The sequence below is a fragment of the Dreissena polymorpha genome, chromosome 2 (genome assembly GCF_020536995.1).
Source record: "Dreissena polymorpha isolate Duluth1 chromosome 2, UMN_Dpol_1.0, whole genome shotgun sequence".
In the NCBI taxonomy this organism is placed as follows: Eukaryota; Metazoa; Mollusca; class Bivalvia; order Myida; family Dreissenidae; genus Dreissena; species Dreissena polymorpha.
The window spans coordinates 70,511,260-70,633,155 of record NC_068356.1 but is presented as its reverse complement, the minus strand read 5'-3'; the positions used below and the strand labels follow the sequence as shown (position 1 = coordinate 70,633,155).

At 34.6% G+C, this 121,896-nt stretch overlaps 1 protein-coding gene and 2 long non-coding RNA genes across 3 annotated transcripts; 1 reads left to right on the top strand and 2 right to left on the bottom strand.

Annotated features, from left to right (window-relative positions):
• Positions 1-2,351: 2,351 nt before the first annotated feature.
• On the bottom strand, positions 2,352-5,494 carry LOC127867521 (myc protein-like). The gene is made up of 3 exons (XM_052408718.1): positions 5,337-5,494; positions 4,326-4,907; positions 2,352-4,190 (listed from the first exon to the last, which is right to left on the bottom strand). Exons 1-3 carry the CDS (start codon positions 5,371-5,373, stop codon positions 3,523-3,525), a joined length of 1,287 nt encoding a protein of 428 aa, XP_052264678.1. The 5' UTR covers positions 5,374-5,494; the 3' UTR covers positions 2,352-3,522.
• A 2,076-nt stretch (positions 5,495-7,570) lies between these two features.
• LOC127870301 (uncharacterized) lies at positions 7,571-48,377 on the top strand. The gene is made up of 3 exons (XR_008044746.1): positions 7,571-7,739; positions 10,093-10,173; positions 48,356-48,377. It is a non-coding gene; the product is annotated as an uncharacterized LOC127870301 (long non-coding RNA).
• Positions 48,378-64,469: 16,092 nt separating this feature from the next.
• On the bottom strand, positions 64,470-66,768 carry LOC127867519 (uncharacterized). Its single transcript, XR_008043532.1, has 2 exons — positions 66,573-66,768; positions 64,470-66,084 (listed from the first exon to the last, which is right to left on the bottom strand). It is a non-coding gene; the product is annotated as an uncharacterized LOC127867519 (long non-coding RNA).
• Between the last annotated feature and the right edge of the window lie 55,128 nt (positions 66,769-121,896).

Below are 121,896 nucleotides of genomic sequence, written 5' to 3'. Positions count from 1 at the left end.
CTTAAATAATGTGAAAGTTCGTTTAAGTGAAATTTTAATACGGTTTAAAGGGGCCTTTTCACAGATTTTGGCTTTTTCTAACTTATTCATTAAATGCTTTATATTGATAAATGTAAACATTGGATCGTAAAAGCTCCAGTAAAAAATAAAGAAAAAAAATAAAAAAAGAAAAAGAACATTGCCCGGAGCAGGTTTCGAACCAGTGACTTCTGGAGTCCTGCCAGGATCCTGAAGTAAAAACGCTTCAGCCTACTGAGCTATTCCGCCGAGTACACATTATTGACGTATTTTATACCTTATATAAGCAATCTTCGTAGTTTCACAAAATTTAACGACAAAAACAGAACTCTCCAAATTATTGAATCGTTTCGCGTTGCAACGCTTTATAATTTTTAGGTTTTAAAATCGTCAAAAGATGCATATAATGGCTATATTAGAGCATGGTTAATGTTCAGTATTACTGTTTCCTCACAAATATAACTAAAACGAAAAATTACGAATCTGAAACAACTTTTTTCAATTTTGTCAATTTACCAAAGCGTGAAAAGATCCCTTTAATAGTGAATTGTTTTTATATTAAATTCGAAATAGGTATTAATTAAAAAAATATGTTCAAAAGTGTGAGTTTGTGACGTACTTTAGGGGGGGGGGGGGTCCAAGATTTTGTGACAGTTTGTGACATGGGGGAGGGGGGGTTTAAAAAAATGGTCAAAAAAGCGTGACATACTTATGGACGGCCCCTAATTCGTTTTTGGTCAAAACATCTGTACACCCATTATCGTATTTGTGTGTCTGAATGATGATGACCAGATGGCCATTGCTATCCGATGTGATATAGGCCGTATAAATATGTTAAGTTACAGGTTATGTGACCTGGTGCAAACAACACAAATGCGTAGCCAAAAAGTGACAACGCATTGTCAGATAAAATATACGAAATTTAAGAGTTGTTTCCCTGCTATTAGGCTAGTATTCCATCTATCCGCATCCGTATCCGCAAAATCGTAATCCGGACGCTATATTCCATTTATCCGCATACGTCGAACGTATTTTCTTTTTTGGGATAAAAATATGTAGTTGAAACTGAAAATTATAATTAAGATAATTATTATGAAGGACATGAATTTAAGTAGATGTATGGTACAAATCATCATTCTGTCTGTAAAAGAATACAAATGGTAAATACATGTAACATCTTCTTCTTGTGTGTTGGCTATGCTTTTCCAAACATTTGAAGTAAAATAAGAGTCCCGATATGCAGAACTGCGTTGGTTATATAATTCCGGGTAATTTTTCACGAATGCGATTAGTTTTTCAGTTGATTTTTTAGATTACAGCTTCCCTCATCGTGCTAAATGCCGTCCGTATATTGTCCGCATCCGGATTAGAATGCTTACTTGAGCGTTCTTTTGCGGACGCCTTTTGCGCGTGCGGATATGCGGATGAAAGGAATAAGCGCTGTGCATTTCAACTTGTTCTATTTTTTTGCGGATGCGGATATGAGGATGCGGATACGGACAGATGAAATAGTAACTCGAAAACGGATAAGTAACGATTCTTAGAATTGTAGAAGTTTAACAAAGTGCTGTCGGACAACCAAGTATTTGCACACCATAACGCGCATAGTGCGAATTACGTCCAGTGCGATCATTTTACTTGTATTTTATTACGACAAAAAACTTCAAAAAACATATAACCGAATTACCCAAAGTCTCATTTAAAAAATAAGAGCGGTGTTCGCATGAAAGAGTTCTGGCCGGAAGGGATTAAAACTACTGTACACGTACGTTAACCAATTGTGTTATAACTACGTCAGTGTAGTTTTATTTCCCGTTAACTAACAATATGCAAAATGTATATCGAGTGTACGTAACTTAATAATTATAATGACATTTGTAGAAAAGTATATATTTAACTATGTAGTACTTAGTTTGAGACTTCATAAATCGTCGTCAACGTTTTATATCACAACGTTTAATTGTGTTATTTGTCTACAGAATATCAGCGAGCATCATGTTACTATGATTCAAGGACATAATCAACTCTACATGTGAATATGTTTTGTATAACTTCCTCCTTACATTAATGTCACGATACTGTAGCTCCGAGCTTTATGTGGGTCTCCACATCGCAGTTTGATGTACACTACACTTCGTAACTATGTTAAGCTTGATACTATCCCTGCGCATGAATGACATTCCGGGCGATTATTGGAGAAAGACGATTGGCTAATGAGTCATGCAAGTTACCGCAGTTTCCCGCCAAATGTCAGGTCATAGCCGGGTCATAAACTGCGTTGTTATTCAATAATCATCCGCAACTAAGGGTACACCAAAAATAACAAGACTGTATACCGGATTCGCTTTTAATGTTATTTTGAATTTATTTTCCTTTTGTTATAAAAATTGACAGAATGTTGGATCAAAAACATTATTAAACAAACACATCAAACAAACAAACCAATTCAAGTTCATAATTAATTTAAATGCGTTTTTTTTATATAAAAAATGAACACATCCATGTAAAATGATCAGATAAATGGTGAAATTGTTTGCAATGCCCAGGACACTTGCATCGGCTTGTATCTTTATGGCGAGTTAATAAAAAGGCTGCTGCTTGCAGACGAATGTAAGACAATAAAAATGGAATAAGAGAAAAAAGAACTACTGAACAGTTCAACCAAGTAACTTCAACCCAAACTTTGTACAGGTGATAGATATTAAAGCATCTTACACAAAAAGCAACACGAGCTTTGTTGCACAATTCCAGTCAATCATTCAAAATAAAATCAGCTTCACAAGTAAATAATGGGATTTGATAACACTTAACAAAATTAACAAAGTATAATTACATGGTTTCAAATTAAGCATTCCTGAAAAAGCATACTGAACATATAAAGAATTGCAATAACAGTCATCTCTTTATTTTAATATGATATCAATCAATTAACAACAGTACAAAGAATCAATATTAAAAAATCAAATTCCTTTTTTCAAACCCATTGAATACATGAAACATAAAAAATGTATTGGGATAAAAAATCTAAAAACCCTTGTAGAAATAGAACTAAATAAAGTTAAACAATCAAACACAACAGGTTATACACAATACATGAATATTTATCACTCAATTAACCTTGAACACAGCCTTACACATTTAACAATCAACACATGACAATGAAAGATGCTCTGAAATAATATGTGGCAATTCCATCGTAATTTAAAAAGCACTTTAAACTCTTGTGAAGTAAATTACAAGCACAAAATAATACTCATATGATATTTAATCTATTATAATAATGCTTTACAAACCTAGTCTTGGGGGGCAAATCAAATAATGGGCTAGGTGAATGATAAACGGCAGTGAAAATGAACACAAATTTTGAACACAGCTTCAAATAGCAGTATCATATAGCCCTATCACACACAGCAAACAAGTCGTATCTAAAAAAATACTGGATAAGTTCAATAACAATCCACAGTAGTTTTTGTTTTAGAGTTCGATTTTATGCAAAGAATTATTTCAATAATCCCTCAATCTTGATAAATGCCTCTTCAGCTTTTCCTTTTTAAGCTTCAATTGTTCAATTTCACGTTCTTTCTGTCTTTGCTCTTCAATGAGTCTGATGATGTACTGTGAAGCGTTCCTGAGAATGACAACCTTAGCAGCACGTTCCTGACCCTCTAGATCTGGAACAGAGTCTCTGAGGTGAAAGAAACTGTTTTTCAAGTCCGTTCTTCGTTTACGCTCAAGCACATTGTGTTGTGTCCGTTTTCCAGCATCACACATATCCTCAGAATCACTAGAGTTTCTACTACAACTTCCAACAGAAGATTTCAGTTTTTGTGCAACCTTTCTCAACTCTGATGGTATACTAATATCCCTGCGAATTTTTTTGCTCTTATGAGTCACTGGTGAACTAGGATATGAATGCACTCGTTTTAATGAAGTCACGGGTAAACTGTAGTTATGAACATCTGTGGGACAATCTACTCGCTGCCTTACACTAGTATTAGAGTATTTTGTGACTATATGATGAACCTGCACAGGCTTATTTTCAAAAGTCACTGTAGGAGGTTTGGTCTTGCACATTTCTGGGCTGCTCCATTCATCCTCAGAAGTGCATTTCTTCTTAACAGGGAAAGTGCTGAATTGCTTATCAGCGACTGTGACTACATCAATCTCTTCCTCTGGAAATAGAAGCAACATTTTGTTAAAACGCTATAGCATGACTGACAGGACTACATGTAAACGTATTAACATACTTTTAATAGGACAAACTAAATCACTATGAAATCATTTGCCTGAAAAAAAAAGAAACTAACCAGAATCTGATGGGGTCTCAATTCCATGATTGTGGAAACTGGTCTTAGCAACTTGACCGGTCATAGTTGTCTCCATGAGGACCTCGTCTGGAGCTACGCATTTTGTATCAGTTGGTGGCGCTGAGCAGGAGTTGCACCTCTGGCGTGTGCTCTCAGTTGTGGACTTCTTGGAGATGATTCCGTCATTGCGACTTGAAGGTGCAGACCACATTATATCTTGAATCAAGTTTGATGCTAGGTTTTCAGAAGTCATTATGATATCAAGATCAGGGCCTGGTGGAGACTCTGGAAACGACTCTTCAACATCTTTGAGGAGTTCTGCTGTTTTTTCGTCATCAAACAGAACCAAATCCTCTGTGTCAATGTCAAATGGCATGTCAACGTTCTCCAAGTCCCAACCATCATCACCATCATGACTGGGTGAGAGTGGTGGTGTTGGAAGGTCAAACTTTTTCCAGATGTCCTCACTTGCAAATGACATGGGTGAATTGTGCAGCTCGAGTTCCTCAAAGAATGTAGGATAATATTCACTTGGTAGAATGCTTTCCATTTTCGCTCTTTTAACAGCGTGATGATGCATATCTGAAAATAAAGAGTAAACAACGATAACTCTAGTGAAGAAGGCAAGGAATGTAACCATGAATACATTACATTTAACAAATCCAGAGATAATTGGCTCAATGCCATCTGAAGGCTAAATATATCACCGACCTAGTTACGAGAGACAACACGTGACAGCAGCATGGGGAAATGTCAGAATAGAATGACAAGCATTTTATCATTATTTTTCATAATTGAAATGAAAACTGTAAGGTATATATGATGAAACTCAATAAAGACATCAAATAGCTGTAACTGACATATTTTGTTATATCGTACTTTTCGCTAATCAGCTAAATACATTTTACCGGCAGTACACACACCTACGTTTACCATTACAATATGTCAAACAATAAACAACACCATTAAATGTAATGACAGTATTTTAAAAGTATAAAAATAGCTTTGTACCGATAGTAATATTTGTAAGTATCCGTTTAATTCCCATTTAGGCACTGAAGTTAAGTCCACGACAGTGACAGGTTGGCCACTCAAGTCGAAGTGCAAAGCAACACTGACGGGACATCACTATGTATACATGAATTAGTTGATAAATTATCAGCGTATTCATCCGCGTCATACACGCAATATAAAGACTATGCATATAAACTGTTAACTTTGTAATTAAACCTGCAAATAACCTTTCAATCTGCCCATTAGTCATATTTAATATAGACTTAGAAGATACATAAATATTAAAAAAATTTATTACACGCATAGTTCTATTTCTTAAAGCGCAAGAATATTAGGTCCAACGCGACTGATGTTATGGCGGGAAAACATTGTGGGCGGAGCTCATTACCATATTCAATACACAATTCAGTTCTACTCGTGTACTTGACATCGTACGTCTACGCTGGAATTAAATACCGATTTCAAAGAAGCAATGCTGTTGCACAAATAATAAGAACGCATTAACGAATTAGTATTCATTTTTATTTATCCAGAAAAAAATCAAGAGCACGTTATTTAAAAGTGTAGCCGTTGGAGGTTCGCCAGACAGACATATTCGTTAACAAGTTTATTACATAGAGCCATAGGATACGATATAAAAAGACTTACAGAAACTTAAAATCAATGTTCTTTGAAATTCATCTTGAAATATAGAAAATATTGTGCATTCAATAAAAATTATATTCATATATGCAAGATCATTATAAAGCAGAGATAATTATTTCTGAATATTATAACTGAAATTTGTGGGGAAATATTTATTTTTATTATGTACCACTTTAACTAAAGTTTATTATGCTATACAATAATTTTTATAAAACGTCTTTTTTTTTTAATGTATAACACAATCATTGACGCATTGATGCCCTAACCGACAAATAAAAGTAGTGTGTATAGTTTGCTTCGAGATATGAACTTTTAATTAAAAAATTCTTTTTTTAATGATCGCATTTAAAGTATTTAAAGCAATTAGGCTGTTAAGTCGGGTTTCATTACTTAAATAGCTTTACAGACAGAAGAAAATTTTGCTTATTGAAATATGATCGACTGCTATTCTTAGCAGCAGTATCCCAATAGTTGCAATAATACAACTCCCAGCTATATTGCCCTCAGTACTCATAAAAGCTCAGAGCATTCAAGAAGAACTAAGTATCCCAATAAATACACTACGCATTTGCCAAAGAAACGACAAGCCACTTTATTGGCAGTGACCATCTTGCTTTACAAACACGATTGTTGTTTGATAGCTTTGGTAATTCGGTTTTATCCCGATGGCCTTCACACAATCGCAACGTAGCGCGGGAGGACCACTTAGGTCCAGAGAGGGCACATCGTATAGAGTAAGGGATTCGCACACGAAGTCACAATACGACGGTCACGCTTTGAAATCATATTATCATTCGATAATTACCGGTAACTTAATAGGAACGTGAAAGTACATCCTTAAGTCCGTAGTGCTTGTATTGATCTTTTGATTCCACTAGCAGAATGTCTTTTTCCAGATGTGCGACCAACACCCGTACTAGCAGCACAATCTGATTATCGTGCGCACCGAGTATTATCAATATAAAGAAGTGAAACTCCAGCTGAAACACACATTGCACGTGAGACCGGTGTACACGAGTATTGTAATGGACTTACGTCACAGATTCCGCGTTTTTCCCTCCAAACTACTATTCACTTGTACAAACAAGTGCAATCACGTAACGCAGTCCCTGTTGTGGCATAACCAGTCCCGGATTATCTCATGAGGCAGAGTAGGCAACTGCAACTTTAAGGGGTCCCATGAAACCACGATTTTTTTTTATACTTAGCCTGCAATACGGTATTTTCGGGGTACATTCGGAACAATAATTCAGGTGTCAACAGCGTATTTACATATCGAAGAAATGATTGAATATACAATTATATTTGACTTAACTTCATTTCAGAATTAATAGTACTTAGCCCGGCACTGGACATAACAGAACAAATTACATTAGGTTTTACGATTCTACACATTGTCTTTTATTTGAGTGACTAATGTTTTCCTTGGGTTTTCGTTTGCTAAGGAATATTATACATCTACTGGTTTTGATTACACAAGAAGTAGCCACTATCAAAATGTGAAGGCAGTATGCTTACACCAGAAGACAAAGCATGAATACAAAGAATGCACGATGTCTTTTATGTAGGTCATGTTCATGCCTCGCCGCACCTCGCAGAGCTCCTGCAAAATATTTACACACATAAAAGTAGTTCTGTGACGTAACATATGTATGACGTATCTTTGAATGTCAACAAGTACAGCGAATCATGAATGGCACGTGAAATTCGAGGTCCTGCAAAACATTCGAAGGACAGAAGGACGCTGTGACCTTGGTAGATGTTTTGCAAATTCTCCCCTTTTTAATAGATTTTTTCCTCTAATGCATACAATATTATGAAGACCATGATAATTATGCACTTACTTTATGAAAAAACAAAAAAGTATCTGGAACGATTTAGATACACTTAGATTCTATCAGCTAAAAATATCAACTTTGATTTCGAACTTAATGTGAAACTAAGCTGGTGTGAAAATCAGTTCCAAAACACAAAGATTTATCATTTTAAAACCATAACCTATCTCTATGGCTTCTTCAACCTTTGATAGCATAATAAAGGTAATTTTAAACTGGTCTTCTCTATTATTGTTAACTTCTACATCATAAATTCCATGATCGTTAACAAAGAGTAATTTCCATAACAATTAATAGAGCACATCATGCTTATGGTAGTCCAAGATAATGTGTGGGTGACTGCTTTGTGCATTATGTCATAAAAGTGTATGTAGATAATTTATACCTGTTTTCATAGTTTGCAAACTGTCTTTGTTCAGAAAATAAGTTGAGTCATTTGGGTTTGATATTTAGTCTATTAATGACATCCAGCCTGCTATTCCATCTCTTTGTGTGTGGCTCATCATCCATAAACAGAAGGTATACAACTTTTACATACATTTAGAATGGTTAATATGATTAAGGACAACACCATTCATGTGCTCACAATTCCCCTGTGACGGTTGACACGGTAACAAAAACAGGATCAAACAAGCCTATTGAAACTCCATATAACCAAGAATTCAAAAAAAATGTTGAAGTCTATGAACTTATTTATAAGGGTTTTGTGAATTATGTGAGAATTTATTGAATTTATTTTTCTTTTAAATCCGATTTTAACAAACTGCTATTGCACTCATGATTATCTAAGATTTTCTAGAAAGTCTAAAAATGGGTATTTAAAGAGGAATGGTTTTGTAGGCATATTGTACATAGTGTATTATAACCATCTGTCAATTGTAATTTTGTCTGTTAATGAAGATATAAAATAAATGTTGATAATAACTTCCGTTCACAAATGCATACTAAGAGAGGGAATTTATTTTACTAAAATGGTACAGCATCGGAATGATTCATATCTTCAGATCGATTGTTAGTTTAAATTTCATTTATTTAATTATCAATTTCTGGGCTTACAGCGAATATTAATGAAGGTGCTCTGAACTTAAAATTGCCATGGTGATTTATTTCAAAGGAAAGGAAAGGATTCAAGAAATCATTTGTGATCCTTTCAAACATGTTAACATGTTGATAAAATGCACAAATGACATTTATACTTTGTTTAATTATAATTTTAGGCCATAGCTTTAATCCTTTTCGAAGGGTGTGTATAATTATTTCATGTTTATTGAAGTCGTTTGCCAATAAAATGCATTTGCGATGCATGCAAACAGCAATAGATTATTGGTCATTATAATATTTCCAATGTCAAGGTGTAGTTTTGACCTCTTTATGACCCCAATTAATAGTTTTAGTCCAGGAGAAGGTCAAATTTCATATTTTGTGACATTTTCTCGAGTGCTTCACAATATCATAGTTTTCACATGCTAATTTTGTTGCTGAATTGAACAGGTATCAATAACAGTATTGAACAATGACTTTGCAGACTTCTATGCCAGTTTGACAGCATTGACAGTTAAAGTAGTAGTTGCTTTAATGGTTTTTAAGCACTTGAGGACCTGAATAGTATACACAGCAGTAATAAAGAACAATATAACATTTTCTTAAAACCACAAACATGTGGTCAGTTTTTTCAAAGAAACCAGTATTTTTTCTTGTGTGTACTAATTCTGGCAAAGTTTCTTATATAGCATCTATTAAAGGGGCTTTTTCACGTTTGGGTAAATTGACAAATTTGAAAAAAGTTGTTTTAGATTCGCAAATTTTCGTTTTATTTATGATATTTTGTGAAGAAACAGTAATACTGAACATTTACCATGCTCTAAAATAGCCATTAAATTAATCTTTTGACGATTTAAAAACCCGAAAATTATAAAGTGTTGCAACGCGAAACGTCAAATAATAATTTGGAGAGTTCTGTTGTTGTCGTTATATTTTGTTTTACAACGAGGATTGCTTATATAAAGTATAAAACACATCTAGCCGTGTATCCGGAAGGATGGCCGAGTGGTCGAAGTGGTAGACTTTTTTACTCCAGGACTCCAGGGGTCAGTGGTTCGAGCCTTGCAAATGGTTACTTTTTTTTCTTTTTTAAATTTGATTCTTGATTTTTAACTGGAGATTTTTATATCCAATGTTTACATTTATCAATATAAAAAGCATTTAATGACAAACTTCAAAACATGACAAAATCTGTGAAAAGGCCCCTTTTAACTATCAACTATTGATTTCAGTAAGAAAAAGCTGAAGCGGTTGGAAGGACGAGTGAAGTGAAAGACATGGAGGGCGTGAAAGGAAGTGAGAGTAGAAAAGAGGTAAGTGAAAGGAATTGGGGAGTAGAAAGGAAGGGCTTTGAACGGGAAGTGGTGGTGATTGGAAAGGAAGGGGGATAATGAAATGAAGAGGGATAGGGAAAATGAAAGGGGGAATATGGATGTGATGTCAAGATGATGCCTGGTGCATGCAGTTGAAGTGATCTGACCCTCACTTGTCAGCAGTGACAAATCTGCACTGGCCCCTACCTAGCCCTTCAAGGGGAATATTGTGTTCATCAGGGAATCCTGTTGTGCACCCACTGAGGACCTGTTGTGCAAAATGAGGTCCTGTCTAATCTTAAATGTGAAAGCTGATATGTGGGCATTGTTTGAGCATGTAAGTGTTAAATGAAGGAACACAGGTGATAAATTTAATGATTGGGCTTGTTATTATGCATTTTTTGTTGAACAGCATTCCTGTGCAGCATGATTGAGGCATATGAGAGTATCTTTATTTGCTTGTTCAGTAATCAATTGTGGAGTTTGTTTGTTCTCTGCCATCTGATTTTTAATAATTTTATGATTAATGACAGTGGTTTGTTCAATTGTTCAATAACTCTTTTATGACTACATACATGTATTGGGTATTCCAAAGATTTTTTTAATCATGAAATTTTAATAATATGACTGTATGTTAAGTTAGGCTCAGTTGAATGAAAGTGAATCAAATGCAAGTTTTAATGCTTCAATATTGAATTAAGATTAATCACCAAACACTGAGTGTAACATTTGATTGTTGATACAGGTTTGCCATCAGAACAGAGCCCAGTAAACGCATACAAGTAGTTGCAACATACTACTAAAATTTAATTTTTGTACACAATTAATATCACCAACTATATGATAATTTAATAATATAACTATTTGTCATGCTAAGTCGCAGGTAGCATGATGTTTGTTTGTTGAAGTGGGATACACATTGTCACAGAAAGATTTCAATACACTGCAAAAATCAACATACTTACAGCTACCATTTGCTGAAAGTGCTGTTATTTATGCTTATTGGTTATAATGTATTTAAGAGCCATAATTGCTGCTTGAAGATTGTTAAATCCAGCCCCTAGGCTGTATACAAATGGTAAGCTAATAGATACTCCATATAAATGATATAAAATACTAACTTCATGTGACTGTTGTGTTTTTAATTGTCAAACCAGTTGTCTTTTTTAATGTTATCAATTAAATAAGAAATTAAGATTTTTAATGGTTTTCTTACTATTCCTGATTTCGAGGAGTGTTCTAAGGGCACTAATTTGACACATCTGAATGGCTTTTTGTACAAAGCAGAGTAGAAAGGGAGGCTAAAGCCCGCAATGACAGTGATGTGTGAAACTGCAAACAGAAAAAGACAGGATATGATTGCAAATATTGACACATCCACAAAGAAGCCAGTCTTTCTAATGTGGGGGGCAATAAACAACCTGCAACAAGCCCCTAACAGCAAATGGGGCTCACACTTATGAAAGGAGATGCAAATATTGACATATCCACAAAGAAGCCAGTCTTTCTAATGTGTGTGTATGGGTGGGGATAAACTACCTGCAACAATCCCCTAAGAGCAAATGGGGCTCACAATTATGTCTCCCTTCTGGTGTGGATTCATGTAACGATCAACTCTTGTAACAAATCATTCCCATTAGGTTTTGTAATGAAACCCTGCATAATGGGGCCTTTCAGTATGTTTCAAGTACTTAATTCCATTTGAAAGACTAACCATTTTTAGACATTATGAAACTTTTTAAACACTGAACCGCTTTCAAGACAGTTGAACATTCACACAATGGAATTTAAAAATGAAATTGGCAGATCTCAATGAAGCAAAATGCTTTTGTTACATTTTGATCCTGAAAGGCTGAATGCTCAGACATGTAAGGGTGAGTTTGAGAGGTACATTTATGCATGACCGCTTGTTCCTGAGGTGTACATTTATGCATGACCGCTCTTTCCTGAGGTGGGGATTTGTATCTATGTCTATGATCTGACCAGACGTGAAAACCCTGTCCAAAGAGAAAAAGGCTGGAATTTAAATTAACTTTTCCAATGTCACTGATTGATTCAATGTTGAAGTGGTCAGTGATTGACTGAAGTGTTTGACAGTGAAAATCTGATGCAGGAGAGTTGATGAGAATGCAGAGCACATCAACAATTATGTTGGACGGAGCAATACAGATGAAACAGTTACCAGTTTGAGTTAATGCATGTGCAAAAAGTGTAATCCCAGATAAGTCTGTGCAGTCTGTACAGGCTTATAAGGGATGACACATTATGCTTTTATTGTATGTTTTGTTGAAAGGAAGTCTCTGCCTAGTGAAAATCCAGTTTAAGCAGAAAGTGTCGTCCTTGATTAACTTATACAGAATGCACAGGCTATCTGGTACAACATTTAAAGCACATGCATTAAACCCCATTTAAAGCACATGCATTAAACCCCATTTAAAGCACATGCATTAAACCCCATTAAAAGCACATGCATTAAACCCCATTTAAAGCACATGCATTAAACCACATTTAAAGCACATGCATTAAACCACATTTAAAGCACATGCATTAAACCACATTTAAAGCACATGCATTAAACCCCATTTAAAGCACATGCATTAAACCCCATTTAAAGCACATGCATTAAACCACATTTAAATCACATGCATTAAACCACATTTAAAGCACATGCATTAAACCCCATTTTTCCAAATGGAAGCTTATTTTCATAAAGACGGTTTTAGCCTTTTTACAAAACAATACACAAATTTGTCAATTTTTTCAGTAAAACCTCTCATTGTCATCAAAATTTTAACTTCCTATGCTGGAACCACACATTACCTGGAAAGCAAGACACAACAGAAACGCTTTCACAACAAGCAGAAACCATAAACAAACCCTGATAGTATAACAGTAAAAATATTGAAACAGAGAATAAGATATCTCCATAAAAAAGCTGATTGAATAAGAGATAACAGCTTGGTCATTCCTAAAAGCCTGGGTAAAGGTTTGGCGGCAAAGTTTGGAATGTTCATACTGGGATTGGTGTACTTAATTGCCCAGATAAGGAAGTAATTCAGGTGTGGGTTTATTCATACTGATAATATTTCATTCAAGGATGAAAAAAGCATGTCAAGGATGATACCTCAAAACAATATTGTAATATGTATATCGAGGCCAATAATGAATTACTTAAATCACCATATAGCTGTTCAGGAGATAAAAGAGACAAGAAATATCTTTAAAAAGATATACAGCGTTGATGTTGTAATGTTTGCGACCAGACTGTCAGAAAGGAGACTGAATGAAGTGACCATGAATTTTAATGAAGGTAGTGAGTGATAATATATTTTACTGTATTAATAAGGCATAGTTGAAAGGGGTTGTATGGGATAATGAAACGGGCTGTATAGATACGGTTACTACCCTACTTTTTTAATAAATATATCAGGTTAGGGTAAAAATAAAACAGTGAGCCATATTTAATTCGTGCAGAACGTGTTATATAACAAAAGGATCGAGTTTATCATACCTCCATGCCGCCTATTTTTAAACAAATAATAAAATATAATCGCTATGACGCTGCATTGTTAGCAGAACAAAAAAGCTGTTTGTTGTTTGACCTGTTAATTATGACGTCAAGAGCACTTGCGCTAATATTTTCAAAAATGTTCTTTTTGTTGTGTTTTTAAAATTTCATTTTGGGTGTAAAATATGTTCAATCTTGGCATCATATTGTTTGCTTTGTTGAATCTGATTTGTTTTACCCAAAAAGATGAGTGAAAAGATGATTTTAGTAATTATGACGCTCCTCTAAACATTTACTGTTTTAAATGCCTATACTTACCTGAGGTAAGACATTGTATCAGGTCATAAGACATTGTATCAGGTCATAAGACATTGTATCAGGTCAATATAAACATATTGGTATGATAAATTGTCATTATTGGAAGGCCGGCCAGTGTCCATCATAGCAGATCAAGTCAGATTGGCTCATGGGAATGATAATAATTTTTGGTTTATGAGCAACCCTTCATCACTTAGGAACTTCCTAGTCCAAAATAATAAAAATATATTAACAAAGCTTTTCTTCTAATTACCAACCCAATAGACTCAGTGTCAACAGTATTTCCTGTTATTAGTTTATTTAAGCGTAAGTGAAACCTCACAGATAAAATCATGAAGTTAAATATTTAACTTTTTAAACAATGAAGGATCAATGTCAGGATTTAAAAATGTTTGTGGCTTGAAATCCTTACATTGTACAAGATGACTTAACTAGTTCAGGAGTCAAACAGAAAGCAAACAGAAGATTAGTGGCGATTGCAACTGAACAGGAAAGATTTAAGACCTAAAGCTCACCACGGTCTACTTTCTTGCCTTTAATGTCTTAAGCTATCATATTCTGTAAGTGGGACATTTTGTGGTCATACCTGTGAGGGAAACTTATATTAGTTCTTTTGAAATTTGCTATTATGACTGGTTAATTCACTGACTTAATTTGTTTTCTTGATGACAATTTTTATGTATTTATCTGGTTCAATGTCACCTCAACAAAGGTTACAGTGCTCATATATTGAAAGTCCAGCTTAACCCTTAAAGGTCAAGTCTTTTATCTGTGTCCACCGTGGGGTCTGCTGACACATCTAACCAGACTGTTTGGTCCCACATTACTACCACCTTGTTGAGCACTATTATGTAATGGTCATCATGAACTCTGCTCTGACAGTAGCCTTTCCGCACTGTCCACACTGTCACATAATTTATGGTTTGTACATGTATCACTATGATAGTGTAGCAGTACTTAAGTAGCAATATATAACATATCAGATTATCTGTTTAACAGACTTAAGTTTTAATGTCCAACTGACTCCTGTGAATCATTAAAAAAAAATCAGGTTGGTTTATCTCTTTTTTGCAGTGTTATTAGTCTTCAAAAGAACTTACATGAACAGAATACATTTATAACCTTGAAAGGGCAACGTTCTGATTAATTTAATTGCCAAATATTCACAAGAAGACATTCTAAAAGAAAATAATGGATATTTAGAAATCTCATAAGATGAAGTAATGCGCTTTAATTTAAGTGGTTCTGTTTTTCCTAAATACACAAGTTTACATCCTATTGCTTTGTGCAAAGAGAATTTTTTATTAATGAATTAACAAAAATCAGTGTACTTTCCCAAAACTTGACTAAGCGTGCAGTGTAAAATTACAAAGCAAACAAGAGATGTGTTTGTCAGAAACACAATGCCCCCTACTGCGCCGCTTTGAATTAAAAAAAAACTTTTGATTATATCCCTTTTAAAAATATTACTTCCCTTGTGAAAATGATCTGTACCTGCCAAATGATATAAAATATAAATTATCTCCCTTTGAAGCTTATTACTTCCCTTGGATTTTGTTTTTTGACCTTTGACCTTGAATGATGACCTTGACCTTTCACCACTCAAAATGTGCAGCTCCATGAGATACACATGCATGCCAAATATCAAGTTGCTATCTTCAATATTGCAAAAGTAATGGCCAATGTTAAAGTTTTCGAACGGACGCACAGACTGACAGACAGACAGACGGACTGACAGTTCAACTGCTATATGCCACTCTATCGGGAGCATAAGAAGGAAGTGATGCATTTAAGTATTTTATACACTGCATAGTTTGGCCCTTTTTAGTGCTACATATTTTGCAGTCATTGAAAATGTTTGACATTAAATAAGAAATCTAAAGGTTTGGACAAATACTTAAGAGGATTGTAGTTTTTGTATAAGGGATGTCAACAGATCCAAGCATTCATATCTGTATATCCATATTTTATGTCTGGATATTATAAGAATAACAGTTCAGATCAGCAATATTGAACAAAATATGCAGTAATATTTGTGCATTTTATTAGCTAAGGTAATTCATTTATAATAAGTTACAAAACATATCAGCAAAGGCGATATATTCAACCCAAACTGTATCAGGTACAGACCAACTTGTTGTAATAATAAAATAAGTTTTCATAAAAATATATAGTTTCACCAGGATCAATGCAATTAATGTGTGTGTGTGTTGCGCGTCCTAATGAAAAAAGTAAACAAAAAGGCATTTGTATGATGCCTTATAAACAAAAACTACATGTACATGTATTAAGTTATATTATTTCTAATATGAGTGTTCGGATACTAAATTACCATCTGAATACTAACACAGTAACCGGATACTCAGATATCAGAATTTTCGTTGAAATCCCTAATTTTTATCTGTGAAATCAACTTATCAAGACTCAAGTATATAAAAATAGGATTAATCTATCACTTTAAGAGGGTTAAAGATCAGACTTGGGTGGCTTTACTTGTGTCCAGTAGCCCAGATAAGATTGGCTATTAGTCCCAATTGCTATTATTTTGATAAGCCCCCATAGATGACAAAGGGTTTTAAGAGGGTTGGGCAGATAGGCAACTTCTGGATTAGAAGCCAGTGACATTTTGATCTTTTAATTGACCTTTCTTAGATTTGGTAGAACAACAGTCTTATTCAGCAGATGACAGTATGAGAGCAAAATACTAATTTCTCTGTGAGAGGTGAGATGAAGACATGACCCTCAGCGCTCAGTGTATTTGATGATCCCTCCCCATGCTCTTCAATGGGGGATTCCTTTTAGTTTATTTCATATATGATTATCCCTTTACCACTTAGATACGTATTTTTAGTCCCTTACAAAGTTTATTTTAATTAAAGACCTTTCTTACTAGATTCAAGTTTTAAAGGCTTCATTTCCAACCCTAAGATACTGATGAGCAGCAAACAGCATAAAACCTGAACAGACTGCGAATACTCACATCCTGTTCTGGTTTTATGTTGTTGCACATAGCCATTTTCACTGCAGCTTCTATAGGGTTAAAAAGTATTTTTTTCAAAATTCAGAAAAACACAACCTTTCTTCTTTGGTTCAATTAATATTTCAAAATATACCAGTTGATATGGAATTACAGTCATTCGTTGCATTACTTAACAGATTTTATCCTTAAGTTTTTGCATCTATGCCAATTTCTTTGGGCAAATTTTCAATATTTTTATGGAAAAGAGACCACTGTTTTTATTTGGTCAAAATGCAAAACTGAGGGTTCTTGTGTGAGGGGATTATGTATGTGTGTTTGGTAAAAAAATAGATAAAATAAGGTTGTAATGATTTATAATAATAACAGTTACAGCAAATCCATCTTGTGTAACTATTTGGAAATAAAATAAGTTTTATTAATCTTGAAGACAAAGCTTTTGTGTTACTATTGTCTGATATCATGAAGACAACAGTGATGGGTCTAGGTTAAATATTGTCTGATATCTGAAAACAACAGTGATGGGTCTAGGTTAAATATTGTCTTATCTAGTGAAGACAACAGTGATGGGTCTAAGTTAAATATTGTCTGATCTAGTGAAGACAACAGTTAGGGGTCTAGGTTAAATATTGTCTGATATCTGAAGACAACAGTGATGTGTCTAGGTTAAATATTGCCTGATATCTGAAGACAACAGTGATGGGTCTAGGTTAAATATTGTCTGATATCTGAAGACAACAGTGATGGGTCTAAGTTAAATATTGTCTGATATCTGAAGACAACAGTGATGGGTCTAGGTTAAATATTGTCTGATATCTGGAAACAACAGTGATGGGTCTAGGTTAAATATTGTCTTATCTAGTGAAGACAACAGTGATGGGTCTAAGTTAAATATTGTCTGATCTAGTGAAGACAACAGTAATGGGTCTAGGTTAAATATTGTCTGATATCTGAATACAACAGTGATGGGTCTAGGTTAAATATTGTCTGATATCTGAAGACAACAGTGAAGGGTCTAGGTTAAATATTGTCTTATCTAGTGAAGACAACGGTGATGGGTCTAAGTTAAATATTGTCTGATCTAGTGAAGACAACAGTGAGGGGTCTAGGTTAAATATTGTGTGATATCTGAAGACAACAGTGATGGGTCTAGGTTGAATATTGTCTGATATCTGAAGACAACAGTGATGGGTCTAGGTTAAATATTGTCTTATCTAGTGAAGACAACAGTAGTGTTTCTATGTTAAATATTGTCTGATCTAGTGAAGACAACAGTGAGGGGTCTAGGTTAAATATTGTCTGATATCTGAAGACAACAGTGATGGGTCTAGGTTAAATAGTGTCTTATCTAGTGAAGACAACAGTGATGGGTCTAGGTTAAATATTGTGTGATATCATGAAGACAACAGTGATGGGTCTAGGTTAAATATTGTGTGATATCATGAAGACAACAGTGATGGGTCTAGGTTGAATATTGTCTGATATTTGAAAAGAAAAGTGATGGGTCTAGGTTAAATATTGTCTTATCTAGTGAAGACAACAGTGATGGGTCTAGGTTGAATATTGTCTGATATTTGAAAAGAAAAGTGATGGGTCTAGGTTAAATATTGTCTTATCTAGTGAAGACAACAGTAGTGTTTCTATGTTAAATATTGTCTGATCTGGTGAAGACAACAGTGAGGGGTCTAGGTTAAATATTGTCTGATCTAGTGAAGACAACAGTAATGGGTCTAGGTTAAATATTGTCTGATATCTGAAGACAACAGTGATGGGTCTAGGTTAAATAGTGTCTTATCTAGTGAAGACAACAGTGATGGGTCTAGGTTAAATATTGTGTGATATCATGAAGACAACAGTGATGGGTCTAGGTTAAATATTGTGTGATATCATGAAGACAACAGTGATGGGTCTAGGTTAAATATTGTCTGATATATGAAGACAACAATGATGGGTCTAGGTTAAATATTGTCTGATATATGAAGACAACAATGATGGGTCTAGGTTAAATATTGTCTGATATATGAAGACAACAATGTTGGGTCTAGGTTAAATATTGTCTGATATCATGAAGACAACAGTGATGGGTCTAGGTTAAATATTGTCTGATATCTGAATACAACAGTGATGTTTCTAGGTTAAATATTGTCTGATATATGAAGACAACAGTGATGGGTCTAGGTTAAATATTGTCTGATATCTGAATACAACAGTGATGGGTCTAGGTTAAATATTGTTTGATATCATGAAGACAACAGTGATGGGTCTAGGTTAAATATTGTCTAATATATGAAGACAACAGTGATGGGTCTAGATTAAATATTGTCTGATATATGAAGACAACAGTGATGGGTCTAGGTTAAATATTGTCTGATATCTGAAGACAACAGTTATCGTCTAGGTTAAATATTGTCTGATCTAGTGAAGACAACAGTGATGAGTCTAGGTTAAATATTGTGTGATATCATGAAGACAACAGTAATGGGCCTAGGTTAAATATTGTCTGATATCTGAAGACAACAGTGATGGATCTAGGTTAAATTGTAGCAAGCGGCTAAGCAGACACACCCAAAATGTATTAAAAGTATTGACAGTTGCTATGATTACGCTTTGGAATCTGAATTGTAGACATAATATGTTAATGACATAATTATGTATGTCTTTAATTTTTCAACAAACTCTTTCAAGATTTTTTTGGTAAATGGGTACCTATTGTTTAGCTTAAGCAGAAATGCAGACGTTTGCTTATAATATTCTGATATTATTAGTGTAAACAAAGCAATATGTGTTAGTTTCCATGTAAGCTTACCATGAGGTGCATTGATTATGCTGCCAAACTTCACTGCGGAATTGCCATACCTAGATGACCTTGAACTGTACGCTTTTTTACTACATGAATTAAAAATGAAAAGCAAATTCGTTGAATTGATATCCCCTGCCAATATGCTTCTGGACACAAAAGTATTATATTTGACACTCAAAAAAGCATTGTTCAAGATACAAAGGGCCCTTATAACTCCTTTATTAACAGATGGTGTACAATGCCATTTGGCATGCATCATCCACTTATCCATATATATACTCATACCAAGTTTCAATGAAATCAGCCAAAGCACTTCCAAGATATGGCTCCGGACACACAAAAAAAGCATTTTTTCAAGATACAAATTGCCATAACTCTGTTATTAACTGATGGTGTACAATGCCATTTGACAAGCATCATCCTCTTATCCATATACATACTCATACCAAGTTTCAATGAAATCCGCCAAAGCACTTCCAAGATATGGCTCCGGACGGACGGAAAGACAGACGGAAGGACGGACGGACAACACCAAAACAATATCCCACCGCCTATGGCGGGGGAAAATAAAATGTGTAAAGTAAGCGCAAAGAATCTTACATTCAATTACCTGTGTCTTTAAAGCATAAAACTATCTGACATAAATAAGCAAATAAGAAAATCATATTTGAACTTTTTGTGTGTACACTGAGATTTAACTGGATTGTTTTTACTTCAGGAGTAGCTTTTTTCTTCACTCTTTATATTGTCTGTGTATTAAAAAAATATGAGATTTTAACACTAACAAATCTTATTTGAATTATAAAGCACTTATTTTATAGAATGAAAATGTGAAAACCTGTTTATTTACAATAACCCCCAATAGTGTCACAGTTTTTGAACCATGATGGGTAATGGTCTGTAGAATTGCTAGAGGGTGTGTTTAGGAAATACATGTATTACTCTTATTTATTGTGATAAACATTTGTCCCATTTAATTGGTACCACAATTCTTTGTAGATGTAAAAGGCATTACACCATCCTCTTTATTGCATGGTATTGTAGATACAAAGGCTAAACCAAGTGGCCTAAATTGAAAGGTAAACAATGCTGATTGATCTATATCATGGCTTCATCAAACTAATCTATTTGTCTGTCTGAAGGGACAGTGGTTTACCCAAATCCATTAGCCCCAAACAAACACTGATAAATGATAGCAGCAACACCTGTATTGTGATCATGGCTTACAGAAATCAAAGCTCTGGAAGCTACGATTGAAGATAGTGTTGGTCTCATTTTATTCAACATGCACTTACTAACCTCAGATGTTGTACTTGTGGCCAAGTCACTACACCTACAGCTATCCCCTCCACCGCCACAGCTACTCCTCATGTCCACCGTTAGCCCAGTCTCTCATAACTTAAAGCCCCATTTGTGAAACAATGAGTTTCATGACTTAAACAATAATCATATAATTATGTCCTAAAACATAACAAAAAATATTCGGATGAATATAAGAGTTTGTTAAAACGATAAAAAATCTTCTTTCAAGCAATGTGCAAAATGTTTATTTTTAATAAAATAAACACACCATTACCTTATTTATAGTATAATATTTGTTAGAATAACAACCTCCCTTCTTAACATTCAAATACATAATTATAAAATGCTTATGTTCTCCATTATGTTAACTAATGAGTTAATTTATGCTCATGCCTAAGATGATAATGGAATATAACATATTTATCAAACATGTTCAAATCAAAGATCATATAGCATAATAGATTTGAGGAACTTGTTCTCAATTTGGAAAAATGATGATTTTCAAAAATTGTAACAGCTTAAAAAAAACATGAATACGTTACATTTAAAGAAGCCAAATAACACTCTTGATTGATTCCTTAAGGTGGTGTGATAGTTAAATGAAAGCCTCTATGTCCCGAAGAGCTATGCCAGCGGGAGTGTAAACACTTGACAGGGCTTTTCAAGAGCCTCTATGACCCGGAGAGCTATGCCAGCGGGATAGTAAACTCCTGACAGGACTCTCCAAGAGCCTCTATGACCCGGAGAGCTATGCCAGCGGGAGTGTAAACTTCTGACAAGGCTTTCTAAGAGCCTCTATGACACGGAGAGCTATGCCAGCGGGAGTGTAAACTCTTGACAGGGCTTTCCAAGAGCCTCTATGACCCGGAGAGCTGTGCCTGCAAGACTGTAAACTCTTGACAGGGCTTTCCAAGAGTTTTTTGACCCGGAGAGCTATGCCAGCGGGAGTGTAAACTCCTGACAGGGCTTTCCAAGAGCCTCTATGACCCGGAGACCGGAGAGCTATGCCAACAGGAGTGCAAACTCTTGGCAGGACTTTCCAAGAGCCTCTATGACCCAGAGAGCTATGCCAGCGGGAGTGTAAACTCTTGACAGGGCTTTCCAAGAGCCTCTATGACCCGGAGAGCTGTGCCTGCAAGACTGTAAACTCTTGACAGGGCTTTCCAAGAGTTTTTTTACCCGGAGAGCTATGCCAGCGGGAGTGTAAACTCCTGACAGGGCTTTCCAAGAGCCTCTATGACCCGGAGACTGGAGAGCTATGCCAACAGGAGTGCAAACTCTTGGCAGGACTTTCCAAGAGCCTCTATGACCCAGAGAGCTATGCCAGCGGGAGTGTAAGCTCCTGACAGGACTTTCCAAGAGCCTCTATGACCCAGAGAGCTATGCCAGCGGGAGTGTAAACTCCTGACAGGGCTTTCCAAGAGCCTTTAAGACCCGCAGAGCTATGTCAGCGGAAGTGTAAACTCCTGAAAGGACTCCCAAGCTGGACAGGGTCACGGGTAATGGACAGACGAACATCAGCCACCTTTCCTGGAAGCTAGAGGGTACGAGAAGGATCACTCAGACAGAAAAAAACATGGGCAGGGATGATCTATAGCCTATGCTGGCACAGCATCTAAGACAATGAAGTCAGAAAATAAACCTCTGTTGAAGACTGAGGCACTGGGGCAAAATACGCATAACATTGTTTCAACGCTTTCTAATCCAATTATGATCAACATTTGGTTTTAATGAGTTGTTGTTCTGCCTGTGCATTCCCCCAAGGCTGGAGTTCCGGACAACATACCTCAAAGGGGTCTAACCCAAACCACTGGAGGTCACTGTGTCTATCTGAGTGATTGACAGGAAGAAGATACTCCTAATGAACAGATAATCATCATTCAAAATAGGTAAAATAAAAAAGTGTTTGTAACACATTTCCTAAATAATTCTGAAAATATGTGTATTGCTAACATAGCCTTTATATACTGAAAATACAAGCTTACAGAGGTCCCAGGTTCAAATACCAGATAAGACATTATTTTGTATTCTTTTTGTTTTCTTATTTTTGTAATTAGTGAAGACAATTAAAAATATTATAGATTTGTTAGTATTTAATGAGCTTTCAAAGATATGGAAATCTGTAGACAAATTACTTCCAGCTAAAGTTATCTTAAAATCCTTGTTTAAGTATTCTCTTTTAATTCCCGCTTTGAATGAGCTGTTTTGTGTGAAGTAGTATAGACATATTAATAAATGTTCAGTGTTTGCTAGTACAATACAATCATACAATGGTGGTAGCTCACTCTTTCTAAAAACATGTAAAATTAATGTCTAGTACATAAGGCCATTCATTTTTTATTCTTCAGTTTAGAGAAATTTTAGGTGGGGGAAGTCCGTAGGAGGAGGGAATAAAAATTAAATTAAGATAAAATACTTTTTTGTGGTTACAAGGGCATTTGGTTTTAGTGGGTCACACCATTTGGAAAATTGGCTATCAATATTAGGTTTGTGAAAATTGTCTCAAATTATCTTATCTTATTTTTTATTTCTTTAAATTGTCAGTGGAGGGTATTTAAAAAAATACGATGTTGTCATTAAAATAAATTGTATTCTAAAACCTTAATTTTTCCATCGGAAGGCTCATAAACTAAAATATAAAAAATATGGCCTAAACTGGTCATGTTATCATTTTTAATGCATCTGTATTCCTTTATAATGTCTTCTATGTACGCATATAATTAGCCGCGATAACGAGACTATTGACCAGGCGGTAGAGGTTACTTGAGGTGACTTCCTAAAGCAGTTGAGGTCACGTAAATGTGTGTTTGCCCAAGGGAACCCCGAAATGTACAATTTGTACAGCCCTTTTTTCTGTTGCAATCATTTATTTGTTTCAGAATTAATGCTACCTATATGCTTTTTTTTTTTTTTTTTTTTCAATTATTTAACAATAAGCTGTGAAAAAAACTGCTAAAATCAGAAGAATGTTGAAATTTGTATAAGTGAAAATGGACACATCTATTCCTAAAATATTATCTTTGTCCAATCTTGTTTACTGGAAGTCATAAAAATTATCTCCAGACCAAAGACCTATCTATAGGTCTCTGCTCCAGACTGGTTAAGTGTGTTTGCACATGAAGATAATTATTATGGTGTCTGTCTTCATGTGACACAGTCTATACACTGTCCAGCAGTAAATAAATAAGTCACCTGCATATTTATGAGATGAAAGCTGGTGGGATGTTGACCATTAAATCAGATAATTTAGTTTGGAGAACATTTAAAGAGCATTATAATTCTAACATTGTCAGTTATATAGTACATGAGTGCCATTTATTATTTACTGGAAGGTTAATTAAGGCAAATATAATTCTAGTGTTGATAATGTTGCATTACTTATAATAGCAATACAACAGGGCCTAGTTATGAAATGTTTAATGCCTAGTAATATTTATTCATATGTATGCAGTTATAAATGCCAAATGCACTTTTACATGGAACATGTCATTGTTAGAATTGTAATGTCTCTGTAATTTATTCATTCTTTCTTCAAACACGCTTTCCATAAAGGCTGATCAAAAGCCAAAAAGGCTGTACGAAAAATTAAAATACATAATCAAGTTTATTGAAATTATTATTCAGCTATTTTACTCTTCGATTCTTTAATAAAATATGCAATAAAACTGAGGTTCTAAATCAAGCTCAAAATGTAAGTTTCCCGACATATAATATTATATAAAAAACACAGAACAAAAATCATCTTATGTTTAGCTGTAAGAAAAATTTCTTACAGTGACTCAACCTCCACATCCAGACTACTTGAATGACAATCAAGTTATTAAAAAAGAACAAAGAAAAGTACATTTCCTACGGTGGCACTAAGGTGACATCACCGCTCCAAAAAAAAAAAAAATCTGGAAAACACAAGTTATGTTTTCCCGTCGCCAAAAAAAAAATAACTCGGGTAACACAAAATAAGTCTGTTTTCAGGATGATTTTTTTTGGGGGAGACGGGAAAACAAAAGTTCTATTTTCACGTCTTTTTTTTTTTTGGAGCGGAAAACACAAGTTCTGTTTTCCTGTCTCTTTTTTTTTTGAGACTTGAAAACACAATCGCTATATTGTGTGTTTATTGCCTTGCATAACAGCAGTGGACTGCTTGCTGTTTGCTCATTTAATTGTTTAGTTTATTGGTTTTATTGACAATTTATTGCTGAGCCACTCATTATGTCAACACCTACCGTAATTACCCTAAGTTTTCGGACACTTATTATAATAATTTTTATTTTCATGTCGAAAATTTTATATAAAAAAAATATTCAAAAATTACAAGTTTCCAAAAATTAAGAGACAAAAATTAAGGCATACGAAAAATATAATCAGTGTCCGACAAATTTCTTATTTTTCAGGTAGCCCACTGGGCTACCAATAAAAATATTTGGTAGCCCATAAAATTTTCCTAGAAAATGATAAGAGGCAGGTTTTCATCTTTATTTTATTTCTTCATTTACATATACATAATATGTATACATACATATACATAAAACAGCAAGTAGTCTGATGTACACAGTCAATATCGTAAATTAATGTAACAGTACAGGCACCGTGTACCTAAATGTAAATGTACCAAAGAAAATCATATACTGCATGTAGATATTACATGTATGTGCACATGTATGTGTACTTAAATTCGGACAGCACGTTAAGTCGTAAACGTAAATAAAGCGTTTAGATGATCAATACGATTGACTCGAATGGTGTTAATCAATGCAATTGCTCTTTTTAACCACAAATACCGAGTTTCAAGAAATCAAGAGTATTAAATCATTTATTTACTTGTGTCCGACTTTAAGTACTGTCCGAATTTACGTATTGCATCCGTATGTTACGACACTTGTGTGCCGTCAGTATACAATACAATAATTGTTTCAATAATGAAGGAACTGATACAGCGTAACGGTAACGCTACAGCGTGTTCACATGATATTTTATTAAGTGAAAATGTCAATGCCAAATAATTCGCGAGATACCCCGGTACTTTAGTTGAAATACAACAACGAAACTTTTAATGGAAATTAAATGATCTCAATGTTGTACCCGCTACGAAATTTTTATTTACAAATAAATACACCCACGCCAATTTTCGCGCGCTTTTTATCAGGACAAAGAAATTCATTTCTTAAATGTAGAATTTTGTAACCTAAAATAGCTGTACACAACGCGTGCAAACCGTGGCAGGTTATTTACGCATGTTGCAATACAACGGTCCTGATTGGGAGCTTATTTCATTTTCATCATATCTTTAAATAGAACCATATGCCGAAATTCATTTGACACTTCAGAAAATTTCAAATGTTTGTGTTTTTGACTCTTATCGTCTTTATTACCCACCCATAATTTGGTTTTAAAAATATAAATCGGGCATATATGGGATTATTGATTAACAGTCGATTAATCCAATTATTAATTGACAATGCAAACTAATTAGCAGGTGTTAACCGCGTTCACAAAGTTGTCATTAATATTCATTTTCGGTTTCGTTACCGTTTTGAAGAATCCGCTATTGTTTTGATTTGTTTAATGTTTGGCGTCCTTGGATATTTAACAACATCAAAAACGTTGTCGCTATTACTCATTGTTGCGGTTAACAAAGAATTCCAAACTGCGAAATGATGTTGCATCATGTGCGCCAACTATCCAACCGGCTCTCATATTATTAGCAGACGACAAATGTTGATTCTGATTGGATGATTAAAATACACTGTTACTGTTTAAGACATTACCGCAAGTGATCGGTAACTGATTAGATAATTGATTGCACTTTGGATTATAAGCAATACTCGGTGTACAAACACATGGTCAGCGTGTTAATTCTACGTATGTCTGTCAATAAACCGGGCTACCGCTCTTATAGATTTATAGTAGCCCGGCGGGCGTCAGCTGGAAAATTTCAGTAGCCCGATGAAAAATTTCGGTAGCCCCCGGGCTCCGGGCAATGGATTTGTCGGACACTGATATAATTATATTACATTCTTAATAAGACGACATTGACAACTGACGACAGAAATAATTCGATGTACGATGTGAATCTAAATTTGGTTTTAGTGCAGATTCGTTCATACGACACAAAGACACTATTTTGTTTTACGGATCATTTCGGCTTTATATCGAATATATTTTTTTTATAAACAACTGGAAGCAAGATGAGTTGCAGATAATTGGACAGTAACCATATTTTAACTAACTCTTTTGACCTGTTAATTCTTTTAAGCTCAATTCAACAGTGAAAAATGTCCATAATATCACTTTAACAGTAAAGTATTGCTTATTGAGAGTTGATATATGAGTACTGACTCAATGGCTCATTAACAAATTAGCAGTATATACAGATCTGTATCAGGCAATAATTGATTGTTTCAATTTATAAAACTGAAACGTTAAAATTTATTTTCATTTAACAGTTCTCTGCATTGTAATCAGATTAATAGATTTGTTTGTTTTGCATTGATTAAAATACTTAATTCCTTTTCAATTTATGTGAATTTAAAAGCCACAGTTCCAAAGCAAAAAAAAACAACACAAATTAAGATGCAAGTTTATTCCCATATGACAGAACAAGTGAAAATATTTGACAGCATAATTATTTACAAAAAAAGAAAGAAAATCTATTCAAATGTGTTCTGAGAAGCTAACATTAATTGCAAGTAAACAGATTTCATGATTAGCAAAACAATAACCCATTGGATATGAAGTAACATCTTTCAAAACTATCCACAGACCCTGTTATGTAGAATGGACATTACACGAATATTAAATAGAGCTCTTTGAAAACACGATTCAGTGTTTTATTTGCTAAATATTTATTTTAAACAGTGGAAATGTAAATTAAATTTTCAACTAAAGAAACTAAATGTCATGAACATGAAGAAATTCTACAGGTTTTAGTTGAAACCTATTTATTTCAGCTCGATTGCATCGGAAGCCTAAGGCTTATATAAACACTCTCGAGTCCGTTTCCTGGGCCTAGAACCAGTAGTTGGTGTCTTTGGGGGATATCTAAAGAACGCTCCTACGGTGAGGATCGAACCCATGACCTCCCGGTCGCTAGGGGAACACCATATCCATTACACCACGGCGACCTCCTTATATATAACCATTGATAACATTTGTGAGCAATAAAAGTGGGCATCAAACTCACTGCCTAAAATCCTTTTATATGGCCCATGTTTGTAAAATAATGGTTGCAAATCTTACTGGCTGACAGAGAACTTAATGACCTGGCAATTATACTGCTTGCCAAATGAGGGAGCAAAGCCCTGAACAATTTTTAATTTTTAAAACCAGGTTTTTAATTTTTCAAAGTTTTACGGCCCTTGACAGGGAAATGACAGAGAAGATTGTAGTACTGGCTAGGTCTATTGAACCCATTAATAAGTAATGCCCATCTAGCTTGTCAAAGCTATCTATGGCATGGGACCTGATTTATGATAGGACAAAGACAGTTTGTGGGGAGGACAAGGGTCCTACTTGGTAAGCAACCGGTAAGCCTGTAGTTGTACATCACTGTAACGGCTCATTAACAGGGATGTGGAGGGGGGGGGGGGGGGGGGCGGCTTAAGTGGCTTGGGTGTCCAAAAGGTTTAATAGGGGCCTTTTTTATTGGCAAGGGGATGCTCCTAAAACAAGCTCAATGGATCTTGAATTTAAAGGGAAGTTAAAGATGAGTTTCAATTATAGAATCTGGTAGGCTGTGTATTAAAAAACCTGATACATTGGTTTGAAAGATAAAATTTTAATGGAGACCAACAACAACAGAGATGGAATACTTTAATATCATGTGAAAATAATAAATCACAATATAGTTTTCAAAGACAGGGCATTAAAATGCCTTTCAGCTGATAATTTTAAGTTCTAAGCGGACCAAATTCTTGTCCTTTTTCTGTGGCAAATGTTGCATAAACATCTTGCTGCACTAGTATAGTTGTAAGCTCATTAATTACATGTGCATACAATCAACTATCATGAACAGTCATACATTTGTCAGATTGTTGATTAATTTTCCTTCTTAATCTCATTAAAATAAGACATATCCTGAAGGGCTTGTGACAGGTACATCTCAGTGAAATATGTACACACAACAACACACCTGTGTGCTGTCAAACTACTCACAGTATCTGTTAAACAGGGTATTACCTTGGTATTAGAGCCTTGCTCTGAGAAACGGGGCTTAAAATTAACCCTTTGCATGCTGGGAAATTTGTCGTCTGCTAAAATGTCATCTGCTGAATTTCTAAAATTAGCATTTTCTTAGAATTTTTTCAAAGAATACTATCAGAATAGTAAACAGTTTGGATCCTGATGAGACGCCAAATTCTGTGGCGTCTCATCTGGATCCAAACTGTTTGCAAAGGCCTTCAAAGTTCGGTTCCAGCACTGAAAGAGTTAAAATTAATGCATGCCCGTTATGTTGCATAAAGTGTCGTCCCTGATTAGCCTTACAACACTTTCGGCCTAATTAGGATTTGTGCTGAGAAGAGACGTCCTTAAGAGAAAAATGGTATCCCAACAAACAGCACTGATACAATCGGCTACCTGCGTTATTTTTCATTCCCATACAAGTGTTTTCCCTGTACAGCCTGCGCAGGCTAATCTTGGATGACACTGTATGTACATGCATTAACTCTTTCAGTGCGGGAACCGAATTTTGAAGGCCTTTGCAAACAGTTTGGTTCCAGATGAGACGCCACAGAACATAGCGTCTCATCTGGATCCAAACTGTTTGCTATTCTGATAGTATTCTTTGAAAAAAAAACGAAGAAAATGCTAATTTTAGAAATTCAGCAGACGACATTTTAGCAGACAACAAATTTCCCAGCATGCAAAGGGTTAAACTATATTGTCTCAGAGGGAGGTTCATATGTTTGTTTATTATCAGCCTAATACAGGTTCTCACAAATTGATAGCACCTTTGGCTGAAGTCCTCTGAAGGCCCTAACAGGCTTCCACACTATACATGTTATTCCATGTGCATGCCATACCAATTATACATTATTATAGACTTTTACAAATATATGAACAAAATATCAAACTATAACATTGTTGAAGTGCATGTTGGATTTGTAGAAACTTTATCTATGAGTTTGTTTTTGTTTCTAGACAATTATTAGGATCTCTGCTGTGTCTGTTTTCCTCTGGTATGCCATTGTCACGTGTACTACGGAGGATTACTTTAAATGCATGTTCCCGGCACTCCTTACTTTTAAATGCTGTGCTGATAATTCTTAATAGTAAATATTAGTAAGCTTTTATTGTTGTTATTTCCTCCTTTCAAAGCTCTGCATGCCATTTATGAAAATAATTTGTATGCAAATATGTCAATTATCTTTAATTGAGTCTGAGGCAAGGAAACTGGGAAAAAGTTGCATATTGGTTACATTACATGACTGCCTCGACATGCCTCAATATCTTCATAAGTCTGCATGCTGTTATATTCCTGGTTGCAGTTCTTTATTAAACTTAATTTATTTAAAATTCAAGGTAGGTATATTGTTCCATATATTCTTAGAATGTTGACATCAGATCATACTTGAAGGTTTTATGCAGAATGTGTGTACAGCAAAGATACAGAATGCTCCAATTATTGTTTGTATGGTTTACTAAGTTTGACATTGATTCCTACACTATTTTGACAGCCCTGGCTTTGGTTCCAACATTATTGTGACTGCTCTGACATTTGTTCCTACTTTACTTTTACAACCCAGTTAATGATTCCTATATTTTTTCCTACAATCTTATTGGTTCTTCTGTAGTATTTTAGTATTGTTGCTGCTTTAAATGAGTCTGAATATGCTTGCCCATTCAAAAAACCCTTATTATGTCTTCAAACAACATACAGAACAATAAAAACACATTTATAAAAAGATATGTGGGAGGTACAATATTTTTTTATTTCTATCTGGTTCAATACTTGTTCAAACAAAGATTAGAAATATTGGGCCTGACAACCAAACATTTAACAAAGTCCTTCACTAGATGTTGTTTGATGTTAAAATATAATATATTAATAACAATTGTTTTAAGAATCATACACTTATAAAAACCTTTGGAAAATATTACAATCCAACACTTATTAAGGATTGTAGACGTGTAGACGTGTCATAATGACCTATGTTTGCACCTTGTGGCACACCACTTGCCAGTTTTGTTTTTGCGTCTTACAGTTTATGACTTAAATAGGATGTAATCACACTTAGGAGGATTTCTTCAAGTATTTTTTGTATGTTTGCTGACAAGTTTGTGAAAATGTACAGTGTTTACCAAACATTTCATGCTCCCCTCTGCAGATATTGCAGCTGTTTGTTTGCACCCAGTGATGCCACAACATCCTGCTCATAAATAACTATACATGTATTCAGTTTTGCTTAAACAATTGTTCAACAGTGCTATTATTCTAAGAAATTAAACTTAAATGAAGCAAAGACAAGTTTACCTGTTTTGTTTTCAATTGTGTGTTTACATTCATAATTTTGATACTCCTGTTATTGTGATAATATTTAGTGGTCATTTATTAAGAATGGTTAGAGCACTCTCAACAAAGAAAGCCAAAAAGATTTTACTATGAATTTTTTAAGTCACTTAGAATATATCTGACAATTGGCTCGATTGGAGAAATGTACATCACTGGAACATGTCTGCGTTGCATTATATGCTTATATGGTAATATTCACTACAACTTTTAGGCATTGTTTAAAATAACCAATACAAAGGCAGAAATAAGAAACACTGTTTGTAATGATTAACTCCTCCATGTAATGGATGCATACAAATCATTTTGTTTGATCCAAAAGTAAGGTACTCACTAGGACAGAAGTGTGTCCACTTTGACTGAAGATTACCCTATTTTTGGAAAGCAAATACCTGAGGTCTTAAAGGAAATTTTTTAGGAACCATAAATACTTTTATGAGCATGTTTAACTGGCTATGACAAATAAATGCAACATGAAAAATATATTGCCATATTGTTGTTTTCTGAAGATTATGGTGGTATGATTATTATTCAGAAATCAGAGCTGCTGGGTTACACACCACATCAAGATTGACAACTTTATGAGGTCTCAGGTGGGTCCAGATATTAATATGCAGGCATTTGGAGGCATGGTCATGATTAATTAAGGGTCATCATGCAGCTAAGATTTATGATCAAGATGAAAGTTATACTGAGTAAATATGGTGAGGAGTTAATGACTGTTAATTATTTTAAAGCAATAAAACAGTACTTCTGACAATGCAATTAATGATAATCACTTATAAGTTGTAAAAGTTTGGCACTTAGTTTTGGTATGGGAATCATTTAGTATGAATACAGCCTTCTTTACAGTACAAATTGATTATCTCAAGACTTAACCAGAATTGTTTTTCTTTTAAAAACTGATGTTTGATTCAGCGTGCAAGAAACAAGCAGCATTTATAAATGTTATTGTGTCTTTACCTTTCACAAAATGGTGAAAAAGCATTGTTTGACAAAACAGAAACAATCTAAGCTGCTAAAAAGATAATTAAACTAATTGCCATCTAGTTGTTATACATTTTAAAGAGCGCTAAAGTTGAAGAAACAAATGTGTGTCTTTGCATTATGACAGTTTAAATTCATTTTAGTGCACCCGAGACTGTTAGATAAATCTTAAAAGTTTCATAATAATTATAATTAAATCATGTTCCAGGACTGTTGTGGGCCATCGGCCCGTCAGGCTATAGCATGACCACTTTTTGACAAAAAAAAGAGAAAAGATGACTTAGCTAGGAGATGAATTGCTTAATATCCTCTGGATCAGACATATTTATCATGCTTTCTTATTTAAAAAACGCCAATTTTCAATACAAAACTGATGCTGTTGCAAAAGTGATTAAATCCTGGTAGTTCTATCAGTTTTCTAACTTTGTTGTTTTCCAATGGTACAAACGAGCCACCGTACACTCCATTTTCCCCGATGTTTATACCGGAAGATGCAGACGAATTTTTTCAAAGAAACGAGGAAAGATATCTAAGTGAGTAAAATAATAACCATCACTATGTTGCACTAATAAAAATACACAAAACATGCTATATGACCTTCGTTCACATATTGAAGGAAATTAATAGTCCAAGAAACCCCTACTTATAGCTGAACCTAAGAAATGCAATATTGTTCCGTAACTAGGACGGCAATGCTTGTGCAGATGTTGATTTCTGCCCAACGTTCAATTGAAGGTATGAGACAGATCATCTTGTATCTAAAGCCTTTGACCCTGTCTCTTCAAATTAAAAATACAAACGAAAAAGGGCTCTATGCCCATCATGGTGTCCCTCTGCACGAAATATAAAAATACGGAAGCCCATACGGGACATACCTATCTTTTTATAAATCCAATCTGCTCATTTCTGCTAAGCATTAATCTTATATTATACTGCAAATAATGAATCCCAACATGGTCAGATATTACCACAGAAGGTGCCAACCTAGGTTGGCCAACCGCTATTTTGCCAACATTGGCCCAACGTTAGCATGCCAACACCAACATCATGCCAACGTGATGCCGACATTGGGCCAAAATCGGTCTGCTATCTGGGGTATTCATTATTTTCTTTTGCAAATCCAAAAATAAACATATATGAAAATACTTAAAAAAAGCCAAAGGATTTATTTGAGCCTATACATTTTCATGGGATATAAAAAAAAGAGGCTAAATTATGAGATCTATATCATCTAGTGAAATTTGTTGCCATAAAATACAGCGTAGGGAGCCTGGAGACAGGGGTGTACGGTCAATCTTAAGTATAAACACTTTGCCCCCCTTCCTCAACAGTAGTGGCAGCAATTGTCGTCCCTCTATGCAAATTCTTTGTCAATTTTTTTCCCTAGGAATATTGAAGCTTCCATCCATGCAAATGGCGGCATATTTTGATACTGTGGTTGACTTTACATTTCGTTTTGTTCTGGCAATTTATTAAGATTTGTTAAAATTGTTTAACCCTTTCCAGAAGATGTCAAACTTTGGCCTCAAAACCTCCCACATGTCACAATTTAGCCTTTATGTTTAAAAAAAAAAATCCCGGACTTTTTCCCCCAGTAGCTTCGCGCCTTCGGCGCTCGCAGGCCTCTGGCACTTAGAACCGGACCACTCTGAAAAGTCCGACGACCCCCCTGTGTTCACGCAAGAAAAGTGTGCATAATAGCTATCATTGTAATCCAGTGATTATGTAGACTGTGACTTAACCAGTTGCAATCCAGTAGAATTGGAAGTCAAGATTTGTTGATTTAACATACCAGGCTATTTTCATGTCACAGTTTCAAGAGCCACATCCTGTATTCAACAGTTAATCAAATATTTCATGAATAAGATCTTTTTCAAGAGATCATGTGTGTTCGAAGGCAATTTGCATTTCAAGAGCTGTCAGATCCATGAACAATCAGGTTGCTCTCTTATGTATCAGGATGTTTTCATTGACGATAATAATTGTGCAATAAATTGAATATGGAATTATTTAAACAATAATCTCTTTGAACAGCCTTGGGGATGGCTGTTCTAGATTAAATCCTGTATAAATAAGCTGTGAAAGAGTGTTAAAGTAGAACATTTTGTAAGTCTAATGTCCTGGGAACTCCAAAGTGGTTACTGAATTACATAAGCTTTCTTTAATGTTAACAGTTGCTTCTAAAGCTTTAACTTATATATTGTCTTTTTTGTTGATGATAAATTTCATAATGTTATTCAGGGTGAGATATTATTGTATGAAGTTTGTTAATTTTCTAAGTGTATGATCTTCTTTAGGAGAGCTTTAATAAGTGTACCAGGGTAACTGATAGAAGCAGCAGTAATTGTGTTTTCAGTGTCAGGCATCACATCTGGTGAATAATTTTGATAGTAAATGCACAATGGTTTGTTTCAAGTCATTAGGCCATGTATTTACATTGGCCTAACCAGTGAACAGGTCCAGGGTGCAAATATCCAAAAATGGCCTACCCAGCTTTTAGCTAGGCTCAGATTTGGCGAGAAAAAAATCTAGGTTACCATATATACACAAATGGTTTTATTTCATATCCCAATTTATTTCACAAGATATTCTTAAGATACCAGGAACAATATTTCCAGATTCATTCTGCTTTACCTAGATCACTTAGCTGTACTTTAATACAAGTGAGAGGTCAAACACGTGTGCTTTGACCACGAGATTAGTTTGCATTACTGCAAATAGGCCTCAACACACATACAACCATACACAAACAAATTCATTGTAGTAACCTAGATGTAGACAACTATCGGACAGTGACCTGCTATATTTGTCTCAACAGATCATGACCTTACTAATAGCCAATTAAACTGTCACTTCTAGCATGTGAGCTGCAACCATTGGCTGTCCCCACACCTGGACACTAAAGATGCATTTTTAGCATAGGTGCTTGCACCTATGCTTATGGTATATACCACATTTTGAAAATCCACATCGGTCGGTTACCCTTTATGAAGCCTTACCTGATCAAAAATCAGACGAAATATCTATTTAATTTAGTATATGGTAATTCTTACAAATTTTTTTTTGGAAACGTTTTTCTAACGTTTTCTTCCAAGAATATTGCTGACACCGTTTTTAGTGAATTTTTCTAAGACCGTTTTATGTCAAAAAATCTTCTTATAACATAAAACAAATTTCGTTCGTAAAACAATTCTGTTCTTGTTGATAGTGACCTCACACCTAATTTATATGGGATCCCAATTTCGATTTCCTTCGTTTACTGTTCTGTGAGAGGTCAAATGTTTACATAACTGAATTAATAAGGCCCTGGTTAAAGTATATGTAACATTTCATCGGTTAATTATAAATAGAAATTAAAACATATTCTCAGCAGGAAGTGGGGCATAAATCACTTTTATTCTTTGAAAATGTGTACAAAATGGCGGAGTACGATGAATGTTTTCTGATTTATGACATGGATTCTGACGTGCCTTTCTATGGATTTGATGAAGTAGAGTTTAAAAGTAATAGAGTTGTGTTAATTGAAGTTAAAATGATTTACTTTGAGCCAGAAATTTACGTTACGAGTAGAGTTAACGGTTTAAATGTGGCATCGGATTTAATGGATTAGTGCGAATTCTGGACGAGTGCTGTGTCTGTAAAATATTAAATGGAAAGCTGTAAATGTATCAAGTCGGAAAAGAAAACGGATGGTTGCATAATGGTATGCGTGAAATAATGTAATTCTACGTATTTATTTTCATAGTTATGTCATTTTGTAACCATTCACATTCGTCACTATATGGAATTCCCGTTTCTAAAAATAGAGCATTTTGTTAACAAGGGGGGCGACTCGTGATGTCAGCAATCGTTAAGGCTACAATATACTAAATAATCGAGTCATGTACTTTCTAAACAAATCATCATATTTTCCTCGAAGGCATGTTATACACTTTGTTCTGATTTTATCGTTTGGAGATATTGATAGGGTAAGCATAGGCGTTCACTACTTAATCCCTGAAATAGGATAAAGTTGGAGATTAAAGTAAAAAATGGCACTGCAAAAGGTTACAATCCACTAGAAAACGGCCGAAAAAGGCGCAAAAACAGTCGATTTTGATTTGAGTCGAATTTGTTTTTGGTTTGAACATGACAAATCTTTTTTATTGCTTAAATCGATTCAGCTAAGAATGCCCGTCAAGAAAAGGTATGGTTATGAGGGTCTCTATGTGCAAAATGTTGTATTTATTTTCGCTCAAAGTTGTCGCTTTTACATCGAAACATATAAGGAAACTATTTAGTATATTTTGACCTAAACATTTACTTCAGCAGCAACTTCCCTGTATCTTGCAACTATGCTTTCAGCGCCATCGGCGCTCTCGTTTCATTTGTGAGGTGTATATCCTGCATATTTTGCTCACAATTGCATTAACAACTACTCATTTTTGATCAAGCCTGGGTCTATTAAAATGTTATCAAAGTTCCTCATGAGTGTTGTATAAACTTGCTATGTCTGAGGTACTCACACCTCTGGTTGACAGAGTTCTGAATTAGCAGACTGAGATATTTTATCTGCATAAACATAGGGGCATTACCCAGATTTCTGAACATTTGTCTGGCAAATATTTGAGTTGTTGAAGTTAGATTTCATTGAAGCCTAGCAGATAAAAACTAAAATAGGGTTTGTTTTTTAGCTAAGGGGGATGGTATCAAAGTTTTTTTCGATATTAAAAGATAAGTTACTCACTGCTTCTAATGTTGAGATTATTACCAGAAACTGACAGCCTGAAACCCCACTTGTAACACATGATGGCCCAAACAACACTTATTTTAATTATATTTTAAATATATTTTATGTGACAACTCAAAGCTGGTTTTATTAGTTTTTGAGCTGCTATTAGTAAAAAAGTCAACTAAACCATTCAGCATTCACTATTGATTCTTATAATTTTATAAGCAAGAACAATACATTTGCATTTAACCCTTTGCATGCTGGGAAATTTGTCGTCTGCTAAAATGTTGTCTGCTGAATTCTAAAATTAGCATTTTCTTCAATTTTTTTCAAAGAATACTATCAGAATAGCAAACAGTTTGGATCAAGATCAGACGCCACGTTTTGTGGCTTCTGATCTTGATCCAAACTGTTTGCAAAGGCCTTTAAAATTTGGTTCCAGCACTGAAAGAGTTAAACACTGCATTATGCTGTATTACTGTGCTGCTTGATTTACCCAATCAACCCATATAAAAGTTGTTTGCTATTAGTTATAATTATTATAAGCATTTGCAAAAAAGGCGTGTGCATTCATTTAACAGTAGCTTCATCAAAATCTGTTGCTCTTTATGCACATTTTCTTTAAAAGGTAAATTTTCCATAAATTTCTCTATGTGGAATACAGCAAAAACAAATACTGGAGTAGAGACTCAATAAATTGGTATACAATAAATTGCATCGCATTTTGCCATTTTGCATAAGAATCAATTACTTATAAACTGAAGGGACAATATATTAGAAACAGCTGGTCTCCTACAGCAGCTTATTGGCCGTGAGTTACACAGAGCTTGTTGGCTGTGCACATTTTCCAGATGACCTCAGCATTGCGGTCAGAGTTGCTGTTGATCATAGTAACTCTTTACTATAATGCATGGGCAAATAAAACCATGTCAGATATTTTAGTTAGTTCTTTGTAGTGGTGTGTAACCGTATACGTGAGTAAACGTTTAAACTTTGAAGTTGTTTTATTTCTGTATTTCTTGTCAATATCGGCACCCTATGAACAGTTGCTTCCAGTGACTTCAATCTATAATGACACCGGAAGGATATAGATTCTGAATCTTTCCTGACCTATTTGTCAGCTACATTCTCTATGACCCTATGATCTGATGTCGAAAGTTAACGGAAAACATGAAAACTGATTCCTGGTAGTAATGGCACTTGGGAAAAGTCAATATACTAACACGAATTCCAGCATATGTTATAGTATAATAGCATTTTCCTGCTAACTTGTTTATTGGACTTATAATTTCATGAGAATTTAAAGGGGCCTTTTCACATATTTTGGCACATATTGATGTTTGTCATTTAAAGCTTTATATTGATAAATGTAAACATTGGATCTAAAAAGCTCCAGTAAATAACAAGGATAACATTAAAGAAAGAAAATAAGTAACTCAACTGGGCTCGAATCACTGACCTCTGAAGTAAAAGTCTATCGCTTACACCACTGTGGGTCATCCGGACTGATACAATGAGTGATGTATTTTATACTTATTATAATATAAGCATTCCTAGTAGTATCCCATAATACCGGTATAACAACACCACCAGAACTCTCCAAATTATTCAATCATTTCGCGTTGCAACGCTTAAATTTTTTCAGTTTTTTCACTAGTAAAAAAATGCATAGAATGGATATTGTAGAGCATGGTATATGTTCAGTATTATTGTTTCCTCACAAATATCATTACTAAACTAAAAATTTGCATATCTGAAACTTTTTTTTTAATTTTGTCAATTTATCAAAATGTGAAAAGGACCCTTTAAGCTGTTTCAACAATGTTGATTTCTAGCATTACACATTATGATGAATGTAAAGCAAACCTACGTAGTATTTCATCTACATCCAAACTACAAACTGTATGTATTTTTTTTACGCTCTGCAATAGCATTTCTGGCTGTCCTGACTTGTACTAAAGGATGCTTATTTTTTAAATCTTGTACAAAACAAGAAGAAATATAATTTATATTTGTATTTAATTGATTTCATTGTGCCTCAGAAAGTTGTTATTCTGTTGCTGTTATGTACTTTAACCACTGAGTATATAAATTGCCACTTAATGTTCAATTTGAATAACAATGCTTTCAAGTTATTTTTTATTTAAACTTGTAAGTTAGTGATTTTTTGTGGGCCAAGTGTGAGGTTTGGCGCGTTGTTCGACTGGTTTTATTTATTTGTATGTTTTGGGTCATGTCTAAATTATCATAAAGTAAGTTTAAACATATTTATTTCAACTTGACTGCATGGAAAGTCTCAGGCTTTTTGAGATGCTCAAGTTTCCTTCCTGGGTAGGGCTAGTACTTGGTGAGAGAATTAAAGAATGCTTTCACAGTTAAGGAATCAAACATGTGATCAGCAACCTTGTATGGGATATTGGTCACTAATGCCTTTTATAAAAGACAAGTGTTGGTTTTTAAGATTCGCCTTTCTGATAATGTTTCATGATTTTAATTGTGTTTATTAATGTGCTGGTTATTGTGAATAAATGGTTGACACATTTCAAGTTAATTTTGGTTGGTAAGATATCAATAAAAACAACTACAATTTTGCATTTCTTGACAGCCCACAATTTTAATTGAAGAGTATACCCACTATTGGTGCTGGAAAAGCATAACCTTATAGATTTAGCAGTTAAGAACTTCTAGTTACATTTCCATTTGGTCTAGACAGATCTTTCGATTTGCAATTTAAAGAAAATCTATTTCTGGCAAAGATCTTGTCTCCAATATTTGGCTTCTTGGTAAGCACTACAAATTTGCCTGCAGAAAAAATATCAACCCTCTAATATGGAATGCAATCCTCTATCCATTATAGATTTCTATTGCAGACATGGTTCTAATGTGAAGATTGACTTACAAATAAATTCTTTCACCCTTTCCCTCTCAAAAGCAAAGTGAAAATGGCTATATGCAAACAGCATTAAACCAGAATACCCTGCAAGTAACTCGTGGTCTGTTCAGGTTTTATGCTGTTTGCTGCTCATCAGTACCTTAGGGTTGGAAATAAAGCCTTTAAAACTTGAATCTACTAAGAAAGGCCTTTAATTTAAAATACCTTTCTGAGGGACTACTAATGCATCAAAATACGTATCTAAGTGGTAAAGGATTAAAACCTATTTAAACTAGCTTTTTCGCGTAGCTGTATACGCCAGCTTTTCACCTTAGCCTGACCTTTGAAAGCGACTAATCAAATTGAAAATAAAATTTCCGCCGGTAGGCCTAAAACTTTTCGAAGTAGAAAAAGTGCAAGCTGCAAACAGATTTCACATTAACATTTATATGTTATTCCATCCACTTTCTATTTTTGGGAAGTATAGGGTATGAAAAGGGATACTACAGTTTGTTTAGCAACGATGTTAACTGCGTATTCAGCATGAAACAATTGTATCTCTAATGATAAGGTTTGAGAGATAGAGCAGTTTTACGCTCAATTCTTGACATCAATACAGAGTGTGTGCCCCTTTATATTAAGAAGAATGTCAGCGCCAGAGCATAATTTTTTTATTTTTTTTTATTTTGTACTTAAAGGCTGTGTTCTCATATTAGGCAATTACTACGATATTGCATTCTGTGCATTCATAAATTTTAGATCATATAAGTATTGTTGTTCAATAACCTGATAATTATATGCTTTGACGAAAGTATTTAAAATTGTGTTCGAAAATGACCGTTAAACACGTTATAAAGCTTTAAAAGTGTCGTTGTTCCAGCAGAGGAATTGTTACCTCACTTTAATGCTGTGCATTCCAACCCGCAAGGTATAAAGGTCAGTTTGCGGTCGGACAGCTACAGAAATCGTATAAACGCTATTGCGTTAACTATGTGCACTTGAAGTTAATTTTGATCAGAAAGATACTAAATAAAGATATTTGGCAATATTATAACGGTATGTCAATCATAGATTTTTAATGTTTTCAATTGCATGATAAGGACCCATTTTGATTAATTTAATTAGAAATATTTATCCATTTAGACCAATTTATTAAGCATGAGCATGATGATTCATGATACTATTATTAATGAAATCAAATAAGAATTTGGTGTTGTCGGCTGACCTATATGCTTTCATTTATTTTCATGCTTCTTGTGTTTTTCTATTCTGTTAATATAGATATCTGAGTAATAATATAAAATAAATCGAAATAAGCCATGAAATCTGGTGCAATACCTCGTAATTGATTTGAGTGTGATGCAGCTAAGAACTGCGCAGAAAAAAGGCATTCACTATTTTTGACTTCATAGATATAACTTTTGATCTTTCATGAACACAGACGTCAATCAACGCCTTATCTTTTAAAAAGATATTTCTTGTTATTTGTGCCATGATAATTGTATGAAGTGATATCTGTCACACAATCCTCATTTTTTGTGTCAATTGAAATTTAGCAGGGACATCCATGTTCCCTGATGTCTAGACTACTACATGTTGTTTTTTTTAATATAAAAGTCTTTTTTTCATTCATTTCTACTCATGGTATTTCCCTATTGATGAATTACATGCATTTCAGTTGTAACAGTTGGTATTTATGTGAATCAACTGCTAATATGTCAACCCTGTAGGATGAAAAGTGTGTCATTGCTGTTCATCAATCAGACCTAATTACCTTTTATCAGTTTTATATTCAAGTAGATTGCTACAGTTGTATTGAAAGTATTTATTAAATAGAGTATAGCATTAGCTTTGTTATAATTGGAAAACGGCAAATTATACTAAGAAGGTGAACAAAGCACATTGCATTGGTTGTATAAAAAAACGTGTCATCGTCAATTGTTAGAGTTTATTGTCTTTAATGTGCCATATACCAGTATAGTATATTTAATCAAATCAGTCCATAATTGTACTGACAATATACTGATATATGGCACTTTGAAAATGTGACTTCACATTAACATTTTCAAAGTGCAATATACCAGTACACTTCAACACCGTTATTTCGAAATCGTTGGGACCGTTAAAAAAACTTCGGATTAACGATAATTCGAAATAAACATTTGACAGACGATCTCTTTGATCCTGAAAAAATACAACATTGTGGAATTCGCATGGTTCGGTCACACTGTACTTTTAATAATTGTTTTACTTTAAAACGTAAACTAGTCAGATAGCAATAAATTTCTACTTGTTAAAAACGGAGGAATAAAACGATTCTTTTTCTTCTTTTTATTTTTCTCTAATTACAGAACATATAAAACATAATGCATAGCGCATCATACATGTAAATACATATAAATACATACATTTTCGGAAATGAATTCACCTTTTTTTAAATAAGACGCGATGTCTTTCTGAACACCGGCGTTAGCAGCACTAAACTGGACGCGTGTAACATATTTCTCCAATTTGTCAAGGGAATTGAAGAACTGGCTTCCGCCCGTGTTTTGCTCGCAGAACTGTCTTATGTCGTTGATGCATGTGGTCACACGTTGATTAGATATCATGTTCATCCATGTGTTGTCGGCCTCGTCGTCGGCTTTTGACGACATTATAAAATTAACATGCTACGTGCAGGCGACAAAGGTGTAATTATCGGCTTTGACGCACAACGCGCAGACGACATAGGTGTGAAATTACGCTCAGTGATTTGCAATTTTGACTTCGGATTAAAGATTGATAATAAGGTGCGAATTATAGTGTTGGGACCGACATAATCACTTCGAATTAACGATTTCTTCCGTTTAACGAACTTCGGATTAACAATGAAATTTTACATTGAACAAAGAAGAACCAAAATCGGGACCCGAAAAATACTTCGAAATAACGGTGACTTCGGATTATCGGTGTTCGAAATAACGGTGTTGAAGTGTATAGTATATTTAATCAAATCAGTCCATTATATGTACTGACAATAAAATGTCTCTGACAGTATTTACTATACATTTCACTGTTCTGTGAGTGCTTGATATCATAGTGTGTGGTAACAAGCCAAAGTGTTGTTTGCTTTCTTAGTGCATGTCGCTCTCCTATTGTTGGTGAAGATTTTCAAACACATCAAACCACTACTAATGCACTGTGACAGTATGAAAAATTGTGTATAGCCATATTTGTATACATTAAGGTGTATTTAAAGAAATGTACGTGATAGCAAATAAACAAATTTAGGTCAGCGTTCTACATAGGGGTGCGATATCAGCGCCACTCTCGGACACTTCAGCAGGTTATTCACCTTTCGCATGCAAAGTGTTGATTCCTTGCAATCTTGACCTAAAATGAGAACAAAACATTGTTTGCATTGCCAAAACATACATTGAGTCAATAAAGAGAAAATGTATAATCATGAAAATGTTTGCTTTTAATATTAAATATTAATATTAAAGAAAAAAGTGAAATTGTTTAGGTGTAATATAACATATTGACCCTATGGCATTTGTAAGTACAAAATTGACTTTTTATACAAGAATATAGCTGAAATTCTTTATTTTTAATTGTTATGAATAAGATTTTAGTTTTATAACATTGTTAAGATTCAAACACAATGTTCATTATTATATTGCAAGTATTGTTAGTACAGAATGATTCTTTTTGAGATGTCCTAAACAAGATTTTTATTTCATGGAGGATTTTTAAAAAACATGGTTTTTCTGCATACAAAAATGGTTGCATCAAATAAAGGTCAGTAAAGTAAGCCATGAATCAAATTTGCTAAATTACTGACCTCAAATGACCAGGACTAGTCACACAGTTTTGAGTGTCCTTACCTATCACCCAGCTCATTCATGGAGATATTGTCAAGTTCTGAATGATAACATGTTCTTGTTCCTTATGTTAAAAGTACGGAAGAGATGTCCGCATTAAAAGATAAGACGCAAAACAGATTGTACAAGTGTTCACCTAAGGGCAATGACATTTAAATTTATTTATCATTTTCAAATATTTAAACTGATCCTAGTTTAATATGTCAAATTCATGAGAGACTGTCCTGATTTATGTACATTTTCACTCCATATACTGAGATGAAAATGTTTGAGTTTACAATTATGAATCTGCTTCGTGAGATTTATATTGGCAATTAATAAGTAGTTAAACTCTTGTTTTGGTATAAACACTCCATAGTGAACAATGGTAGATATAATAGTCACATATACATCAAAAAGATGGATTGATGTTAACTTTTTTACATTAAGCAACAATTATGATAAGCTGAGAAATGGCCTGAGACAATAATTCAAGATAAAACATGTGATTGAATTCTCTTCATGTCACACTTACTTTCACTTTACTTGCTATTGACTGAAGCAATTTTCTGTTTGTTTGTTTTTTGTAACAAAAGGCATGAAAGTTGCTTTTAAATCATTTTTAATTTCTTCCGCAATCGGTTTATCTTTACACTAAGAGACAACTACTGTTATTATTTATTATTTAACAAATTGTTAAAAAAGCTCTATAGTAATACAATCATCTTATCGCCTTGCTATCATCCGAAAAGTCTGTCTGATTTGTCACGTTGTTAAATTCCTAAAAACAAAAAAACTTGTCTGAGTATTCACAATGCATGTTTAATCCATTATAAATGCTACTTGTAACCATCATATCATTGGATCTAAAGATTGATTAAATGCTTGCCACTTATTTTGTACACTGGACTGATACCTGTTAATGATGTGTGACAACCGTACCTTTCATGATTGCCAATTGAGTTTAATAATCATTAATTCAATCAGAGCACAATGCGATGATTCATGACTTGTTTTGAACTTTGTTTAACTCCTTAACAGGTATTCAGTGCTCACAAAAAAGATCTGGTGCTAACCATATAACAGTCAACTGTGAATAATTTGATATAAGATTGTAATCCGGATACTGATCAGGAATGCTTCTTCTGTGTCAATAATTCCATGGACACTTTTTCATCCTTGTCAAAAGCCTTCTCCAAGTTATTGTCTTCACCTAGCCCATGTTGATTTGTGATGCATGTTTAATAGCTATTATGATCTAACTGGCAAAGATCTCACATTTGTTTTTGGATCACATATGGCTTATCAACAATTCCATGATAGATATAGGTCTCTGCTATGGAATCAGGTTGCAGGATATCAAAATGTCAGATCTTAAGACAATACCTCTACTTGTTTATAGATTGTTGGCGATTGAAAGGCAGTGCTACAAAGGGCATCAGGTTTCGGATATTAATTACTATGTAACCACTTCAGTTCCTCATGAGGCATCACCTTTGCATGACTAGTGTATCATTTTATGGCCTCTTTTTATGATAAACATATTCATTATTTTATCTGATCACCAGTAAAATCTGAGTGCATTTCAATACATCCAAGTGTTCTTCACTGCCTACCATACTTAAGATGTTTCAGTCTGCTGCATTGTCTTTACACGTGCATTTAAGCAGACTAATTGACCTAATTGGCAGAAATTTGATGATGGTATTATGGTTCCTCTTTTGGCTGTTTAGTGTACCAAAAAACCTCAAACGTATAACTAATGATTGAAATGTTAGTTTTAATGTTGGCCACCCTGCTTAATTGATACCAGCTTTGTCCACTGAAACAAATGGGATCATCAGATAAAAGCAATCTCTTTTATCCCCTTGTTTAAGCTTCTTAAAAGAGAGATTAGGGGCTGTTTAGCAAAGCAGTGATTTAAGATAACCAAAATGGTAAGTTGTCATGATATGGTATTCAAAAACATAAAAGAATGAAAAAAGGTTACCACATTGGACGAAAAAGTTGCAAGTTATCTACAAAAGCTCTTCAGAATGTTATCTGATGTGTACATGTCATGAATGGCTAAATGTTTGACTGTAGGTTTTTTAAGGCTTCTGTGTCAATGGTTAACTCACATTAACCTTTGGCACTCCCATTGAATATGGTTGAAACATGTTTTAAACTCTTTATGCAGTAGATGGCAACAATCAGTTTGTCATTATTATGACTACATTTTAGTGCTTCCATTCACATTGGTAATGCATTATGTCAAGCTCTGTTTGAAACCTAATGTCAAGCATATCATCTGACATGGTGGCATGGACACACAAAAAGATGGTCAAAGGTTATCTTTTGAGCACTATATATTGAAAAAGTTATCACTTCTCTGACACATGAGTTTGAAGGGACACAAAAAAATCAACATGGTGTATTTGATACCTTATATCTTATAGTAATTTTACACATTGTAAGTCCTATTCTGTTTTGCAGATTTTACTGTTGACTAGTGTCATATTATTTTCCAATCATATTGTCTGAAATCAATGATCTTCATAGAGATACCATGGAGAGAAGATAAACATCCCATGAGTGTGCATTTATTGAAAAGTGGAATTTGTAAATATTATTAATGTATACTCTTGAGTTCCTTGTTTGCAATCCATGACTATGAAATAAAATTAAGTAATAAAATGGGTTACTGAAACATGAAATAATGTCATTTCAATTTTGGAATTTTTATGTATTTGCATACCCCCTGAGATTTGATTGTTGGAAAGCTTGGCAATCCAAATATGCCTTATCCTTAACAGAGTAATTTTGTTGATACATAATAAGAAGGATTCAACATTCAGAAATCATCAATATTAATGTTGCAATATTGATGAGCTACATACAATTCAAAAAAGATTTGTTTCTGATATTATACATATTTTATTGCAATATTTATGCATTCTCACAGAAATTAAAACAAAGTATTTTAATCATAGTAATTTGTGTTGTACACCAGTCCCGTTCGACAGAAATTGCAACTTAAATAGCATCTCAATTTAATCCAAGGTGCACCATTTGACTGGTTCTAAGACTTGCGCTTGGAGTTTGTTACGACACCAGCAAAGATAGCATATTCCTAGTTTCTTTTTCATTTTTAACCAAAACACATTTTTACATAGTTTTTTTGTCAGACAAGAGGTCTGACAGTTTCGGAAATAATATTGGGCCTTAGCAAATTTTATCAGAAATGTCCTGGTCCGTCTTTTGCATGGTTAGCTTGTATCCTTATTAATTACTGAATTAACATGTTCTTAATCTTGAAGCATTAAGTTTTTACACATTGGAATAGACATCATCATCATCTCTGAAATTTCTTTAGCTGAAATAATTAGCTATTTTGATCCATTAAAATTCTAGACTGTACAACAATCTTGCCATATTTTCTTTTTTCAAAGTACCGGATGATACCACTCCAATAACAATAAATCAGTAGATGTAACTGCTTAAATCCTTGTTGTTTGATCTTTTTTCATGGACCCTAAGGTCCCTTTAAATAACTGGTGGATTGTTCCATGGGGTGTGTGATCCTCATTGAAGCGTGAGGTTGTTTTGTCTGGATGTGTCAGACATCCTAACATAGTGACTTACATTTTCACCACCATCCCCCTGCAGGGATAATGACAGCCTTGCTAAAAACGGGTCTCATTCCAGTTTCAATGGTAGCTTGTTAAAATTTAATTTATTGTGGATACACTGGTTTTAAGAGAAAATTACAGGTCTCTGTGAATGGGAAATAGAAACATGGAGGTTTGGATATGGATAATGAGCCAGTAAGGTCAGCGGATAAGCATTCCTGAGGCTACATAAGTGATGACAATGAAATAGGACCTCAGCATGTATGCGTGCCATTGCATGCCTTTCAGACTGGGTTTCAAGTTTTCTTTTCACATTTTACTGCCACATAATAAAATATTAGTTCATGTCACCTGAAATGGGAACAAAAATCAGTCTGGCAATGGCTTGGGAATTCATAGACATCTGCCGGTCTGCTTGGTCCCTCAACAGGTCTACTGGGAACTTGACTGATTTGCCCTATACAATACCACTTGTATCTTGTGTAAAATGTGTAAAATTTATTAACTTTCTTATTGACTTCTTTGTTTAGATTTAAGTTTATGATGAGCATTTGCTGTATATGAAATGTTTGGACTTGTTAGAAACAGGAAAATTCTGATGGTTAAGATTTCCGGTGTGTTTCTTGATATGGATTATTTACCCAGGCTGTTAAGTTGTAACAGACCATGAGAGTAGTAAATATTATCTATGTATAACTGGTAAGTCACAGTCAGTCGTTTATCAATGTTTTCTTTTCCTATTTACAGTGTCTGGACAGAAATGGGTGTGAAGACTGGGTATTGCAGTTTAGGTCAGTGTGTCCTAGTTTCATGGGCAGTAATTGTGTTAACAGAGCTCCAGATAAGGATTTGTGAAATAAGTACAGGTACAGCCACTGACAGAAAGAAAAGGAGTAACGCTTAAAATCAATTAGTACCTGTACTACCATATCCAAAAATACAGGTAGTACTGTACTACCCGTGTTCTTGGATATTGAAGGGTGTATAACTGACTTTACAGAAACATTTGCAGCAATTAAAATAAATATATGTAGCTTCTTAAACAGTTACTGTATAAGGTTTTCCATTCTGAATTATGATGCTAATACAACTACACATTAAAACTCATGACTAATACTATTTCTTCATTTTTCTTGACAAGAAAACACAAGCCAACTAGTAAGCTAAGTAAATGAACACTTATTTCACAGTCTCATCCATTTCCCATCGTGTTTTCTAACGTTTTACGCCACCGATGCAATCAAATCGTTTAATATCGGGGCGACAATGTCTTTTTCTGGGTTTACAGATTTAATGTCAGGATGGTTAGAAGACACCGTATGTAGTCATTATATGACAACAAAGTGTTGTTTTGAGCCGCTTTCGGTTAAGTCGGCATTCAATTGCGCGCAGACATATCATTTTTGATGGATTTACAAGTTACAGGAAATCACGCGACAGAATAGACAATAATATATGAACATATGAATATATTAACGAAAAGCGCCGTTAGGTTAGAGACCAACAAATCACGCTGCGCTGACGCAGACATATCAGTACGTCCAGATTTTTTTCGTAAATGCGTAAAATGGATATTAATGTCGTAATTGTATGTCCAGTTTATAAAAATAAATGCATAAATCTTCATGAAAAAGGCGTATTTACGGCTGTACGGCCCTTATCTGGAGCTCTGGTGTTAATATACGAGTCCTGCTCTGGGAAAACCTGGCTTTATGCATTAAATTGTGTAAAATGTAGTCCCAGATTAGAAGCCCGAAAAAGCTTAGCAAGGACTACACTTTCAGATGTCCTTGTAATAATTGTTTCAAAAAGTCTCTTTAGATCCAGTTAAGGTGAAAAGAGTTGTCCCTGATTAGCCTGTGTGGACTGCACTGGCTAATCTAGGACAACACTGTACATACATGCATTTAACCCTGTTTTCCAAATGCGTTGCTTATTTCTTGGCTGTTAAGGACCCTCCATATTGAAGCTGCATTTTATGATGGCTCAGACTTCGCCCAACACCCCTGCATAATTTGCCTTGAGGCTCATGAAAATCTTGGACTGATTTGGAATCTTATGCGCATAAATTTCCATTTCTATACAAAAAAATCACGCCCCACTACCATTTTTGAGGGGGGGGGATGTATAAAAGTTTCTTGGTATTTCTGACAACACCCTAGTTGGTCAGTTGCCAGTAACTGTTGAACTTGGTCATTCTATATTTATCAACTTAATTCAAAGATGCAGTTCAGTAGGAAGTGCTGAACCTGGGTGTTGTATGTGAGGGGAGATGATGTCATGAACATAATCTGATGTTGTTTTGTATCTGGGTGTCGGTACGCCCAAATCTATGCTAGTATATGTATCCCTTACAGTGGACGTAGATATTTCTATAGTATCAATGGGAACTTTATCTCAAGATCATTATTAATCTTGTCTCGATTATAAAAATTCTTAGTAACTATAAAGGCAATTTGTTGAGTTGTGATATTTTATACATTCTTCTGAAGGCTCTGATGTTAATCTTATCCTATGAGTAATTACCTGTTAGAGGCCAGAATGGAAATAAAGAGTAATTTGCAAATGAAACTTTGGGCTTGAAATTATTGACGTTTTATATTTGATATTTTGATATTTAGTACAGATAGAAGCTTTATGGTGTTTCACATGTGTACTGTATAATATTACAGTGACCAAAATAGAGCAGATATGTCACGGCATCTGTTATCATAGATCTGGCTGACCAGACCAAGTTTAGTATTTTGTCCATATATGGGTTGCGATGTGATTTTGACACCTGTCTTACTCACGTTTCTACCGCTGGGTCCACCAGATTGAGCGGTTCCCAGCTTAGAGCTGATCAGTACAATCAGTGTGAGAAAGAGGCACGAGAGATAGCGATGTCTCAAAGGTCTAACCAATCGGATTAGGCAGATAACCTATCATGAGCCGTGTGTAATCATACATGTGGCTTGCAACGATTATGATTGGCTGGTATTACTACACTAGATACTACTACAACTATACTACTCTATTGAAGGTATATGGTAATATGACACCTCATACCTGATATAGTTTTGTTTAAAAAGTTCATTTTGAAGTATTGACTTCAAGGAAACAACTTGTAAACAGCTAAAGAAGTCAATAGATGAAGCAATAAAGCTGTAAAATATATAAACACATCCAGAAATCATTTAAACTCCTCCACAATGGCTGATAATTGATTCATGGAATAATTAATGCATGCTCCTCTGAATAAATCACAAACATAATTATTCACATTCTGTTATGAATGAAATAGTCCAAACATGAGCTCCATTAGTACAATCAATGGTTGGAGACTATTGCATGTATATGGTATAATGATTTTGCATTCATTTTCTCTTTTGTACCATGTATACCCATTGTCTGCTTTATTGGGAGGTATCTAGAAGATTTCAACATTTATGCATTGACACAACCTATTTGAATAATAATAGTACCAAGAAGGAAAATGGACAAAATGGAGATGCATTATTATGTATATTATGCATTATTATTAATACAGCTGAGAAATTAATTCCTATGGGTGCTGGTTTTATTTATGACATTCACTTTATTTGATTAACATTTAATGTAAATTACAACAGGTTACCTATCCAGATACTGAAACATATCAACTTTTTCTCAATTGTGTGGCTTGTGCCTCTTGAAGGCCATTATTAATTTTTCTTGTAAAGCCTTCTGGCTATTTCATTAATACTGAGCATATTGTGATAACGATAACAAGTGATCCACATTTTTAACAACACGCTTTAAACACACACAATTCATCTAGATATCCGGATGTTCAACCCATTTTTCCCCTGCAAAATGTTGTTCTGCAGTTCACGAATAATTCGTGAACAGTTCATGAACTGTTCGTGAACTGAGTTCATGAATTGTTCACGAATAGTTCGTGAACAGAAAATGAGCCACGTTTGTGAAAAGTTCTTGAAATTTTAGTTCATTAACTGTTCATGAACACTAATGGCATGAAGTGTTCATGAAATATTCTTGAAACCTAATGGCATGAAGTGTTCATGAACTATTCTTGAAACCTTATGGCATGAAGTGTTCATGAACTATTCTTGAATCCGTGTGGCATGAAGTGTTCATGAACTTTTCTTGAACCATTATGGCATGAAATGTTCATGAACTATTCATGAACATCAATGGCATGAAGTGTTCTTGAACAGTTCATGAACAACAAAATTCTTGAAAAATTCTTCAGGGTTTTGCTGTTCACGAACAGTTCATGAACATTTTCCTTCTATTTTTCAATGGCTCATTTTCTGTTCACGAACTGTAAGTGAATAGTTCATGAACCATAGTTCTTCAAGAGTTCATGAACTGAGGTGGCATGAAGTGTTCATGAACTATTCATGAACAAGAATTTGTCAATTTATGCAAAGGTTATCATAAGTGTTACTAAAGCTCAACAAACAGGTCAGGGTAAGAAGAAACAAGTCTTGTATTAGCACTTAACATATTGATAGCAACATATAACAATAATTTAAATATAACACTTATAACTGAGATACAAGTGGTTTGATAATACTCTTTAAATTTCATAATACAACTTTGCACTATATGTTCATGAATAATTCATGTATTGAAAAGATTATGAATAGTCTCATTTTCAGTTCAAGAATCATTTACTAATCAATGGTTTCCCTGAAATGGTTACACTTACAGTTCCAAAGAACTTGAAATGGAACCAATGGCTGATCAGTTCAGCCGGTAATTTATTAAAGACTTACATTTTCAAATATAACATAAACCATGTGCCTTCCGTTTCAACTTCCTGTGCACACAATATTCTTTCTTTGTAAAAACAGCAATCCAATGTACATTGAGTTCTTGATATCATCTTAAACTGTTCTTGAAATAAGATGTCCTTAAAACGTTCTTAAACTTGTCTTTTAAGTCTTCCAAGAACAATGACAGATCCTTTTAAGAACATATTGGATTCTTAAAAAGTCCATCATACGTTCAAAAACATTGTGTAGACCTGTTTAAGAACATCAGAAGGAAACATGTTGTTCAAAAAAGTTCTTAAAGTGTTCAAGAATAGTTTAAGAATAATTCAATAACAGGAAAGGTCCTTAAAAAGTTATTGAAGTGTTCCTGAAGGCAGTTCTTGAACAGTTCTTGTACAAATGTTCTTAAAATTCTCTAGAACAGGTCAAGAACTCTAACTTACAGTGGTGAAAGTACTATGCATATTCATACTAACTTCACAGGTTTCACAAATCTACAAGATTTGTATGCTAGACATTTCAATATTACTTTCAAAAATATGTATGAAACATCTAGCAAAAAGGAATTCATGAATTATTCATGATGGATCCTTAAAGTCGGTCTCAGAAAAGTCATTAGAAATACTAGTGCTTGAAATGTTCATCACTAAGTATTTATGGTTAGATGAAGAACTGTTCATGAACTTTGAAATGTTCAACATTAATTCATAAACAGTTCATGAACATGTCTTAAGAACAGTTCATGTCCAAAAGTTCATGAACCAAGCTCAGGAACTTTTTCAGAACCGTTCATGAACAGTTCTTGATTGGCTTGAAGTGTTCATGAAATCATGAACAACATTTCGCCGGGGTTAACAGGGTTTTGTTGCTTCAATATCGTAAAAGAAAACAAAGGACAGGGAAACAAGAGTGGATACAATTTAAACCAACAAGAAACCATTGTTAAATAATACTCCCAAAATAATTAATATAATTTTACTTCCATAAATAAGGGTGGGAGTATACATGATCTAGCCTGAGCTTTACTAAAAATAATGTCAGTCATCGGTCACAAAGGCTTTGAGAGGGGTCTTTACCCTCTTTCTGTTCTTCATTCTCTACATGATCCACTAATGATGTTTATAAACAAGAGAAAGCTTAGTGCCTTATATAATGATTCAGTATGTTGAAACAAATCATGAAAATAAAAACATTAAAGTAATGATGACACTCTTCTTGTTTGTTGAGTCTTAGTAATGTCTTCTATGATACCCTGTAAATGGCTTAACAAGAAAATAGAACATTCAATTGGTAATAACTTATTTCTGATTAGAAATAACTTGTCACATGCAATATCGGCAATATTTGAGTGACTTATAGCGTCATTGATATCAGTAATTTATTTTCGAATTGTTTATTTTTGGGGGACAACTTAAATACTCACAGAAAACCACATGGATATCTAATAATTTACAACTTGCAGACTTTAAAAGTAATTATCCCCACGCTTTTTGAAAAGCGTGGGGATATTGTGGTTATCTCCGCTGTCTGTCCATCTGTCCTATTTCTGGCCGCTATCTCCTCCTACACTATAAGCACTAGAACCTTGAAACTTACACACATGGTACCTATGAGCATATGCGCGACCCTGAACTATTTGGGGTTGGACCAGGTCAGAGATTTTCACTCATTTTTTTATGTTAAATGTACTTTAAAATTGGCCATACTTTTTGCAATATTGAAGATAGCAACTTGATATTTGGCATGCATGTGTATCTCATGGAGCTGCACTTGTTGAGTGATGAAAGGTCAAGGTTATCCTTTAAGGTCAAAGGTCAAAAAACCAAATCCAAGGAAAGTAATAAGCTTTAAAGGGAGGTAATAAATAAACCTGCCAAATGATCATTTTTTTCGGCGTAAGCTGTATTAAGCCAGCTTTTCACCCTGACTTGACCTTTGTAAGTGTCCAATAATACTCAAATAAAATTTCCCGCGGCTAGGTACGAATGAATACACTTCATTTATTCCATTGGCTGATTTGAGTATAACACCATAACATTGGAAACATATCCGCGTCTTTGTAACACTGTTTTACTGCATGAAACAATTTTATCTCTAATGAAAAGGCTCAATAGATAGAACAGTTTTACAATCAATTTTCGACATAAATACAGTTTGTGCGTTCACCTTTTATTTTCAGAGAATTACCAGCGCAAAAGCGTTTATACTAGTAGCTATGTTGTCATATTTAGTACTTACTTGCATTGCATTTCAACCCGCGAGGTTTCGGGTCAACTCGCGGCCATTTGTGAAAGTCAGAGTTTATATACAGTTCATCACCGGAGTTCGCAGAAGGGGTTGCGATCATTGTGTTACACCGGTCTTACTGACAATAACGTACTGACTGTAATGCATTGCATTCCAATCCGCAAGGTATCAAGGTCAGTTTGCGGTAAGTTGCAGAAATCTTTATATAAACGCCGTCTCGTAAACTTTGTGCACTTGAAGTCTGTTTTGATCAGAAAGATACTAAATAAAGATATTCGGCGATATTATTGTGGTATGTCAATCATCGATTTTTAATATGGTTTCAACATTTGCATGATAAGGACCAATTTTGATAAAAATAATTAGGAATATTTATCCATTTAGACCAGTTTATTAAGCATGAGCACAATAATTCACTATACTATAATTATGCAATTAAATAAGATTCGAGTATTGCCGGCTGACCTATATGCAATCGTTTATTTTCATGTTTCTTGTGTTTTTCTATTCTGTAAATATAGATATCTGAGTAATAATATCACATAAAGCAAAATAAGCCACGAAATCTGGCGCAACACCCCGTAGTTGATTTGCTTATGATGTAGCTAAGAACTGCGCAGAAAAAAGGCATCCGCTACTTTTTATCTCATAGAGATAACTTTTGATCGTTCATAAACATCGACCACAATCAACGCCGTATATCTTTTTAAAAGATATTTCTTGTTAATAAATCAAAGCAGCACAGTAGAAGGCATTGTGTTTCTAACAAAAACATCTATTGTTTTATGTTATTTTACATTAACTTTTTCATTTCGACATGGATTTACTTCCAATTGATACTGAACATTTCTTATGACAATACAGTAAATCTCAACTATGCATGGCCCCATTACCAACCCTGGGGCGCCCCCTGGGTCAAACATGCGGCGTGGGGATATGTGTCGGCCTCTGCCGCGCCATTTCTAGTTGTATTTTTTTTTACATATTACATGTTGTTGCGGTTTTGTTAATAATGTGCACAGTAATTGTGCACTCAAGGTATCAAAACCAACCAGTCTGTTTATGAGCATTATTTAAGTCCTTTTAAACTGTTATTTTTGACCTTTATTATTGTACACTTGTTTCATGAAAGTTTTTTTTACAGATTGCATTTTTATGGTCCATAATACTCGGAAAATCAGCTTTGCTATTAAATGTCATTTTCTTGATGGCAATTCTTATCCTTTAAAAGACAATTAGAAGGATCTACAATTCCTGCATGAATATTCATAGTGTGATCATGAAGAGTCCAGTTAAGAACAACTGTTAAGGATACATAGGTATTAAACTAGTCGCTATAGTATATATTACATCAAAATATTTGTACAAAGTAAAAAAAATAAAAATCCTGTTGCTTTCATTTGATAAGTATTTTTTTTATGTAGCTGTCTAGACCAGGTTTTCCTCTTAGTTGACCTTTAACAAGAGCCAATAAAATAACCTCGGAATTTCCTGGTTGACAATCTTTGTTCTACAGTACAAGATAAGACTGTTAACTACTTTTGTACTTATTTTAATGTGTTACGTGTACGCTGTAATCTGGCTGTGAAAAACATCTGCAACTAATGTCACAACTCTTTGATTTTATTGACGATCATTTTCAACAACAACAACATATTAACATCACACCATTTATGACTTTTTTAAGATATTGATGGTTACATCTGTTTACAGATAATTGTAGTAGAATCATTAACATATACATGTCCGGGTGGAAACCAACAACTGGGGAGCAATCCAACAACTGGGGTGGAAACCAACAACTGGGCAGCAATCCAAAGCAAACAGTTACTTTATTGATGAAAGGATCACATTTTATTAGCACAATATAAATGCTTTTAACACATGTTACCTGTGTCCTTTGATTAGTATTGAGATGATTATAATAAATTAATCCTGAATTAGAGCCAAATTTTTATGTTGGTTTCTTGGTGACATTTTTTACATTATAGTCATAGCTGGGTTGGTTATTATGGAATGGAGTGTTACTCTTGTTTTTTTATGGGTAACAATTGTGTGGCACAGAGGGGGTAATCACGTGATTGTCAAGATGGCGACGTCCATGCCGAGACAGTCATTGTTCGCTGTTTTTATCTTTATTACTTCTGTTTATTTTTTAACGACGCTCACTTTCCAGCCATATCAATAAAATGGTGATAAGTGATTATTTCGTATTCAAATTCGCTTTAAATCTCAACTTTACTCGGTGCAAAATTTCTTAGTGGAGCCCTAATTTGGTCATCCCGCTTAGAAATTTCGCACCAAGTTAAGTCGAGATATAGAGCGAATATTACTATGAAATATAAGCCAGTATTTTTTTTCCTAATATGGCTGGAAAGTGAGCGGATTAAGAAAAAATAATACAAGAAATGAAGGGTATAAAATGATGAAAAATACCTGCCTCGGCATGGATGTCGCCATCTTGTTTGTCACGTGATTACCCCCTCTGATGAGGCTCCATGCCACACTTTATAACTTGCACTAAAATTCCTCATAAATAATCAAAGGTGAAAGGAATGAACTTGTAAAGGAATGTGAGTGACAAAGGTAAAAGCAATAGTTAACTGGTCTTGTATGACTCAGGTGAGAGATTGAAGAACAATCAGTCATTTCTCAGTCATAAAATGCCATTAGGCAGCCATTGTGAATAGTTAAGAAAGTTCTTTACACTGCTCACTGTTGATTCAATGTTCTTGACATGTTGGAGTTAAATATTTAGAAAGCATTGTTAGATTTAAATATGATAAAGCAGCTATATAATTCCTGTTATATATACAGCTTTGGTGTGTGAAACAATTTGTATTAAACCCTTGGCAGAAGATGACAAAAGCAACAAAATATACTCTGAATATCTCATAATGCCATCATCAAAGTTATTTGCTTAATGCAATTATGAGGAGTTATTTGTTATCACCCCATCTGCCAGCTGGCAACCATTCAACCATTACCAAAACATGGTACAGCTGTAAAATGCGATCATTTCAATTGGCTATTATTGCACAAGCATCTATTCATGACTAGCTAGAAGTGACTCTGTCATCATGAAAGCATAGCTCAAGTAGTACCACATGAGAAACAGGACTGTTTTTCGGCGTCAGCTGAATACGCCAGCTTTTCACCTGAGCCTGACCTTTGTTAGCGTCCAATAGAACTCAAATAAAACTTCCCGCGGCCAAGTACAGATGAATACACTTCATTGACTGCATTGGCTGATTTGATAATACCACTAGAACATTGGAAACATGTCCGCGTCTTTGTAACACTGTTTTACTGCGTGTTCAGCATGAAACAGTTTTATCTCTAATAAAAAGGCTTTATAGATAGAACAGTTTTACACTCAATCTCGACATCAATACAGTTTGTGCGTACATCTTTTATTTTCAGACGATTTTCAGCGCGAGAACGTTGTGTACTTAAAGGCCATGTTCTCATATTTAGTACTGACTTCCATATTCCTGTCAACATGTTATATGTAAAAGTATAAAGAGCAGTGGAAGCGATGCCTCACTTTAATGTGTTGCATTTCAACCCGCGAGGTATAAGGGGTCAGTTCGCGGTTAGTGTGTTTGAATGTCAGAGTTTATATACAGATCAGACCTTCTGTGCTGTTCGGAGTTCGCGGTCAGTTATATAATAGTTATATAATAAAGACGCTATAGCGTGAACTAGGTGAACCGGAATTTTGTTTACCACCAGAAAGATGTGAAATGAAGATATCCAGCGATATTATTTTATGGCATGTCAATAATAGATTCTTAATGTGTTTTCAACAATACCATGATAAATATTATTTTTAATTAATTAACAAGAATTATTCCATCATATTTACTAATGTATTATTGCAGCATATTGACTAATGTATTAAGTATGAGCGCGATGATTCTCGATACTGTTAATAATCGAATCAAATACACGTAGCAATTCCCGATAAACCACTCAAACAGGTTTGTTCGAAGAACGCGCGTATACATATTTAAAATATGTACGGAGACTTCGCGTGTGGCCGGTTGACTTTGGTTTTCTTTTTTGTATCTATAGGTTTATGACCAGCAATATGTAATAATGTAAAATAAGCCGCGAAAACTCCGCGTAACATCCCGTACTGCGTTTGATGCAGCTAAAAACTGCACAGAAAAAGATATTAGCTATCCTTGATCTCATTCATTTAAATCTTTACCTTCCATAAACTCCAACCACAATCAACGCCGTATATCTTTTTTAAAGATATTTCTTGTTTGGACTGTTTTATTAGAGAAATGATTTAATGATCTTACCTTTCCACCGATACCTCACCTTTAACCTTTCCACAAGGACAATTTAGTATTAAATTTATTTATTTGTCATTAATGTAAATGGATTGTCTATTAAGAAAATACTTATATGCCCAAATATTCCTATTCTGATTTTTTATACCAATTTCTTCGCCTACCTTTTTAAAAAAAAACAACAGATTCAGAGCAGTGCTAAATTCATATTGTTCTATATGATTGACGATGCTGGAACAGCATCGCCCAAGGTGTGATAACCATCCAAAAAAAATTCACAATGGCGACCTATGTAAAAGACCGAGCCAGTCCGATTGAGATAACTCGATTTTTCAGTTACTTCCCTTTTGCATTCGCCACTGCGTAGGAGATTGCTCGTCATTGATAACATTCTCCTAGCAGAGTTGTCGTTCGTGTTTCAACATTCAACAATGGCCGCCCCCATGAGAGTCTTGATTCAAAACTTTCTTACTGCATAATTGGCTTGTTTCGCTATTTAGAAGCTTTCATTTAGGATATATGAATTATTTATTCACTAAATCTCCGCTTATGACAACAATAGTTTGAATTCGAAGGATATATACTCGATGTGAATGAAGGACTTTCTGGATCGTAACAGCTTGACACAGCAAAACTGGCCTACTGGTATTTTTATTTATCAATATTAGTCACATTGTGCTTTATAAATTGTATTCGAGCATTTTGCGACTTATTGAATGACTATGATACCCGATATCAACATTTCATCGGGGATTTCAAACTCTTAACTGGTTGGTACTCTTTCTTAGTGTTAGTACTTTTTATCATTTTAAAGTTAAATGAACTGTGTCACAGTAAAAGAGACATTAAGGCGATTGTGGCCAGTTTGGATCTAGCTTGAAAGCTGTTTGCTTAAAAGCGTTTTTCTGACAATAACAAATAATTTAATTGGATACTGATTTGACTGCGCTTTTCCTGTGACCTGGCTCAAATAATAGAATTGTCATTAATCAAATTATTTATTTTGAACATTAATCAATTGTTTTTCTTGTCCCTCGGGATCAATGACTCCAGCACATTCCTGTTGAGAATTGAATACTGCTAAAGGCGATGCTAGGGGGCGTGAGAGATGTTGCACCTTCCAGTATCGCTCGATTGTTCATTGTCGGCTCGGGTACTACGTACATGTACCCCGGGTACTCTTAAGTATACTTACATGTATCCCAGGTACGGTAAATATACTAAAATGTACCCGGGAAATTTAACCCTAAATCAGTCGTTGTCGACTATTTTTTTGTAATAATTATATATACACATTTATGTCAATTTTCTGTAGAATGGCCTCTATATTATCGGAACACATACTCAAAAAGCATGTTGATGCAGTGTTTTTTGAAGAGAAGTGTGTTTAAGATAATCGGTTGCGCGTTTTACGACATCGGATTTTGGCGCGAATACAACTCGGGTACAGTCTAATATGGACCGAGTACAATTACGTTTATTTACCGTACCTGGGGTACATGTAAGTATACTTAGAGTACCCAGGGTACATGTAAGTATACTTAAGAGTACCCCGGGTACATGTAAGTAGTACCAGAGCCGACAATGACCAATCAAGCTCCATTATCCCTCATGAACCGACTCAAAAAACCGAGTCGGCAATATTTGACTTAATTTTTGGTTTGGTTGCTTTCGAGGGATCGAAAATTTCAGAATTTTCCTAAAAGCCCTACGGGTTTGATCCCCAGAAACGACATTGAAAACTAGCATACTTTGTTATCTAAAAGGCTGCTAAACCTGATATACAATGATAATGTGAATTTTCTCTCACATGATGTTCATCAGTCATATTATATAAAAACTTACAGCAGTAGTAAACAACTGGACAATAATTAATGAACGCATCTTTCATTTGTCTTTGACACTTTGATTTTGACATGGCCTAGATTTAAATATGTGACTGGACATTACCAGCACTCTTGTAACAGAGCTAAAGTTTAAATGTACCATTGAAGATCACCTAAATCCAGATTTGCTATTATAGACGTGTGGAAAGTTTTAAGGGTGTGACAAGTAAGCAAAAATTGGTCATTACCCAGAGGCCACAACTGATCTATGACTGTATTAAAATAAGAAAAATCAGTGCCTGATTTAGATTTCATTAGATAGTTCATTAAAAAGTAATTTCATAAGCCTGATAACAGTTTAACGGTAATGCTACCAATGTGTCACACCAGGGCCTTGAATTTGAAATCTAGGACATGCATGGTCATTTCTTCATGAAATCAGGACACAAAATTGTATTTTAAGTCCTTAATTGACCTGGCTATAGTTCTCAGATTATTATAAGCTCAATCAGTATATTTATATCATTATTTATACTTTGTGTATTGTAAATATATACACAATCATGCAGTTACATGATAGCAATAAATAATATCAAAGCTACCCATACTATAAAGGTCATTGACAAAGCCTATGGTCAAAATGTGAACACATTGAGTGTAATCGCCCTCTCGTGCCAGCAAAAACAACACGTTGACAGGTTGTCATTTTTGACAGTTCTACTTTCACTTTCATTTTGTGATATCAAACTATTAACAATTACGTGGCGGAGAAAAATATCACCATTGCTTTTTATGCCCCCGGTAGGATGGCCTATATCAGTTGAACTGTCAGTCAGTCAGTCAGTGTGTTAGTCTGTCCGTACGTCCGAAAACTTTAATGGCCATAACTTTTTTAATATTGAACATAGCAACTTGATATTTGGCATACATGTGCATCTCATGGAGCTGCACATTTTCAGTTGTGAAAGGTGAAGGTGAAGGTCAGCCTTCAAGGTCAAATGTCAAATATAAAGCGTCTGTCTGTCTGTCCGAAAACTTTAACATTGGCCATAACTTTTTCAATATTGGCGTGCATGCGTATCTCATGAGCTGCACATATTGATTGGTGAAAGGTCAAGGTCATCCTTCAAGGTCAAGGTCAAAGGTCAAATTTTGCAATATTGAAGATAGCAACTCCATATTCGGCATGCATGTGTATGTCATGGAGCTGCACATTTTGAGTGGTGAAAGGTCAAGGTCATCCTTCAAGGTCAAAGGTAAAATATATGGCTTCAAAGCTGCGCAGCAGGGGGCATTGTGTTTCACAAACACAGCTCTTGTTTAATATATTTTCAGCACATTTCTTAAAAAAACTTACATCAATACACGATTTTCTTCGTTAATTCAATCATTCCTGACAGACTTGTGTACGTATTTCGCTTACATTTTGACGCGCGTAAGTAGGACCGCATTGCCGCTTCCGAAAGGTGTATTCATACTATTGCCTTCGAGGAACTTACCTGATGTTTGCGAGTGTGGGTCAAGTTCCCCACAGGTACTACTTTCCCATTCCCCCAATTTTTTTTCCGTACCTAAAATTTTTCGTACCCAATTTTTTTTCGTACCCAATTTTTTTCATACCCAATTTTTTTTTCATCCCCAATTTTTTGTTCATACCCAAATTTTTTTCGGTCCCAATTTTTTTGTTCCCAAATATTTTTTTGTACCCAAATTTGTTTTCATACCCAAATTTTGTTCACAAAATTTGTGTACCAAATTTTTTTTTCGTACCAACATACACAATTGTGGTGAATGTGGTGATGTAGATAAACTTAACTTGATGCTTTTATATCCATCCTCTCAAAAGCATCGTCACACCAGTACTGTCAGTACTTTGACTTTAATACATACAATCATAGTAGGTGGATAAGTAAGCACAAAATTAATGCTGTGTCTACATCTGTATCTGTGTTTTATATTTGTCTTTATCTTGATGTGTGTGACATACATTTTCTTCACCTCATTATGTTATCCTGGTACTGTAAAATAATTACCATTCATGGTAATTATTGTATATAATATGAAACTAGATCAGGTTTTCATGCATGCATATGTTATTAATATCATTCAATAGAATAGAAACAAATCTTGGGTGGCAGTCTCTGTTGCAATGTTGACAGTGTACAGTTTCAGTGACTGCCTCTGTAACCGTTACACGATAAATGATACATGCTCATTTTCCAAAGAAACATTTGATGACATGTAAAAAGTCCACATTCATTGTTCATCTTTCATTACCAGTTTGCTCGTTACACGAAAAAAGCGTGTACATTAATCCAGCGTTTAAAAGCATTGACTTACTCATGATTTCACAAACAGTGTTATGTTTCAGGTGCATGTGCGTACAGTGTTTATTGTGTTGTATATTGTGTCAATTCTCTGTTTAATTGCTGCTGTATTACAGCGTCAATAAGACATTGTAGTGATTTGAGCAACCAGTTTATGGCGTTTAGTTCATTATTTAGTTTGTCTGTAATCTTAAACTGTTGAGATTCAGTTTTTTCAAGTCTTATATTCGCTTTGTAAACAAAATTTAATGCCTAATTTATTCTGTATTAGTTTGTGACTTATGCATGGGTGGTTTAAGGATGTTTCTATTTCCTGTCGGTTGTAAATATTAAATATCTATATAGTGCATAGGATAATATGGTAGGGTTAAAAAATCCTGAGTGTCTGTAAATTAGATGCCTCAGATGTGAGTTTACATGGAGACAACTGCACCTGTATAAATATGCTTGTTTTAGCAACAAAATGTTTGTTTCCTCATAAAAAAGAGGGATTTGCACACTATTTTTGTGGCTACATTAATTAACATTGTTTTTTGGGTATATCAGGTTTACATTCTATAAAATCAACTTTATCTTATATACATAGAGCATTTACATGTATCTTTGAAAGATTTCTGTCATTGAAATCCTCTTAAGTGGGAAATAACTGGTCTATCAGAAAAAAAACACACTTCATCAAAATATTTAGTGAGGATATCCATCCTTTTTTTGCATGATTGTTTCATAAATAATGACTGCAACTGCATTGCATTTCAATTAGAAGTTATCTTTTCCTGCCATGTTTATGAAGAATAAAACTTTCGATAATTAATTTATCATCTATAATTGATTGTAATAATGTTGAAGATTAACATTATTGTCATCACCAGCATCATCATACTCATCAGCATCACCATAGTTTATAATCTTTTGTATAACAGCCATAACCAAGTCCTAATATTGACAGTCTGTACACAATTACTGATATTAGTATTTTATTTTGCAAAATGATTTTAAATTTTCAGTCAAAATTGTGTGTTCTACCATAAAGAGTTTATCTTTCCAGCCCTGAACTCTTTAAGTCTGACCTATCATTGTTTCATAATAACTTATAATGTGTTACAGTACGTCATAACATATTGTCACTAGGTGTAAAATTAAACTGTCTTGAAATGGTAACACTACTTAGTGAACTATACAGTTAGATAATGCCTTTGCGTGGCCTATATACCTTTATACAAGTTCACATACTCCTAGTATATACACTCAGTAGCAGACAATATTCTAGTAGATAAAATGTAGTAGACATAGTTATAGTAGTACTTTGTGCATTGTTTCATTAGCCCAAGTGGTTGTTATTCATGTTATACCTACAAGTTAGTTGTTTTTCTAACAACAGATCATTCATTGTAGCATTGTTGTTCATGTTTATTACAAGCACAGAAACTGAACACCAGATTGATAACATTTTGAATTGAATAATTACTAAATTGTCCATAAATATGCACTATAATAAATTTTTAATCTATCAACATTGAAGGACTCAATAGTTCAAGACATCAATTTCGACATTAACCCTTTCAGTGCTGGAACCGAATTTTGAAGGCCTTTGCAAACAGTTTGGATCCAGATGACACGACACAGAACGTGGCGTCTCATCAGGATCCAAACTGTTTGCTTTTCTGATGGAATTCTTTGAAAAAAATCGAAGAAAATGCTTATTTTAGAAATTCAGCAGACAACATTTTAGCAGATGACAATTTTCCCAGCATGCAAAGGTTTAATTGTTTTTCAGCTTCTGTTGTATGAGGCATGAAAGACCAACAGAAAATATGTTGGATAGCTCGAAATGATTAAGCTGGCACTCACTGTGAATGCATGAAAATAATTGTGAACAATAGCGTTACGATAAATATATAAGTCTCTATACAGGAAACAGAGTCAAACCAATAATATTTCCAATTAAAATTCTGTTACTGTATAATTCGAGTATCGGAATAAAATACTGTTTCAGTATAATTGAACTTGTGACATGTGTGCATAAATAAAGCAGACTAAAACATGCAGGAAACTATTCTGGCATGTAATGTATGCTAATAAGGTTTCAGGAGTCTGGGGTCAATGTCATGTCTGACCTTAATTTTATGGTAGCTTTCATTTTTAGATACACCCCATTATCTGCTGGTTAAATCTGCCAAGAAGCTTTTAAAAATTATGTGTTCCTTCTGAAGTAGTGTTTTATAGATCAATATACATGGTCACAGCTTTCATTATATTAGATATAATTAGTGTTGGACATGTGTGTCACATGCTTTTTGATATCTTGTAAGATTGAGCGGGCCATTCCATTATATTTTAAATGCAATTACTCATAGCGTAACATCTTGCAGCAAGATTACTTCTTTATGAATGACTGAATGAATGTCAATTGCTTTGTCTAGATTCACGGTCATAAAGAAGTGTATTTTTTGAAAGCCATGGAAACATATACATACATATATATTTACAATATTTTAATCTTACAAATGTTCATTTCTCTTTAAGTTGGAAAGTAATTTTACTGGTCACGAAAAGATATTATAATATGTTTAGTCACAATGTTGTATCACACCTAATGGAAGACTTTGAAATGCAACAATTAATAAAGCCATCATGCTGAATTACGACACCTTGAGTCATGAAAAGAATACAATTTTCATTACAATAAAATTGCATTTCAAAGTTCAGTTAGCAAACATGATCAAATGTAGCAAAAATTCCGCAAACTTAATAGTTAAGTAAGTGAACATGAATGAATTATGCAAAAATGATAAAAAAAACTCAATGTGGAATACCAGAAAAATGTTAATGGTAAGGTCAGTACACAAAATCAAGTTTAAGGAAACAAACTGCTTTTTATACAACACAATACAAGCCCAACAGACACAACTTGTTGACATGCTCACATCTTCTCCCTAGGCATATCACACAAGACAGGTGGGACCTTAGACTTGTCATTACTTTACTGCCACCAGTCTAGTTGGTGCTACCCTGAAATGATACGAAGGAATGCACAATAAACCCAATTTAATGAATAGAGCCAAAGTGAAATTGCAACAAGTCAGTGGTGTCATGAATAGGCTGAATACTACTATCAGATAGACTTTAGGCAATCATTATGCAGGACATTGCAGGTGTCACAATATATGCCACTGTCAATGCACATTTAATGCTTAATGCAATAATTTAGGGTAGTCAAACCTTCAGCTGCTGACAACTAGATATCAATTATTCCCTTAACCAACAATAGATTGTTTCTATCATGATGGTTCAATTAATATGGTGATTAATTTGAAGAGCATCAATTAAAATTAGTTCACATCTGGGATGGTTATTAAACAGCAATGGGGTGGGCATAAAATTCAACAATGCAAATTGAAGTGAAAGGGCATTCAAATGCACTGTGTGTTTATAGAATTCATTCTGTACCAGAATAAATGAGACTGAGACATCACTGAAGACATAAGTTACTTGTTTACCCAACTAGGGTTCATGCAGTGAGAGCAACTGGTGTGCATTGTCTGTAGGTGGCAATAGGTGACTGGGGGGATGGGGGCATGGCCAAGATTCCTCTTGCATACCTCACGTCAGGCGTCATTATTGTAGAGATTGGTTCCAGAATCTACATTACAGAGTTAATAAGCAGTCACATACCAGTAAATATGTTCATGCTTGTACATCCTGTTGTATGGGGATTGTCAGGCAGGTCCTGTGAATGCTGTATTAATTATATAAAATTAAAGCACTAATGACACTGCAGTTGTTTTCCTCAGCAATATGCTAACATTATGTTAGACAAAGCTAATTTTTCAAAGTCCAATGATAGCTTTTTAAATTGCTAGTTAAAATAATATGCAATACATTCAACAGTAAAGTTCAATTGGCAATGATGTCGGACTCCATGTGGGACATGATACATGTATGTGTCAACATTTAGCTTATTATCCCTCTAAAGGCCACAATAAAAAATCAAGCTTGACGAAACTTTTTCAAAATGTTCATATTCACAATGTCTAGAATAATTCTTATCTGGGTCATGTGTGTCCAAAAACTAGGTCATGTGGTCAAATCTTAGAAAAACCCTGTTTCTACTCAAGAGGCCTAAATTTTTCTCTGGAAAGACAGTTAGTCTTAGCAGCCCTTTTTCGGCGTAGCTGTATTAAGCCAGCTTTTCACCTTACCTGACCTTTGTAAGTGTCCAATAAAATTCAAATAAAATTTCCCGCGGCTAGGTACGAATGAATACACTTCATTTATTCCATTGGCTGATTTGAGTATACCGCCAGGACATTGGAAACATCCGCGTCTTTGTAACACTGTTCTACTGCATGAAACAATTTTATCTCTAATGAAAAGGCTTAATAGATAGAACAGTTTTACACTCAAGTCTCGACATCAATAGAGTTTGTGCGTGCACTTTTTATTTTCATAGAATTACCAGCAAAAAAGCGTTTATACTTAAAGGCTATGTTCTCATATTTAGTACTTACATCCACATTCCTGTCAACATGTAAACATGTAAAAGTATAAAGAGCAGTGGAAGCAAGGCCTCACTTTAATGCATTTCAACCCGCAAGTTATCGAGTTTATATACAGGTCATCACCAGAGTTCGCGGCCAATAAAATAATCGTTATATAATAAAGACGCTATCTGTGAACTATGTGACCTGGAATTTTCTTTAGACCAGAAATACGGTATGTTAAATGAAGATATTCAGCAATATAATTATGGTATGTCAATAATAGATTCTTAATGTGTTTTCAACAATACAATGATAAATATTATTTTTGATTAATTTAACAATAATTATTCCACCATATTGACTAATGTATTAAGCATGAGTGCGATGATTCTGGATACTGTTAATAATCGAATCAAATAGCAATGCCCGACAAACCACTAAAACAGGTTTGTTCGAAGAATGCGCCTATAAATACTGATGCTTCGCGTGTGGCCGGTTGACTCATATGTTTTAATTTCACTTCCATTCTTCTTTTGGTTTTCTGTTTTGTTTCTATAGGTTTATGACCAGCAATATGTAATAATGTAAAATAAGCTGCGAAAACTCCGCGTAACATACCATACTGCGTGTGATGCAGCTAAGAACTGCACAGAAAAAGACATTCGCTATCCTTGATCGCATTCATTGAACTATCAACGCCTTATATCTTTTTTAAAGATATTTCTTGTTTGAAGTATAAACATTAATTGTAAATCAAACGAATAATTGAAACATTGGTGTTTATGAGTCACAGTAACAATTATAGTAATTCTAAATAAGTTTATTATCCAATGAAATTATTTAACATTGAACCCACATCAGTTCTGCAATATTTATTTTTCTGAAGTTATTTCTTAATGTCACACAAACTGGTAAATACTTTTGTAAACAATTATTTTAAATATGACTTGATATGATTAAATAATGTATTTAAAGGCAACCACCCTTGGACAAGTGATCCACCTCCCAAGCTGGAATGCCATAATGGCGTACCAATTGGGTCGAAAGTCAACAAGACCTACTAGGTAAAATGAGAAATGTACCATATGCCATTACTGTAAAATGCAGGTCCCCCCATATGGGTGCCCAATGTTTGGCATGCCAATGGAATGTGCAAGGTGATCATGGCTGCAGGGTAATGGCTCCATTGGCCATTCTCTCTCTGCCATTAAGCAGACTAGGTGTCACTGGACTGATGGTTTATAAGTGGGGGGACAATATAACATCTTCTTTGACCAGATGTACTGGCTGCTGAGTTAATGCCGGTTAAAAAAGTCACAAGGTCATGAGGTCAGAGGATATTCAGTGTTAACCTTGTTGAATTGTTCCCCATTGCTAGACAGTTTTTAAACTGAAACATAATTTATAAACATGGTTCTAGTAAGTTTTGGTTGGTTTCAGGTGAAAGGCAGGTTCTTTTCGGTGTAGCTATTTTACCCAGCTTTTCACCTTTCTTGACCTTAACCCATTTATGCCTAGTGAACTCTCCCATCCTTAAAAATTGGATCAATTTATTTCCCAAATTAGGGATATCTAGTATATTTATTTCTATATTTAGAATATTTCTTACAAAAATTCCTTTAAGCAAACAGCGCAGACCCTAGATAAAATAAAATGCTGGAGGCATTCCCCCCCCCCCCCCCGCCAGTAGATAATCTGCTCTTGGATTGGCTAATTAAAAAATGATAGGGATATATTTGGTTTTACAACCTTGCTATTCAAATGTTGAGCATGAAACTATTGTATCTCAATACAGTCCTGTGTAAATGTTCAATCTTTATTATAAAAATCAGAAAATACGCTGAATACCTATTTAAAGATATTTCTTGTTTGTTGATGCGTTTTGTTTGTTTATGACATTGTCAAGAAATGTATCAAAGCATGTTTATTGTCTCAAGTAATAATCTGCTACCGTATGCAATTTTCAATTATAACTAATGCAAGGCAGATTTGATAAAAGATCAAAATAAATGAGTAGTTATGTACATCTTTCTCCTCTTTTACAATGGCATTGAGCCAAAAGGTCACCTGAACATTGTCTTAGGTATAAGCATACAAGTTCGCACCAAAGACTGGAAGGTTTCTGTTTGGAACATCTGCTGCCAGTTGTATAGGATGCATGTTCCTTCAGCCCTTAGCTGTCAACCAGGGAGACATTGCTGTCACTAGGTATTCAATGTGAGTAGTCATGGGGATAACTGATGTTAGGGACACTGACTTTGATGTCATGGAATGAGTAGAGAATAAAGGTCTGTTTGTGTCACAGCGGAATATATCTCAGTGCTGCTACATACACTGTATTTGTCAAGGAATTGGCATTGGGTAGTTAGTGATCTATCATACAGTACAGCCAAAGCGGAACAAACGTATTTCGCGATCCGCGGAGGCAAGGCGAAACGAGATGTGTCTGGCCAATTAAGTTTGTTTCCCGCCCGTAGTGTATGTATTTCACACATAAACAAGGTCACGTAATTATGTTTTCGCACATACAAGTGGTCAAGGCTCCAGCATATGGTGGATTTATAAATTAATTGCATGTTGATTTTGCTATAAAATTTAAGCTGAGAAAATTAGCAGTTTGAAGCCACATCAATAATCAAGACGGTGACAACGTATTTGTTGTTTTGTTAATTATCAAATTATTATAACTATTGTTTGAATATGCGTATATAAACACGTTTTATTTTGTTCATATTATACAGGAAATATCGCTACTAATTACCCGATAATCCCGTATATTCCAGTTTTAAAGCAAATGCTGGTAAATATTTACGATACACAAACATTCTCGATATTTCCTTAAGTATCAAATACATTTTGGCATTTGTTACTATTTATAGAGATGATGAAATAACGTCTAATCGGGGAGTTTTTTTTCCACTGAACACGCGATTTACGCCTGACGTGATGTTCATGTATTTATACAACACAAAATACACCCAAACTTTCCAAACGACGTTCTACATGTCTGCATAATTTTCGCGCTCTTTTTATGAAACAAAGGATATTTTAGCACTGTTTATTTGACGTTAAAATTTGTCAAAGGTCGCGTTAGCATTAAAATTCGGAAGTGTGTTTCGGATTACAAATTTAATAATGATAATCGAACGAAACATTAACAGTTGCGCGTAATTAAATCTACGCTACACATACATGTATGTACATGTAGGTGGATATCTTTTCACTCGATCCGCCGCGTACGTATGCGGCAGATTTACTCCACGAAAGTACGCGAGGTTAACACAGACTCGGCGTCGTTGCGCGGATTGATGCCGAGTGCCACGGCGATATGCCGCGTGAACACACGATTCGGCCGCCGCGTACTAATAATCTGGCCGTGGCGTAGCCGCGGATTATGTTTGTGCCGCGTTAGCTGTACTGTAGTGTTGATCCAAAAATAACTAGAACAAAGCTTTTGATGTCACGCTGGGAAGGGGTATTTCTGGCAGAGTAGATCCATCAAACAGCTTTTTACAGGCGCTTCCTTTGTGGTTGTAGTGGCCAACAGGAAATTTGAAAGGTCCTGTGAAATCACTAAGGTCTCTCACCCGCTGAGTAAATCCGCGAGTTCGTATTACATTCTGACATTGGGATGTATTTCTAGGTAAAGATTGTCACGTGTCATTGACGTCATGTCCCTACAAATATGAAAGTGAATTCGCTGTCATAAACCGAAAGTACTGTATAACTGTATTGTTTGTATTCAAAGAAAAAGATGCCAAAATCTTGCAAAAATTGCAATGCAATGTATATTTTTCCTGAACCCACAATCGCTAATCCTTTTATCGAATTCTTATTACAACAATTGCTAGCTTAGTATTGTTTTTAACACCTTATCAGCGATAAAGATCTATTGACTTTGTCATGCTCTCATGGTTAGTTATTATGAATGCAGCCGATAATTGCTTCTAATACACGTTCTTATTGTTACGTGCACCTGTTTTGTTTGTGATCTTAATTTTCACAACTCGAAACGACTGACGTGTGACCTTTGTTTTTAGTTCAGACATGACTTTAGTGAAATATACTGACCGTTGGTTGTTATGGAAAATTGACCATTATTTTCGGGTGTAATATAGAGTTATTTTAGTCGGGGGTAATCCAGACTGACCCTTGTCTGCAAGTGACCGTTATTCTCAAGTGACCGTTAGGTCAGTTTTGACTGTAAATGATCTTAAATATACAAGTGCACGCGTATAATGCACTATGGTAGTAAATATGAAGTATGAGAACATATCATTTAAGTACACACGCTCTGGCGCTGACAATCTTCTCAATATAAAGGGGCACACAAACTGTATTGATGTCGAGAGTTGAGAGTGAAATTGTTATATGTATCCCTTCAGTCTTTTCATTAGAGGTATAATTGTTTCATGCTGAATAAGCGGTAAACATTGTTGCAAAACGCACTTGTGTATCCCTTTTCATACCCTATAGTTCCCAAAATAGAAAGTTAGGTGAATGACCTATTAATGTCAATACAAAATTGTTTGTAGATTGAACTTTTTCTATTGCGAACAGTGTCGTGCCTACTGGAGGGACATTTTATTCAAATTTAATTGGACATTTGGAAAGGTCGGCTTAGGTAAAAAGCTGGGTTAAACAGCTACCCGAAAAACCTACCCAAGAAATACTGAGAGCAAATCAATATTTATTAGTGTGACTCAGTTTCATAGACCTGTTAGAAGGAAACAGGATTTACCATAGAGGTTCACAGTTGATTGTTGTTCTTGGTGAAGACTGTTAAACAGATCAAAATTCCCCACAACATATTAGTAGTTGCCAGTCATATTGCTGGCATGGGATACAGTCAGGACTTCATGACATATAAGGGGAGTCTAGATGTCAAAATGAAATATGCCTGTGTAACAAGTCTATGAACTAGGCAAGTAATTACCATAAAAACATTTTGTCTTGGTGGTGTTCCAAATATTCTGCAATTTCCAGAGTCATGAGGCAAGATATGTGACCGGGTTCTAAACTAAGTCACTATGGAATGGGAATGGTTGGCCCACAATAGTGGAACAATACAGGTAAAACATCTGTCAGTACACACAGTACCCAACTACTGTAGTATGAACATAGTAAATGGTTGCAGAATTGACAAGGCATACCAGATACAAACTGTTACAACAACACAATGTATAACAGCACAAGATTACATCAACATTTCAGAGTAATTAATAAAATACCACAATGTATAACAGCACAAGAATGCATTGAAGTTTAAGAGTAATTAATAAATACTGATATGTATAACAGCACAATAATTCATCAAGGTTTAAGAGTAATTAATAAAAACCACAATGTATAACAGTACAATACTTCATCAACGTTTAAAAGTAATTTATAAATACCACAATGTATAACAGCACAAGAATTCATCAACGTTTAAGAGTAATTAATAAATACTGATATGTATAAGGCCACGGCTTTTATATTTCTTGGTTTACAAAACCGCCAACCCTAATTTTTGGAAAAAGGGAAAAAAAATAAAATCGGAAAATCGTCTTTTTTTTAAATATTTTATTCCCGACCGCACTGCAAAACGAGCGAAACGAGAAAAAAAAACGATCCGGTTTGAGTACGGTTGCGAATAAAATCAAGTAAGTACAATCAACGATTGGTTCACATATATTGCAGAGATCGGGATATTTTTCAATGTGACACATTATGTACCAGTCCTTTTATGGGCACTTCTCAAAATTTATTTCGGGTAAAAATTACAGACAATAAGAAAATCAGCGTCAGTAAAATGTCGACCCCATCAAAATTTATTTCCGAGTCTGTGACGCAACTATATTGTTTAACATGTTAATTATATTAAACAAACCCGATATTATAGTAGATAAAAAAGTATTTGATAATTAGTATAAATAATCCAATAAAATCCATTATTTACGATATATGTGTTTAGGAATTTTGTAAACACGTCCGCCATAGTTTATAGGAACTGTACAGAAAGTTTGGAAATCGGAACAAATCGGTATATCTCGGAAAATCATTGATAAATGTATTTGTCGTTTCAATGCTTAGGGCCGAGTAATTTCGGCAAATCGGAACTCAACTTGCGTAAAACACTAGCTCAATTAACCATTAAACTCCTCCGTTCTCGGCAAAAGATTCGAAGGCGGAGCTATGCACGTGCTTTTATTAAATTGGAGGATTGCAATTGAGAAACAAACACACGATTGGTTCGGCATGTTGATTGCTAGACAAAGGAAGCCAATTTTTTCGGCGCGAAATTTGTCGCTTTATTGCTTCCGACAGAAAGCGGCTTTCCTTTGATGACGTCAAACTGTCAATTCACACAGACTGCACATTTTCGGATAACTAACTGACTCCTTGTTTACAATTCCGGTAAAAAAAAACACTTGCTAACATTAAACTTTGGATTAAATTATCAAAATAAAGCAAAAGCGTAGTTGACAAATATGATTAAATTAATTCGCATCAGTTCAAATAAGACGTTTTGCGTTGTAAATCAACGAGTTTTCATGACAACAATAACTTTGACAAACATTACCGCGACGACGCATGGATCGATCTACCTCGATTTTTTTTCATGTACGATCTCATAAGTCGAGTAAGAGCAAACACATACCGGGTAATTTGTGTATGAGTAGTTTATCTTATATAAGATTTATGCAACGGGCATTGCATTGCGTAATGAAGCGCATCGAATTATGGAAATGAAGCGCAGTTTTTCGTTTTAATGGGAGAAGAACGCATGTCATGTAATGGAGTGTTTAAAATTGCCTGATGTTACAAAAGGTGCTTTTAGGACTCATTTCATTTGAAGATATAGATGTGTTTCATTGCATAATTTGATTTTTTGTCTCTGTGTTAAGGTTATAAAAGATATGTTGTCTTTGTTCTGATGTTATTAGTATTAACTTTTTTTTCCGATGTTTTTTTTTTTTTTTTTTTTTTTCGACCGCCCGATGGACCATTTTCAAAATAATTTTTGTAAACCAATAAAAAAAAAAGTCGTGGCCTAACAGCACAAGAATTCATCAACGTTTAAGAGTAATTAATAAATACTGATATGTATAACAGCACAAGAATTCATCAACGTTTAAGAGTAATTAATAAATACCACAATGTATAACAGCACAAGAATTCATCAACGTTTAAGAGTAATTAATAAATACCACAATTTATAACAGCACAAGAATTCATCAACGTTTAAGAGTAATTAATAAATACCACAATTTATAACAGCACAAGAATTCATCAACGTTTAAGAGTCATTAATAAATACCACAATGTATAATAGCACTAAAATGTAACCAATTACCAGTGAGGAACAAAATAAAACAATATACATGTACTCCTGTATCATAATGTCATGTAATATCATGGATTGTTTAATATATATCAGTATCTCAATGCTACAAGTTTAATATATATCAGTATCTCATTGCTACAAGTTAAACAATTATCAAAATGTTACCCTTATAAATACAGGGATGTTATAGAACATGTTACATATATAATATAACAGAATGTAACAAAGTGTGCACAAATATGGCAAAGAATACCACCATTATGACAAAAGATAACAGAATGTAACAAAATGTGCACAGATATGACAAAGAATACCACCATTATGACAAAAGATAACAGAATGTAACAAAGTGTGCACAAATATGGCAAAGAATACAACCATATGACAAAAGATAACAGAATGTAACAAAGTGTGCACAAATATGACAAAGAATACCACCATATGACAAAAGATAACAGAATGTAACAAAGTGTGCACAAATATTACAAAGAATACACAGGGAGCAGGATCACATGACTTTTGGGTTCCACCTTTTAACTTTAATAGATTTATACACGACTGTAAGTGGTGCCTTATTTCAAATAACTTTTTAAACCAAGTCTTCTTAAGAATTTCAACTAGTGCATACAAGACAGATTTGTATGCTGCTTAGGGCAATGTGAATTACATCAGAATTAATTTACTTAATACACATGACTTTTGTTAAAAATTCCATTTTAACTGCATTCATTGTACACGTTTATGTTTCACGCAACGTGAAATTTTGTCACCGATTTCAGATGTATTCACCGATTAATTCTTGTACCTTAAGATATTAGCACAAACTGCAATTCAAACTGTCTTTTATGCTCTATAGAATTTTGCAAATGTATATTAAAAAACCCGTTGATTCTGCACCCTGTACCACCATATGACAAAAGATACCAGAATGTCACAAAGTATTCACAAATATGACAAAGAATACCACCACATAACAAAAGATACCAGAATGTAACAAAATATACAGAATGTGGTAAAAGTATACCAAATGTGGTAACTATAAATACTAAAATGTGACAAAGTTTACCAGAGTAAGACAAATAATATGAGTATCCTTATATATTAGCCCTTTGCATGCTGGGAAATTTGTCTTTTGCTAAAATGTTCTCTGCTTAATTTCTAAAATAACCATTTTCTTCGATTTTTTTCAAAGAATACTATCAGCATAGCAAACAGTTTGGATCCTGATGAGACGCCACGTTCTGTGGCGTCTCATCTGGATCCAAACTGTTTGCAAAGGCCTTCAAAATTCGGTTCCAGCACTGAAAGAGTTAGACATGCCTATGTACATAATGAGGCACTCTTCAACAATTGTATAAAACTGTTATGAACCACATTAACATTCACCACAAACAACATATTAGCATGAATCAATTTGACTAGCAAAATGCAATTTTATATGGACTAAAAAAACTAATCGATCATCGATTAGTGTTGGGTAGAATTGCTGTATTTTGCAGAGTGACACTATGGTAAGCAGTTACAAAGATGTCTAGCCTGATGATACTGGCATGCATGTTAATTACGATTTAGTATGAGTTTCATGCAAGGTAATTCAGATTCATCTACATGTCACCCATCACTCAGACTTATACCGCAAAGATGACAAAGCACCACGAATAATTGCGTCACAGTAAGACGTGTCACTTAGCAGAGAGTGAGTCTGTAAATTAGGCCTTGTTCTGAGAAAACTGGGCATAATGCATGTGCGTAAAGTATCGTCCCAGATTAGCCTGTGCAGTTGCACAGGCTAATCAAGGGATGACAATTTACACTTTAATGACATTTTTCATTTAAATGAAGTCTCTTCTTAGCAAAAAATCCAATTTAAGCGTTAAGTGTCATCCCTGATTAGCCTGTGTGGACTGCACAGGCCAATCTGGGACGCCACTTTACGCACATGCATAATGCCAAGTTTTCTCAGAACGCGACTCCATTGTTCTACACTTGTCTTTGTTCAGCTTCTGTTCTATACTGTAGACTTTGAAGAAAATGTCAAGCATGAGAGTAAAACAATGATTGCAAGGAAGTGAACCCACAGTAATGCTTGTTACAACCATTCTGTGTAATACTAATGAGCATGTAAAGATTCTACTGAAGTTAATGTGACAGAAATTAACCAGTTTATGACACAATTAAGTCTCCTTTATGATAATTCAGAATATTGTTGGTTCAAATATTGCCATTGATTTTTCATTTGAAATAGGATACACTGTACTAATGAATGGTCAGTATCAATTATTTCATATGAAGTCTTCTCTGTGTGTACATTAAATTGAAACAGGACACTTGTGGTGTATGGTCAAGAGAAAGGGCCAACTGACCAACCCTTCATCAGAGCCTAATGAATCACCTATTTGCTTACAGCCCCCAGAGTTTGCACTGCTCCGGAAGTAATTAGTGGGGACCCAGGAATAATACATGGGGACTTGATGCATGTGGTAGGAGTTAGGCAACCTGATCCCTGGCAAACTGTGTCCATTCCAATTGGATTACCTTGACTTTCTTTGAATGTCTTTGTGGTATGGATTGCTGATGGGGTGGCCTGCTGTCAGAGTACATGGGTCTGATTGTACATATAGGATCTTGCATGAGTGATCGTTTTGTATTGAATTTATTAAACAAGTCATCTAAATAAAGATAAAAAGGAGGCTTGCCGAATTTTTATCTTTATTTAGATGACGAGTTTAATAAATTCAATACAAAATGACCACCAATCTAAGATTCTATTTATAACATGACCAACACATTTTATTTTTATTTTATGCTCTTTTCACCATTTATTCACATTGTAAAAGAGTTTAACTGAAAAAATTCGCTGGAATAATGATGTCATTTCGTCAAAAAAAATGATGTCATTTCAGAGCTATATAACTAGTGTAATTACACCCGTGTAATAAACAAAATTGAGCATTACTTTATTTCACTCCTGTAGCGTAGGTCATGTTATAATGTGGTTTCTTTGATTGATTACCTTAAATACAAATGAGCCTCACTTTGGGTAAATGGGGATCAATGCATGCGCTTAAAGTGTCATCCCTGACGAGTCTCACTCTGTGCACTCTGCACTGGCTTATCTGGGATGACACAACGCTTTTATGGCAGTTTTTGTTTGAAGGAAATTTCTTCAAATCAAGGCGGAGAGTGTTGTCCTTGATGAGCCTGTACAGACTGGTGGGTTAACTCTGTCAGTGCGGGAACCAAATTTTGAAGGCTTTTGCAAACAGTTTGGATCCAGATGAGACGCCACAGAACGTGGCGTCTCATCAGGATCCAAACTGTTTGCTATTCTGATAGTATTCTTTGAAAAAAATCGAAGAAAATGCTAATTTTAGAAATTCAGCAGACAACATTTTAGCAGACGATACATTTCCCAGCATGCAAAGGGTTAATCTTGGACAACATGCATTTAGCACCATTTTCCCAGAGTGTGGCTTAAATTTGTTTACAATCATGATGCACGATGATCATCATGCTTCTTGAAGGGCATGATCAAATTTTTGTTCAAAATAATAAAATAATTTGATGTGGAAAGCATTATAATACTTGTAATACCGGTATTCAAATGAGCATGAATGTGGTGACAATTTCTGTTTTCTATTAATAAACAAAAACTTAGGAGGAGTGTTTAATGTTGGTGGCAAACCCATTTTATAAGTTTTGAAATAAACAAGCATGGAGAATATAGGCAAGTGAAATAAATGTTAAATTTAATGTAACATACATTGTTTTATGAGAGGCACTGTTGATATGCACTGCAATTACAAATGGTGTATTGCATTTGCATGAAAACCAGAATTTATAGGCATTAATGTTATTCGAACACTGTAGGATACAGACTGATAGACCAAGGCTTTGGAACTGTTCATACATAAATTACCTCTTTTGTTAATGTTAAAAAGAAAGCACTTAATTAATAAATATGTTTTTATCTAGTGAATATTAAAAGTGAATATTAAAGATTTGTTCAGAAGAATATGAAATTTCAACATATGACTTGAAGTGCATGGACTTCTCTTTGAATAATCAAGTCGCCACAATCCCAACTTTGATAATGATACACATTTTTTTACACAAGCAAATAGAAAATCTGACAAAAGGTACCCAAACATAGGACCTGCAGGACAAACATATGACATGCAGGACAAACATATGACCTGTAGGACATACATAGGACCTGCAGGACATACATATGACCTGTAGGATATGCATATGACCTGTAGGACTTACATAGGACCTGCAGGATAAACATATGACCTGTAGGACAAACATATGACCTGTATGACATACATAGGACCTGCAGGACAAACATACGACCTGTAGGATATGCATATAACCTGTAGGACATACATAGGACCTGCAGGACAAACAAATGACCTGTAGGATATGCATATGACCTGTAGGACATACATTGAACCTGCAGAACAAACATATGACCTGTGGGACAAACATATGACATGTAGGACATACATAGGACCTGCAGGACATACACAGGACCTGTAGGACATACATAGGACCTGCAGGACATACATATGACCTGTATGATATGCATATGACCTGTAGGACATACATAGCACCTGCACGACAAACATATGACCTGTGGGACAAACACATGGCCTGCAGGACATACACAGGACCTGTAGGACATAAATAGGACCTGTAGGACATACATAGAACCTGCAGGACATACAAATGATCTGCAGGACAAACATATGGCATGTAGGATATTGCATATGACCTGTAGGACATACATAGGACCTGCAGGACAAACATATGACTTGTAGGACAAACATATGACCTGTAGGATATGCATATGACCCTGTAGGTCATACATAGGACCTGCAGGACATACACAGGACCTGTAGGACATACATATGACCTGTAGGAAAAACACAGAACCTGCAGGACATACAAGGGACTTGCAGGACAAACATTTGACCTGTAGGAAAAACATAGGACCTGTAGGACAAACACATAGCCTGTAGGACATGATGGACAAACATAGGGCCTGTAGGACAAACATAAGGACTGTAGGACAAATCATAGGACCTGTAGGACTAAAACAAAATGTGTATGGCAAACATTTGATCTTTATGACAAACATAGGACCTGAAGGACAAACAAATGACCTGTAGGATATACATATGACCTGTAGGACATACATGGACCTGCAGGACAAACATATGACCTGTAGGACAAACATAGGACCTGTAGGACATACAGAGGACCTGCAGGACATACACAGGACCTATAGGACATACATTTGACCTGCAGGCTATGCATACGACCTGTATGACATACATAGGACCTGCAGGACATGCAGGACAAACATTTAACATGTATGACAAACATAGGACCTGTAGGACAACACATAGCCTGTAGGACAAACATAGGACATGTAGGACAAACATAGGGACTGTAGGACAAACATAAGACCTGTAGGACAAACATAGGGCCTCTAGGACAAACACAGGGCCTGTAGGACAAATACAAACATAAGAACGTAAGAACCACAACTCATTCTGCAAGGGACGATTACCGCTGCCTTTCTGCAGCAGACAACAAATCATTCTGCTCTATGTGTGAGTGTATATACTCTCAAGCAGTGAGTTTATATACCAGCTTGTAAGTCGACATTTGCCAGTCCAGTGTTTATCATTGAAATCTGTACATATTGGCTGCTTTCAGGGAAAACGGGGCTTAATGCATGTCAAATAAGATTAGCCTGTGCACACTGATTAGCCTGTGCAATGTGCACAAGCTAATCAAGGACGCTTTGATTTTAAATAGGATGGTAATGTTTACACAGTCGTATCCCATTTTATCAGCAAGACTTCCATTTTGAAATATTTCAGTACTTGAAAACCCACTGATGTGACGGATTTTGTTTGAAGATTATCTGGAGAAAATCCATTAAGTGCTTTGTATTGCAAATCTTTTAAGCAGGATGTAAAAGATTAATTTGAACACTCCCCAAATTCCATGTATGAAAAGCGAAAGAGAAACCCCTCATTTTAAGTCATTCATATCTGGTCGTGAAGGGCTGTGCCATCAAGGTCGATTAAATAAAGAAACGCATGACCTCCGATAATTCAAATGTATTAAGTCTACAGCGCTTTAATGCATGCATATTTTGATGGTTTGAAGTGTTATTTAATACCACATTTTCGCGGTGATAAAAAAGCTCACACACGCAAATGCGACGTGCATCATTTACTTCATATTGTGGTAATACAATCCTTCAACCTATCTCTACCGTGGCAAGTTGCTTTACACCATTTAAAATTGCTTGTCCGCTGAAGAAAGACTTAATTAATCTAACAATCAAGAGTGCAAAAACAATTTTATCTTCAAGGATTTGTGTGTGTGTGTCATATTTAATGCATTCACTTTCATTCTGTTTTAACTAAGCTAGTCAACTTATATGTTGAGGGTCAACCCCAACTCTTACTGTATTTCATTAAGCGTGATAAATTTGATATTGAATGGCAGAATTATTTTTCTTTGCAATTAAATATTCATTTCAGGGTCAAAAATATGTTGTTACTTATTTGCCATTCAATTTCGTGCAGTCCATCATAATCGATCATCTTTGTTGTGGTATATCATATAAAATGTGTTATAAATTGTTTGTGTTTGAGGCATTTAACCATCAATTTAATCAGAGGGCGATAAAAAAATGCCTCCAGCCTCCAGCAGTGTGAAAATATTAGTTCATGCACAGTCAGTTTTGGCCACTCAGTACATTTCTGAACTTTTAATTCACATTTAGAATTTCAAAAATATTTGGTGAATTCATAGGGAGTAGAAATACATTCTTAGTTTTATAGGTTATATACTTAAATGACACTTAATTAATTGTATATCAACTGCCTGTCATTGATTTTGGTTTTCTTTAGGTATCACTTTTTGTATATTTAAGAATATAAATAAGGATTCGGAGTGCATTTCGCTTAGCTGCGTACTCAAATAATTTTCGTTCGGCATAAATTCTGTGTGTAAACATAAAGTTGCGTAAATATACGCTATGTTAGTGAAACGCACTCTCAGAGTGTAACAGTGTATATTCATTTAATAGTGCATCTCGTTATGATTGAGATCCCAGTCAAGTTTCATCTGTATCCCATCCCATTTGACACAGTGATTATTTTAATGTTTATTCATACCTGTGAAACCATGCAGAAACATGTAAAGGAGGTTAACTGATAAAACTCACTTTTTTCAAGTTATGAATGAAATTATTTGCATCTTATGAAATTTCATTAGATGAGAGATTTTGTATCATTAAAAGAGATATTATCTTTGTGGCCATAACTAGACCATATTTAATTTTTCCGTTGAGTGATTTTAAGCATATTTTATTATCAATAATCTCTGTCATGGTATTTTAATATGTAACTCCTTTACATCATATCATTTGAAAGTACATGTATATGACACTAAGCATTCAGGGTTATACAACTATAGTTTTTAATGGTGACCCTGCAATATATTTGGAAACTGCATCTTATGTATATTAGATGTTCATTCCTTTACTATGTAACCAAGCTAGATATTTGTTATAATAACAGAAAACCCTGTAATGGAAGTTCTGTGTGGCATGTTTAAAAATGTTGATGGGAAACTGTTAATATAGGCAACACCCGTAAGTTAAGATTAGGCTCCTTATTGAGTGTTTTTCTCCATTTTTGGAATGGGGCCCGGGCCTTTGGATTGGGAAAATATGTGTTGTTTTGACTAAATTGGGAAATTTGTGAATTTTATATTTTGCTAATAAATACTTGAAAAATTTAGACTTTTTTTTTAATATGATATGTACTAAGATTAAATCTATAGAGCTGCCCAAGGAAATGGCCTAAATACAATTGCATTTAATTTACATATATTTTAAATTTTGGAAGCCTTCCATTGGGAATTTTAGGAAGTATTTGGGGAAAATACCGGTATATACTTTTTGACATTGGAAATTGGGCCGAAAAGCGACCCCCAATTTGACCAAAACAAACACACTGCTATATAATCTGGTAATTGCTAGATCCTAAAAGTGAAATACCTATGTATCAAAGTTTCTGCCCAACCCTTAAATGGGCTCCCTATATAACCCTGTTTCTTCCCAACCCTTAATATGGGCTCCCTGTATAGTCTGTTTCTGTCTTATCCATTAAATGGAATTTTTGCATAACAATGTTTCTGCTTTACCCTTAAAAATGGGCACTCTATATAACTTTGTTTTTCAACAACTCTAAAAAAATGGGGTCCCTATTTAAATTTGCTTTTTTAACAAACCTTTAGTATTTCAATATTTGTACCTTACAACTTTTGTCCTCTTGTGACATATTCATAATAATTTCAGCAAGTTCAAAAATGGATCTCACAATATCAAATGTCATTGGTTGATTCAAAAACAAACAAATAGCTGTTCAAATATGATTGGTTATGCACTTCATTGAGTGCTTTCTGATTACAGCAATTACATCTAGAATATTTTCTGAAAACCTTTAACCTAAAAATAACTGCTTTTCTTGGTATCAAAACTGCCTTTTCTTACATTCTGATGGTCCAAACATGAATCACTTCAACAGCTTCAACATTGGATATAAAGCAATGACTTTTGCCCTCAACTTAAGACCGTTTATCTTCAGGGATGGTCCCAACTGACTTGAATCTAGGACCTCGAGTGCCCAAGCCATGCAGCATAAGGCTAGATTATAACTATGGTCAAATGTTGCTCTACATGCTTGACCTTATACTGTTCTGTCAAATGTGACATTTACAGCAGTGGGCATGATGCAATAACTGTAGATTATGCTGGTAAGGAAAGCGATACTGTTTAATTTTCATATTTGAATTTGAGGTCAAACTGGAGTTAACATCAGCATATAAAGGAAAATTTCGTCAGTCCATTAACAATGATGAATGTCGTTAATGTCACTGTGTGATATTGTATTGAATACTTTAAGAAGAATGTGCATCACTGCAAATGAAGAAATACCTGTTGATTCATTGGTAATAAAAGCAGTTTTATTTCCATTGTTGAAGATTGTTACATTACAGACAAATCAGTATATTTACTGGTAGTTTATTTATTTGACTAAACAACACTAAAACAACTTTATATATAGTTTAAATTCATTGTTAAACATGTAATGCAAAAAAATAGTATAATAACAATGATAAACATGAAATTTTATAAAATGAAAACATGCTATAAGTACAAGCTATAATAAACTCATAGTGAAACTGTGAGAATGTTGTTATGATTTTCATTGGTTAGCATATAATCTCGGGCAACTACCAGTAGTATCAGCGAGGAATGTTTATGTGTTAGTCGGTCAGGTCAGAGTACTGGGTACAGACCGACATGAGAAGTGTTACACCATGACTTGGCTGCAATCTGGGACAGGATGTTGCAAATAGCCCTAAATCCCTTCAGGACTGCTCCTTGGGCGGCAAGGCATTAAGACCCTGTTATTGAAGCTTCTACAGGTATAGGGGTTAAGCTGGATAAACTGTGTAATGCAGATTTAATATTCCATTGTACATGAATATTTGTACTTGTTTTGCACCTTTTCCTTTAATTTATTCACTAGTTTAAGCAATTACCCAGATTAGCATTTAAAGATGAATTCTTTGGTTTTTAAAATATATTCTTCACAGAGATAATTTATAGAACCATTAACATTAATTGTAAATGCAAAATTCTGTATAATGATGTATCTGTAGCATTAATATATCAAATCTAAGGCTTCAAGAGTTTTCTGAACTTTTTTCATCAATCATAATTATTATTATTCAATTTTTTTTAGATTATGGTACATTCTTATAATATAATGTTTATTATAATGATCCCATTGTGTAGGAGCAAAAAATAAATGTGTGGGTGTGAGTTAAGAGTAACCCAATCTCCAACACCACCATCAAACCCATGAATGGCGCTCCAACACCAAAAGAAATATTTGAATAGCTTAAAATGAGAATCATATCTCCCCTTAGGAAGTTTCAAATAACATTAACAACTTTAATTGCTTTACAACTTAAATAATAATATTTACGGATACAAGCTTTAAAAAGTGAATTATTAAAAGCTAAAAAAATTCTACTTCCAATTCAGGAGCTTTGGTGACATAAAGTGATCACATTGTCCATCCATCTTACTGAATCCATTCCATTGATATGTATTTATTAAAATTAAAGAGGGCTTAAAGTTGAAATGCAGAGTGTAAGCACCATAACCCTTTCATCAATATTTCCGATTGCTGTTCTCAATGTTTTTTATTTTCTTTAATAAAAGAAGCTGCCACAGACAGCGTATCCCTCATCACAGTTGTATTCTTGTTGAAAGGATACATTAAAATGTCACTATTTAATTTTAATGGAACTCAAACAGAACAAGAGGACCATGATGGTCCTGAGGCACTCACCTGAACTCACTGACACCATTTGACTTGTTGGCCTGACTTAACCCTTTACCACTTAGATACATATTTTGACACATTTGTAGTCCTATAGAAAGTAAAATCTAATTGAATACCTTTATAACTAAATTCAAGTTTTAAAGGCTTCATTTCCAACCCTTAGATACTGATGAGCAGCAAACAGCATAAAACCTGAACAGACTGTTCTGGTTTTATGCTGGTTGCAAAAGCCATTTCCACTTTGCTTCTTAGTTATGGGGCAAAAGAGTTAAACCATATTCAAACATGACCTTAATATTTTCAAAATAAACGTTCTGACCAAGTTTAAACAAGAATGAGTTATAATTGTGGCCTCTAGAGTTGTTACATAATGTTTTTTTAACTATTCGACTGGGTGACTTAGTTTTTGGAATCATCTAACCCAGATTCAACTTGGTCCAGATATTGTAAAGATAAACATTTGTTATGAACAAGTAACGTAAATCTGGGGTCATAAATTTGCACCAAAAGTGGCAAGATTTTTTTAAAAAGATTTGACCAGGAGACCTACTTTCTAAATGCACACGACACAGACTTGAACTTGGTCTAGATATTGTCAAGATAAACATTTTGACCAGGTTTCATCAAGATAATATCAGAATAGTGGCTTCTTAGCATTAACATTGTTGTTGATAGATTTCACCTGATGACCTTGTTTTTGGACACACATGATTCTGATTTGAATTCCAACTAAATATTGTTAAGAAAAAGGTTGTTTTGTTGTTTCATCAAGATTTATAGATGTGGCCCCTAGAATGGTTATTTGGTTTTCATTACATTGACCTGGTGACCTGAATGCGAGTCAACTCATACCTAAGTCAACACGTACCCTAGTAAATTCGAACCCGATTTGGTTAACTTGTACTTTGGTCATCTTCCAGATTGGTCAAATCGTACCTTTTTAATTTTTGTTCTTTATGAAAAAAATATTGCGATGGGTGTTTGCATACATTAGATGTTTTTATGTTTATTGCTGGTACAAGTTGACCAATTAAAGTTATATTTTGGCATAGACTAACATAACTTGTATGTTTTTTACCATGGTACGAGTTGACTAATTAAAGTAATTACCTAAGTATACATATAATATTTCATAAATGAACACATTCAATTGATCCAGTTTTATTCGATTTTTTTACCAGGTACGAGTTTACTAATTAAAGTTGTTTATTTAATAATTTAACTAATTTTAGATATATAAACGTAATATGCATTAGTGCTCTTTTATTACCATTTCAGGTTGTCTTTAGGATTAAGTAAGATGACATTTACTAAAATGAAGACAAAAACCGATTTTTTGACCAGGTACGAGTTTACTAATTAAAGTTGTTTATTTAATAAATTAACTTATTTTAGATATATAAAGGTAACATGCATTAGTGCTCTTTTATTACCATTTCAGGTTGTCTTTAGGATTAAGTAAGATGACATTTACTAAAATGAAAACAAAAACCGACAGTAACATTGAATGGTTATTTGGTTTTCATTACATTGACCTGGTGACCTGAATGCGAGTCAACTCATACCTAAGTCAACACGTACCCTAGTAAATTCGAACCCGATTTGGTTAACTTGTACTTTGGTCATCTTCCAGATTGGTCAAATCGTACCTTTTTAATTTTTGTTCTTTATGAAAAAAATATTGCGATGGGTGTTTGCATACATTAGATGTTTTTATGTTTATTGCTGGTACAAGTTGACCAATTAAAGTTATATTTTGGCATAGACTAACATAACTTGTATGTTTTTTACCATGGTACGAGTTGACTAATTAAAGTAATTACCTAAGTATACATATAATATTTCATAAATGAACACATTCAATTGATCCAGTTTTATTCGATTTTTTGACCAGGTACGAGTTTACTAATTAAAGTTGTTTATTTAATAATTTAACTAATTTTAGATATATAAACGTAATATGCATTAGTGCTCTTTTATTACCATTTCAGGTTGTCTTTAGGATTAAGTAAGATGACATTTACTAAAATGAAGACAAAAACCGATTTTTTGACCAGGTACGAGTTTACTAATTAAAGTTGTTTATTTAATAAATTAACTTATTTTAGATATATAAAGGTAACATGCATTAGTGCTCTTTTATTACCATTTCAGGTTGTCTTTAGGATTAAGTAAGATGACATTTACTAAAATGAAAACAAAAACCGACAGTAACATTATGATTTATTTTTTTTTCTTAAATTCTAGTAAAACATAACACACAGCATACATATAAAATACTTATATATTAACAAATTTTGCATCAAATTATGGTTCGTCTAAAAATTGAGTAGTCCATGATTTAATAAATTAATCAACAGCTTAAATAATTATTAACACCTACCTGACACTTGTCGTTAAAATCATAATTTACCTAATCTGCACCTTTGTTAAATATTGATTAACACATTACTTGACACGGGTCGTTACCCCTGCGAAATGTTGTTCTGCAGTTCACGAATAATTCGTGAACAGTTCATGAACTGTTCATGAACTGTTCATGAATAGTTCGTGAACAGAAAATGAGCCACGTCTGTGAAAAGTTCTTGAAATTTTAGTTCATGAACTGTTCATGAACACTAATGACATGAAGTGTTCATGAAATATTCTTGAAACCTAATGGCATGAAGTGTTCATGAACTATTATTGAACCCTTATGGCATGAAGTGTTCATGAACTATTCTTGAACCCGTGTGGCATGAAGTGTTCATGAACTATTCTTGAACCATTATGGCGTGAAATGTTCATGAACTATTCATGAACATCAATGGCATGAAGTGTTCTTGAACAGTTTATGAACAACACAATTCTTGAAAAATTCTTCAGGGTTTTGCTGTTCACGAACAGTTCATGAACATTTTCCTTCTATTTTTCAATGGCTCATTTTCTGTTCACAAACTGTAAGTGAATAGTTAATGAACCATAGTTCTTCAAGAGTTCTTGAACTGAGGTGGCACGAAGTGTTCATGAACTATTCATGAACAAGAATTTGTCAATTTATGCAAAGGTTATCATAAGTGTTACTAAAGCTCAACAAACAGGTCAGGGTAAGAAGAAACAAGTCTTGTATTAGCACTTAAAATATTGATAGCAACATATAACAATAATTTAAATATAACAGTAATAACTGAGATACAAGTGGTTTGATAATACTCTTTAAATTTCATAATACAACTTTGCACTATATGTTCATGAATAATTCATGTATTGAAAAGATTATGAATTGTCTCATTTTCAGTTCAAGAATCATTTACTAATCAATGGTTTCCCTGAAATGGTTACACTTACAGTGCCAAAGAACTTGAAATGGAACCAATGGCTGATAAGTTCAGCCAGTAATTTATTAAAGACTTACATTTTCAAATATAACATAAACCATGTGCCTTCCGTTTCAACTTCCTGTGCACACAATATTCTTTCTTTGTAAAAACAGCAATGCAATGTACATTGAGTTCTTGATATCATCTTAAACTGTTCTTGAAATAAGATGTCCTTAAAACGTTCTTAAACTTGTCTTTTAAGTCTTCCAAGAACAATGACAGATCCTTTTAAGAACATATTGGATTCTTAAAAAGTCCATCATACGTTCAAAAACATTGTGTAGACCTGTTTAAGAACATCAGAAGGAAACATGTTGTTCAAAAAAGTTCTTAAAGTGTTCAAGAATAGTTTAAGAATAATTCAAGAACAGGAAAGGTCCTTAAAAAGTTATTGAAGTGTTCCTGAAGGCAGTTCTTGAACAGTTCTTGTACAAATGTTCTTAAAATTCTCTAGAACAGGTCAAGAACTCTAACTTACAGTGGTGAAAGTACTATGCATATTCATACTAACTTCACAGGTTTCACAAATCTGCAAGATTTGTATGCTAGACATTTCAATATTACTTTCAAAAATATGTATGAAACATCTAGCACAAAGGAATTCGTGAATTATTCATGATGGATCCTTAAAGTCTGTCTCAGAAAAGTCATTAGAAATACTTGTGCATGAAATGTTCATCACTAAGTATTTATGGTTAGATGAAGAACTGTTCATGAACTTTGAAATGTTCAACAATAATTCATAAACAGTTCATGAACATGTCTTAAGAACAGTTCATGTCCAAAAGTTCATGAACCAAGCTCAGGAACTTTTTCAGAACCGTTCATGAACAGTTATTGATTGGCTTGAAGTGTTCATGAAATCATGAACAACATTTCGCCGGGGTTAATATCTAAATTGATTTAATCTGCACCTTTGTAAAAATAAAGAACACCTTTGAATCCCTACAAACTAACCAATCAATTTAAAAATATTAAGATTATTGTGTAAAAACAAACGTATTTAATGAGTTAGATGTTTTAGCATTCTTCAATAAAATTATAACATTTCCATGTACATTTGAAACAAAGGTCAGAATGTTCCAATAATGTGAAAACTAAAATAAACAAGGGCTGTTTGTAAAACATGCATGCCTCCCATATGGGCTGTCAATTGTAGTGGCAGCCATTGTGTGAATACGTTTTTTGGCACTGTGACCTTGACCTTTGACCTAGTGACCTGAAAATCAATAGGGGTCATCTGCGAGTCATGATCAATGCACACATGAAGTTTCATGATCCTAGGCGTAAGCGTTCTTGAGTTATCATCCAGAAACCATTTTACTATTTCGGGTCTCTGTGACCTTGACCTTTGACGTAGTGACCTGAAAATCAATAGGGGTCATCTGCGAGTCATGAACAATGTACCTATGAAGTTTCATGATCCTAGGCATAAGCGTTCTTGAGTTAGCATCCGGAAACCATATTACTATTTCAGGTCACCGTGACCTTGACCTTTGACCTAGTGACCTGAAAGTCATAAGGGGTCATCAGCGAGTCATTATCAATGTACATATGAAGTTTCATGATCCTAGGCCTAAGCGTTCTTGAGTTATCATCCGGAAACCATTTTACTATTTCGGGTCACCGTGACCTTGACCTTTTACCTAGGGACCTCAATATCAATAGGGATCATCTGCGAGTCATGATCAATCTACCTATGAAGTTTTATGATCCTAAGCCTAAGCGTTCTTGAGTTATCATCCGGAAACCATCTGGTGGACGGACGGACTTACGGATGGACATACGGACGGACCGACATGTGCAAAACAATATACCCCCTCTTCTTCGAAGGGGGGCATAAAAAGAATGCAAGTTATGGTCTCTTATGTTATTTTTTGGCATTTATGAAACACACAAATAACATACTACATACACATTTAACAATGTTCACATTTAACACAAAAAACATTATATTTCACACAGGGTAACAAACAAACCATCTTATACAAGAACTACGTACATCTATTAAACATATATTAAACTTAACACAACAACTGTTATAGATTATATGCAGCAACAAAGTTCACATTTAAAAAAGAATCAACATACATTTTATACCATTTACCAAAGAACACAAGAGTGTATACAGTCACACTTAAAACAGAACCAACATATTGCACACATATATTACACTTTTTTATCTAAGAACACAAACTTGTTCACACAGTTCAACACAAACATTTGCTATCACATTGTTCAATTACTCGGCGTCTGTAACACTCACAACTGGCTTATACAGGCAGCTGAAAATAAACTTGTCTATCTTTTGATAAAAAATCACAAAAAGCAAGAAAAAATATATAACCTATATTCATTAAATATGATATATATAAATAATTTTTAGGAGGGTACGTGTTGACCAAATTGACTAAGAGTTGACTAGTGGGGGTACGTGTTGACCAAAAATCGAGTAAGAGTTAACCAAATCGGGTACGAGTTGACCGAAGGTACATGTTGACTTAGGTACGAGTTGACTAGTTTCGGGTGACCTACATGTAGCCTTTGAGCAAATGTGACACAGATTTAAATGTGGCCTAGGTATCATAAACCTTCTGACCAAGTTTGACAGCATTTCTGTAAGTCATAAATTTAGCCTCTAGAGTAGTAACAAGAATTTTGTAACATTTGACCTGGTTACCTAGGTTTTGGATGCATGTAACAAAGATTCAAATTCTGGCCTAGATGTTTCAAGATAAATATTTTGACTAGGTAGGGTCCCGGGGGGGGGGGGGGGGGGGGAGGGGGGGGGCAAATTTATGATACTGCTGCCTGTGGCAAAAAGTTGTTGATGCACACTGCACACACAGTGACAGAGGTCAGCCATAGGAAGATCACAATAGCTTACAGCACTCTGTGATTAGGCAATTAAAAGTAATGCAATTTCAACACCTTGCCTATGCCTTTGGGCGTGAAATAATAATCAAAGCCCTGAAGGCACTGCAGTAGTTCACTATCCTGTTGTCAAAGGGCACTGTAGGTTATCCCTTTTGTGTAAACCCAAACTTTCAAAACCAAATTGTGTTTGCTTCTAGTTCAACAACACAGTTTTTGAAGTGGATTATATATAAAATGAAAAGAAGCATACCTTGGCTGTGCTTTGAACATTCTTGTTTCAACAAATCCAACATAATTAAAAAAAAGACGTGTTTACCTGTTATCATTAAATTGTGGTTCAGTAGTGATATTTATAGTACTTTTTTTATGTTTTTTTTTTAAATAAAATATTTTCATTTATCTTATCAATTTAAAGGGATCTTTTCACGGTTTGGTAAATTGACAGAATTGAAAAAAGTTGTTTCAGTTTCGCAAATTTTCGGTTTAGTTATGATATTTGTGAGAAAAAAGTATTACTGAACATCTGCCATGGTCTAATATAGCCATTATATGCATCTTTTGACGATTTAAAAACCTAAAAATTATAAAGCGTTGCAACGCGAAACCATTGAATAATTTGGAGAGTTCTGTTGTTGTCGTTTAAATTTGTGAAACTACGAAGATTGCTTATATAAGATATAAAATACGCATCTTATGTATGCTTGGCAGGATAGCTCAGTTGGCTAATGTGTTTTTACATCAGGATTCCGGTGGTCACTGGTTTGAGCTCTGCTCTTTACCTTTATCAATATATAGCATTTAATGACAAACTTCAAAACACGCCAAAATCTGTGAAAAGGCCCCTTTAAGATATTTATTGCCTAAATTACATCTCAATGTTCAATTAAGTCAAGCAGCATACTTAAAAAATATACATGACCCTTTCTTGCATATTTTATGAAGAATGTTTTACAGATTTACTAAGTGAGACAATCCAACTTAAATCCTTACAATAAAGTGCATTGGTTGACTCTTTTGCCTGTTTTAATTTTAATCTGATCCCAAACATGTTGCTTAAATCAGAATTTACTAGAAGACAGAATATAGACTGGGCACATAATTATATAAAAATGCAATAGGTTTAATGTGTTAATGTTATGTAAATGTTTACATGAATAGTGAAGAGGTATGTCCCATTTTTATTGATCTACCCCATTATTGATTACTATACCCAAACAACACCTACTCTGACTACAGGTTTTTAGAGAAATCATTATTAATTCGATGTATTTTTACCACTTTAATCTATAGCTATAATAATAGAGCACATGTGCAAATCCTTATCAAATGCAAAATTGAAAATTAACCACCATAGCTTAAGTTCCTTATTCACACCTCAGTGTGGGTACTGTCTGATCTGTGCTTGAGTCAATATGTTCTCAACACATGTCAATTATAAGAATTGTATCAGTGTTAATGGCTAAATTGATATCTTTACACTTATAAAATGTATAATCTTTTAACTTGATTAATACTTTAACAAGTGGAATAATACTGAAAACATTTCTCATGGTTAAACAGGTAAACAATTACAAACTCTTGAACATCCCAGTCACTAAAGAACTTCTATAACCCCAGCATTTCTGTAATACAGAGATTAAGAGGTTGAACTTTACATGGATTGGTATGGATATTTTGATACATGTATTTGATGGTGAGGACTGTATCAGTAATAATTTGCGGGAGAGGGAGTAGTTGATTCTGACCGTAAGGTCAGTGCAAATTGGTCATACCGGTACCTATACTTGACAAGTCGGATCAATATTGGCAAACTTGGCAGCTAAGTCACAGTCTCATTCATATAAAGGACTGCAGGACCCATGTTTTTGTATGGAACCGCCAAGGCCAATTTAATGGTAAGAGTGGGGGTATATGTTACGAGTTCTACCTGGCAATACTTAACAAATTATATGGATGTGTGGCATAATGTAAGTCTCCAAAATGTGGAACATAAGGTTACAACTCTATGAATTATTCTGCTACACTGTACGTGTATTTCCACTGATATTGGATTGATGTGTTCAGCAGTTGCTAACAGACATTTAGGCAAATAAATAAATAAACCCGAACCACTAGTAACAAAAAACAGAACCTCATTGGGTAAGTTAATAATAATTTTTTGTTCATTAACAAACTTGTTGTCAGCACAAACTGCTTAACATACTGCCACTACCATGCTATTGGGCACACTACCATGCTATTGGGCACACTACCATGCTATTGGGCACACTACCATGCTATTGGGCACACTACCATGCTATTGGGCACACTACCATGCTGTTGGGCACACTACCATGCTATTGGGCACACTACCATGCTATTGGGCACACTACCATGCTATTGGGCACACTACCATGCTATTGGGCACACTATTTGGGCACACGACCATGATATTGGGCCCACTACCATGATATTGGGCACACTACCATGCTATTGGGCACACTACCATGCTATTGGGCACACTACCATGCTATTGGGCACACTACCATGCTATTGGGCACACTACCATGCTATTAGGCACACTACCATGCTATTGGACACACTACCATGCTATTGGGCACACTACCATGCTATCGGGCACACTACCATACTATTAGGCACACTACCATGCTATTGGGCACACTACCATGCTATTCGGCACACTACCATGCTATTGGACACACTACCATGCTATTTGGCACACTACCATGCTATTTGGCACACTACCATGCTATTGGGCACACTACCATGATATTGGGCACACTACCATGCTATTGGGTGACACTACCATGCTATTGGGTGACACTACCATGCTATTGGGCACACTACCATGCTATTGGGCACACTACCATGCTATTGGGCACACTACCATGCTATTGGGCACACTACCATGCTATTGGGCACACTACCATGCTATTGGGCACACTACCATGCTATTGGGCACACTACCATGCTATTGGGCACACTACCATGATATTGGGCACACTACCATGATATTGGGCACACTACCATGCTATTGGGCACACTACCACGATATTGGGCACACTACCATGATATTGGACACACTACCATGATATTGGGCACACTACAATTTCCTTGGCATTCCAACTACAACAAGTACAATTACTGTACATAGAAGAAAAGCCATGCATATAAGGTCATTAAAGCCTCTTTAGAACTGAATTCCATTAGTACTTTTCCCTTAAAGAAAGTCAGTTATTATACGCTAATTCTTCTGCTAACAAGGCAGGTAAACTACAAATGACCTCAAAGTGGTTGTTAAATAGATAAATAATAATGACAAAATATGCTTCAGGTTACAAGGAAATTGGTCTCAGATAGCTCAAGATAAAATAGTTCAGAAATACTTAATATTGTTCTGGTTTCATTATTGTAATGTGATAGCTTAACTAAAATGCAGTAAGAATAGCTGTTGAACTGTGGAGAGTCAAATGACTTAACTGAATATCTCAAGCACCCTTCATATTATCGTTTTGCTTGCAGCTGTTAAAGTTGTTAGCGTTTATTAATATGTTGTTATTCAATTAGCTATATATTTGTGAATATTGTTATTAATAGTGTGTGCTTACTTACAGAATGTATACAGAATTAATAAGATACAAAGAATGTGTTCTGAAGTTAACATTCTTTCATGTATTGTGTAAAAGGTTTGTTAAGTGGAGTACTAGTTTTTCCACTGTTAGGGCTTGTTATGTAAAACCTTGTGAAAGGAAATCACTAGAAAATCACTTCCTTCTGAAAAGGGTGGTAATATGGGTTACTAGTATGTTTTCTGTAAGGGTTTGTTAAGTTAATAACTTATATGCCTTCTGTAAGGGTTTGTTAGGTGAATCACTAATATGCCTTTTGAAAGTGTTTGTTAGGTGAATCACTAATATGCCTTTTGAAAGTGTTTGTTAGGTGAATCACTAATATGCCTTTTGTGAGGGTTTGTTATGTGAATCAATAATATGCCTTTTGTAAGGGTTTGTTACGTGAATCACTAATATGCCTTTTGAAAGGGTTTGTGAGGTGAACCACTAATATGCCTTTTGTAAGTGTTTGTTAGGTTTATCACTAATATGCCCTTTGAAAAGGTTTGTTTGGTGAATCACTTATATGCCTTTTGTAAGTTGTTTTTTTGGTGAATCACTTATATGTCTTCTGTAAGGGTTTGTTAGGTGAATCACTAATATGTCTTCTGTAAGGGTTTGTTAGGTGAATCACTAATATGTCTTCTGTAATGGTTTGTAAGGTGAATCACTAATATGTCTTCTGTAAGGGTTTGTCAGGTGAATCACTCATATGCCTTCTGTAAGGGTTTGTTAGGTGAATCACTAACATGCCTTTTGTAAGGGTTTGTGAGTGAACAACTAAGATGCCTTGTGTAAGGGTTTGTTTGGTGAATCACTCATATGCCTTTTGAAAGAGTTTGTTAGGTGAATCACTAATATGCCATCTGTAAGGATTTATTAGGTGAATCACTAATATGCCTTTTGAAAGGATTTGTTAGGTGAACCATTAACATGTCTTTTGTAAGGGTTTGTTAGGTGAATCACTAACATGCCTTCTGTAAGGGTTTGTTAGGTGAATCACTAACATGCCTTCTGTCAAGGTTTGTTAGGTGAATCACTAATATGCCTTTTTTAAGGGTTTTTGAGGTGAATCACTTACATACCTTCTGTAAAGGTTTGTTATGTGAATCACTAATATGTCTTCGGTAAGGGTTTGTTAGTTGAATCACTAATATGTCTATTGTAAGGGTTTGTTAGGTGAATCACTAATATGCCTTCTGTAAGGGTATGTTTTGGGGGTCACTAGTATGTTTTGTGTAATGGTTAGATGGATCACAGTTGTTATAATTATATGGAAGCTTTTCCATAGTGTAAAATACTGTAAAGTAGCCTGTAAAACATTTTGGAGAATGTTCATTGTAATTGTCAAATGAAGTTGAAATTTCTCATTAACTTAATCACATATATTATGATTTACTTATACTGTATTGGCTTACAAATGTCTTGCATGTATTTGACTACAATAACATTCCATGAGATTAGTATGACAAGATTTGTCAGGTGTTATTAATATTGTTCTGGTCTACTTGTTCACAGTTATTTGGAAGTATAAAGAGTTCACTGGTCATAAATCTGGTCACAGCACAGGGAAGCTGTGAGTGGTGATCGGTAATAAGGTCTTGACCAATTAATAAGCAAATCAACAAATTTATATCATGCTCAAATTAATCCTGCACTGCATGCAGTTATCAAATCACTACTCATGGATATCAGTGTTAAGTAAATAATTATGTGTATGAGTTTTTATGAATGGAAATTTTTCCAGGAACAATAGAAGTGGCTATCTGTGTCAAAGACCCTGATGGTTCTATAATACATACATGCATTAGGTTGCATAGTAAATGACACTGAGAGTTCTTAAGGATATACAAATTGCCCATTTTCTTTAAATAGATTTGTAGTTATATTAAATAATAGTAAGTATATGTACCATATTAAAATAATTAACTTTTTCTATGCTAAATTGTCAAATATTGTACCAGAAAAGAACACTTCTATTATGGCTAAATGTCTTAAAATGGATTACTTTAACGAAGATACAATATGTTTTATTAATATTTTGGTACAATTATAAAAATCCCCCCCTCCACTTGTCACAGTATGCAGTAATATGTACAAATGCATAACAATTAGCAGTTTGCCTTAGAGCATGGCCATTTCGACCCCAGTGATATATTTTTAACAAAGTTTGTGCAGAAAAACAATACAATGTTACTAACCAAATGTTAAACGTTAGGTCTTGTCTTTTGAGAATATTGACTTATAAATACAATCAGCTTTACCTCTGTCATATTTTATTGTGATTTTTATTATTAAAACCTAACATGGTGTGGGTTGAAACTTATTAATTCATAGATTTTATAGTACTTCTTAATTTGCAGTAGTGATACAGATGGAAGACTTTATGGTAATCAACACTCACTGCTACAAAACATACTGTGATCACTCAAGCATTAAACAATTATGATTTAGTACAGACTCAAACGAGAATGTCTTTAGGTATTACCATTAACAAAAATGAGTGATTACTGCAATAAAAAGTGGGATTGAATCTTGTTGGAATTCATTTATTATATTAAGTTAACAAAAAAAAAACTGGAAAAAGTAAGATCTATTTTTTTAATGCAGAAAGGAGTGCTACAAATCAATAAAACCAAAAGAAGTCCCAAACCTGAGCACAGTTTAGTATAATAGCAATAAACTATTTGTCAAATCTTGTCAGTCAAAATGGTATGATAAATTAGTGTTTATCTGCCAAACAACTACTTTTTGTAATACCTTTGTTTTTGTTTTTAACAATTGGCTCTCCTGGGTCAATTCCTTCATATGAGAACTCCAAATTGTTATTTATTTGCCATTTAACAATAATATATCGGAAATAATTTCTAAACTATAATGAAGCACAACAAAACTTTGACGTGCCGCAGATTAGATTTTCATTGCTTTACCAATGAATTTATTATGCTCCCCCAAAAAATTTTGGGGGGAGCATATAGACGCCGCTTCGTCTGTCCGTCCGTCCGTGCACAATTTTTGTCAGGGCTATTTCTCAGCAACTAATGACCGGAATTCAATGAAACTTTATGGGAAGCTTCACTACCAAGAGGAGATGTGCATATTATCAGTGGGTTCTGGTCGGATGATTTTTCACAGAGTTATGGCCCTTTGAAATTTTCCATTAATTGTACATATAGTGCAATTCTTGTCTGGGCTATTTCTCAGCAACTAATGACTGGAATTCAATGAAACTTTATGGGAAGCTTCACTACCAAGAGGAGATGTGCATATTATCAGCGGGTTCTGGTCAGATGATTTTTCACAGAGTTATGGCCCTTTGAAATTTTCCATTTACTGTACATATAATGCAATTCTTGTCCGGGCTATTTCTCAGCAACTAATGACCGGAATTCAATGAAACTTTATGGAAAGCTTCACTACCAAGAGGAGATGTGCATATTATCAGCAGGTTCTGGTCGGATGATTTTTCACAGAGTTATGGCCCTTTGAAATTTTCCATTAACTGTACATATAGTGCAATTCTTGTCTGGGCTATTTCTCAGCAACTAATGACTGGAATTCAATGAAACTTTATGGGAAGCTTCACTACCAAGAGGAGATGTGCATATTATCAGCGGGTTCTGGTCGGATGATTTTTTACAGAGTTATGGCCATTTGAAATTTTATATAAAAAATTCTTGTCCCCCCCATTTACTGTGCCCTCAAGACGTTTCCTTTTATCTGAATATAATTATATAGTGCAATATTGTAACAAAAAAAACCTTTGGGGAGCATCACCCGTCTCAGACGGTTTCTTGTTATACTTAAATAACCATGAAATCCCAAGCATAAACTCAAATTTCCATCCAAAACTCTAAACTAACAAGCAAATTCGTTGAATTGATATCCCCCGCCTATATACTTCTGGACACAAAAGTGTTATATTTGACACAAAAAAAGCATTTTTTTGAAGATACAAAGGGCCATAACTATGTTATTATCAGATGGTGTACAATGGCATTTGGCGTGCATCAACCTATTATCCATATATATACTCATACCAAGTTTAAATGAAATCCGCCAAAGCACTTCCAAGATATGGCTCCGGACACAAAAGTGCCTATAGTACAAAGCATTTTTTCAAAATACAAAGGGCCATAACTCTGTTTTTAACAGATGGTGTACAATGCCATTTGGCGTGCATCATCCTCTTATGCATATATATACTCATACCAAGTTTCAATGAAATCCGCCAAAGCACTTCCAAGATATGGCTCCGGACACAAAAGTGCCTATAGTAAAAAGCATTTTTTCAAGATACAAAGGGCCATAACTCTGTTTTAAACAGATGGTGTACAATGCCATTTGGCGTGCGTCATCCTCTTATGCATATATATACTCATACAAAGTTTCAATGAAATCCGCCAAAGCACTTCCAAGATATGGCTCCGGACACAAAAGTGCCGGCCGGACGGACAGACAGCCGGACGGACAACGCCAAAACAATATCCCTCCGCCTCTAGCGGGGGATAATGAGTGGAAACTGTTTTCCTCTGATGGATGCATTGACCCTCACTTCCACTTGCAGTGTCCCAAATGCAAACCCAAGCTAAGTCTGCATGTGTGCTAGCTACATACCAAATTATAGCACAATACCTCAAAGCAGATAAAAGTTATTAAGATATAACAAATTTGTGTTTTCTATTTTTCCTGACCTTGACATTACTGGTCACCAATTCAATCCCTAGTTACTGTAAGTCTGCATGCACTTGATCATCAAAGGAACAGCAAAATACCTACATCCAAACTCAAGTTAACATGCATAAACTCTTTTTCTATTTTTAGTAGCCGTGACCTTGACTCAACTGGCCTGAAACATTATACCTCACTAGATCATCATGTAACCTACCTTTAAACAAAATTACCTAACAAAATCTCCATCCTAATTGAAGCAATTTGTTTACCTATTTATAACCATGATAGTGGCCTTGACTTATAACCAACTGGCCCCAAATGCAACCCAATGCTTGCCCTGCATGTCATGCAGAGATAGGAGTTGTTAAAGTACAAAAAGGGGCATAATTATGTTAAATTTAAATGAACATCTGTAGTAGGGTCAGAGATTTTTTTCCCTAAATAATCCTGGTAAAAGGTCTTTGTAAGTGACTGTTTATAAAGTACCTGAACACATACGTAGACACAGAGATATGATGCAAACATTAACCTGAATTTCCTCATTAAAGAATGGCAGAACTTGCGCGTCCAAGTCCCATGATGATCCAAAGGTATGTGTGAAGTTTCAATTTAATATCTGTAGCCCTTATAGACATATTTACTTGTTGAAGGCAAACCTGAATCAAAATGTCATCTCGCACACAAACCATTAACAGACTTTTCAATTACAAAAGGGGGCATAATCCTGCAAAAAAGCTGTCACACTTATAGGGTTTGGTCAGTGAAGATTCATACAGACCATAAACAAATGTTTTATACATTGTTGTATTAATATCTGTATTAGATAAAGGGCTATTGAGTAGTTGCATTGAAAAGTATAATAGAATTTTCTTAGCACAAAATGGGCCATACTTCAGCTGAATTGCTGGTCAAAGCTAGGAACTTGGTCAGTGACCCTACATAATGACAACAAACACAAAAAGTCATGTATGAAGTTTCAATTGATAACCTCAATTAGAAACAATGCTATGAAGAGTGTGCACCTTAACCTTAAGTGGAGCACTATGCAAACACTGACTGACAGTAATGCCAAAGAAATGGGTGAGTAGTATAGCTTGAACTATTTAGTGAATATGTGAGCTGAAAATGTCAAGAAAAACCAACAAGAGCTCCGCGGTCGAAGATCGAAGCACCCCCCCCCAAACTAGGCCTTGACGGCAATTACTGAAACCTTTGATAACATATCGAGCTAACACCAATTTAACACTTAATGTCACAGTGATTTTGATCTTTGACCTAGTGACCCCAATTTCAATAGCGGTTATCTTCTGTCCAATACTAGTGCATATGCGAAGTATCAAGCCAGCCAGTTAATCTGTTCTTGAGTTATTGATTGGAAATGATGTTCACACTCATTGGGACAGTGACCTTGATATAGTGACCTCAATTTCAATAGTGGTCATCTACTGTCCAAGACTAATGCACATCAAGCCAATAGGTCAATTCGTTGACAAGTTATTGATCGTAAACAATTTTCACACTTATTGTGACAGTGACCTTGACCTTTGATCAAGTAAGCCCAATATCAATAGTGGTCATCTACTATACAAGGCAAATGCACATGTTAAGTATCGCAGATCAGTCAATGCTTTGAAGAATAATAGATCGGAAACAATTTTCACACTTATTGTGACAGTGACCTTGACCTTTGACCCCAATTTCAATAGGGGTCATCTAATGTCCAAGGCCAACGCACCAGGAAAGTATAAAGCCGATCGGTCAATTTGTTGATGAGTTATTGATCTCAGACAATTTTCACACATATTGTGACAGTGACCTTTAACCTAGTGACCCCAATTTCAAAAGGGGTCATCTACAATCCAAGGCCGATGCACATGTGAAGTATCAAGCCAATCAGTGACTTTGTTGATGAGTTATTGATCGGAAACGATTTTCACACTCTTTTGACCTAGTGACCCCAATTTCAATAGAGGTCATCTTTTTTCCAAGGCCAATGCACATGTGAAGTATCAATCCAATCAGTCAATTCATTGACAAATTATTGATCGGAAACAAACTGGTCTACCAACAGATAGACTGACCGACATCCAGCCAAACAATATACCCCCTCTTTTTTGAAGGGGGGGGGGGGGGGCAGACTTTGGATAAAATAAGTATTTTAAGTAATTAATACAAATAACAGTTCATTGCAAAAGTGTTCATCAGTTACAACAAATAATGTACAAGAAAGAGAAGTTAGAGCTACCATGAATTCATTTATTCATTCACAAACCATACAGTAAAACATATTGCACAATTAAAACCATTCCTTTAAAATGTTTGGCATATACAAATGAAATAAACAAAATGCCTCAAGACAAATTACCAGTGCAAAACAATATATTTTCAATACAATACATGTTTAACATGTTTTGAAAGCATGAAACCATGTGCAAAAGTGGAGTAAAAAAAAACTTGCAACCTTGTCATCAGCATGTTAAAACAGTTAATGTCATTCTGTGTATGTCTGTTTTGACTGTCAATAAAAAGCCTAACTTGTTATTAAGACTTTTAAGTGTATTTAGACAACAGACCAAATGTGCCACAAAACACTTAACATGTTCCAATAAATATTCTTTCAAGCACATTACAATTATTCACAGGAGCTGAGAATCCCAATCAGCATAACAAAACATAGAAGTTATTTTTCACATTCTTGTAATTAATGAAACAAATGTTTGATATCTTGACTTATGTGTAACAGATGAATTAAGGTGGAAGAGTAAGTGTTACATAGTAATTTAATTACTGTAAAATAGTTATGAAACAAGGGTTTGATTGATTGAAGGGAACATAAAACTGCAGATATGTTTAATACAGCTCATATACAGGAAAAGTAATCATATATTTAAGTTTTTTAAACTGCCAACATTGCTGATGGCATCTCTATGAACATTCTGTTTACTCTAAAGGCCTAGTCTCACTATGATGCAGGTGGAGCCCTGGTGCCTGATCCCGGATCAACCGGGCTGAACCAGGGCTCTACCGGGATGAATTGGGGCTCCACAGGGGACAACTGGGATGAACCGGGGACAACCAGGGCTCCGACGGGAAAGTATTAAAATGTTTAATACCTCTGGGATGAAACAGGAGTCACCGGGAAGGACCAGCAATGACCGGCACAGCACCAGGATGGTACTGGTTACAACCGAGATGGCACTGTAGCTCCATCGGGGCCCATACAGACCCCTGCAGAGTTATGGCAACGCCCATGTTGTCGCCGGTGGTGCCCCGGTGGATGCTGGCAGAGTACCGGAACATTGGTAAACCGGCGCTCTTCCGGGACGCCATCGGCATTCACTGGGGCTCTGCCTGGGCATTACCGGCGACAACCCTGGCGTTGCCGTAGTTCTGCCAGGGTCTGATGCCGGTATAGCCCCGGTGAGTGTTGGTGGAGTTATGATATACAGCAGCTCTGCTGGGACGCTGCTGGCTTTCACCAGGGCTCCACCTGGGCATTACCAGCGACAATCGTTGCTCTCAGCCGGGGCTTAACTGGGATAAACCGTAGCTAGTCCGGGGTTGACCGGGACTCTGCCGGGTTGTTGACCAGCTTCAACTGGGGCGGCACGGTTTAATCATGTTTAACAATTTTTACACATCATCCCAGTTCTTTCCGGTCGACCTGCATTAGCAAACAGGGATGGACCCGGACTCTGCCCGCAATAGTGAGACTTGGACTTAAAGTGGCCTTTTCACAGATTTTGGCATATTTTGAAGTTTGTCATTAAATGCTTTATATTGATAAATGTAAACATTGGATCTTAAAATCTCCAGTAAAAAATCAAGAATAAAATTAAACAAAGGAAAAAAAAGGAGCCAGTACCAGGGCTCGAACCAGTGACCCCCGGAGTCCTGGAGTTAGTCTGAAATAAAAACGCATTAGCCTTTTCGGCTATTCCGCCAGGTATACACAGTTTAAGTATTTTATACCTTATATAAGCAATCTTCGTAGTTTCCTAAATTTAAACGACAACAACAGAACTCTCCAAATTATTCAATTGTTTCGCGTTGCAACGCTTTATAATTTTTAGGTTTTCAAATCGTCAAAAAGATACATATAATGGCTATATTGGACTATGGTAAATGTTCAGTAATACTGTTTCTTCACAAATATCATTACTAAAACGAAAATTTGCGAATGTAAAACAAAACTTTTTTCAATTTTGTCCATTTAACAAACCGTGAAAAGATATTTTTAAGACTTCATATTATTTTACAAATGGTAATCAACTTCGTTGCCTAATAGGTCAATATTTTAAGAAGAGGCTACCTTTGATACTTGAAGATTGTTTGTATATTAAAATACATATATAATGCATGGAAGGAGGCAGCCACTTGTCTGACCATATTGGTTTGGTTATAGAAGTATTGTACTGAAGTCTGTAATCATTGCTCACAATTAGGCACAGTAACGTACAATAACTGTCATTATATTAATGCTTTGCTTCGTAAACTAAAACAAATCCTGTTAGTAAACGTTTATGAATAACAAAAAGCTTACTCAAATAATAAAAATAATTTCTGTTCAAGAAACTTGACATAACATTGTTTGAAAACTTGAAAATAAAGGTCTGTTGATAAACATTGACATACCAAAAAATTATTTTTTTAATTGGAAACGTAATGAAAGTCCATTAAAATCTGTCGCTAGATCTACCAAGGATAGTTCCTGGATGACAGAGCAAGAAACCCTGGAGATTCCAGGGCTGTATCCAGCCATCAGGAGGCTAAGTGTCATTGCAAGAACGCCAAGCCTTCCATTCCGTGTCATAATTGCATGACAACCTGGCTTTCATTTACTTGCAGAGACAATCCCGTGAATTTCACATTCCAGGCAGCCCAGTTATTCTTGTGGAGTTCAAAGAATGTGGCAGGAATGGCTGGTGTAAATAAAGTTGACTCTCTAGGACTTGCTCATAATGGTGTTGGGAACTCCTTAAAAATGAGGGGTATTCTGAGTTGTTCTGCAGTCAATTTGCAACTGTCACCATTGTTTTTTTAGACACAATGTCCTGTTAACTTAAGAATATCATCTATTCAAAAAAATAGAATGCTATACATCAATTCAATCTACCTGGTGTTGTTTTGGTTTTATTTGGAACAAAACTTAAAAGGACCTTTTCACAGATTTTAGCAGATATTGAAGTTTGTCATTAAATACTTTATATTGATGAATGTAAACATTGGATCTAAACAGCTCCAGTAAAAAACAAGAATGTAATTGAAGAAAGAAACAAGAGCACCGCCTTGCGGGTGCAGACCGCGTATCTATTTTTCTTTTTAATGGGGAAAGGGACCTATCTCAATTTCAATCACAAAGGAGGGAGGGGTGGAGTGGAGAGGGGTGTATAAAGTGTACTCATTTATTACATTATATTCCAAAAATGCCAAAAACATGCACAATTTTTTTATTTTATTTTTTTTTTTTTTTTTGGGGGGGGGGGGGGATTCTTGGGTGGGATGGTTGGACGGTATTTAAAAAAAAAAAGATAAAAATAAATATTTTGGGGGGTTGGGGGGGGATGGTTTGGGTGGAGGCTATTGTGGTATGTCAGGTAAGTGTTGTTTTGTCAAAGTATCAATCAAATCTAATCATAAATAAAGAAGTTATGGTAATTTTGCAAAATTTTATAATTTGACCTTGAGAGTCAAGGTCATTCAAAGGTCAAGGTAAAATTCAACTTGCCAGGTACAGTACCCTCATGATAGCATGAAAGTATTTGAAGTTTGAAAGCATTAGCATTGATACTTTAGAAGTAAAGTTGATCTAAACACAACATTTAACCATAAATTCAAAGATACTAAGTCAAAAAAGGGCCATAATTCCGTAAAAATTACAACCAGAGTTATGCACCTTGTCCTTTACTGTCCCCTTATGATAGTTTGCGAGTGTTCCAAGTATGAAAGCAATATCTATGATACTTTAGGGGTAAAGTGAACCAAAACACAAAACTTAACCAAATTTTCAATTTTCTAAGTATAAAGGGCCCATAATTCCGTCAAAATGCCAGTCAGAGTAACATAACTTTGCCTTATGATAGTTAGTAAGTGTTGCTTGGAAGCAATAGGTTTGATACTTAAGAAATAAAGTGGACCTAAAAACAAAACTGCACCAAATTTTCAATTTTCTAAGTGTAAAAAGGGCACATAATTCTGTCAAAATGCCAGAGTTACATAACTTTGTCTGCTCAGTCACCTTATGATAGTTAGTAAGTGTTTCAAGCATGAAAGCAATATCTTTGATACTTAAGGAATAAAGTGGACCTAAACACAAAACTTAACCAAAATTTTCAATTTTCTAAGTATAAAAAGGGCACATAATTCTGTCAAAATGCACGCCAGAGTTATCTAACTTTGCCTGCCCAGTTCCCTCATGATGGTAAGTAAGTGTAGCAAGTTTGAATGCAATAGAATTGATACTTTATGAGAAAAGTGGACCTAAACGCAAAATTTAACCAGACGCCGACGCCAACGCGGACGCCAAGGTGATGACAATAGCTCATAATTTTCTTTCAAAAAATAGATGAGCTAAAAAAGGAACCCTCAACTGGGCTCAAACCACAGACCCCTGGAATCAAAGTCTAAAGCTTAGGCCACTCAGCCATCCATGCTGATACAATGAGTAATGTATTTTATACTTTATATAAGCAATCCTCATAGTGTCCCAAAATATAATGACAAAAACAGAACAGTCCAAATTATTCAATTGTTTTGCGTTGCAACGCTTTATAATTTTCAGGTTTTTAAATCATCAAAAGAGGCATACAATGGATTTTTAAGAGCTTGGTTAATGTTAAGTACTGTATTACTGTTTCCTCACAAGTATAATAACTACAACGAAAATTTGCGAATCTGAAACATTTTTCGGCGTAAGCTGAATAAGCCAGCTTTTCACCCTGACTTGACCTTTGTAAGTGTCCAATAATACTCAAATAAAATTTCCCGCGGCTAGGTACGAATGAATACACTTCATTTATTCCATTGGCTGATTTGAGTATAACACCAGAACATTGGAAACATATCCGCGTCTTTGTAACACTGTTTTACTGCATGAAACAATTTTATCTCTAATGAAAAGGCCCAATAGATAGAACAGTTTTACAATCAATTTTCGACATAAATACAGTTTGCGCGTTCACCTTTTATTTTCAGAGAATTACCAGCGCAAAAGCGTTTAACTAAAGGCTATGTTGTCATATTTAGTACTTACTTGCATTGCATTTCAACCCGCGAGGTTTCGGGTCAATACGCGGTCATTTTGTGAAAGTCAGAGTTTATATACAGTTCATCACCGGAGTTCGCAAAAGGGGTTGCGATCATTGTGTCTTACTGACAATAACGTAGTGACTGTAATGCATTGCATTCCAATCCGCAAGGTATCAAGGTCAGTTTGCGGTCAGTTGCAGAAATCTTTATATAAACGCCGTCTCGTAAACTTTGTGCACTTGAAGTCTGTTTTGATCAGAAAGATACTAAATAAAGATATTCGGCGATATTATTGTGGTATGTCAATCATCGATTTTTAATATGGTTTCAAAATTTGCATGATAAGGACCAATTTTGATAAAATTAATTAGAAATATTTACCCATTTAGACCAGTTTATTAAGCATGACCACAATAATTCGCTATACTATAATTATGCAATTAAATAAGATTCGAGTATTGCCGGCTGACCTATATGCACTCGTTTATTTTCATGTTTCTTGTGTTTTTCTATTCTGTAAATATAGATATCTGAGTAATAATATCACATAAAGCAAAATAAGCCACGAAATCTGGCGCAACACCCCGTAATTGATTTGCTTATGATGTAGCTAACAACTGCGCAGAAAAAAGGCATCCGCTACTTTTTATCTCATAGAGATAACTTTTGATCGTTCATAAACATCGACCACAATCAACGCTGTATATCTTTTTTAAAGATATTTCTTGTTTGTAATTTGTCAATTTACCAAAACGTGAAAATGTCCCTTTAAAGCCTGTCCGAACAGTTTAATTGCATTACAACCGGCTTAGTTAACCACAAAAAGAAGATAATTCTTGATGCATAACATCTGCTTTTCAATGAAAAAGCACTCAAACACTATTTTTGCACTGAAAACCTTGTAGAATTTATATCATGCATAAGCTAGACTCAAACATTGTAGTTTTTTTAAATTATTATGTCATGTTTATGTTTACTTTGTTATTATGAAATCTATATTTTAGGACATGTTTCATAATACATGCATGACAGAACATGTGGGCTAGAATTTAAAAATATGTAGTAGTAAATCACGACAAATTTCCCAGCATGCAAAGGAATATTCTCAATGCATAACATCTGCTGTTCAATCCAAGTGCATTCAAATGGGTCTCTTTTTTTACACTTAAACCTTTTAGGATAAACATGTAGGATTTGATATCATGACTAAACTTGACTGAACAGTTCAGTTTTGATTGATTATTATGTCATATTGATGTTTTTTTGTTATTTTGAAATCTAATTTGAAGGTCACAGTTCTTAAATTGTGCAAGACAAAACATGTGAGCTAGAATTAACAGAAATTATAGCAGTAAATCACACTCAAAATGAAATGTCTCTGTCACATGATCTATCATAAATAATTAATTCATAAATCAAATTTACTTGTCCTTTTCATTCGGAACAAATCTTACATCCTGTTAGAACAATTTAACTGCATTGCATACGCCTTGGCTAACCACAAAATCAAGATAATTCTTGATCAATAACATCTGCTTTTTTTGAAAGTGCATTCAAACAGTAATCTATTTTTTTGCGCCTAATCCCTTTTATGCACTGAATCTCTTTAGAATGTGATAAGGCCACGACTTTTTTTTTTATTGGTTTACAAAAATTATTTTGAAAATGGTCTATCGGGCGGTCGAAAAAAAAAAAAAAAAAAAAAAACATTGGAAAAAAAAGTTAATACTAATAACATCAGAACAAAGAGATCATATCTTTTATAACCTTAACACAGAGACAAAAAATCAAATTATGCAATGAAACACATCTATATCTTCAAATGAAATGAGTCCTAACAGCACCTTATGTAACATCAGGCAATTTTAAACACTCCATTACATGACATGCGTTCTTCTCCCATTAAAACGAAAAACTGCGCTTCATTTCCATAATTCGATGCGCACCATTACGCAATGCGATGCCCGTTGCATAAATCTTATATAAGATAAACTACTCATACACAAATATCCGGTATGTGTTTGCTCTTACTCGACTTATGAGATCGTACATGAAAAAAAAATCGAGGTAGATCGATCCATGCGTCGTCGCGGTAATGTTTGTCAAAGTTGTTGTTGTCATGAAAACTCGTTGATTTACAACGCAAAACGTCTTATTTGAACTGACGCGAATTAATTTAATCATATTTGTCAACTTCGCTTTTGCTTTATTTTGATAATTTAATCCAAAGTTTAATGTTAGCAAGTTTTTTTTTTTACTGGAATTGTAAACAAGGAGTCAGTTAAAGTCTTCAGAAAATGTGCAGTCTGTGTGAATTGACAGTTTGACGTCATCAAAGGAAAGCCGCTTTCTGTCGGAAGCAATTAAGCGACAAATTTCGCGCCGAAAAAATTGGCTTCCTTTGTCTAGCAATCAACATGCCGAACCAATCGTGTGTTTGTTTCTCAATTGCAATCCTCCAATTTAATAAAAGCACGTGCATAGCTCCGCCTTCAAATCTTTTGCAGAGAACGGAGGCGGAGTTTAACGGTTAATTGAGCTAGTGTTTTACACAAGTTGAGTTCCGATTTGCCGAAATTACTCGGCCCTAAGCATTGAAACGACAAATACATTTATCCATGATTTTCCGAGATATACCGATTTGTTCCGATTTCCAAACTTTCTGTACAGTTCCTATAAACTATGGCGGATGTATTTACAAAATTCCTAAACACATATATCGTAAATAATGGCAGTGTTTTATTGGATTATTTATACTAATTATCAAATACTATCGGGTTTGTTTAATATAATTAACATGTTAAACAATATAGTTGCGTCACAGACACGGAAATAAATTTTGATGGGGTCGACATTTGACTGACGCTGATTTTCTTATTGTCTGTAATTTTTACCCGAAATAAATTTTGAGAAGTGCCCATAAAAGGACTGGTACATAATGTGTCACATTGAAAAATATCCCGATCTCTGCAATATATGTGAACCAATCGTTGATTGTACTTACTTGATTTTATTCGCAACCGTACTCAAACAGGATCGTTTTTTTTCTCGTTTCGCTCGTTTTGCAGTGCGGTCGGGAATAAAATATTTAAAAAAAAGACGATTTTCCGATTTTTTTTTCTCCCCATTTTCCAAAAATTAGGGTCGGCGGTTTTGTAAACCAAGAAATATAAAAGTCGTGGCCTAATTGTGATGAATAAAATTGATGCACACATTTCAGCTTTGATTGTTTATAATTAAACATTGATGTATATTTTATTGTTTTAAAATTTAGTATTTATCAGGACACGTTTCATAAAGTGTGTAGGACAAAATACGTGTTTTGGAATCAAAAGAAATTGTAGGTAAAGTAAACCACACTTGAGGTGAAACGTCTCATTGAGATAAACCCATTAATGCCTAGTGGACTCTCCCATCCTTCTAAATTGGATCAATTTATTTACAAAATTAGGAATGTCTTGTATATTTAAAATATTTCTTACAGAAATTCCTTAAATAAGCAAACAGCGCAGGTTGTGATGAGACGCCGCATCATGCAGCGTCTAATCTGGGTCTACGCTGTTTGCCAAGGACTTTTTTCTAGACACTAGGCATAAATAGATTAAAGTGATTTAGACTTTGCAAGAAAGTTTCACAAAAGTAGTTACAGTTGTACTCAGCCTATATAAGATCTTCTTGGTTAAGATTGATGTCTTGGGATATTAACTTAAACACTGAATTAACTTTCAATTACATTACATTATTAAGAAAAAATATACACAGGAATTTACAAGTTCTTCCTGTTTCAAAGGAAATCTTAAAGGAATTACAGGGAGTTCTTTTTCTGTCATATTAATATTTAAAGTGTTAGAAACCCAATATACACATACAATATTGTGGACTGGTAGTCACTTGCTTTTAACCCTTTGCATGCTGGGAAATTTGTCATCTGCTAAAATGTTGTCTGCTGAATTTCTAAAATTAGCATTTTCTTCGTATTTTTTTCAAAGAATACTATCAGAATAGCAAACAGTTTGGATCCTGATGAGACGCCACGTTTTGTGGCGTCTCATCGGGATCCAAACTGTTTGCAAATGCCTTCAAAATTTGGTTCCAGCACTGAAAGAGTTAAGAAGATAAAAATTAAACAAAGTTAAACCTCATTAAAACTTAAAAGCCAAAAAAAAAGAATATTCCACAATCTGGACAACCAGATCATTAAAAATTTTGAAGTTAAAAACACAACGCAAGTGTTCAAACAATAACATCATCTACTTGTTTGTTTCTAATGATTCTAAATGTACCACAAGGACTTGCTGGCACAAATCTGTCCTTGCAACAGTTACTGAAGATAGTGGTTTTATGGGATGGGACACATTAAAAGCACTATTGCACTCTATGTCTGCAGGCACATGAGGATGTACCTCTGGTGTACGCTCCACTTCAGCTGAGTCAGGGAAGTCTGTGACACTGAGAAAGATGTTACCCCTCTTAAGACGGGCAGAGATAATCCTGTCTTAATCACAAAGGGTAATGAAGTGGAAGGCAAAGTGAGTGCAGCCATGGTGACAGGTGGGAAAGAACAAGCCAAGTGAGTACTGGTGCAGAGCTCAACTGGGCAACACTTGCACCCTCTCAATCAATGCATCACCTGATTTAATTATTTAGGGCCAACAAGTTTTAATTGTTCATTTCCAGGTCTGCTAAATATTTCAGTTATTCTTGTTTTACGATACTTAGTTATTACCAACTAAACAAGGGCGCTCAGAATTGTTCTGCATTGTCAAAAATATCTAAAAGGTATTTGCGTGGGGCATATAAAGGACTTCAACCAAACATTCAGATCGGTCAGGTAAGTGGAAGCAAACATTTTTTTAACCTGAATTATCTGCATTGCATTATACAACATATGACACTTGAATGGGTATTCAAGAAGCCAGGTGTAATAAGCCCAACGGTGCAATACCAACATGCTGCAGATCCGGATTGTTTGCAACATGTTGTGGTGTCTGTCTTTGAAGACTTAAGTTCTTTGACAACACATTGCGAGACAGCACTCAACGTTTTTTGACAATAGACAACATGTTGTCTTGTGGGTTGCAGTTATGTTTGGTCTGGAAAGTGTGGGATGTATAGCATGTGGGGGACATGTTTGTAAGTTTGTTATATCTCTGTTTGCCAGGGTGAAAAACAAAATTATTATATAAAACTCTACATACATGTGAAAAACTGAATACAAACATGTGAAATACTGAACTGAAAGTAAACAGCATGCAACTTTAAAGTGAGTAAAATTAATAAATTTTCACACAGAATTTTAGGCAACATTTCCTGATAGTGCTAAATTTTCTAATAACTTGACCCCCATCCACAAGTTCAGGTATTTGCACATGTTATAATGCCTATTTAATACTTGTTTATTGTTCTTATAGTTTCATTAAGAGTTCCCATGAGAACTGTGATCCAATTCAACTTGAGTAGTGCAGTTTGCTTAATAAACACCAAAGGAGATCTTGGATATAGAGTGTGAATAAACAATGCCCTTGAAGAGAGTGATCACACAACAGAAACAAAACAAGGGGTGACACAAAAGTAGGGGCGAAAGTATTGTCTGCTGGGTACTGGGCTTAACTACCAGAACATGATCCCTTGTAGTGCCACTCAGAACTCTTAACCTTTCAGCGTTGGAACCAACTTTTTAAGGCTTTTGCAAAAAGTTTGGATCTAGATGAGACGCCACAGAATGTGGCGTCTTATCAGGATCCAAACTGTTTGCTATTCTGATAGTATTCTTTGAAAAAAATCAAAGAAAATGCTAATTTTAGAAATTCAGCAGACAACATTTAAGCAGACGACAAATTTCCCAGCATGCAAAGGGTTAAGTATGCCTGAAAGTATAATGCTCCTTATACCATTCTTAACCATGGCCCTGTCATGTGTCACAGATGGGACTGGCCCTCACGTGGGCAAATCTTTTTTTTCAAATCCAGGTTTTTAGTCTTTATTTGGAGGTTACTTTTACACTTTCAGACTGGGCTTTTGGTACAATCCCTCATTAATTTGTCTTGAAAACATAGATATTTTCCTAGACAACCTTAAGTTTTATGGAGTATTGTGTAATAAAATGTGCATTTCATTGTTAAAATGTGCAATACTTTCAAGTGACTTGCATGCGAGGGCTATAATCAGCTCTCAACCTTTAAACTGCAAAGATAAAACACTTATTATTACAATCCTCAAGTGTTTTCGTCAGTAGAAACATGTGTTGGATAATAAAACAGCTATGTTTTGTAAAACAAAAACATTGCTAAATACTCTGCAACACATATCAACTTAATAAAAAACATAATTATGCAAATAGTGTTCTTGGAAATGTAATAAATATGAAAGTATGAACAGTTATACATGTAATAGGTTCTTAACAATGCTTAGTATGTTAGTTACCCAAATTGACATAATTGGAAATCTATCTTGTTGGTATTAAATTCAAAACATTAGTATGTGTTGAATTTTAGGTTTGCAGATTTGGTTACGAAAATAGAAAGGAAATTGAGACAAACTGTGACTATGGAGTCTCACTAAAATAAATAATTGTATCAATAATTGCTTGCATTTGAAGAAATGTTGATTTTCAAATCATGCCAACTTCACTGAACTCCGATAATTGCTACCTCGTTAAGACTGGGCAGATAACTTACAGAGTCAACAATTAAAACTTTGTTAAATTTGCTAACCAGAGAGCCTGATTCAAATTTGGAAATGTTCCAGTAAGAACAAACCATTAAAATTTTTAACATGCAAACTTTGTTTCCATAATTTAATGTTAAATATGTTAAAACTTGTATTAGATTGCATGTATGTCTGGTTATTGGAATTAAAAACTAGACTTGTTCCCCCCCTTTAACTTCAACGATAACAATATTACTTGATAAATTATTTTTCCCATGCTTTTTGAAAAGCATGGGGATATTGTGGATATCTCCGCCGTCTGTCCGTCCTGGCCACTATCTCCTCCTACACTATAAGCACTAGAACCTTGTAACTTACACACATGGTAGCTATAAGCATATGTGCGACATTGCACTATTTGGAATTTTGATCTGACCCCTGGGTCAAAAGTAATGGGGGTTGAGGTGGGGCCGAACTTTTGCAATATTGATGATAGCAACTTGATATTTGGCATGCATGTGTATCTCATGGAGCTGCACATTTAGAGTGGTGAAAGGTCAAGGTCATCCTTCAAGGTCAAAGGTAAAAAAAAATTCCAAGGGAAGTAATTAGCTTTAAATGGAGGTCAGTAATGATACTGCCAAAGGATATATATTTTTTTTTTTTAATAAATCAAAGAGGTGCAGGAAGGGGCATTGTGTTTCTGACAAAAACATCTCTTGTTTTATGTTATTTTACATTAACATTTTTATTTCTACACCGATTCAACTCCAATTGATACTGAACATCTCTTGTGACAATACGGTCCATCTCAACTATGCATGGCCCCATTACCAACCCTGGGTCAAACATGCAGTGTGGGGATATGCGTCGGTCTCTGCAGCGCCATTTCTTGTATCAACAAGGGCTGATGTAAAACATGCATGCCCCCCATATGGGCTGTCAGTTGTAGTGGCAGCCATTGTGTAAGTACGTTTTTTGTCACTGTGACCTTGACCTTTGACCTAGTGACCTGAAAGTCAATAGGGGTCATTTAAGTTCCATGATCCTAGGCCTTATTATTCTTGAGTTATCATCAGGAAACCATTTTACTGTTTCGAGTCATTGTGACCTTGACCTTTGACCTTGTGACCTGAAAATTAATAAGGGTCATCTGCCAGTCATGATCAATGTACCTATGAAGTTTCATGATCCTAGGCGTAAGCATTCTTGAGTTATCATCTGGAAACCATTTTACAATTTGGGGTCACTGTGACCTTGACCTTTGACCTAGTGACCTGAAAATCAATAGGGGTCATCTGCCAGTCATGATCAATGTACCTATGAAGTTTCATGATCCTAGGCATAAGCGTTCTTGAGTTATCATCCGAAAACCATTTTTCTTTTTCAAGTCACTGTGACCTTGACCTAGTGACCTGAAAATCAATAGGGATCATCTGCGAGTCATGATCAATGTACCTATGAAGTTTCATAATCCTAGGCGTAAGCGTTCTTGAGTTATTATCCTGAAACCATTTTACTTCTTCGAATCACTGTGACCTTGACCTTTGACCTAATGACCTCAAAATCAATAGGGGTCATATACAAGTCATGATAAATGTACCTTTGAAGTTTCATGATCCTAGGCCTAAGCGTTCTTGAGTTATCATCCGAAAACGATCTGGTGGATGGACGGACAAACCGACATGTGCAAAACAATATATCTTCGAACGGGGGCATAAATATAACTTTTACATACTTTATTCATTTATTGAAACATTTCAATGCTGCATCTATTGATTGGTAAGTGAATATATTTTGAAATAGTAAAAAAGTTTAATAAACTATTGGTTCTCATTTCTCAAACAAGGTCATGTACAGAAATATGTGCCCTTCATTACAAATTGACACCATGTCTAGAAACTTTGTTAAATATTGTGTGAATTGCAAGTAAAGAGAGCTTAAACTGCAAGTTTCCCAATTTTTGTTTTCAAAAGGGAAATAACTTTGAAATGCCTCGAGCAATTTGGCTTGTTATCATACTTTTGATGTCAACACACATTTGCCAATTGTTTCGTGAAGACTCAATGAAAAGTTAGAGGGCCGAAACAGTGAATTTTGCAATTTTTGAAAATTAAGGATAATAACATTTCAGTAACTGGTGCATATTGACTGGTTATTGAACTTGGCCATCATAATCTATTTACAAACATTTCCAGAAAGCTTGTTGCAGACTGATGAAAATTACTAGCAGCTATCCATCAAGAACAGAAATAAACTTCTACTGCTTCCCTTGAGTAGTTTCTTGTCTTGTCTAAACTGAATAGAAAGAATGACACTAATGAAAACTTTTTTCTTCTATGTTTAAGAGACAAGTTAATGCGTGGAACTTTTTTCTTCAATGTTTAAGAGACTAGTTTATAATGCGTGGAAACTTTTTTCTTCAATGTTTAAGAGACTAGTTGATGCATGGAAACTTTTTTCTTCAATGTTTAACAGACTAGTTAATGCGTGGAAACTTTGTTTATTCAATGTTTAACAGTCTCTAGTTAATGAGTGGAAACTTTTTTCTTCAATATTTAACAGACTAGTTAATGCATGGAAACTTTTTTCTTCAATGTTTAACAGACTAGTTAATGCATGGAAACTTTTTAATGCTCCCCCAAAATTTATTTTGGGGGAGCATATAGTTGCCGGAATTCAATGAAACTTTATAGGAAGCTTCACTACCAAGAGGAGATGTGCATATTATCAGCGGGTTCTGGTCGGATGATTTTTTACAGAGTTATGGCCCTTTGAAATTGTCCATTAACTGTACATATAGTGCAATTTTTGTCCAGGCTATTTCTCAGCAACTAATGACTGGAATTCAATGAAACTTTATGGGAAGCTTCACTACGAAAAGGAGATGTGCATATTATCAGCGGGTTCTGGTCGGATGATTTTCACAGAGTTATGGCCCTTTGAAATTTTCCATTAACTGTACATAGTGCAATTCTTGTCCTGGCTATTTCTCAGCAACTAATGACCGGAATTCAATTAAACTTTATGGGAAGCTTCACTACCAAGAGGAGATCTGCATATTATCAGTGGGTTCTGGTCGGATGATTTTTCACAGAGTTATGGCCCTTTGAAATTTTCCATTAACTGTACATATAGTGCAATTCTTGTCCGGGCTATTTCTCAGCAACTAATGACCGGAATTCAATGAAACTTTATCGGAAGCTTCACTAGTGTTGCAGTTTTAAAAATCGTACATTTGCTTCTTTATTAGTGATTCTTTTACTATTTTGCATCTAAAATGGTTTTATAGCAATAATGATTTTCTTCACTTTTTGAGGTATTATTCATTAATACTGGTATCAATATTTTACTACATAAAACATGTATGCAAACTCAGGTACACCTACAACTCTCATTATCAGGTCAGTTCTGGATAATTGCTTATCAATGGAAGATAATTGTTTATCAATGGGTATCTGACACTTCGGTATTGAATGGTCAGGTCTATGATTAAGTACAATTTCAGGTACCCTTAAAGTTTAAGAATTGTTACAGACCTGTTTATCAGGTTAACGGAGGATTCAGGTAAACCGAGGATTCAGGTTAACCGAGGATTCAGGTTAACCTGAAAGTTCGGGTAGGGGTTTAAGTATATAAACCTGAAGTTATATTGAAGGAGGAGGCTTTTGGATGTTTTTCTGGAGTTGTTGGAATGTATCTAAACTTAACATATTTCGTATGTGATTTAAATGTCTAATGTTTGACTTTTGTTGGAAAATGCTAAAATAATACGTGTATATAATGTAAATAAACTGTAGTAGAAACAAATGACTTTATTTAATTTCTACTAGCTCGGCTAGTGTACAAGTTACATGGAAATTTGTCCAAATGGACTGGTGGCAGCATCCGTAAATAAGACCACAGGTTCTTGACTAAATTACAATTTAGTTAAGATAATTTGCGCAATGTTTAACTTTGATTGCTACCGTCGAAGTTTTAAATTTTGCGACACTACCAAGAGGAGATGTGCATATTATCAGCGGGTTCTGATAGGATGATTTTTCACAGAGTTATGGCCCTTTGAAGTTTTCTATAAAAAAATTCTTGTCCCCCCAACTACTGTGCCCTAAAAACGTTTCCTTTTATCTGAATATATAGTGCAATATTGTGACAAAAAAAAACTTTGGGGAGCATCACCCGTCTCCGACGGTTTCTTGTTTATTCAATGTTTAACAGACTAGTTAATTAGTGGAAACTTTTTTCTTCAATGTTTAACAGACTAGTTAATGCGTAGAAACTTTTTTCTTCAATGTTTAACAGACTAGTTAATGCGTGGACACTTTTTTCTTTTATGTTTAACAGACTTGTTAATGCACGGAAACTTTTTACTTCAATGTTTAACAGACTAGTTAATGTGTGGAAACTTTTTTTATTCAATGTTTAACAGACTAGTTAATGCATGGAAACTTTTTTCTTCAATGTTTAACAGACTTGTTAATGCGTGGAAACTTTTTTCTTCAATGTGATCCTAGATATCTTATCAGGAAAATTGCCAAATGAGTGTAACAAGTGCAAAGTTGTGATAACACAAAACTGTTATAATTGCCAAAAGAAAATACAAATACTTAAGTTGGCATGGCTTCAAAAAGCAATCTTATATGAAAAAACTGCATGTTCATACTGTTTTGTACAGTTCAAGCATTTTTCTTACTAATTTTATAAAACCATTATGTCTTAATTAAAGTAGCTTCTCCATTAGCACATTAACAAATGCTGTTTACACAAACAGTTTGTATGTGGAAACATGAGAACAATCATTAGAAACAGAAACAACATGTTTTAACCAAAGTTCTTCACAAATACTAATCCGGAAAAGAGAAGTGTTTTCTATACTGTTAACAAAGCTGATTAAACAGTAGGGTACAACAGACAAAACAGAATCAGTCAATGGACATGATTCTTAATATTGACACACTGGGGTCATGACTTTGAAATTGGAGATATCATTATATAGAGTGGCAAATTAGTCTTACATTTCAGTCAATATTCCCTTCAATAAGCATTACAGCAATCAATACACATTCCTCATATGTATGTTTTAATGCAACCTTGTTATTAAATAAGTTGTGAGTTGAGCCATTTATAAATCTTCTGTAATTTATCTACCATGAGAAATTATGAAAAAACATATTTTAAACAATTCATTTTTTCAGATATCGGCATAACAATATTGACATCAAAATGCAGAATACATGTAAATGAGTTGTTAAAAAAAGTAGTTTTAAGAATTAACTTCTTCATTAAAAGTGTTTTTGTTAAGAATTTGATCATTACTAAACAAAATGTGAAAATTCCAGAAATACATTCTGGCCTACTGGCAGGAAATTTCTCACCCATCACAAACAATCCATCAACAATTACTAGTACTTGTTAAAACTGAAAAATTAGCAAGTTCACTTGTTACATTTTCTGCTTGAACAGTTAAGACAACTCTTCTGAAATATGAAATTTATTCTTTGACCAATAGTTATAAATTGAATTTTAGTGACAGTTGAAATTACTATTCAACTGTCCATTAAGATCCGGGAGATTAGAAACTCACTGGTCTGTCATGTGACACTGAATAGAAAGCTGGCTTTCAAAAACCTGAGATTGACCCTTAATATTTCCATAAGGGCATACAATCTTGCATTTCAATAGAAGGGTAAAGATCATGCAATTGCATAATTACATGTCCTTGTCAGGCAGATTACAGAGCGGTAACTGAGTCATGATAAAACAGGTTCTGATTATTGTTATAAACAGCAATAAAATATTTGGTAAATATAGGGATAACGATTTTAACCTTAATGGGGGTCAACCATGTTACAGTGCTTTTTTTCCCCAGAAAATTACTCATGAAAGTGGTTGGCTTTAATTATCATTTTCTGAAAATCACTTAGAAACAGAAAAGCTGTACATCCAGCAATTTGTTTGCAAATTAATACAGTATAAGAACACCTGTTTGTTTAGTCAAGTTAAATGAACTCTTCAATGCTATGATCTGATAAGGTGTCAAGTGTTGCTATGAAGTGTCTGGTCAATCAACAGTTGCATTGTCCTTCCAGTGAGTTATCCTGAAGTACTTGATGGTTCTTGGAATTGACGTATTTGTTCATAATCAGTGTGATAACAGGATTCTAATTGACAAGATTAGCTCAAGTGTTATTGAGCCCCATTACTTGACCTTGCTAACCATACTACAAGATCACTATCAGAAACTGAAAGGGTCTTCCTAGTAATCATCACAAACCACTACATCATAATTATGTCAGAAACGTATTAAGGTTAACAATGATCTTAAGATGTATCTTAATGAAGTCTTTGTTTAAAGCAGCAAACATGAACATGCCACAAAACCAGGTTGACAAAGTTTTACCATATTTATTAACTTACTTGCATTAAATTAACTGTGCAATCCCAAGCTTATTCTACCAGCGGATTTTTTAGGAACAATACATAGTATCATTATTGAGTGGCAAGTTTTTCTATATTTAGTAACAGTCACCTTTACACAACTGGGCCCAAATGCAAACCTAAGCTAGGTTAGTGTGTAGGCTATATAGAAACACCATTTTAATACAATACCTTCATCCTAACTAAAGTTATTGCGCAGAAACAATGCTTCTATGGTAACAGTGACATTTAAAACAAGAAATATCTTTAAAAAAGATATACGGCGTTGATTGTGGTCGATGTTTATGAACAATCAAAAGATATCTCTATGAGATAAAAAGTAGCGGATGCCTTTTTTCTGCGCAGTTCTTAGCTACATCACAAGCAAATCAATTACGGGGTGTTGCGCCAGATTTCGTGGCTTATATTGCTTTATGTGATATTATTACTCAGATATCTATATTTACAAAATAGAAAAACACAAGAAACATGAAAATAAACGAGTGCATATAGGTCAGCCGGCAATACTCGAATCTTATTTAATTGCATAATTATAGTACTGGTCATGTACGTAATTCCGGCCACTTTTGGGACTATTTAAGAAAAATCTTTAGTGTTAGGCAACTGGTTGAAACTAAACTTCACATATATAATCCTGGTTCAAAACTCACCTAGCATGAAAATTTAAATAGAATTAGATCGGTGAATGTTACTTAATGAACAGAAAATGATGACATGTAAACTATCCATTTTCGTAGGTTAAATGTACCTAAAAAATCGGCCACTTTTCGGTTTGATCTGCAGATAAAATTGCAAAGCAATATCTTTTGACAAATGTCCTCAATTTCAGAGTATTAATCAATGTTTATACTATTAATATTTTTGACTTGAAATTTAAAATAAATGCGAAATTATTATACCATTTACTCCCCCTACCTATTTTAATAAATATGAACAATGGGGAAACTGCTATTTCATTAAAAAATATTTGTTTTTAATGTGTTTAATAACTTTTTTCAAACATAGCTAAAAAAGTAAACACATTTTGTTTGAAAAGTTGACTTCAGTGTTGATTATTAGTAAACGCTTATATATAATATTTAAACATGTAATCTAGCAATATTCTTATAAAGGGAGGTAATTCATATATTAAAAATTTATATTTAGGTTCTGATTTGTATGTTTTGAATATAAGTTTTTGTACAATAAATTGGTAAAACTTTGATTAAAGTTTATTAGATAAAATAAAAATAATTTTATCAAATATATTTGTTTCTTATATGATTATAATTGTTACAACATATGATGACATCACTTTCCCCATGAGCCAAATATTTCCTGCTATATTTGTGACATTTTAACACAAAAGTTTACGGTGATATGGTTCTTACATTTGCAAAATATTGCGAGTGGGGATGGTTTTCATGTTGATTTTTCTAAATAAAAACAAAATATGTGCGTAAAGATCATGAAAATGATTTTACACATGTGGCCGATTTTTTACGTACAGGCCGGAATTACGTACATGACCAGTATAGTGAATTATTGTGCTCATGCTTAATAAACTTGTCTAAATGGATAAATATTTCTAATTAATTTTATCAAAATTGGTCCTTATCATGCAAATGTTGAAAGCATATTAAAAATCGATGATTGACATACCACAATAATATCGCCGAATATCTTTATTTAGTATCTTTCTGATCAAAACAGACTTCAAGT

Excerpts from the sequence above, each read along its gene's own strand:
- LOC127867521 (XM_052408718.1), bottom strand. The coding sequence starts at position 5,373 with ATGGGAATTAAACGGATACTTACAAATATTACTATCG. Across the intron at positions 4,908-5,336 it reads ACTTACAAATATTACTATCG|ATATGCATCATCACGCTGTT; the intron begins GTACAAAGCTAT and ends CTTTATTTTCAG. Across the intron at positions 4,191-4,325 it reads TGAGACCCCATCAGATTCTG|AGGAAGAGATTGATGTAGTC; the intron begins GTTAGTTTCTTT and ends TTCTATTTCCAG.